General features: G+C 31.2%; 16 protein-coding genes across 34 annotated transcripts in view; 11 read left to right on the top strand and 5 right to left on the bottom strand.

The window, feature by feature from the left end:
- Positions 1 to 3390, bottom strand: part of LOC137812121 (peptidyl-tRNA hydrolase, mitochondrial) — a 6357-nt gene extending 2967 nt beyond the window's left edge. The window contains exons 1-7 of one of the 8 annotated variants that reach the window (XM_068614022.1): positions 3109 to 3390; positions 1580 to 1917; positions 1360 to 1472; positions 1085 to 1169; positions 920 to 987; positions 432 to 473; positions 256 to 329 (exon numbers count right to left, since the gene is read on the bottom strand). In XM_068614022.1, coding sequence (XP_068470123.1) covers positions 256 to 329; positions 432 to 473; positions 920 to 987; positions 1085 to 1169; positions 1360 to 1467 — 377 coding nt within the window. In that variant the 5' untranslated portion in view covers positions 1468 to 1472; positions 1580 to 1917; positions 3109 to 3390. Of the gene's footprint in view, positions 1 to 255; positions 330 to 422; positions 474 to 919; positions 988 to 1084; positions 1170 to 1359; positions 1473 to 1579; positions 1918 to 3108 lie in introns of those variants that run through there. The other 7 variants (XM_068614018.1, XM_068614020.1, XM_068614024.1 and 4 more) reach the window with 7 other exon arrangements.
- A 13229-nt stretch (positions 3391 to 16619) lies between these two features.
- Positions 16620 to 25525, top strand: LOC137812125 (uncharacterized). 2 transcript variants are annotated; one of them, XM_068614029.1, is made up of 20 exons: positions 16620 to 18114; positions 18269 to 18472; positions 18796 to 18900; positions 18987 to 19058; positions 19143 to 19307; positions 19553 to 19627; positions 19713 to 19867; positions 20152 to 20287; positions 20381 to 20450; positions 20565 to 20692; positions 20991 to 21047; positions 22228 to 22413; positions 22540 to 22632; positions 23405 to 23490; positions 23589 to 23655; positions 23756 to 23822; positions 23898 to 24034; positions 24186 to 24277; positions 24364 to 24430; positions 24876 to 25525. In XM_068614029.1, the coding sequence occupies exons 1-20, from the start codon at positions 16891 to 16893 to the stop codon at positions 25038 to 25040; spliced, it is 3351 nt and encodes a 1116-aa protein (XP_068470130.1). In that variant the 5' UTR covers positions 16620 to 16890; the 3' UTR covers positions 25041 to 25525. The 2 variants fall into 2 exon arrangements, with proteins under 2 accessions (XP_068470130.1, XP_068470131.1); XM_068614030.1 differs by having other exon boundaries at positions 18993 to 19058.
- Positions 25526 to 29971: 4446 nt separating this feature from the next.
- Positions 29972 to 31058, top strand: LOC137809773 (ethylene-responsive transcription factor ERN3). Its single transcript, XM_068610857.1, has one exon. The coding sequence runs from the start codon at positions 29982 to 29984 to the stop codon at positions 30720 to 30722; it is 741 nt and encodes a 246-aa protein (XP_068466958.1). The 5' UTR covers positions 29972 to 29981; the 3' UTR covers positions 30723 to 31058.
- A 6542-nt stretch (positions 31059 to 37600) lies between these two features.
- LOC137812127 (tubulin alpha-5 chain) lies at positions 37601 to 40122 on the bottom strand. The gene is made up of 4 exons (XM_068614031.1): positions 39727 to 40122; positions 39433 to 39647; positions 38642 to 39350; positions 37601 to 38145 (listed from the first exon to the last, which is right to left on the bottom strand). Exons 1-4 carry the CDS (start codon positions 39837 to 39839, stop codon positions 37833 to 37835), a joined length of 1350 nt encoding a protein of 449 aa, XP_068470132.1. The 5' UTR covers positions 39840 to 40122; the 3' UTR covers positions 37601 to 37832.
- Positions 40123 to 55521: 15399 nt separating this feature from the next.
- LOC137812128 (mitogen-activated protein kinase 7) lies at positions 55522 to 58843 on the top strand. 5 transcript variants are annotated; one of them, XM_068614032.1, is made up of 4 exons: positions 55522 to 55805; positions 56137 to 56254; positions 56747 to 57172; positions 58028 to 58843. In XM_068614032.1, exons 3-4 carry the CDS (start codon positions 56750 to 56752, stop codon positions 58709 to 58711), a joined length of 1107 nt encoding a protein of 368 aa, XP_068470133.1. In that variant the 5' UTR covers positions 55522 to 55805; positions 56137 to 56254; positions 56747 to 56749; the 3' UTR covers positions 58712 to 58843. The 5 variants fall into 5 exon arrangements, with proteins under 5 accessions (XP_068470133.1, XP_068470135.1, XP_068470134.1 ...); XM_068614034.1 differs by having other exon boundaries at positions 55590 to 55833; XM_068614033.1 differs by having other exon boundaries at positions 55780 to 55904.
- A 6568-nt stretch (positions 58844 to 65411) lies between these two features.
- Positions 65412 to 66754, top strand: LOC137812129 (bZIP transcription factor 44-like). Its single transcript, XM_068614037.1, has one exon. It carries the CDS (start codon positions 66043 to 66045, stop codon positions 66520 to 66522), a length of 480 nt encoding a protein of 159 aa, XP_068470138.1. The 5' UTR covers positions 65412 to 66042; the 3' UTR covers positions 66523 to 66754.
- Positions 66755 to 68223: 1469 nt separating this feature from the next.
- LOC137809493 (uncharacterized mitochondrial protein AtMg00810-like) lies at positions 68224 to 68586 on the bottom strand. The gene has a single exon (XM_068610601.1). It carries the CDS (start codon positions 68584 to 68586, stop codon positions 68224 to 68226), a length of 363 nt encoding a protein of 120 aa, XP_068466702.1.
- Positions 68587 to 74533: 5947 nt separating this feature from the next.
- LOC137812123 (pentatricopeptide repeat-containing protein At5g44230) lies at positions 74534 to 77713 on the bottom strand. Its single transcript, XM_068614027.1, has one exon. The coding sequence runs from the start codon at positions 77523 to 77525 to the stop codon at positions 75672 to 75674; it is 1854 nt and encodes a 617-aa protein (XP_068470128.1). The 5' UTR covers positions 77526 to 77713; the 3' UTR covers positions 74534 to 75671.
- Positions 77714 to 78626: 913 nt separating this feature from the next.
- Positions 78627 to 87775, top strand: LOC137812130 (probable CoA ligase CCL12). The gene is made up of 14 exons (XM_068614038.1): positions 78627 to 79237; positions 79307 to 79436; positions 79509 to 79768; positions 80071 to 80272; positions 81239 to 81279; positions 83258 to 83392; positions 83558 to 83631; positions 83714 to 83934; positions 84943 to 85037; positions 85113 to 85329; positions 85613 to 85738; positions 86189 to 86287; positions 87012 to 87218; positions 87345 to 87775. The coding sequence occupies exons 1-14, from the start codon at positions 78945 to 78947 to the stop codon at positions 87456 to 87458; spliced, it is 2214 nt and encodes a 737-aa protein (XP_068470139.1). The 5' UTR covers positions 78627 to 78944; the 3' UTR covers positions 87459 to 87775.
- Positions 87776 to 88491: 716 nt separating this feature from the next.
- On the top strand, positions 88492 to 91510 carry LOC137812132 (thioredoxin-like fold domain-containing protein MRL7, chloroplastic). The gene is made up of 5 exons (XM_068614039.1): positions 88492 to 88784; positions 88951 to 89818; positions 90758 to 90842; positions 91061 to 91172; positions 91283 to 91510. The coding sequence occupies exons 2-5, from the start codon at positions 89007 to 89009 to the stop codon at positions 91384 to 91386; spliced, it is 1113 nt and encodes a 370-aa protein (XP_068470140.1). The 5' UTR covers positions 88492 to 88784; positions 88951 to 89006; the 3' UTR covers positions 91387 to 91510.
- Positions 91511 to 95968: 4458 nt separating this feature from the next.
- LOC137812133 (mitochondrial dicarboxylate/tricarboxylate transporter DTC) lies at positions 95969 to 100123 on the top strand. Its single transcript, XM_068614040.1, has 6 exons — positions 95969 to 96353; positions 96518 to 96601; positions 96869 to 96930; positions 97128 to 97489; positions 99376 to 99590; positions 99730 to 100123. Exons 1-6 carry the CDS (start codon positions 96228 to 96230, stop codon positions 99784 to 99786), a joined length of 906 nt encoding a protein of 301 aa, XP_068470141.1. The 5' UTR covers positions 95969 to 96227; the 3' UTR covers positions 99787 to 100123.
- Positions 100124 to 101591: 1468 nt separating this feature from the next.
- On the top strand, positions 101592 to 113920 carry LOC137812134 (lipid droplet phospholipase 1). 5 transcript variants are annotated; one of them, XR_011081234.1, is made up of 13 exons: positions 101592 to 102075; positions 105346 to 105487; positions 107345 to 107412; positions 108119 to 108189; positions 108303 to 108569; positions 110489 to 110652; positions 110736 to 110791; positions 110893 to 110945; positions 112083 to 112251; positions 112339 to 112436; positions 112518 to 112629; positions 113380 to 113491; positions 113669 to 113920. XR_011081234.1 is itself a non-coding variant. In XM_068614041.1 (13 exons), exons 1-11 carry the CDS (start codon positions 101913 to 101915, stop codon positions 112620 to 112622), a joined length of 1356 nt encoding a protein of 451 aa, XP_068470142.1. In that variant the 5' UTR covers positions 101592 to 101912; the 3' UTR covers positions 112623 to 112629; positions 113380 to 113417; positions 113669 to 113920. The 5 variants fall into 5 exon arrangements, 3 of the variants coding, with proteins under 3 accessions (XP_068470142.1, XP_068470144.1, XP_068470143.1); XR_011081235.1 differs by having other exon boundaries at positions 113666 to 113838; XM_068614041.1 differs by having other exon boundaries at positions 113380 to 113417.
- A 7204-nt stretch (positions 113921 to 121124) lies between these two features.
- On the top strand, positions 121125 to 124730 carry LOC137812135 (14-3-3-like protein C). Of its 3 annotated transcripts, none has more exons than XM_068614044.1 (7): positions 121125 to 121537; positions 121736 to 122042; positions 122124 to 122211; positions 122919 to 123028; positions 123150 to 123298; positions 124380 to 124429; positions 124506 to 124730. In XM_068614044.1, the coding sequence occupies exons 1-6, from the start codon at positions 121465 to 121467 to the stop codon at positions 124427 to 124429; spliced, it is 777 nt and encodes a 258-aa protein (XP_068470145.1). In that variant the 5' UTR covers positions 121125 to 121464; the 3' UTR covers positions 124506 to 124730. The 3 variants fall into 3 exon arrangements, with proteins under 3 accessions (XP_068470145.1, XP_068470147.1, XP_068470146.1); XM_068614046.1 differs by having other exon boundaries at positions 121143 to 121537; positions 124511 to 124730; XM_068614045.1 differs by having other exon boundaries at positions 121143 to 121537; positions 124514 to 124730.
- Positions 124731 to 129913: 5183 nt separating this feature from the next.
- LOC137809494 (uncharacterized) lies at positions 129914 to 131381 on the top strand. Its single transcript, XM_068610602.1, has 4 exons — positions 129914 to 130195; positions 130637 to 130939; positions 131014 to 131241; positions 131295 to 131381. Exons 1-4 carry the CDS (start codon positions 129914 to 129916, stop codon positions 131379 to 131381), a joined length of 900 nt encoding a protein of 299 aa, XP_068466703.1.
- Positions 131382 to 134344: 2963 nt separating this feature from the next.
- Positions 134345 to 136311, bottom strand: LOC137812124 (dof zinc finger protein DOF1.5-like). Its single transcript, XM_068614028.1, has 2 exons — positions 135614 to 136311; positions 134345 to 134747 (listed from the first exon to the last, which is right to left on the bottom strand). The coding sequence occupies exons 1-2, from the start codon at positions 136050 to 136052 to the stop codon at positions 134635 to 134637; spliced, it is 552 nt and encodes a 183-aa protein (XP_068470129.1). The 5' UTR covers positions 136053 to 136311; the 3' UTR covers positions 134345 to 134634.
- Positions 136312 to 140688: 4377 nt separating this feature from the next.
- Positions 140689 to 141732, top strand: LOC137809495 (uncharacterized). Its single transcript, XM_068610603.1, has one exon. The coding sequence runs from the start codon at positions 140689 to 140691 to the stop codon at positions 141730 to 141732; it is 1044 nt and encodes a 347-aa protein (XP_068466704.1).
- The last annotated feature ends 1405 nt before the right edge of the window (positions 141733 to 143137 follow it).

Consider the following 143137-nt stretch of genomic DNA (forward strand, 5'->3'; position numbering starts at 1 on the left):
AATGCAGAATTGACTTCCAAAGTGATGGCAATTTGATTATGATTCCAATAACATATACATGTTAATTTCAACATAGATAAATATTGGATTCTGAAATCAGTGAATTACATAATTAATGATGCATAATAAACACCATAATATCTCTAGAGCAGTAGGTACTTGAATTAGTAACAAGTTTCTTGAGGTCAATTTCAAAAAAACTTAAGGATGGAGATAATATTAATTTTGCTTCACAATTATCATTTAGTATTGTACCCTTTGTGGCATCCATGACCACCTTTGTCGTGAAGACGAAGCACCCCACATGGCAAGGTCATGTCATCATGGAACTACAACCAAAAATAGATGATTAAATACAGAATAGCATACCTGTCACTGATTAGATACTTAAAAGAAAAGGTGTGGGATATGGAATAACTAACCACAAGCACCTGATTAAGAGGTAGCTTATAATAAGCAGCCAGTGGTCCTGTCTGCAGTAAAATGAAGAGTCATGAATGACATAAAGTGATAATAAGAACAAGGTTTCTATGAAACCTAAACATCAACCTGTTAGGATTATGAGAAAGGGATGGTTAGTTGATACAGGTAAGGATATTGACTAGTTCGGGAGTTAATAAGTTAAATACAGGGATTGATGTACATTAAACTTACATACTTTCAATCTTTTAACCGTTTACAATTATCGATAGTACATTTAACTTCACAACAATGACAACCAATAAGAATAAATTTCAATTTCCAGATCAGAAAAGCTACCCTTCAAAGTAGATTATTAGCTTAAGCAATCAAAGGAACTCGGGCTTAATAAATTTTTGGGAGTGGCAAAAGCTACAGACAGCACAACTTGTACAGTTCTAAAGTAAATAACCACTTGGTTAAGAGAAAAAAGAAACATCAGCACATCCTATTTCCTTACTGATTCACCACTCAGATTCATGTAAGTCTGAGGCTTTGCAAGGAAAACAGGAACTTCACCAACAAAACCTGCAACAAACCAACTTGTGTAAAAATTCATGAATTGTAACAAACATCGAGAGAAAAACAGAAAATACAAAATATCTAAGCAAGGCAGCGGGCAAACCTTTACCAAAAATGGCCTTGGAATGGGCAGTGCTCATAGGAATCCCCTGCGACTCAGCAAATGCATCAATCATCTCAAAACCCACCTGATTTAGACAAAAACATATTTTAGAAATTCATCAAGAAATGCTAAATCAGATGCTGATTATGCCCCCGTAACACTGCAGAACACTTCCTATGCAGTTTACGATTGAGAAGTAAAACTTATAACCGCCGAAGCAAACTCCTAACAAAGCTGTAGAAGCAGAAGCAGAAAAAAAAAAGGAAAAAAGGTACATTGTGGCGAGTTCCTTTGTACTTGTCACCAGGATTGCCCAACCCCACGAAAAGCCATGGTCGTGGCGCAAGGGTGCAGAAACAACGCCTGCTTAACCTATTAAACATTTCCACTGCAGAAAAAATCAACAGAGTTTCACTTTCATCTACCCAATGATGTTGTCGTGAAGGATAAAATCAACGAAACGACGAAGTTGAATATGCAATAGTAATTAATTACCTGCCTTAACTATCACCGTTGTCTCTCTCCATCATCTCAATCACTAATCACTGCAGCAACTCACTATTCTATGTGCCCAGGACTCGAAGCTGTGCAATCGTGTAACGGGTGTGGGGCTTTCCCCGTAATTACGAATAGAAAGGTAGAAACTATAACTAGAAGTTGAGACGCTCAAAACGGGTCAGTGCCACCCATTTGATCCGGCCCAACTTAAAAAACAGGAAAAAAAATCTAGCCGGGCCTGCCACAAGTTAATTGGCCGTGTGTTAGGTTGGGGCTTTTACTTCCTGCACCTCCTCTATTTTGGCAAATGCTCCCTGCACCCAACACTTTTGAATCTGCACCCAACATAATTTCAAAAATTCCAAAAATACCCTTAATTCCGGAAATGAAAATCCAGAATTGAAAATAATGCATTCCAGAAAATAAATTCGGAAGATATTTTTGTGTTTCGGATATAAAAATCCGGAAAAAAAATCCAAATTCCATTCCAGATAAAATAATTCGAAACTGAAAATAATACATTCTGAAAAAATTTGAGATTATTGTGTTCCGGAAAAGGATATCCAGAATGTAATTTTATATGCACCCCATTTTTTTAAGGGTATTTTCGGTTTTTCCTCTCTGATTGAGTGCAGGAAGCAATTGCCCTCTATTTTTAATAGCATTCCGTATTTCTTGAAATATCAATTTTGCCCTTGCTAGTTTCAGGTATGGAATCCTTGTTTTTTTTTATTAATTTGGCTGAAATGGTGAAAATAACATTTCCAAATTCCATAGTCTAAAAGCCTTGGAGGAAAGTTATTCCATAATTTGATTGTGGAACACATAATGCCTTTTAGAATAGAGTTTCTGAAATTGTGGGAGGTCATTTTATATAACACAGTTTGAAATAGTGTGAGGTGTTTGATATTGTATTTAAGAAAAAAAATTCTTAAAAACTATGAAGTATGTTCCGAAAAGCGATTTCCAAAAGTTATATAAAGCGTTCTGGAATAAGAAGTTAACTAAATTTCCACGAGCGTTGACTTGTTTATTCCATAACTAAATTTTATCTTATTTATTATTCTTGTTTATCTTAAAAAAAAAGTATTCGGAGCTAACTCATTTATGATTTGGGTACACGTTTTTTTTCTTCTGAACATAAAATAAAAGCAAAAACGGAAGAAAGCCAATTAAATTAAAACTTGGAAAAATAACGGTTTTTCTCGCTGTCTCTCCTAACCTCTCCTCTCGTGTTCACACAGTTTTTTCCCCTCCCCACACCACTCTACACATGCACTCGCTCTTTGTGACAGACCGCACTCGTATAAAAATCAATACCAAAATCATAAACACTAGACCTTAAATCTTAAATTAAAAATACTGAACTTTAAACCATAAATCCTATAACCTCTCTTTTTCTCTCCTTGTTTCGTGCCAATTTTGAGTGCCAAGATAATATTTTATTTCCGCCACTTTTGCTTTAGGACCCCCTTTTTTTCTTCTTTCACAACCAGTTATGCTTCTTTTAAATGAAATAAACTGACCTTTAGGGTTTCGCGTTTCGTTTTGGTTTCACTTTGCGTCTTCTGTGGAGTGCGCGGAGGTGGTGCGTCTTCTCTGAACGAATGCGACGGTGGTGGCGATCAAGCGGAGCGGTCGCGCGGTGGTGGCGGTTTGTACGTTCGGGCGTTCCGGTGGCGATTGCGGTGATCGCGGGTTGCACGTCGACGGTGGTGTCGGAGGTGCCGTTCACCATATAAGGTCAGAGATGGGTGATGTGGAATTAGGCTTCCATTGTTACGTGCTTTGATTTAGGAGTTAGGTTCTGATTTTACATTGGGCTGCAGAATACAAAATGCGCTCCAAAATGGATTTTTATTTATTTATATTGGACTACAGAATACAAATTATTATTTTTTAATTAAGAAAACGAATCTGGAGAAGTAAATTTCTTAAAGATGATGGGAGTGATAAATTCAACTTAAGGTCAATCCAAATGCATCTTCTATTATTAAAAATAAAAATCTTCAAGAAATAGATCGGATATTAGATGAAAGGATAAATTAATATTAATGGAAATGATTAAAAGGTGAAATATAATTATTGTTCAAAGAGTGTGAGTGGAAAAATATTTAGATTCAAACATCATTTTGTTAAAATTATGGAGGACTTAGAATCTTGTGCCGGTCAAAATTTCTTTTAGAAGGAGTAATAAGAGTTCCAACTCTAGAAGCAGATGATAGAAGAATAAGATGAAGATGGAGACAGAGATTATGGGAGAGAGGATATCATTAGAGGACTATACATAAAAATTTAACATTTGTTCATTTCTAATTATTTAATTTCTTTGACTAACAATTTAACTTTTTGTAGTATTTATATGAACTTCTTTATTTGAGGTAAAAATTATATAATAACTAAATACAATTATTTATTATTAACAAAATCATGGTAAGTAAACTCTTACGAGTCTATGTAAACTCTCGAGTTAGAGCAAGTTTCCCCAAATAAAATTCAACATTTATTGTATGATTTTTATACACTATTAAACATAGTTACTCACATGGTCTTATACTCCAACCTCTATGAATTATAAAAAAAATAAAACCTTAATATATATATATATATATATATATATATTTCCCATTTTGAATATATATCAGCAGTCACTAATTTCCCATTTTGAATAAAATATGTAGGAATAAGATCATTGTTGTACCCAAATAAAAAAAATCCCATGTATTTTTTTGTTATTTTAAATGATGAGTATAGTAGGATGTTAACACATTTCCTATATTCTTAACACTAAATTTAATTTTGCAAAATATTTTTTTGAAATATTTTCTCGTAATTTTTTTTGATAAATTATGGCGATAACTCGTTGTATTTTCTAAGTTTTTTTTTACACTTTGTCATAATCTTGATTGCTACAACAATATATAGGAAAAAAATATAAGATTTTATGTCAAAATATACAGAAGACAATTATTGAATTAAATGTGCTAACTTAAATAAAACTTGTTGTGGTTATAATTTAGATTTACTCATGTTTTAATGATATAATAGTTTTACATTAATAATAATATAAATTAATTTTACATTTTTATTTAACCATAACTTATTTTTAGTACGATTTTTTTTTAAATTATTGTAAAAATCAAGATGGTTGCATAATATTATGTGACCATATGATAGTGTAAAAATTATTTTATCTCACATTTTATAATGTTTTTCTCATTTATTCATGACAATGTTTTCACACACACAAAAACCCTTCAAAATTATACTATCAATAGTAAAAAAGTACGTTATATATGAGTCTTAAAATGATTTTTATAAAAGCCAACAAGCTTATAATACATTGCCTTCTATAATTAAATAATTATGCAAATTTTTTATATTGCTAGTGTTTCGTGCATTCAAATTGTATTTTCTACTCAATTATAAATTATTATTTCTAAAAAAATTGATTTATTTATAACTATATAATATTTTGTTTATTTATTTAAACGTAAATATTTAAAAAAAAATCAAACGTCCAGCCTCATTGTGGTGGGTTTTCATTATTTTACTCTCAAAACTAAAATATGGTCTTTTTTTTTTACATCTCCATAATTTTCATGTACACACATATACGGGTGGGTAAAAGATTAAAATGTCTATTTGCTCTTATCATTTATCATTATTATTATTATCCTTGTTGATATGTTTTGTCATAGATAAATTTAAGAAAAAAATATTTTAGATTGTATAATCTAAAACCCTTTTTTATAAAAAAAATTCAATTTGATGACTCGGACACTATTAGATTCTATAATTTGGATTTTTTTTATAAAAAATTGACTTTTAAATTGTAAAGTTCAAAAGTAAAAAAGAAAATCAAAAGTAGAAAATAATTTTTAAAATGTGTAATCTAAAAAATATTTTATGAAAAAATAACTTTTAAATTACATAATTTCAGTATTTTTTTCAAAACAATATGAAAATCTTCATAATTATGAAGGTGGGGAAGAAAACTATGGAGTGTAAAAAGAAATTCCCACAAACTTGTGCCATCCAATTTTGCATGTTAGTTAACAACTGGAATAAAGGCAGTCACATTGTCCACTATATTTTCTTTTTCTAATATTATAATAACAATAATAATAGTAAAATATCAACACTATTATTATTTCAATTTATTGCCAAGCCGTTTGAAATTATTAAAAGATTCTTTAAAGTACTTTCATATTGATTTAATTAAAATATATAAATTTTCATTTAATGTTAAAAAATTATGTATATGGAATAATTTAAAAAGCCACCTTCGAGGTCATTAAATCGAATAATTACTTTATATTTGACTAGCGGGAGCACTGTATCCACATTTTTCATTTTTACTATTTATATATTCATATAATTTTAATAAATATTAAATTATATGAAAAGATAGGTAAATTATCTAAATGCACCATTGATAATAGTTTTATTAAGATTTTATGTTAATTTTTTTATATTTTCATTTTATTATTTTTGAATATTAAATTTTGATTTAACTTAGGTGTAATCTTGAACTTCGTAAGGTTATCAAGATTAAAATTAAGGTTTAAAAAAAATGGACCAACAAACAATGTCCAAACATAATGCAAATGATTGTAGGTTGAAAGTTGTAGAATCTATCACCATATCAATTGAATCCACATCTTCCATAGCAAAGAAGTTGAAAAAAATAAAATAATAAACTAAATACAAATTACCAAACTTCCAACTTATGTAATATCTAATAAATCAAAGCATCAGTCCCGCAAAGTTGGGCTTAGGATTCATACAAAAATATTAAAAAAAATTTAAGAAAACAATAGAAATTAAAATGTTCAAATCCTATAACAATGAGACACTCTCTGCTTCGAATGCTTTGGGAAGTGCGAGAAGGAGGAAGCAATGGTGGTTGCTGTTGTACACTGGTGATTGAAGAGGGACTAAGATGGGTGAGAGTAGGAGAAGAACATGGAAGAAATAGGGTTCAAAATGTGTCAAAATTTATAGCATTTTTTTTTCTTTGGATGCAATTGGTGAAAACTACTTATAAGGTGTACTGGTAGGCACCGGACGAACGCACGTGGCCGACCGGCCTTATACACAATAAATGGAAACGAACGCACGTGGCCGACCGGCCTTATACACAATAAATGGAAACGAACGCACGTGGCCGACCGGCCGTATACACAATAAATGGAAACGAACGCACGTTCCGACCGGCCGTATACACAATAAATGTAAGGGCATTTATGTGACAAGCTAAGGTGGTTAAGATACACCTCCGAAGAATAAGGAATATGCGTTTAGAGAAGATATGTTCCCCGAGTATTCCGGAGCACGACTGACAAGACATATCCATAACCACCCTGAGCCCAAGGGATAAAAAGCCTATTAGGCAATCCTATAAATACTGTGCTCAAGCCAGAGAAAGGTACGTTTTCATTCACTTACGAAACTGCGCTTAGAATCTCATACTTACTTGAGCGTCGGAGTGCCTTCGCAGGTACCCTCCCCCGCCCGACCGAAGTGGATAGCACGAAGGGCGACCGACCAAAGGAGACAGCAAGAAAGGACAATCGACCAGAGGAGAAGAAGATCAACACGTCAGCAATTACACCACGTCAACCGACCGTGCCTGGGCCCCATCTCTCCACTCAGGTACATAAGGAAGTGAAGAAAGTGGTAACCGCTCAACTACTCCTTCGTAAGAGAGTGAATGTAAATGGTGACGGTGAAAACTACTGAAGAAAGTGGTAAGCGCTCAGTAATAATCAAATTGTTCAAATTAGGCCACTACTCACATTTCCTAATATTTATTTTTCTCTCGTGCAACAGACACTCCCTCTTATGCAATTAATTTTCAAAATAAATTATCTCTTTCAATTCAAACGGTTGTTCCATTTATTTCAAATATTTCATTAAATTTATTTCTCTCTCATACAATAGACACTCTCTCATTATGCAATTAATTGTCAAAATAAATTATTTTTTTCAATTCATAACCACTGCTCCACCCCTCTCTCAATTCATAATTGTTCCTCCACATCTCTTTCGATTCAAACTCGTTTTTTCACCTCTCTTTCAATTCAAAACTGTCCCACTACGTATACTAAATATTGTAGAAACAATAAGAAATGGCACAATGACCATGATACAATAATAAAATTAAATATTAATATAAGGATAAAATGGAAACAAGTTAAGAGCAGTTAAGAAGGGAATAAGAAATGACACAATAACCATAATACAATAATAAAATTAAATATTAATATTTAAAATAGAAAAAAAAATTAAGAGCAATTAAGAGGGAATCCCCTTTATATATATATAGGTATATATAAAATTATAAAAATCTTGAATTATATTTAATGAACAGAATAAGTAACACTGTACACCAGAACACAATTTTTGTTATATATTCATATAAATACCACACCAATATTATTAATTAAATATTAACTTAATATAACTTATATTAGTATAATACATGTATATATAAACACTGTAGAGTAAAATGGAATATAATTTTGTTTCTAGAAACAGGAGTGTGTATTTTAAAGTAAAAGAAAATGATAATGTAACAGTTGTATCCATAATGTAAAAGGCTTTTCAATAATAAGTACTTTACAAAAAAGTGAATGGAACTTTAATAGAAAATTAAAAATGGAATAAAATGCCATACACTTTAAAGCATAATAAAATGCAATGTAATATTGGAAAGAAATAAAAAACATAATAATGTATTCTTAAATTTATTTTGAAAAAGAAAAAGAAAGATGCGACCTGAAATAAAGGGAAAAAACCTAGTGATCCAAAACCTCAATTATTACACAAAGCAATAATTGTGATTCACCATCTATTCCAACAGATTATGCCTATAAAAAGGTTGCAACTTGCAATATTGGACTCCAATTATCATGCTTCTCCACATATTCATCTTCCTGTTTTTATTTATATTTTAACAGTATTTTCTCTTCAAACATTTACATCATAATCATTCAAATTGTTCAAGAACTAAATATACCTGTAATATTAATTTGAAACAAATTATGTTATCTCAAAAAATCATATCATAGTGCTTAGAAATGATAAAAAAAATACATAAATTGGAGTAAACAGTGTGTGTATATATATAAATGTTTATTTTGTTAACTATTATAATGTTATTTTTAGTTATTTATAACTTCATATGTGATTCATGGGTGGTTTACCAAATTTAAACTTTTAAAACTTATGAATTATATTTAGATTTATAATGTATAGTTAATTTTTTTATGGATATAGTCTCCAAAGATTCTAAAATTGTCTAAAAAAAATAAATTTGAACTAAAATTTGTTTATTTCAAGAATATGAAGTAATACTCAAATTTCACAATTGTCTTATATTCAACTTTTTGAGAATTTTTAAAATATTAATAATTATTTTTTAATATTGTATCATCTTAGTTTGTTCAGATTCTATGGGAGGTGTTAGTACTTAAATATTTTTTATGGGGTGTGGGAGAATAGTTAGAAGCCTCTTCGTTTATTCGAGTTGATGTTGAGGGGTTGTGTACCGTCTTAACTTACTCAATTCTAGATGATGTATTAGTATTCAAATATTTTTCATAGGATATTCGATGATGGTTGATATTCGCACGAATGTTGTCATACTACCGAGAAGATCATAGGACAATCTCTCTCAACTCCCATTACTCGCACTAACTTATTTTCTCATCGAAAATCCTAAATGTAAACTAAACTTTATGATAATCAATTATGAATATTCTGCTTAACGAAGCGATGTTGAGGAAAAAAAAAAGTGTGACAAGTTTTTTATTAAAACGCTAAACAAATCCATAAATCCAAGAGAACAAACCCTCCTAACATTCTTTTGTACCTTATTAATAATAAGAGACTTTAAAGGGTAAATTCCCTATCTAGCACCATTTAGACTTTTATTTCCCTAACTAGCACCCTTTTGTTTTTATTTCCCTATCTAGCACCCTTTTGTTTTTATTTTCCTATCTAGCACCCTTTTATTTTTTATTTCCCTATCTAGCACCATTTCAAAAATAAATAAATAAATAAATAAATAATAATTTATTTATTTTTTGATAATTTTAATTTTGAATGCATTAAAAAATAAATATTTTTAATGTTTAAAATAGTTAGAAATATAATTAATGAATAAAGAAATGAGTTTTTATAAAAAAAATTAAAATATTAAAAAATTAAAATGTCTAGTTTAAAATTATTTTTTTTAAGAATGAAGAAAATAAAAGATTAAACCCTACAGCAACATAAAAGTTGAATCTATAAACATAAATTAATATTTATTTTTATTATTATTGATGATGTAATCATGTTAATTTCAAGTAAAAAATATATGACATAATTACAAAAAAACCAAAGTCAATTAGTATTAATTAATAGTGGATACACAAGTAATATTTAAGTGTTTATCCTAAATGCAAAATCCTAAAAAAAAACTAATGCAAATGTTACACTTAATGCTTAAAAATGAGAAGCAAAAAATGAACAAAAAAAAAGTATAGAAAATGAGAACAACAACAATAAAAAAAAAGAATGGTAGAAAAAATAAATAACTAAAAACATAAAAGATATAAAATAAAGACAAAACAAATTAAGATAAAGATAAAAGATATAAAAATAAATCTAAGTAAGATAAATATAAAAGATATAATGCGATACTAAATAAGTATATGTTGATGATAAAAATGAAAATAAATGAAAGATGATAATTCATTTAATATTTTATTCAATAGTACATTAAATAGTTCGTGCGAAATGAAACATAATTAATGAGAGAAGTGCACAATCGAGTAATGTTGGAACATATTCTTTATGTGTGCCTTGGTGTTTGACAATATGAACATTTTTTTTTCGATCATGTTGTTCTTTTATGTCCATATCAATCCTGATTTAACTGTTTTTTTTTATAATTATGTCCTGTATTTTTTACTTGAAATTAATATAATTATATCATCAATAATAATAAAAATAAATACTAATTTATGTTTATATATTCAACTTTTATGTTGTTGTAGAGATTAATTTTGTATTTTATTCATTCTTAAAAAAATAATTTTTAAACTAAATATTTTAAATTTATTACTTTTTTATTTTTATTTTGTAAAAACACATTTCTTTATTCATTAATTATATTTCTAACTATTTTAAACATTAAAAATATTTATTTTTTAATGCATTCAAAATTAAAATTATAAAAAAATAATAATTTATTATTTTTTAATTTATTTTTAAAATAGTGCTAGATAGGGAAATAAAAAATAAAAAGGTGTTAGATAGGGAAATAAAAACAAAAGAGTGCTAGATAGGGAAATAAAAACAAAAGGGTGCTAGTTAGAGAAATAAAAGTGTAAATGGTGCTAGATAGAAAATTTATCCGACTTTAAAGCCAAAAACACATATAAAAGATAAATATAATAAATTAAAAATGAGATCTCGAAACGAAGGTAAATAAAAAGAAAAGCACAATTACTTAATAAGCGCTCCAAGGTTTTGAAGAGTTCCGTTTTACTTAGTTGATGAAATTTTAATCTATGTATTCATTGTAATGTCATTACAACATTTGTATCCAAAACACTTCAACTAAATATTTTATTAGCTTATGTTTTTCCCCTCACACGGTATTCATCTATCACTCCGTTACATAGAGCACGTGATGTAATACTTTTTTAAATATCTATAACATTACATATTAGTCCACATACTGAAATAAAAGTGTATTGTTTGTGACACTTAAATTTAGCATTTATTATTTCCAATTATTTTAACAAGTTTTTGAAAAAAAAATATATTACTTGTTAATGAACAATAATGAAATCTTGATCTAGCTTCACTAAAAGTTCCATGTTAATTCATTTAAATTTATTATGCATCTAACTTTGTTTACTTTAAATGTGTTGGAGATCCCACATCGACTAGAGATTAGAGCCTTTCATTGTATATAAGTGGGTGCAAACCTCAACCCTATGAGCCGGTTTTATGGAGTTGAGTTAGACTTAAAGTTCACCTCGTAATATGGTATCAGAGTCATTTCGAGTCTATCCTAACGAGTATTTGTGTATAAAAAATTCATTCTCAACTATAATCTTTATAGTTACAGTATTCCATTAGAATGATAATAGTGCTCCAGAATATGGATCATGTCAACACCCTTCTCGTAACTTAATATATAGATAATTTTCAATTGGTTATTACAACTAAATATACAACATGTGAGAATCACGACCACTTTGGCTATTAAATTTATAATCAAAAGTCTAATTTGGAACCACCCTCTATTTCTTTATATCAAAGAGATCATTTGTAAACTTTAAAATGGAGTCTATTTTTTATTAACTTTCCTTCTCAACTTTTCACTTCATATAATAATTATCATTCATATATTTTTAATGAAACTTTGAGTCTAATTCATTCTTATACAAATAATTAATAATGTAAGGTTTGTACTTACTTGTATACTATAATTTTTTTATTTATTTATAATCGATGTGAGATCTTCAACACTCTCTCTCACGTCAAAACTATGAACTCGTACATGTGACTATATATTATGGATGGTCCGATAACAGTCCACTGACAAATCCAAAAAACTTTCGTTATGACAAATTCTAAAAGACTTTGATAACATATTAAAAAATGATTTTTTAAGTCTTACTCAACATTAAAAAAATGGGTTATAAGGAAAGTTTGCACTTTATTATATACTATAAAAAAATAAAATTATCTTTAGTTGATATGAGATGTCATTTCAAACCCATCAACTTATATCAATACTTTATTTTGTGTCCAACTTTATGTCATGACTATAGTTTTCATGGCAGATATTCTTTTTTCATGGCAGGGATTCTTTTTGAAAATGAAGTTTGAATTCAAACTTTCATTTTTTGAAACTCACACAAGCAACTCTATTTAATAGAGTTTGTGTCCTATGCAAAACACTCTCCAGCTTTGCCATTGTTCCAGAGTGCTTAAGGGTGACATTCAATCACAAAGGTAAGTTCTCTCTAATATTTTAATTATTTAATTAATTGTGGTAGCAAGCACATGCTAACAAAGATTACTAGTATATTTTAGCTCTCATAATTTTTTTTTGTATTTTTTGTGGATGGATCTGTATGTATTTTTGTATTACATGGTGGCATTACTCATGAACCCTTGTTCATTCCAGAAGAAAATCATATATTGGTTTTGACTAAAATTTAGTTCTTTATATATGAGGGAAAATTACATGTAAAATAATTTAGTTCTAATGTACTAATATCTTTAAATTTGTAAACAAAGTTAACTACTTGAAATCTGTTTTAAAAACATTAACAAAACTCAACTAATATTTTTTATTTTCATACAATGTCTTCATTATAGCCAATGAGTAGGAGTATTTTATAAATAATAAGTATTTTATAAATAATAAGGAGTAGAATAAGAATCTCTGATAGAGCAGAGAAAGAGCCAATGGGCAAAAGAGTTATCCATGCTATTATCCACATGTTATCCATGCGTAAAAAAGATTATGATTGAATGAATTAAATCACAAAAAAGGTACATGTAATATATGTTATATTTTACCCTTTACTTTGGTTCTAGCCTTTGAAACATCAACCATACGGTAACATCATAAAATAACATCAGAAAATACGTTAGAAAAGTGTAATAATGATTCTAACCTTTACTTTGGTTACGAATACCAACTCCACTTTGAATACTTATATTTTAATAGTTATCCACACACAAACAATATTTAATACTTATACTCTCTTAAAAGAAATTTAAAAATGATACTTTAAAACATGAAATTTAATCATTATCAACTTATAAAAAGAGCAAGTTAATATAATTAATTGATATTAAATATTTACAAACAATTTAATCATTATCAACAAGTGTATAAATTCACAATCTCAAATTAAAAAAATTCTCAAAATAAGACTTTTATAAGATGTTAGCTTTCATATGCATATACCGTTAATACAATTTAAAACTTTAAATTAATATTGTATATTCCCAGTGAGATGGAACAAAATAAATTATCGAGATTAAATGAATAAATAAAATAAAATAAAGTTAAAAAGTAATATAAAGTGACGAAATTACCTTATATTATATAAGATACGAGATGGTGGAAAAAAAAATAGTTGAGATAATGTCTTTTCCGTTAACTCTTTTCTGTTTGAGAATCAAGAACACCTCTGGAGAAAAAAAGGATTGACTTGATATGTAAATAAGTTTTAAGTTCTTAAAAAATTGAATTATTTCAACTAAGTATCCAACAAAGTACTCAATTAATTTGTTTTTATCTAAGAACCTTAATATATCTTTTTGTTAAGGATACACAAGACAACTGAATATTTGGTAAAAGGAAAAAATAACTTTCATTTTTTCTAAAGTCATTTTACAATAAAATTATCATATCATAAATAGAAGCACAAAACCTTCTATTTTATCATTTTTATTTGACGGAAATCTAGGTGCAATTGGTATATATATAAAAAAAGCTATCTTCTTATTAATATATTCAAAATATAATAATGTTTTGCTTTAAAGTTTAAATGACCTCAAATTAGAGTAAATATGTTGAGTCTATTTTTATTTGTCGCGATCGATGTATTTATAAGTTCTCATTAGTTATCAATTATCTTATAAATTTTAACTAGCATGATTTAATATTTAAAGTTCTCCTCAACTATTTTTTTACTTATCTTTTATCTTCTAAATCGTTGGTCAACCTTAGTTTATCTCTGAGGCTAAAATCTAGCCAAGTTAGATCAATCAATTGATGTAGTTTTCGCCCAACATGTTGGGTTGTAGATTTTCTTTCAGTTGTATTAGATTTCGCCTAGTTATTTGGTTGAAGATGTTTTGTTGTATATTTTCTCCCAATCGTAGTAGATTTCACCAATTTGTGATGAGTTATAAACTTTCTATTGTAGATTTTCTCTGACTAGTAGTACATTTTGCCCACTCATACTGAGTTGTATATTTTCGTATGTTGCAATATCAATGCCCTCGACAAAAAATGTGAATGTCAAAATTGAGTATTAGAAGAAGTAAAATACTTTCGTTCTTGCCTTTTTCTTTTACTTTACCTTCTTACTCTTCCAAAACAAAAGCGAATCTTTCAAGTGGTATTTGTTGAATTACGAAGACCCTTAATCTTTATTTTTACTTATGTTTATTTGTACTATTTGTAGTGGTGACGATGTCCAGTATGTCGAGATTCTTCAAAGTGGAATCATCGAAGGAGGATTTAAAGTAGGTTTTAGGGTTTACATATTTTTCTAACCTTTTTCCAAGTGAATTTTTTTTCCAGCAAAATGTTAAAGGAAAAGATTTTTTCAAATTTGTCGATTGAGAATTTTGTTATTCATGACTCAAAGGGACACAAATCATGACAATGTTGTTTTGTGAGGCATAATAAGTTTTGTATTACCCCATGGTGGACACCAATGTCATGGTTCAAAGTTTTAATGATCTCGAACCAAAACCTACAATTTGAGTATCTTCTTGTTCATTGTGATCGATGTATTTATAAATATTAATTAATTATTAATTATCTTCTAAATTTCAACTAATCTTTAAATTTTTTCTCAACTAATTTAAAGTATTGCTAGTAGATATCTCTTTATTATTGACTAAAATTTTGGATAATTTTATTAAATTTATCTTGATAATAATACTAATTTTAAATAAGTTATCTCTTATATGAGATCACACCAACTACCAATACAAATTTATTTAAAATCAAGACAAATACTTGTATAGTTAGACATAAAGCCATGACTTTTGAGGAGATTGAAAGAGATCCCAAATTAATCTCATAAGGAAACAAATATTTTTTGGTAAGAGTTTTTAATACTTAATCTACAAACATGCTAAGTGGGAGTGGACTTCCTCATTCGTGTGGTTAAATATTACTTTGATGACCTTCCGGTTAGTGATTAATAGCATGAACACCTACCAAATTTTTTTATTGTAAATTTGCAAAGATTATTCAAATATAAAAGACATACATCTGCAAAATAACAAAGCATTATCAATAAAAAATAATGTATCAAAGGAGGTTTCTCTTTAGATATGTGATAAATCTCCTCGTACAACACTAATAGAGGGAATTTCTTTGTATAAAGAACAATCGAATAAGAAGAGATATAATTTTCTTATCTAAATTCTCATAAAGGAAGAAAATATTTTAAGTTTGAATCGTTACAAAGAATTCATAATTTTAAAACTTCAACTCCCAAATAAAATCAAACAAAATCGCTTATTATATTTAAATATAATATTACATGTCTATAATTAACCACTTTCTCACATATACAAATATGTCATTTGAAAATTGTTTCATGATTTAATTGTATCTTATTTATGATATATTAATATTTATTAAAAAAATACCGTTGGATACACATGGACCTATGAGTACGTGTGTCTATTTTGTATGATAATAAAATTAAAATTTAATTAAAATATAAATATTATAATAAATTAATTAAAACATATTATTAAAATTATATTGAAGTTGTAATTTTTGTATACATAAAATATAATTAAACAATTTTTCCTTTATTATTTTTTATAACCATGTAACTATGTAATAGTAATATTTGTAATTTTTCATCAAAATAAGCTAAAATTATAAAATAAAATTGTTATAAATATTTTGATTTTTTATTAATTATTAAAATCATGCAATAAAAATACTTTTTATGTTTATAAGTAACTTTTTTAAAAGAATGGAAACTAAAAAAATATAAGAATAAAAGGTGTAAAAAATTGTCAACACCAAAAACCATTTACAAAATCTAATCTCCAATAAAATAAATAAAAAAGTTTAAAACTGCACTAATCCTCTGAACGAATACATTAATTAAGTAATGGACCAATCATAGAGGTATTTTAAACATAGATTTATATATGTATAACAATAGATTAAATTGAAGCATGGAGGAAAAAAGAAGAAGAGAAGAAAGCATAGGCTAATGATGATTCATGACCTTGAAAACAAAACACAGCTAATAAAAATCATGTGGTTGCCCTAATTAGCCCCACTCCTGTGCAGGGTAACCTAACCCTTTTCCCACTTATATTATCGACAACAAACCTCAAGTAACAACACATAAAACTCACCACACCCGCAAACAGTATATATAAAAGACACACAAACTCACACACCCCGAGGGAGAATAGAGTGGCGACGCGAGTCTCTCGTAATCAATCAAAAACCCTAACCGCGCGTGCTCGTCGCCGCTCATCATCTTCATTCTTTTCTCCTCGCCGCCATGGATCCCGAGGTGCAACAATCGCAGGTGGCCGCCATCCTTGGTGCCGATCCAGCGGCTTTCCAGACGCTGATCTCGCACTTGATGTCCTCCTCCAACGAGCAGCGCTCCCACGCGGAGGCGCTCTTCAACCTCTGCAAACAAACCGATCCCGATAACCTCTCCTTGAAGCTCGCGCACCTCCTCCACTCATCGCCGCACCACGAGGGGCGTGCCATGTCCGCCATCCTCCTCCGGAAGCAGCTCACTCGCGACGACTCCTACCTCTGGCCTCGCCTCTCTCCACAGACGCAGTCCTCCCTCAAATCGCTCCTCCTCTCCTCGATTCAAACCGAGAACTCCAAATCCATCTCCAAGAAACTCTGCGATACCATCTCCGAACTCGCCTCTGGAATTCTACCGGATAACGATTGGCCGGAACTTCTCCCTTTTATGTTCCAGTGCGTGTCTTCCGATTCCCCTAAGCTCCAGGAATCTGCGTTCTTAATCTTCGCGCAGTTGTCGCAGTACATCGGCGATTCCCTCACTCCTCACATCAAGCACCTCCACGACATCTTCCTACAGTGCCTCACCAATCCCTCCGTTAACCCTGACGTACGAATTGCTGCGCTTAACGCCGTTATCAATTTCATCCAGTGCCTCTCCGGTTCCGCCGATCGTGACCGGTTCCAAGACCTGCTACCCGCGATGATGCGGACTTTGACCGAGGCACTTAATTCCGGCCAGGAGGCCACCGCTCAAGAGGCGCTCGAGCTTCTCATCGAGCTCGCCGGCACTGAGCCGAGGTTTTTGCGGCGGCAGCTTGTGGATGTCGTTGGCGCCATGTTGCAGATAGCAGAGGCTGAGTCCTTAGAGGAGGGAACTCGGCATTTGGCGATTGAGTTTGTGATTACTCTTGCCGAGGCAAGGGAGCGTGCCCCTGGGATGATGAGGAAGTTGCCGCAGTTTATTAGTAGGTTGTTTGCAATACTCATGAAGATGCTTCTTGATATCGAGGATGTTCCTGCATGGCACAGTGCTGAGACAGAGGATGAGGATGCTGGTGAAACCAGTAATTACAGTGTGGGACAAGAGTGCTTGGATAGACTCTCTATATCTTTGGGTGGAAACACCATTGTTCCGGTTGCATCTGAACAGTTGCCTGCTTACTTGGCTGCCCCGGAATGGCAAAAACGCCATGCTGCACTTATAGCACTTGCTCAGATAGCTGAAGGCTGCTCGAAGGTATTGATCGGAGATGTCTGCTCTGTTGCAATTATTACATTTGTGTTAGTTGTAGTTGTTTGTGATGAATTATTTATTATTGTGCAATAGCTTTTATGTTCGGTGTGAGTGTGTGCCACTTGTGGTTTTAATTTTCTTCTTTTAATTGCTACAGGTCATGATAAAAAATTTGGAGCAAGTGGTTGCCATGGTATTAAACTCCTTTCCTGACCAACACCCCCGTGTAAGGTGGGCAGCCATTAACGCAATTGGGCAACTATCTACTGATTTGGGTCCGGATTTGCAAGTTAAATATCATCAAGGGGTGTTGCCAGCATTAGCTGGTGCAATGGATGATTTTCAGAATCCTCGTGTACAGGTCAGCTGGCCTTTAATTTAATTTATTTTCTTTATTATTGAGTATACTTTTTGTGCTCAATGTGTTAGAAATGAAAAATTTGTGATACAATGGGCTGTGGATATCATTAAACATTGATTGTTTACAATATGAAATGTAAATAATAATTGCAATTGTACTTTATACGAGTTAAATTTATACAAATATGAATCATTGATATATACTGCAATTGTATGAAATGTGTATGATTTGTTTATTTTATTCTTTAGTCATTATGATTTGTAAGTGGAGTTCATTAAATAAGCTTTCTAGTGTAATTATTCTAAAAAATATTGTTTACACAGGCACATGCTGCTTCTGCAGTTCTCAACTTCAGCGAGAACTGCACACCTGATATCTTAACGCCATACTTAGATGGAATTGTTAGCAAACTGCTTGTGCTTCTTCAGGTATATTAATGTTATTTATTATTGTCATTTTACTGAATTATTATAGAATTGAATTTTTCCTTCTTAATTTGGATATTCTATACAAGTTTCAGAATGGTAAGCAGATGGTGCAAGAAGGTGCCTTGACTGCTTTGGCATCAGTTGCTGATTCTTCTCAGGTATTTTTGGGAACTTCTTTCTTCATTTGACATTTATGATTACTTTTCTTTGGATTACTCATTTAATACTATGGTCTTTCATAGGAACACTTCCAAAAATATTACGATGCTGTAATGCCATATCTGAAGGCTATATTGGTTAATGCAACCGACAAATCTAACCGGATGCTTCGGGCTAAGTCTATGGAGTGCATAAGTTTAGTTGGAATGGCTGTTGGGAAGGAGAAGTTTAGGGCAGATGCTAAGCAGGTAGGTGTTTCTTTCTACTTCACTTTGTTTTTATACTTGGTCAAACTTATTTTAACATTTTGATTTGCAAGAATGTATGGTTGGTGTTGTATATTCACTTTTTATACATCATTATTTTAAAAAATAGTTGGTCTAGAATAGAATGGGAAGATAGGAAGTTAGCTGCCCCTGAAACTGCTTTAAACACTTCCTTCTCTACCTGGTCAGTTGGATCTCATGATTTTAATATTCTATATATGCTAAAGGTTATGGAAGTTCTAATGTCCCTTCAAGTATCTCAACTGGAGACCGATGATCCAACAACAAGTTACATGCTACAGGTATGTTTTTTATATTATTTATATAGCATGTGCATAAAGTGCCTATTGGACTATGTTTGTTGTAATGACTTTAATTTTTTTAAAGGCATGGGCTAGACTATGCAAATGTCTAGGACAAGATTTTCTTCCTTACATGGAGTTTGTTATGCCTCCATTGCTTCAATCCGCTTCACTTAAGCCTGATGTAACCATTACATCAGCTGATTCGGACAATGACATTGAGGACTCCGACGATGAAAGGTCTCATTCTTACTCCTTCTCTATTGAACTTCTCTTGTGATTTTTGGTTATGTTCACCAATAGTTTAAGCCTTAAAAGTTAAGGCCCATTTATTGCTTTACTGGTCTTTTTGATTATAATCACCTCATCAGCACGACAACAAAAACAAACTAACATCTACAAATCCTAATGCACATTCTCATTTTCTAATAACAATTTTATTCTACTGGAGAATCAGAACCCCACATCAATACATTTTTGTATAAGCTGAATGATTCAGACTAAGTTTTGTTTATCCTTTGTAGTATGGAAACTATTACTCTTGGGGACAAGCGAATTGGAATCAAGACTAGTGTTTTAGAGGAAAAAGCTACAGCGTGTAACATGCTTTGTTGCTATGCTGATGAGCTGAAGGAAGGATTCTTTCCTTGGATTGATCAGGTTAGAATGTTACTTTGAATCCCTTTACGCTTTGAGATTTCTTACTGTGTATCTTTACATATTTTCCCGTGTAATAATTTGAATGATATGCAGGTCGCTGGAATTTTAGTTCCACTCCTTAAATTTTATTTCCATGAGGAGGTTAGAAAGGCAGCTGTTTCAGGTATAAAAAAACTATATTCTGTGCATTTTCAGGAATTTTTTCCTTACACAGTAAAAGTAATTTATAATCATTACCATAACTGTTTAATTGTTATAATTTCCAACACCACTTTAGCAATGCCGGAGCTATTGCGATCTGCAAAGGTAGCCATAGAGAAGGGGCAATCTCAAGGACGGGATTTATCCTATTTGAAATTTCTGACTGATAGTATAATTCCTTCTCTGGTGGAAGCATTGCACAAGGTAAATTGTTATCCAAGTTCTTTGTTATGCTATAATGGAATTTATGTTTGCTTTTTGAAGTGATTTTTTTTCTTTGTTTTGATTTGAAATTTTCTTGAAGAAATGTTCATTGTTTTAAATACTGCATTGAAGAAAACGTTTGTTAGAGGGCATGCAATTTTTTTTATAGTTTAGGAGATCCAGTCCTGGCTTGAGTTTGAGGACCAAGGTTTGTGTAGATTATATTTGCGGTGAACGTTGCCTGACTTATCTATCCCTTGGCATTTCCTTGCTTAGATTTTCCCATTTTGTTTTGCAGGAACCTGACACAGAGATTTGTGCAAGCATGTTGGATTCATTAAATGAATGCTTACAGGTTCGGTTTACGAGATAACATGGTCACACACACACACATATATAGAGTGAGAGAGAGTCTATGCCTTGTGTTATGGATGAATTTCTATTATGTATTATACAGAGCCATGACTATTGAATATACCTTGGCAAAGTTGATGTTATTACCTATAATTAAAATTTTGATGTTTATCATTATTTTTTTATTTAAAAATAAAAGTCGATGAAGGTGTCTCAATGGAACTGCTATTGTTTATTCTTTTAACCAATGCTATCCCTTCTAGGTTTTGTTGTCAATTTGCAAATAAAAAACTAAATTTTACAGTTTGGTTACTTCCTCTTTCATGTTTGGTTTATAGGGGGTGTTTAAATTGGCACTGAGTTGACTTGGTTACAATATTTTTCTTTTACACTTAACAACTGCCTGCCTCATAAATGTTTCATGATACCCTTCACATTTTACTCAATATGGATTTAGATATGTAATATTTGTTTTGTAAGGAGGGATATGCCATGTGAAATTTGGGTTCTCTGTGAAGGTTGCCTGTGTTTATTCTGCTCAGCTTTTTCGAATATCCCATTATAACTATCTTAGTAGTTTTTTTTTTATCTGGTAAGATAATACTTATTATGTTGTTTGAATCTATTGGAGATCCTACATTGACTACATATAACACCAAATTATAATATATAAGGGGGTGTAAACATGACCTTTTAAGCCAATTTTGTGAAGTTGAATTAGGCTTAAAGTCTACTTTCTAATAAAATCTTTTTCATCCACTATATTTTCGGCTTTTCTTCAATCTCACTAGGAGGCCCTATAATGGAGAACTGAGCTAGTTTAGCACTCTGACTGGAGGTAGAGTGAGCCTGTGAAAATTGACTGGGGAAACTATTAAGCCATATAGTGGTCAATGGCTTTTCTCTAAACATGATTAACAATACAATACTTTGGTGTCATTAGATTCAAGTAAACCATGCCTTGGGAAAGAGGGGTGGATTGTTGTTTATTTTGTTCCATTCCATGTGCATTGCACTGCTTTTGTTAATTGTGCATGAGTGTTAAGTAGTTGTTTTGTCAGATGCACGAGTAATGATTGATCCATTTGTTGTGTCTTTTTTGTTTATCTTTCCCTTCCTTGCCTTTTGTGCATTATAAATATGTTTTGGGTGTTTTCCGATGTTTTTGTTTCCTCTTTTAGATCTCTGGGGTGCTTTTGGACGAAAGCCAGGTCAGATCTGTTGTTGACGAGATTAAGCAGGTGATCACGGCTAGTTCAAGTAGAAAACGGGAGAGAGCTGAGAGGACCCAAGCTGAAGATTTTGATGCTGAAGAGGGGGAACTAATTAAAGAGGAAAATGAACAAGAGGAAGAAGTTTTTGACCAAGTTAGTTTTTTAACATAATCTAAAATAATTTAAAATATCACAAGTACTAGATTGCCATCTGTGTTTTTCAATTTTTACGGATGAGTTTCGTGGTCTTCTAATTTATGTATGCATACATTGTTGCAGGTGGGTGAAATATTGGGAACTTTGATCAAAACCTTCAAAGCCTCCTTCTTACCTTTCTTTGATGAACTGTCATCATATTTGACACCTATGTGGGTATGTTCTTTGAGGAAGCTTGCAATTCTATTTTATACATTTCTATTTCCCATTGAATTCATCCAGCTGGCCTTCAGATCCTATCTTCGGTATTTTGTTTTGGTGTAATTATGTGTATGTTTTACTATTTTCTCAGTTTTAATTTAACCAGTAAATTATGGATATGATTTCGAAGATGTACATGCTGCTAATTTTTTAACTTGGCCGTTTTAAGAGCTTGGCATTTGTTTGTCAATATGCTACTGTACTTGATAATCTTGTAAAGAGCATTCCTTATGCTGTATTCAAACATTTATAATATGAATAAGTCTTTAATTTATAAAAAAGAGTAGATTACCCTAGTTTTGTTAACTAGATTGCGAAGTGACTGGTGATTGCGTTCAACTCTAGGTATAGAGATAGAGATAAACTTGTGAAGCACATAACTGCACGTCTTTATGTTCAACTTCTAATTCAGTTCTATACATTTATAATCACTGAGCTCTCCGGTCTTTATTCTCTTTTATTACACTTATCATCTTGGAGCTCATTTCTTTTCGTTCTCCTGTGCAAGTTAGCTTGCACGAGCAGTACATTTTTTTTTTCTTTCATGTAATGATCAGTCTACCATCATTAAGCTCTAAGATTTAGCCACATTCTGCTATTTGAATGGTCTATTCTAAGGAGATTTCTTATAGGCATTGTGCCTTCTTATTAATGTTAAGCCTGATTTTCAAGAAATAAAACATGTATGTCATAGTTTTTGATTTTTTATTTAATGTTTTGGATACAGGGAAGGGACAAGACTCCTGAAGAGAGAAGGATTGCAATTTGTATTTTTGATGATGTTGCAGAGCAGTGTCGTGAAGCTGCTATCAAGTAAACTCCCTTTATTCTACTAGGTTTCTGTTTTAGCGTGCAGTGATAATTATGAAGACATGTATTATCAACTTCATTTTTATATGCCAATTGAGCAGGTATTATGATACATATCTCCCATTCCTGTTGGAAGCTTGTAATGATGAGACTCCTGATGTCAGACAGGTCAGGATTAGGCACTCTCTGTTGGTTTCCATTTTGAATACCATTTTTATTGTTTAATCTGTTTGATTGTTTATGTTGGTATTTCCTCACATTTTTGCAGGCTGCTGTGTATGGCCTTGGTGTTTGTGCAGAGTTTGGTGGATCTGTGTTCAAACCACTGGTTGGAGGTACTGCTGGATACATTAATAAACTTGCAAAAAAAGCTGTATTTTATTGAGTAACAAGTAATTGTTTTATTGCAGAGGCTCTTTCGAGGTTAAATGCTGTGATCCAGCATCCTAACGCTCTTCATTCAGATAATGTAATGGCATATGACAATGCTGTTTCTGCTCTGGGAAAAATTTGCCAATTTCATCGGGACAGTATTGATTCAGCCCAGGTCATTAATTGTTCTTGTGGTTTATAACCTGCTTTTAGGATTTTGGTTCCTGATTATGTCTATCATTATTACAACCAATTCTGAGCCTGACTTTAGTTTTTTTGTTGAGATGATAATTTACACTTTTGCTAATTTTATGTTATGTTTGCAGGTAGTCCCCGCATGGCTTAACTGTTTGCCAATAAAAGGTGATTTGATTGAGGCCAAAGTTGTTCACGATCAACTTTGTTTAATGGCTGAGAGGTTGGGCCCAACTCCTCTTTTCAATTGTCTGATCTGCTATGCTATGTATCTCTTTCTGGTGTTCTAATTGCCCTATTAATTTGCAGGTCGGACAGTGAGCTGCTGGGCCCAAACAATCAATACCTTCCAAAAATAGTTTCAGTGTTTGCAGAGGTAAATTTTTTGTTGCCACTCCAATTTGCATTTGCTTTTCCTGAACTTGAGGGTTTTTAACTTTTTATTTATTGGTAGGAATAGGATGAAAACCGAAACATATGAGTAGACCTTTTGTTGTTGATGAAAGGATATATATGGAAATCAAGCCATAAGGAGAATGTGATTACTTCTCTAGCTTGTCAACTTAGAACGTGTCATATTTTATTAGACATCCATTATTTTAGTTGATGTCATGCAATCATTTCCGTAGTGTACTTTAATTTGAGGAGCCAGTGTCCTTTTCATACTTACAATCCCATGAATGCCGTAGAGTTTATGAAATGTTCACTCTTCTGTTCCAGTAATCAAGGCACATGTAGCGAATGTGTTTTTGGGTAATGTGTATGCTTATATTGGATTTTTTTTTATATTACTTTCTATTTAATGGAAACCTTTATGACAGGTTTTATGTGCTGGTAAAGACCTAGCGACAGAACAAACAGCTGGGCGTATGATTAATTTACTCAGACAGCTCCAGCAAACTTTACCACCCTCTACTTTTGCTTCTACGTGGTCATCTTTGCAGCCACAGCAGCAAATTGCACTGCAATCCATCCTTTCTTCATAGTTTTCACTGCTTTGCTGCTTTACAATCCATCATTTCTTCATAGCATCCTGGCTTGGCATTTGGTGTATTGCTCTTCTTGGGAACAAGCTTTTTCCTGTTTGGTGGTCTCTATTTGTTACCCATTCTTTTTGCCATAAGATGGTTTCCATCATTCATTCTTGCATGGTGTTTTATAGCAACATGGCTTCAGTTTTGAGAATGCAGAGTCAATTGTGATTGGAAAGGGAACTTCCTGTAGAATGTGTATATTATGAGTGTTAATAGTCCGATCGAGTCCAAAAGAGCATGTAAGGCTGTTCTGGTGTGGGAGCTTCTCGTTCTATTCCTCTTATTGTTTTTTCTTACCATATCGCGTGAGAATATAGGGTTGTCTTTGGGGCAATTCTTGCAGTTTTGGCCTATTGTATTGGTTTTATTTCTATATCAGACAGTATTTAGTGTACCATATGAAATTTTAATGCTATTTATTCATTAAGGTTGCAGAAGTTGTTTTCAAATCCATGATTTGTTCACAATTAAGGGGAGGCTGAAGAATATGATTTGTACGGCTAATGCAATTAAGCTGGGTCTTTCAAATTTTTTTGTTAGCTGTATTTCTTATAAATTTTTTGTGTTCAAGTGAAAAGTGTGGGTATATCATGATTGGTTTCAAGCAAATTATTAGTTGTTTTGATTACATTAAGGATTGATAGGTTATTTTCACTCGAAAGCATACTTTTCAAAATTTGACTGGCCGCTTTTTATTTGTTTATTTGGGAACCGATCTGATGATTGATCATTATCCCTTTAAAATAAATTTTATTAACTAGTGAAGATTGGTCAAACTGGTAAAAATATCAATGCGTAAAATCCGTTTTTGTGTTTCTAGATGTAGTTTATAATTTTAAAGATTAAAAGTACACTTTATAGAAAATATGAGTAGGTAATGATTATTAATTTATCTTATAAATAAACATGTAATCTGTTTGCTTATATTAATTTACAAACTAGTTTAGTGTACTTTTTTTTAATTTGATATTACATTAATGTTATTTTCTTTTCAATTTTTTACTTTTAATTTGATATTGTTAATGGAAATAATTATATTTCATTTAAATTAAAGTTTGATGATATTTTTGTTTTGAACTTTTTAAAAATATTTTGGATGTTAAGAACTTATAGAATAATTTTTTTATTTAGTTTTTATGTTAAAAAGTTATATATATATATATGTATTATTTTAATATCAATTTCCTTATTATCTACCTTTTTCTTTCGATACAAATAATTATTAAAATAAAAATATGTTATTAAATTATAAAAGGATTTTATAAAAAGTAATTATACAATTAAATAGTTGTTGTGATGATTTTATTTAAAATAAATTTTTTATTGTGGATAGTTATTTAAAATTAAAGAGATAGTTAGTTAAAAAGTAAAATCCTAATAAATTGTGTTAAAAAAATAGTTAAAAGATATAATGTTTAGAATTGTTGACTGTTATTAAATTTTATTGTAACGTCTTTGTCGGTACAGTCTTAAAGCAGTAAAAGCCGTGATTGGTGGGAATTGATATATGCAATCATTGAGGGAAAAAGTTAATGCCTTGATAAAAGTAGACATAAATATCACAATTTCAGATGAAAGTCCACTCGCTTGGTTTCTTTGGTGAATTATAGGAAGAATTGTTCCTTCAATTTCTTAAGTACCAATGTGATTCATTTAGTACCAATGTGTTACATGTATATGTTAAAAAATTACCTGTTTACTGTATTATGAAAAAAAAGAGTGTAAATACGGCTGTGTATATTATAATTTCATTCTTCCCTTTACAGAGTGAACTTTTAGCAGAAGTTGAAATGTGTTGTTGAAAAGGATGTTTTACTTTGTGATTTATAACTTAAATTTGGAACAGCCTTGACTCTCCCACAAAGACATGTTAAAGTCACAGCTTTCCCCTTTCAAGTTATCCTGCATGATTGGTTAACTGAGCTTACACTACACTTTCCCCAAGTGTCCTCTCCTTATTGTGATAAAATAATCTGGTTAATTTCTAACGTAAGATTATTAAAACATGGTTGCTCCCACTGAAAACATGTTTTTCTCTATTCCGATATCCAAATCCAGCAGTCATCTTCATATTTAGAATTAAGAAACCATCTTTTATATCTATTTACAAATGGTTCTCCTCCTTACCACCTATCATAACAAAATGAGATCCTTTTCCATGTTATTACCTTGTTGAACTAACCTTGTGTTAACAGAGTCTTTAAGTCCCTCTATGTTAGACCTTTGCTATAAAAAAACTCAATGTCTTTAATCTGTGAGAATCCTTTTGATACATGATTTTGACACTGTTTTCAAAACAGTCAAAATTCTATGATGGGTAGAGTCCAATAAATTAGATCAAGCTCTATACTTTTAGTCACTAAAAGCGAAAACACTAGTGACAAAATCAATAATGCAAAGTTGGCTATTTAGCTTCCACATTTTATAAACGATCAAAATATATTTTGAGATAACTTGTCATATACTTATCATTAGAAGTTTTTCCAAAAAAAATATACTTCCCATTATACAAAGCAATATCACATGATGGTGTATTTATAAAAAAATAAAATAAAAATTAGTAAAAGAAAAGAAAAGAAAATGTAAGTACGAAAAGAGAATTAGAACAATGAAATTAAAAGAAAAGAAAAATGTAATTTTTTTTATAGATAAACTTGAAATGTGATTACACAAATTATATTGCTTGCTGATAATCATAGAGATCAATGGGTTAAGGAGAATTTTTTTATGACTTCTACATAGGTTTTGTTCTTACAACAAGGACCAAGAACACTAGAATAAGATTGATAAGATCAACTCCTTTACAAATCTTCCGAACTTGGGCTGGACTCTCTCGGCTTCTCCTCGAGTTGGGCTCTCGGCTTCTTCTCAGGTTGGGCTCTCGCGACTTCTTCTCGAGTCGGGCTTTCGGCTTCTTCTCGGGTTGGGCTCTCGCGGCTTCTACTCGAGTTGGGCTCTCGGCTTCTTCTCGGGTTGGGCTCTCGCGGCTTCTACTCGAGTTGGGCTCTCGCGGCTTCTTCTCGGGTCGGGCTTTCGGCTTCTTCTCGGGTTGGGCTCTCGCGGCTTCTACTCGAGTTGGGCTCTCGGCTTCTTCTCGGGTTGGGCTCTCGCGGCTTCTACTCGAGTTGGGCTCTCGGCTTCTTCTCGGGTTGGGCTCTCGCGGCTTCTACTCGAGTTGGGCTCTCGCGGCTTCTACTCGAGTTGGGCTCTCGACTTCTTCTCGGGTTGGGCTCTCGCGACTTCTACTCGAGTTTGGCTCTCGGCTTCTTCTCGGGTTGGGCTCTCGCGACTTCTCCTCACAGGTGGGTGTGTGTACCTGCAAGGCGCTCCGATGCCAAAGTCAGATATAGTTTTATGTTCATCAGATCAATTGAATCTTACTTACCTCTTGAGTTGAACCTCTATTTATAAGGCTCTCTTATTGGGCTTAAGAGTTACTTGGGTATTTTCTTTTTGCACCTAACATTTTGAAAACACACACCTGTATATTTGGGTCCATCTTATGGGCTTTGCTATAATCACTAATTTAATTTTACTTATTTACTTTTTATATTTAACCTTTCGGTTGAGACTTTCGGTACAACCTTTCGGTCGAGACTTTCGGTACAACCTTTCGGTTGACCTTTCGGCCTAGACAACCTTTCGGTTGACCTTTCGGCCTAGACAGTACATAAGGTTTACAATCAATTTAGTAAAAAAAGTCGGTAAAACTAAAACAATCCAAAAAGTAATAAACAATGTTTGTTACAACTTGTTTAACCAGTAATAACAAAGAGTTGTGACTAATAGAATATCAACCAAAAGATGACGCTAAAAACCATGGCTTTTGCATCTTTGTTTGAAAAGTTATTGTTTAATTAATATTTAACAATGATTGGTGTAGTTGTTTGTTTTGTGAGTTTGATTAGTACAAACTAATTAATATATTGCTATGATGATAATAAGAAGAAAAAAAATTAATTTAGACATAAAATTTATTCAATATTTAGAAATTAATTGACTGCGCACTTAAAACTTAAAATATGATGTGTGACACATTAATGTGGTAATTTTAAGATTAATATTATTAATTATGATTACAATATATCGAAATTTCATATTTATTAAAAATTATAAGATTTTATAATATATAAGTTCATCTCTTAATATAGTATCAGAATTATTTTGAATCTATTTTAATGAAAATTTGTTGGACTTATCAAATCATTTAAAAATTAAATTTAAAATATATTTTTTAATAATTAATAAACTTCTTAATAATTTAATAAGGAGAATCAAATTGTGATCAAAGCAACTTTCAACGACTTCCTAATGCCTACGATAGTTTTTGATGCTCCAAAGAGATAAGTCAACCGAGAGTGTATGTCGCATTTATGTGATGGCCAATTGGCTGGCAAAGGGCAACATCATATATATTGAAGACTGAGACATGGCTTCATGGATTTTCCACTTCAAATGTCCATCAAAGTTCATTAGTGGAAATGTTTTTATCACGAAATATACTGTGCTTCAACAAATTAAACACAGTTAAGGTAAAGAGAATGCGTTTTAAGAAGTTTGGTGAGAAACCACATACAATTATTTTTTGTATAAAATAAGCCACATACATACCCCGTGCCTTGTAGAAAAATGCATAGAATGAACATTAAAATTTACCACATTTTATGTAAGTGGACATCACGAATTAGGCTTTGTCTGAATTTCGTTGACCAATCGAAGCAGGGTGATGGAATTGAGGCACGAGTGAGGAGAAGCACTACTACAGCTACAAGCCAAATACAAGCCCAACAAGAAACAAAATACGAGCTTTCCACTACTCCAAAGCAACTCAATGAAAACTTTTGAACCTATATATATCTTTATGTTATGTCTAACATGATTGCACTTGCATTAATGGGTGTGGAAGATCAAAAGCAAAGGGCGAAGGATGAGAGATTGTGTGAGAAAGTGAAGATGAAGAACAAGAGGAAGTTTGTTGGGGTGAGACAAAGGGCTTCAGGGAAATGGGCAGCAGAGATCAAAGACACTTCAAAGAAGATTAGGATGTGGCTTGGTACTTATCAAACTGCTGAGGAAGCTGCTCGAGCTTATGATGAAGCTGCTTGTCTCCTTAGAGGTTCAAACACTCGCACCAATTTCTCTACTCAAAGCTCTACTACCATTTCTACAAATTCTCCTATATCTCTAAAACTTACAAATCTCCTTCATCGTAAAGCCATGTCAAATCAAACTCAACTTCAAAACCATCCCTCTGCTATAACTCCAACTTTTCAAGGTGCAACTGCTCCCAATAACATCATGGTCATGGAACAAACCTCTGCTTCTAGTGGTCAAGCTCAGTCTTTGTTTGTGGTTCAGAACCAAGTCTCTAATAACTTGTATGGACTAGATATGAATATGATCGATTGTGCCATGGGTATCACACAAAATGCATCGCAGCTTCATTTCTCTTGGCCTTTAGCCCAACAAAGGATTAACGAATTACCATTATCAAAAGATGGTTTCAATTTAGAAGGGCAGTTATCAGACTCGGTGTATGCCACCAATGAGTACCACCATTTGGAAGATACATATGAATATAAGTATGAGTATGATGTCAATTATCCTCTCTCTCACTTTTTCTGCTTCACTTGATGAGGAAGAGAGTTCTGAAATGGCATGCTTTGTAGCTGCATACTCATAATATTACCCTGTATACATGTCATTTTCCCTAGAGGATAAATCAAGAGCACAAAATTTCAAGTTTCACCTCTGCTTCACCAAGTGTTTATAGGAATCAGTGAGAGGATTTATGGTATCATGGTACAAGCAAGTTTTACTCTGTCCAGAATGTAACTTCGATGTAACAATGCTTTTCAGCTCTTCCAAGTTAACCTGTACTGTGTATGATTGTACTGTGTATGATTGATGTCGCCTCAGACTTATTCACAACATTAATATAACCGAGGATCTATTGGAAATTTAAAGCAAGTATATGAAGTTAACATTGAGTAATAACCTTAAACCAAATTAATCGTGATAAATCGACTATACATCTTGATTAATCCAAGATTAAGGACTATGTCCGTATTAATATAGATTTATCCAAAAAATGGTCCATTCCATCCAATTCTATAAATAGGTTGAAGTTGGGATATGTAAGGTTATATTGAATAACTTTTTTTTTCTTAACTATTCTAAACTAACTTGAGCATTAGAGTATCTTTTGTAGGTATATCTTTCTCGGACGCAAGATGTTATTCATCATACCCTGGACAAAGAAATTTCGGAGACTACTCAATTGTGCAGAAGGAGGAGACATACTCAGTACTTGTAAGAACAATTGGCGTCCACCGTGTAACCAACAAGGACGTCGAAAAGATCTTATGATAGCAACAAGGAACATGTCAAACGATAGGCAGAAATCAGTCGACAACGGAATGATCGAAGCATGCCAGATGGCTTAACTAATTGAACTACAGAGAGAACTGACCAAATTAAAAATAATAATGCAAGAGCGACAATCATGTTAAGACAAGAGAACAAGTCTATGAAGATAAAATAAGAGAGGGGACTCATGCATTCCATAGTCCTAAAGACAAGTATAACAAAGAGACCTATGTGATGGGGGGAGCGACAGTTTTAACTAGGCCAGTTGAGTAATAGACTAATACCTCAATCCATACCTTAGTCACGGTAAGGGAACCTGACGACACCCCTTTGCTGATGGCATAATAGATGTTAAGCTCCCATCCAACTGGAAGGGTCTAACAATAGATTGAAATGACAAAATCACTTACCCAAACGAAAACATAAATGTTGATTTAACTAAGATAAGTTTGTACACCATAGATGATTTCCTCATATGCCGTGTAACTCCCACATCCCTAAAAGGGGGAGCCTTTAGTTGGCTCACCCGGATTCCCCCGTTGTTGATCGATTGCTATGACATATTGGTAGCCAAATTCGGAACACAAATCATGACAAGTCATCCACACCTCCTAACATCCATCACACTTGTGAGTATCTGACAAGAAAAAAAGAATCGTTGTCCTTGTTCATGGAAAGGTATCCTTAAACATCGGAAACCTCAATCTCAAGGTAGCTTTGCATCATATGGTCACAACTTTAAGACCAAGACTTTCACATAGAGCTTATGTAGAAAACCAACAGTAAATCTAGACGAGCCACATCAAAAGAGCTGCAAAATTATGCAATTTGAAGAACTACGAGATTTCAAAAGTAAGGTCATGGCATAAATGACACGTGAAAAAATAAGAGAGGTATATAAACCCAATAGACCCCACCCAACCTTGAAACTTATAAAACACTGAGTGCCAAGGTTCTCATAGTATACATTTCTCAATACAAATCGAGGTCATATTCTCGAGGAAGCTCTAAATGTCAAACTCATTTTGACGTTGGAAAATATCAACACTACCAAAAGCTAACACTCTCGAGCAGTGCAGATACCATCATGACTTCGGCCATGCTATCGATGAATGTCTGGCCTTGAAAGACAAGATTTGAAAATCTAATTCAGGAAGTCCACCTGTTTGTCAATGAGTAAGGATATCATACATTATCTTGTTCTCTAGAAAGAAGAGTTTACTATGACAGACAGGACTATTGGGATTAGCCATGCTGAGATGAGAATGACCGGCAAAGGCCGACACAAAGATCTAAATCTAAAAGAGAATAAAATCAAGAAGCACCACTTTGAGTGGTGATTAACACCATCATTGATGGATTTTCCGAAGGAAGGGTCTCCACTTAAGCTAGGAAGTGACAATAGTACAATCAGTCAATGTTCTGACCTCTCCTCCCTAAAGAAGATTGTCTCCAATCACATTCATGAATGTCAACTTCAAGGTTATCAACCTGATGGTCATAACAGTGGAGGTTGACAATTTCGCGGTAATAAAGATCTTAGACTAAGGGAGCTTAATAAACATTCTATATTGTAAAACCTTAAAAAAAACTACAAATCCTCGAGAGAGAGACATCTAACCTTATGATGAGCAAATCATCAGGTTATCGAGAGAATGAATAGAAACAAGGAGATACATAAACTTATACACGTAGTTTGGATAAGGAGTCCTGCAAATTAGGATCATCAAATTTTGATATCTCATCATTAATATATAAATAATAATTCTTTTCAACATAGTAAAGTATTAGTAATATTTTATTAACAATCATATTTTAAATATAATAAATTAATTAATTTAAATTTTAATACTTTAATATTTATTTTATTTTAATTATATAATTTGATTTATTTTAATTCTAGTTTATACTTATTTTTTTAATTTATTTTAATATTAATTTTAAATATATTTTTATTAATAATAATTTAATACTATAATTTTTATTTTTATTTAAAATTTAATTTATATTTTTGAAAACTAATTTTTTCATTAAATTACCTTTTAAATTTTAGTTTACACATTAATTTTTTACAAAATAAAAATTATTATATTGTATCAATTAAATCATGTAAAAAATTTATACTGATTTTCACTTACTTTTCGTCAATTCAAACAACTTTTTTTACTAAATTGTTTTCCTCTTCTTCTTTTTTCTCTTTTCACCGTTTTTCTAAAAATTTAACCGAGTACTTACTTTTTATGTTATCCAACCCTTCCACTATGTTACACGGTGGATTTACTAATTTACTGTGGAATGAGAAAATAGAGCGGAGAGTGGTGAGGTGAGTTACTGTTTACAATTGAATTTGTAGATTTCAATATGACTGTTTCTTCCTGCACCTCCATATCTTCTTCTGCCACCTCCATACACAACATGAAAATATATTTTTATCCTTCTTGTGTCACCCCATAGAATAGCTTCCGGATTATGTAATCCAGAAACTCATTTAAAAAAGACTTCCGGACTACATAATCCAGAAGCTAAATAAGACTTTCGGATTATGTAATCCGAAAAGTAATCATGCATTGGAAAAAAGGCTTCCGAATTATGTAATCCGGAAGCTAATTACAAATTTGAAAAATGACTTCCAGATTACATAATCCGGAATATTATAGAGGGGCATTTTTGGAAATTTAGAAATTTATGGAGGTGAGAGAAGAAGGTATGCAGGTGCAGGAAGAAAGAGTCTTTCAATATAAAGGGTGCGAAAGAAAGAGAATAATGGACCTAGGAGAAGCCCATCTTATGAATCAGCCCATAAAGAATGGACCTTTGGACATAATCGATTTAGAAGCTAGTAAAGATGGTCTGCCATAAGAAAAATGGTCAGGAATTATATTTTTACAAGGGAAGTCCGATTATATCTTTAATCATAATCAATTATGTCGATCTTAAACAAAAATTATGTTGAAATTATTGTAGTGAACCTTAATATTTTTTGTCATTAATAAAATTTTATTGCTAACATATCAAATTTTATAATTTTTCATAAACATATATTCAATTCTTTTTAGCAAAACATATTTCTAAAATTAAGTTGTAATATTCCTTTCATACGAATTTTGAAAATTAAGTTATAATATTACTTTCATTCAAATTTACAATTTTTTTCTCTAATTCATTATATATATATATATAAACATACATATTTAATTTAATTATTTAAAATTTAATCTTAATAAAACAAATCTAAAGATATTTATAAATAATTAAATTAAACATCTAATTATTTTCTTCGCTTGAATCAATCATATCATATCATCTATACATTTTTCACTTATTTCCATTCAATTTCTGTGTATTTAAATAATTTGATTTGTTTACTTTCTTTTCCTCTCTCTCTTTCCCTCTTTCCACTCTTATTAATGATGATTCATTGGTTAATTTAACGGGTCATAATTATGACCCGTTATCATGTGTAACTCTTATCACATATCTTATCATTCATTCTATCTCACGTCCACTTTTCTTTAAGAACGGAAAAATCTTTATTTAACTTTTTGCTAAATATATGAAAACAGATAAATGAATAATTAAATTTTGTCATTTGTTGATGAATCCCATTGTTTAAATGATTGGAGAGAGTAGACAAACCCTAGATTTAAAGTTCAAAGACGAAAATACTTTAGTATCTTATGTAAATCAATCTTAATTATTAATAACAATCTTTTAAAAATTGAACACCTTTAGACTTATGTTAAAAAGAAATCAAACACAAGTCTCTTAAATTACTTAGGTTAGACTCGATATTCAATAATGTCATTTACATTTACATATTTCAATATAAGTTGATAAAAACTAAATACAAGTGAGAAGTGAGACCTAGACCTACCTTTAAATTTATTTGGATTTGAAGAAATGAATTTAAGGTGAAAATGAGGGAAAAGTTGGATTGTTTTGATTAAGGAAAGGGTGGTGATATGTTAACATCATGAACAAAAATAAATACACATATGACAAACAAATAAATTAATGTTTTAATTATATGACGAGAATGAAGAAAGAGTATATAAAAGTCTCTAAATTTGTGATAGGTGTAATTGATAAAATAGTTTTTTAAAATAAATAAAGATGTAAGATTACAAATATATCTTTGTAGTTAAAATTAAATTAAAATGAAATATAATTAAATTGTTTTATGTATAAACAAATTAATTTTATGTAAAAAAAAATTACAACTTTTGACACATATATTTCACATAAATAAAATTTCTAAATTACTAAAAATCTTAAATAAATACAAATCCTAAATAATTTAATATTTTTCTTAAATAAAAATATGAAATAAATAAAATTTCTACATTATTCAAAATCCTAGCTACAAATCTATATTATTTAATGTTTTATTTAAATAAAAATCTATAAATAAAAATCATAAATTATTCAAAATCTTAAATAAAAATCCTAAATTATTTAATGTTCTATTTAAACAAAAATCTGAAATAATTAAAATTATTAAATTATTTAAAATCCTAAATAAATAAAAATCTAAATTATTTAATGTCATATTTAAAAAAAAATTAAAATACATAAATTTCTAAATTATTCAAAATTCTAAATAAATACAAATTATAATTTCTTTAATGATCTATTTTCCGTTTTATGAACATGATAAATTTATCTAGGTAGAATGCTTTTGCATCCTTAGTTAATGTAGTATTATATTATACTAATTCTCAAATATACTAAGATATATTTTCACCACAGTATAGTAAATAGAAGAATAATACTGCATTTATTCTTGAATAAACTAAATATAAAATGTCTTCACTTAACCATTTAATATATTTTAGTTTATGGTCAATTATAGTTTTTCATAATTATACTAATAAGTCTCATTTTTTTTAAAACACTTGCACATATGGATAAAAAGTCTTTTTTTTTGTAAATAAAAAACTATTAATAAAATAATTTCAGTCTTAAAAAATAAGTGGATATATGAACCCTTTAAAAAAAGATTAGAGTAGACAATATCATATATTTTTGGAACAGTGAAAAATACAATATACGAGGTTACACATATCACGAGCGAATAATGTATAATGGAAGTTCCTTTTTCTACAATTTGAATTTAAGAATTTGTATCATGCTTTTAAATTTCTTACCGTTAAGATTATGAATGCGTGGGATTGAGGAGGGATTATGATGAGGTGAGTGAATGAAAAAGAAGTTTGAAATTGAGAGTTGGGTGGACTTAAACATATCCCCACCTCCCTCGGGCGCCAAGGACCCACCACTTTAACCACCATTCACAATGCTCCACTCATTCAAAAATATTTCAATAATTGCTGCCCATTCAAACCCATTTCTTTCTTTCACAACTTCTTTTCTCTCTTTTAACTTTCACTTTTCAAAATAAATCATTTCTATTACTATAATAATATTAACATGTCTCGATACTATTTACATTTCGTAAACATATAATTAACAACTACTACGTAATAATAAGGATAAAAATAATAATTTTAGCTTAATGAATGAAATCAACAAAATGTATTTTATCGCAACTCATTAATTTAAACTAAATTACTACTTTTTTTTTATCAGCTAAATTACTACTTAAAAAAGGTAAAAGTCAATTATTTTACAGAAATTAAAAAACAGTTAAACTTAAAAATATTTAAATACAAAATTTAAGTAAACAAATCATGGGAAGAAGGCTCTAAATCTGATTAAAAAATAAAATAATAACTCTAAATCTGTTGAGATATAAGTACCATTATAAAGCCAGGTTCATTCTCAAGCATTGATCCCTCTTTAGGTCAGACCAAAAGCCATTTCGTACATCCCAATTCAGGCGAATAAAGTTCATTCAGAACACTGGTTTCCTAAATGCCACAATAGGAACTCCTGATCTCAATTCTCAAGTATCCGTATTCATACAGGTTTTAGGAATATCATTTTTCCATGACATGCTCGCAGCTATTTGATTCGCGCGTCCCGAGAAGTTTTGGCACTTACACCAAAATTAATCCAAACAAAACACTGAATATTAAAAACTTAAACAAGCGAACAGAAAAATGCAATTTAGTCATGATTTCCCGTACATGATTATTAAGGTAATCACTACGGGAATAAGGTAAAAATAGCGAGCATAAACATAAGAAATCAAATTTTGACATGGCCAATTCTGAATACATGATTGATGTCTCAAACAACAGAATCCTAAATCACCAAATAGAAGCGTAAAGACGATCGATCACTTCACAGTTTGAATGGACTATATCACACAGGAATAAAAACAAAAAGAACGAACAGTACGGGTGCAGGGCAATGTAACGAAGCATATACCCTTTTACTCGAAACAATTACAGTCATAACACCTTTAAATTATCAATAATCCTCAGGTTCCTCCTCATCTTCTGCTCCTTCAGCACCAACCTCTTCATAGTCCTTCTCAAGAGCAGCTAGATCCTCACGAGCCTCGGAGAACTCTCCTTCCTCCATACCCTCACCGACGTACCAGTGAACAAAGGCCCTCTTGGCGTACATCAGATCAAACTTGTGATCAATGCGAGAAAACACCTCAGCAACTGCAGTGTTGTTGCTAATCATGCATACAGCACGCTGCACCTTAGCAAGGTCACCGCCAGGCACAACAGAAGGAGGTTGGTAGTTGATACCACACTTGAATCCAGTAGGACACCTATCACAACAACATACATTAAACTTCATATACCAATTTAATGTATACTTAGATGGACATTTGGAAAATTGATCAGGCAAACATGGTTTGAAGTAAAATGATATATGTTTCAGTATATTTATTCTAAATGCAAGTAGCTGAATAATCCAAACATCATTTTAAAAACCACTGATCCAAAGTAAAAGTCGCCTGAGGTTGCTTAAATTTAAAACCAATTTTGTATCCAGAATCAGTACATTACTGTAAAACTTAACCGGACAAAACATGTGAACATTTTACCTGCATTTACGTTAATTGGGATCTCAATATGATTTCAGATCACTCGATGCGAAAGCAAACATAAATTTAAAGTGTCTGGTTTCACATCGCTAATGTGGATTTCCTCAGATCAGGTATAAAAACGTGATTTATATCAAAATCCAGGCAGTTTTTCGAAAACGCATCCAGTGAACAACATTGTTGAGTAAATAAATGACTAGATTGAAAGAAATTATACCAATCAACAAACTGAACAGTCCTCTTAGTCTTGATGGTGGCAACAGCAGCATTGACATCCTTGGGGACAACATCACCACGGTACATCAAGCAGCAAGCCATGTACTTCCCGTGTCTGGGATCACACTTAGCCATCATGCTGGCAGGCTCAAACACGGCATTGGTGATCTCGGGCACGGACAATTGCTCATGGTAGGCCTTGGCAGCAGAGATAACCGGAGCATAGGACGAGAGCATGAAATGGATGCGAGGGTAAGGAACAAGGTTGGTCTGGAACTCAGTGATATCGACATTGATGGCGCCATCGAACCTGAGGGAGGTTGTCAGGGAAGAAATGATCTGGGAGATGAGGCGGTTCAAGTTGGTGTAGGTGGGTCTCTCGATGTCAAGGGATCTCCTGCATATGTCGTAGATGGCTTCATTGTCCAACAGGACAGCCACGTCGGTGTGCTCCAGGAGGGAGTGGGTGGAGAGAACGCTGTTGTAGGGTTCAACAACGGCGGTTGAAACCTGAGGGGAAGGGTAAATGGTGAACCCTAGTTTGGACTTTTTGCCGTAATCCACGGAGAGACGCTCCAACAAGAGCGATCCAAGGCCAGACCCGGTGCCTCCACCGACGGCATTGAAGACGAGGAAGCCCTGGAGGCCAGTGCAGTTGTCAGCGAGCTTGCGGACACGGTCGAGGCACAGATCTACGATCTCTTTGCCAACTGAAAGGGGGAAATCAAAAATTAGGTTAAATTAAGTGAGTGAGAGTGTGACAAACAGTGAGGGAGAGAGAACGATGGATACCGGTGTAGTGGCCTCTGGCGAAGTTGTTGGCGGCGTCTTCCTTGCCGGATATGAGTTGCTCAGGGTGGAAAAGTTGGCGGTATGCACCGCATCGGACTTCGTCGATGACAGTGGGTTCAAGATCGACAAAGACGGCGCGGGGTACATGCTTGCCAGATCCGGTTTCGCTGAAGAAAGTGTTGAAGGCGTCGTGCGCGACTCCGAAGGAGGAGTCACTGCGATGGAAAGAAGGGAAAAGTTGTTAGAATGCGTGAAATGGAGAGAGAAAGAGAGATAAAGAGAGAGAAGAAAAACCTTGGCATCATGCCGTCGGGCTGAATGCCATGTTCGAGACAGTAGAGTTCCCAGCAGGAGTTTCCGACCTGGATCCCGGCCTGACCGATGTGAATGCTGATGATTTCTCTCATGTTTGGGATGGAAATGGAAGAGGGGGTTTTGGGTTGCAGAGAAGAAGAAGGGGGAAGGGAAGAAAGAGGAGAAAGAGGGTTAGGGATTTGAGAAGGCTTTGAGAGTGAGAGTGTCTCTGTTTACAAATATAACCCTTCAAAATGGGATTTGATAAACGTTTAGAATCCGTGCCTCTTCACTCTCCGTTTGGCGCCAGCCTATCAGACCCCACTCCCCTCACATCCCATCCTTTCCGCATCTCATACACACATCTAATTTTTAAATTTATCTTTTTTTATTCAACTATTAAACTAAATACTTTTCTAAATTATTTTCGTTTCATTCCGCTTTTATTACTCGTAACATTAAACTAAAAACCTTATTCATAATAAAATAACCAAAACAAAATAAAATTAAAATTCTTCATGGATATACATTTTTTTCTATCATCTAACTTCTGTGTCCGATAAAGACATGTAAAAAAAAGAGTTTATTAATCACGAAAAAAAATATCTTCGTTATTTAACTTATGTTCGTTTAAACTTTTTACTACGTATTAAGCCGGCTGCAAATAACATAAATTAAATTATTATTTTTATTATAGTTAACTTGTGAAGTAATTTTAAATTATATATATATATAACTATTTGGCCATTTAAATTTATATTAACTTGTTGATAAGTTATGTTATGTCATTTTATTGTAGTTATTAAAAAAGTAGGGTGAAATCAAGATAGGTGTGCTAATTTGATTATATATTTATTTGTTTCTAAAATTTAAATTCATATACATGTTCATTCTCGATTTTCGATATTTGATAGGCATAAAATTTAGGTTTCTAAATATTTATCATGAATTCAGTATAAAAATAATTTTTTTTCAATGTTAAAGAATAATAAAAATTATAATAGCTAAAATGTTAAAATAAAATATTAAATCATACTTATTTAAAAAAAGTTAAATATTATTTATTTTAATATTGATATTCTATTATAGGTTTATTTGTCATTCTTAAGAGATGACTTATCAAGAATGATTGTTGTTAGGCAAATTTTATTCTAAAGATACATTTATTTATTATGGTGTACTTATTTAAGCATGTTGATTAAGAGTGTTTAAAAATAGTTTACATGATAAAAAACAATGTTGCCATTTTTTTAACATAATTTTGCAGGCCGTATAAATTAACATGATACTACATATTTTCTTCTTCTTCACACTTGTAGCCTCGCAAAATTCCCTTCCAATCTACTTTGTTTACTCACATTCTCTAATATTTGTCTCTTTCTATTCAATGGATTAAAAATAATTGAATACAATTGTCTTCTTAAATTTTATGCAAAATTTTTAACTTTATGTTAATCTATATTTTGAAAATAACATAAATTAAATTATTAAATTAATTTTAAGTCTACATATATTATAAGATGTTTTTATCTTTATTTGACTTGAAAATTGAATCATAGTTATACGTTTCATTTCATATTAAATTTATATTTCAGTTTCAATTAGCATAATTTTCGTATAAAAAGCAAATTGAACAATATATTGTGTATAAATGTCATTGTTAGATACTATAAACCAAAACTTTGTTTATGAATAGTTTTCATAAGACAGCCTTCAATAGTATTTTTCCTTCAAGAAGATTTTTTTTTTATCTTCAATAATATTCAGACGTTAAGAGAATTGACTACATAACCATCTAGACAGATAATATTGCATTCAATGAAAAATAAATCAACCCAGGAAAAAAATTGAAATTATGAGAAACGTTACCATAATACTTGTAACTAAAAAGAATTGTAGGGTTTAATTACAAAGAAATTTCTCTTTTACTGAGGAGTTAAGAGAGTTGCAACATGATCATTTTAATATGTTATTGATAACAATAACACCAAAAATGACATAATAAGACACTTGTATAAGATTTATTCCAAAAATATAATTAAATTACATAAGTTGAACTGTAAATGAAAATGGTTGAAAGAAAATCCGAAATAATCAAATTATTCGCTTATAAAAGGGGTAAAATAACCAAAATGTGTAAAATACCTTCTCTCTTCTAATCTTTCACATCCAATTACGTTATAATTTCAACGATATTTACTTACTATGTTTTTGAAAAAAAAAAAACGTAAAAAACAAAAGAGAAATAAAACATTATTTTCTATTAATGTTGATTGACTGTAATAAAAAACGCACAAAAGTCAAAAATTACTCTTATAGCAAGATTGAAATGGCTCAAAGACTAATAAAACAGAAGTTTGAATTGAAAATCATCTTCAGTGATATTTTGAGAAGATCCAAAAACTTAGACAAAATATAAGTTAATTAGACAAAAGTACACGGAACTATGTAACCGAATAATTATACTTAAATTGATCATTAATCAAATTAGTCATTAATTAAGCTATTTGTTATTTAAATATATTGTTTGTCACAAAAGCTATTAGTCACTTGTTGTACTCCTTTAGCAAATTCTTTATGTCATTTAGAGAGAGAAGTTAATTAAATTATACAAAGTAAAAGCAAATAATTAATGATATAATGAAATTCACTTCATATATATTATGAAGTGAAAAGAAAGTAAATTTAGATCAAAGATTGTTGGAGTGAATAAAGACAAAAAAGTAAAACTAAATAAATATTTATTTGAGTAAGTAAACATAAAAATGTAAGAAAATTGATTAAAGGTGATTTGAATACAATTTTCTGTGAAGAGAATCAAACATGTATAAAAAAATTGTTATTTCAAATATCTAACAATTTTGTAGTGTTGTTTTTATTCTTTGTCACTGGCTATAATAAATTCAATACTGAAATAAATAAATAAATGTTAAATAAGACAAGAAAACTATTTTAGTTTAAGAAAACTATTTTTTAGTCATAAAATTAATTCATGTATTTATTGTTTTCTTTTGAAAAATATAATTGCATATATATCATTCTTAATTTTAAATATATTATCAATAGAGGTTTTTGTTATTTTTAATAATACTCTTTTTATTCAATAACATGCTTTAAACACTATATTTTAAAAAAATACTATAATTTATTTTTATATATTACTTTTGATACTACAATTACAAGCTATATTGACTGTAATATAACTTTTTTATTATAACAAACAGTAATTTAAAAATAATTATTATAATATTTAATTAATTTAAAAATAGTCAAAACATCTTTTTAAAGTGTATTAAATATACTTCGTTAATAATTACTTTTTAGGTATAAAATAACAAACACCTATATAGATCAAATTCAATAAAGTAAAAAAGGTAATTAAGTTTTAAAGACAGAATTATTCTTTGATATACATTAAATAGTCATTTTCTTGAAAAATGAAATTAATTATTAAAAACAATAAAAATCACTAATGACAATAGAATAAAATCTAGAAATAAACTATATATAATTATAGTATTTATAAAAATAACAAATACATTGCTTAGTCAAAATTTTAATTATAAATAATGCAATTATTTTGATATAAAATGTTTTTATCGTCTTAATTATTATATTTAGAGTTAACCTAATTATAATTGATGATAAGAATAGAAAAAAAAGTAATAAAATATGAAGGATGAAAACTAAGTTGCATTTACAGAAATTGAAAACGTAGTTAAGTTATGATAAGTAGTATTATGTAAAGTTTGAAAAGGGAAATAATGATAATTAAGAAAGTTTATAGCATAGATAGATAAAAAAAATAATGTGCTTAAAGAAGTAAAAATAGGAAGAATGTGGTAATTAAGTTTGTTGATAAAAAAAAAAAAAAAAGGGAATAAAATATGAGAAATTTGTCCTTATATTAGATGGATGGATTTGGATGGTGAGATGATTTAAGAAAGGAGGTTGGAGTGGTGGAGCAGGACGGCCATGTGCTGTCACCCACTACCCACAATTATTACCAGACAACCAAACAAAACAACAACACACCACATTCTTCACTTCTCTTCTACTAATATCTTATATTTTCTCTTATTATCAATTCATTATTTCACTAATTCATTTTTATAAATAATCAAAATTAACTCAATACAGTACAATGCTCTTTTTTTTTCAACTTATTTTTGTGATTCAATATTTACATCAAATCACTTAAATCTAATCCATAATAAGAAAGGGACCGGCAATTATGCTCGGTTATTTTAAAAATAAATATTCAATAATTCAATAAAAATAATTTCAAATTTTTAATCAGGGATATTATGCTTTTCATAAGTTTTTTTTTTGTTATTTTAATACTTTAAAAAACTAAACATGATTTGATGTTTTAAAACAAATCATTAGATTTTTTCTTTCATTTATAGATAAGAAACAATTCAATGGCTAAAAGAAAATATAAAGATTTTTAAAAAGTTGTGTTTTTTTACACTACATGTTTTTTACGAATTTTTTTTCATCAGTCAGTGCATTAGCAGTATTGTAGTTCACTCATACAAAGTTAAAAGTATAATGAATTTTTGATAAATTTTTTTTTCTTTTTTACAAAACATACCATGGATTGAGTGGTCAAAAATATACACTTTGTGGTTTTAATTATTAGAATTAATTTTAAACCAATATAAATGTTTATTATATATAATTTATAATTACAATTCTCTAATTAATCTTAACTCACTTTTAGAATAATTGTTTTTATTCACTCAATGAATTAGTGGAAAAAACTTCATCTCCAAAGTTTTTTTAGAGTTAAAGTGGATTTTTTTCTCTAAACAACCATTATAATTACATTTTTCTCCTTTTTCTATATGTAGTTTTTATTTTATTTTATTTTTGAGTTATAACCTAGTTATTTTGAATTAGTTATGTTGAATTAGGAATAAGATTGCAAAGTAAATTATTTGTGTCCCATTAGCTTGCAAAACTCCACCTCATCCCGTTATCTATATTAATTTTTTATTGTCGCCTATAATTATTTGTTGTTAAATGTAATTAAATATCTTTATTCATTATGATTAATATTAAATGTTTATAATTACCTATAACACCCCGGAAATATATCTAATTATCTAGATACACGTTTTACATATTTCTATACAAACTTTTTTCAAAATATTTCTATTATAAGATTATGATTTATAGAAATACAAATATTTACATATTCATAGTTCAAAATAAAACTCTAAAACTTTTAAGTCTCCTGCACCTGTATGCCCATCTGCTCGTGTACATAGTACAATCATCGCTGTTCAAACACAACATAAAACATCACATGAATCTACACATCCAAAAAATATTCAACAAACAACGTCTTCTGGAAGACCCGTATTAAGTAAGTCTTACCATATACTAACACCTAATCTAAAGATTACTAGCGAATCCAACAAAAATGATAAAGGTAAGTTCAATACAACTCAAGTCATGCATCTCATATGTCACGGTGTGCATGAACTCTCCCATCATGTTCTTACCCCTTGATATCTTAGTCTATGTGATTTAGATCATCAGTGAAACTCAAAGATTTCTGTTACCACATAGGTATCAATACTTAATACACAAACAAACATCAGTCGATACATTATCCAAAATGTATGAATTCTATCCCATACTATTTTCATCATAGAATATCATTCAAAACGCAATCCAATATATTTAGAATCCTATTTAACATTAAACAACAACACTTAAATACTAAACCATTAAAATCTAATATTTTTCACGAGTTTAAATAATATACAAACAAACAACACAATATATATATATATATATATATAGAACATGTCTGCAAGAGAAATTGAATATTGGAACCACATCCCCTTTGCATTCAAATATTATATCCTATGATGCTATTAAAAATTAAATTTAGTTTCTCTTACCTTAATTGTTTGTTTTCCAAACAACTTCTATAATTTTATTCCTCACCGTCTATATAAGCTTCAAGATTTACGAACCTAATGCAAATTATTCAAACTAAACAAAAATTCAGTATATAGTAGAATAAGTTGAGAGGATTAAACTTCTCAACTGGCCACGCCAAGATTGATGACTAAATCCTAAGGAAAAATAAAGAACAAATGATCTTTAGAGTAAAATTGAACTTACTCTATTTGAAAATCTGATTGATAAAAATGTTCATTAATTCGTCAACGGTTAGAACGTGGTCCGATCAGATTCTAAAATAGATAAAAATTGAAAGAGTATAGTAAAAGATAAGGAGATAAGAGAATATGGAGAGGGAGAAAAGAAAGAAGAAAAAGAAACGTGGTGGGGGCGACTTTGCACCTTTATTCTTTCTTTTTTTTAACATTCTTACATTACCAATTTTATATTTTATTTTATGGTTTATTTTAATATTTGTTTCATAATAAGCTTTTATTTTTACTTGTAATAAATGATAAATTAATTTTATTTTTTTAATTATTCTACCTGCAGTAAAATATTGTTTTTATAAGATACTAAAAAAAATAGAAATTACAAAAGAAATTGTTAATTTTCTTAAAAACAAATTATACAGCTTGACCCACAAATTCAAGCCTATAGCTATGTGTGATGGATTAGATATATTAACTCACAAGTGTTATACAAGATCGCTATTATCAATATATTTTTATACATGTGAAATACAAGATGGGTAAGAACGGGACTCTCGAACCCGCATTTATAAAAATTGAATAAAATTAAAACTCTTCATTAAATAGCTGTTTTTCTTTAAGTTAATATATATATTTTTTAAACTATCAATTGTTAAAGAATACTTTTTACTTAAAAATATATGGGTTAACATCCTAATCCATGAGATTTTTATGGCATTTTGATTCTAAGACTTTTTTTTATATGATGTTTTGTGGTCGTGTAGACTTTTTTACCTGACCCTGTGTATCATTACCCAGTTTTGTAAAATATAACAAATTTAAAAATCTATTTGTGATGGGCAAAAATTATTGATTTTTTTAATTGATTTTGTGTACATTTTTATTTTTTATATTTGATGATGAATTTACTAGTTGGAATCAAATGAAACCTAAAAGTCTCGGTATCCGGTTCAGGTTAATCGATATGTTTAAAATGTATTAAGATTAATAAAAGATTAACGAGTCCAAATCCTACGAGAAATTTAGATAATAGACCCTTAAACATGATTTAAACGTTAATCTAACCCAACAGTTACGGATTCATTATAAACATATAAATAGTAACAACTTTCGAAAAAAATGTACGTCATTATTACACATTTATTGCATCGAGCATAAAAAATTGAGTACTTATTTGAGCGTTAGAGCACCTTTTTGAAAGTTTTCTCCCGACCTATAACCTACAAAGAAGGAAAAATTTGACTGAAGCAGAGGAACAAGAACCGAGGAAGAGAGACTAAGCCGAACAAGTTCGTGAAGTAGAAATAGAAACGTATACCGACAACCAAAGCAAATGAGTGAATTGTTCAACAGATGAAAGTTCTCTCAGTCTCTTTTGTACGATAACAATGAACTTTTTAGTTTTCTTGATAAAAATAATAAGTTGTTATTAAATCATTATAATAATTAACAAAGAATAAATTAATTTTATAACTATTTTATTTTAATGTTATTTTGTATATGTAAATAGTTTTTATTGTAATAGTAGTTATATCGATTGCTTAATTATATTTATTATTTTTAAAATCGTAAAAAAATATAGACATATACATCTTACGCATATATTTTCACCATGAAATAAAATTAAAGTTAGTCTTAGAAAACTTGTGCGAGGCATGAATAATAATAGGTTAAAGGGGTTGATCATGGATTTGAGAATTTATATGATTGAAGTAATATTCTAAAATCCCTTATAAGTTTATTTTAGTTACATCTATAGCTTTATTTGTTAAATAAAACAATTTCAGGAGAATTATTTATAACATTATATATTCTCATGGTGTACGTATTTATTTTTCCATTCCACTCCTAAATAAATATTAATATTTAAAATGGTCACATCCACTAAAATGATTTTAAAGTATCCTATATCTTCAAATAAATATTATTCAATATTAATTAACTCACAAGTAATGACACACAATTAAGAAGGTTTGGGTAGTTATATTATCAATGAACAGTATTAATTAGGTATTTCATTTAAAAAATTTGGGGATCCCTATCCCAAGGGCTTAAATTATTTGATGATGTTTTTAAATTTTGTTCCTTAATTTTTTTGTTTTATCTCACTCTGTTCTTATGTTGCATTTACAATAATTAAAAAAATGTATATTTCTTGCTGGGTTGGTGATGTTGTTGATGGGAAATTTTCCTAAGATATGATGTTTTGTTGCATGCATGAATTGGTAGTTGAATCTTGCTTCAAAAGAGGTCAAATTGTTTTTGTAATGTTTGGGGCCATATGCTGCACGAATGAGTACTGTAATGATAGTTCCACAAAACCTTAATCCATGTTGAAATAAATAAAAACCTTGCATGATAAAATTGTTGAAATACATTTTGAGGGAGAACAAGTTTTGTTTTAACATTGGAGGGTTTATGTATGAGTGTTACAAACACGGAAATATTTATTTTTAGTATCCATTTTTTCTTATTAATTATTTATGAAAGTATGTGTTAAACTTTTACTCAAAAGCTTAAGCAATAGATAGAGAAAGAGAGGTTGAAGAAGGTCTTAGTACTTAATATTTTGAGTTAGGTGCATATCCATAAATCTCATTTTAGCTTGTTATATTGGTATTTGGTTTGTAAAAAAAAGTTGGAGTAGTTTGATGTAGTTATATGTTACCTTATACTTATACAAGTACAAGTGAAACAAAAAATAAAGAAAATTGATATAGTCTTTCGTAAATTTGAATATTAAAAAAAATGAAACTTTACTGTAAATATTTTGCTAAAATATAAATATTTAAAGATAAAAAAAATATACAATGAAAAATATAAAAGGAGAACATAAAGTTTTATCTGTAAATATTGGAATCGATGAAATGTTGGATTAAAATATTTATTTTAACATATAATTGTAATATTATCCAGTATAGACTAATGAGAGTTGGGGAGTTGAAATATCCAATTCATCCCACATATTATTATTTTGAGACATTAAGTAGCTTGCATGACTCACTTGATTGACTCAAATTATTGTATCTTTATAACAAAACGAACAATTAATTTGATATAAAAGATAAAATAATTTTAATATTCTTTTAATTTATAAATGATTGTATAAGAAATTGTTTTATTTTATAATTAAATAATATTTTATTAGTTATTATTTGAAAATATTTTTCAAAGTATTTTAAAAAAAATTAAGTCTATCTTACACATGCATTATATTAGACATTTATTTTGATGTAAATTAAACTGCATAATACACGTTAGTTTACCTTTGTTTGGATGGATGATGAAAAGTGAGAAAAAAAAAGAGAATCATAATGTAAAGTTAAAGAATTATAATTAAAAATATTAAGTTATTTGAATTAAATGAAAAAGAAAGAAACAAGATAAAAAGAGAGAAGGAGTGACTGAAAATATTGTAAGTTTGTAATTGAATGAAGTGAAAATATATGATAATTTTGTATATATTGTCAAAAAATGTTATTTATGTCATTATTTAAACATTTAAGGTTTTAGGACTTTAGGATTTTTAGAGTTTAAGAGTTTAAGATTTATGGTTTCTTTTTAGTATTAATAATTTGTTGCTTCAGCTTATATTTGACTAAGATTAGACAATTGATTTATTAATTAAAACATTATCCTCTTTTCTTTGCTTGCTTTATACATTAATATTATTAACATGATTTGCATCTTATATAATCAATTATGTATTATGTAGGTTAATGTCTCAAAAAAGTTTATGATGTTTTAAGTTTCATAATTGACCAGTAATTTTATAAAAAATTATCATTAGTAATTAACAACAATTATTTAAGAACATTATTAAGAATTCATTATGTCTAACTCTTCTTAAACGTCTTTGTTCTTTATTGAAAAGTTATGATTTACGCCTATTTTTATTATCAAAATCACGTATTCAAACTCATCAAATCACCTTTTTTTTTCTTTATATAATTACTTTACAAAAAGGAAAATAAAATTTTAATACACTTTTTTTTTATGTTGAGGATATAAAGTGTGATAATAGAGGGAGTATAATAGCTTAATTAATCTCGGTAAGAAATGTCATTGATAAGTGAATTTCAAACATAACTTAACTTTACCACAACACTAACTTAATAAGAAAATATTTACACTCACTTTTATATTATTATTTGATCATATTTTTAATTGATATGAAATCTTAAACACGCTCACTCGTGTTCACCATATCGAACATTGGAATAGAGGGGGTCCGATAGTGAGTGATATAATAAACTCAACAAACTTCACTGAGTTGTACATTAATAAACTCTTACACCATGTTAATAAATAAATTTTAAATTTAATTCAATCTCACAAAATTAATTTACAATGTAAGAATTTTATCTAACTTATATAATCATATCACTAGAAAATATAGAATATACATTAGTATTTATAAAACAATGGATAAAACAAAACATAATGACATAAATTCTAATAAAAATTATTAAATTTGATAAAGTTGTTATGTTAATTAAGTTGTCACACAATACTTTCTATATGGAACCAAGGATATATTGGAGTATTTGATCAATAGTTTGAAGTAATGTAATAAAAACTTGGAGGTGGTGCACTACTTTATTAAAGTGAAGTTGAAGATGTATAATTTAAGAGACCATAATCTTCAACAAGTATAAAGCAAAATCAATAACGTAATTTTATCATAATCTTAAAAATAAGGTTTGATGAAAAAATTAAAAGTGAAATTTAATATATATATAGAGAGAGTTAAAATATATAGAGGCACGAATTACCTTCTTTCACATGGATAATGAATTTTGGATAAATGTCTCGATTTAATTAAATAAAATAAGTATACATTTTTAACATATTCGAATTATTATCATATTTTCCAATAGTGTGTTTATATAGAAACAAATTAGAGAGTAATTTATTTTTATAGAAAATATAAAATGTTCTATAATAAAATATATTGTTTTGGTTGAAAACTTTAAAAGAAAATGAAAATATATAAATTTATAAGAGTAATTTGAACATTTACATAAACAATTTCAAATTCCAAATAAAAAGTCAGAATTTAAATTTTTTTATACTTCCTCTTCTTTCACCTCTACAGTTTTTCTTTTCATATTCTCTCATCAACTTAATAAATGTGTTACCGGTTTGATTTTGGTTGGAATATCTTTAGTTTATTTAAATTGAAATGTCAAAAATTGGTCAATGTGAATGTAAATAACTCAATATTATATTGGGATGATATTAACAAGTAATCTTACATTATTTCTCAATCAATATTAGTTAAAAAATTTGTTAACATCCATCGAGTGTTTTCTGATTGATGTCAAATACAAATTTGTTTTTTTTGGAATAATTTTTCAGTTAAGATGAACTAGATATTTTTTTTCTAACATAAATCGAGGTTGTTGTTTCAGCATTGCTTAGAATTTTCTTAATTAACAATAATAAAGTTATTTTTCAATTTTTTTTATTAAAGATGGTGAGATGTTTTTTTTTTTGGTTTTTGCTTCAAAATTTTAAAACAAACTTTTATTCCAAATTAGGTTGCGAAAATATTAGAGTAGTTAATAATGGCAATGGTTGAATTGTTAATGAAGTTACTAGTAGTAATGATGTTTGTAATGAGTATTAATTAGTAGCACTGACGTCAAAATATAGATGTAATAATACTGCTAACAATAATAATTAATTAGTAATGATAATAACGGTGATAGTTATAAATAAATTATAATAATATAATAAATATTTCTAGTGATTAGTGAATACGTTATTAGTTAAAAAAGTTATAACAATATTAGCTATAATATTGTTTAATGATGACGAAGATAATAACTAAATTTATATATGTAAGAATTGACTATTGTTTTAAATAGATAAAATGTACTGAATTTATTAATTTGAAAAAAAAGGAGAAAATGTGAAAATTTATAATACAGAGAACAGAAATTTTGTAATTTTTGAATGAAAAGATAAAAAATGAAAATGCAATGTTGGGAGGCATATTATTAAGGTTGAGAGAGAGATATTTATGAGTGATGAGAGAAGAATATTAAATGGCATAATTCTTAATTGGCACTTGGTAGTTGGCACCCACGTGCCCAGATTCTTATACATGTGCACAATGTGTACTCCTCCTTCTTCGTCACTACGACCACTCACTGCATACGTACATTCTTCTGTATATCAAATGCAGATATTTTAATTCAAATATTAAATTTAAGTTTTAGATGTTAATTTTTTTTTATTCAAATGTGCAAAATCATTTCTGAACTTTTCAGATTCAAGTTGTTAATTCTAATGTCCAAAAATTTACAATTATATATATGTTTTTATTAGTAGATTGATACTAAATTAATTTTTAGATTTGATAAAACTGTAACAATATTACCGTTTTGGATTAAATTTCAACTCTATTTTTTTTATTTGAGTGAAAATTTCTTAATTTGAGTAAAAATATTGCTGAAAGTAAAGACTAAGTTTATTTTCTAGTTTTACTTAAGTGAAAATTATTAGTTTGAGTGGAAATATAAAAAAAATCAAGTTTAAACAGTCCAAATATCATCATTTAATCTCAATTTATCCTTAATCATTCAATATATATATATTCACTTCAAACTCAAACTATAGAAAATTACTTATCTAAATCATATTCAAAATTCTACACTTTAATATGTATAATCTAGTTATTATATTTACAAAACTATCATATTCAAAACATTTTAAACAATTTTCTATTAGTCAATTTGTTTAAAAAAATATATAGTTTTTCATATAAATCAAGATATATTAAGATTTTATAAAAAACATAAATAAATTTCTTTACGTAATTTATTGCTCTAAAAAAAAGTTTTCAACTCAAACAAGAAAGCCACTAAAAATTTAAATATTTAAAATAAAATATTCAAACAAATATTTGAAATAAAATAAAATTGATAAATAAAAAATCTTAAGAGTAATTATGAACTTCTGTTATTTGCACAAATAGTTCAAAATGATTATTAACAAAAGAAAGAGAATTTAAAAAAAAAAGAGAAAGAGAATGAGGAAGAGTAAGAGAGAAAAAAAAAAAAGAGAATGGCGAGATGGGTGACAATGTGGGATGACTCGCCCTGTGGTCTGTAAAATGTGGTTTGAGTTAGCTCGTCCTGTGTGAGGACTACAAACTCATTTCAATGACTCGTCTTGCATAAAAGGTAACATGTGGATACGCGAGCTAGCCTGTATAAGAAAACTATTTTTTAAAATTAAAATTTCATTATTATAAAAAAACATACTTCTGCTGTTGGAAAATTAAAATTTCGTTCGTGTTTTAATTCATTCAATTAAGATAAAAAAATAATTAAATTTTCATTTTGCATATATTTTCCCTTTATATATATGTCAATGTATGAGAGTATCTTATCAAAGTTTTGTTACAAAATATTTTAATGAAATATCTTCTTTGTATTATTTTTTATTAAGAAATTTTAAATGTAAAACTTTACTTAAAACTAAATCCACTCTTATTTTTAATATTAACTTTTTTAGATGATTAAAATAAAACATACTTTTTTAGTAAATTATTATTTTTAAATAAAATAAAATAAAGGTTAGATTAGAATAATAATGTGTGAGTGAAATATGATTTTTTTTTTTAAATTCTATCTAAGGTGGATCTTGAGGTACAATTCCTTGAAATAAAGTATCTAAAACCGTACATTTAACATGTTAATTAAGAATGTAAACTCTAACTTAGGTGTTGATGCCCATTCCAAGAAAGGTTCATTAAAAATATTTAAAAAGGAAAGAAATATTTATAGAGGGAAAAAAGTAAATGAATAGAATGAAATACAGATTAAAACCAAAACTCAAAGATCTCTAAAGAAAATCCTTAAACCAATGGATTGATCTAAAATGTGTAGCCCATCCATGAAACTTTCACTAAAAAACAAGAAAAAAGAAAGGATGTAAGAGAAACCAATATCTATAAAAAAATAAACATAGGGTCATGGGTTCTTACTAATAAAAATCAAGTAACAGAGAAAAATCGTAATTAATTTTGAAATATTGAAAGTCCTAACAAAAGATAAATTTGTTAATGATGAGATAAGATAAGATAATATTCTCATGGTAAGATACAATAAAATCCTTATAAAATAATTACAATATTATAGCATCATAAAAGATAAAAATCATTTAATATGTTTCCATGAAAGTTATTGATAAATTTGTCCTTGAATTTTAGCATTAAATATTTTGTCAAATTCACTCTTAAAATTAAAGGTATCATCAAAATATTATGCCAAAATGATATTGAAAAACAATTTCATCAATTTCGTTGCTAACTTTTGACATACAGCTTAAATTAACGTAATCTCACAAAGAAACTTATTAATTTGATCCTTTGTATGTGGATCGATTTTAACCCATTTTTAAAATAAGATTTTTTTTTATTAATTCGTTCAATGAATGAGTTGAAAAAACTTCAAGGTCTACTTAAGTGAGCTAAAGTTAAAGTGAAAGAAGATTTTACCCATATAACACTAAAATAAAATTTAAGTAAAAATAAAAAAAGTAAATACAACTATCATCTTTAAAGTTTTGTCTTCAAAATACAATATATTATTTTTTTATAAAAATTAATAAATTATATACTGATTATATATACAAATTATATTTTAATATATATATATATATATATATATAACATTTATAGTTTCATATTATATAACAAATTAATATTAATTTTCATATTATAATAAAAAAATATTAATTTTAATTTTAATTTTAATTATTAATACATATTTTTATTAATATTTAATTTTAATTTATTTTAATTCTAATATATATTTCTAAATTCTTTTATAATTTTTTTAAAAAATTATTATATTGATCAAATTTGTAAACTTACATTTTAAAAAAATTAAAAAATCTTTCACAATCATCACATCACTTACCAACTTCATTAAATTATCCTCACAAATCTATTCTAACATACCCCATCCAAACAACCTCAATTTCCTCTCAAATCGCTCTAAATCCACTTCCTTAAATCTTATTCCCAATCCAAACATAGTCAAAAGATTTTGAATTGGAAGTGTTCACTGTTACATATATTGACTCAACTCATTGGATATACTATTTTAAAATTCTAGGTAAGAAGGCTTGTAAATCACGCTCTTTTATTCAAGGTCTTGCTTTTTCATAGTTTGTAAGATTTTGTTTATTGTCTGATATTTGATTTGGATATTGGAGATATTTTTTATTTTATTTTTAAACCCCTTTGGAGTACTAATTCTTATGTTCTTGGTACTTTTATAAAGAATTACTTTAATAAATTCTGGTAATTTATTGGTATATTTATTTTGTAGATATTCTTTAAAGAAATGTATAAAATTCACATAAAGAATTAATTGTTGTTGCTTGATTTCCTTTAATTTGACCCCGTCAAAGATACTATCTTGTTTTAAAAAGAATATTTAAATAGGAAAGAAATCGGTTTGAAACAAGAAAGTGTGAATTTTGTATAAAAGTGATTATGAAATGATATATTGTTATTAGAAGTGTTTGAAAAAGAAGTAGGTAGAATCGGAAGGAAGAAAAAAAAGAGGGAAAAAATGAATGAGGAGTAATGTAGGTAGAATTGCATTGAATATTATTACATCACCTCAGTTGCTAAAGTACTTGCAGTTGTAGACGTAGGATAAGGAAAGTTGCCAAGTTGTTTGTGCCTGAGTCAAAATTAATACCAAACGCCCCCAACCAAATTTGTGAATGTTAACGTTAGCGTGGAAAAGAGAAAGAGAAAGAGAAAGAAAAAGAAAAAGCAAGACACGTTCTCATATTTTGCATTCTCTCTTGCGGCTAAAGCAAACCCAAACAGTAATAACACCACCAAAGAAAACCAGTGCCGTGTGCTTTGGGTTCCTCCTCCTCACTCATGTGACTCACAGGATCTGCTAAAATGTTAATTTTCTTCTCCCTCATTCATACCGTAACTAAATTCAATCAAACCCTCCTTTTATATATTTACATTGTATTTTTATTTCGTGTCTTTATGCTTAGGTAACTATATTATTATTATATGATATGGATACGTTTTATTTATTTATTATATGATGATGACTATGGCTATGGCTATGGCCTCCTTTTCTTCGTCTCTAGCCTGATCCCGATAAAATTGAGACATGTATTATTGTTTATATGATAAGATTTGAAATCATATGAAACCCACTTCGTGAATCCAATCAACTGTATTAAATTGTGGCTCAACTGTGAAAATTTGATTTTGGCACAGAACGTTTTCTTCAAGCTGCATCAATTGAGGTATTCTTCATCCTTGGATTCGCTTTTGGTGCCAGGGAGTCAGAGCTGCAAGGAAAGGGGAGGTGCTGGGATGAAAGCTGAATTTTGTGGTATGAGCGCTTTTCTCACTCTTTTTGGAATCAATTGATCTGTTTTCTTTGTTATTGGGGTGGGTGGGTTGAGATCAGGGAAGAGGAAAGATAAAATTGAATCTTTGGTATTTTTCTTTTAACAAAAAAGATGTCCAAAAAGATGGGCCAGGAGAGAATAGGTTCTAAAAAGAGACAAGGTGACATCAAAAGATCAAAACCCAGATGTAGAAATAACAAGTAAGAATTGATTCGAACCTTCTCTAACATGGCATAAAAAAGTATCCAATGATTCACCTTTATCCTGCAACAATACCAGTGGATATATAAATGCATTGTCTTTCTGATATTTGTTTGATACCAGCTTTAACAGACTGTTGATTGCTTGTCACAGTTAGTAATGCGTGATTCATGGCTATAATAATGAATTTACTGTTATAATTGTGAGTTTATTACTAGTCTCCTGTGTGTGTTTACTTGCTGAGAATATATTGTACTGTTGTTAATTTGCAGGGAATGGCAACTCTAGTTGAACCTCCGAACAGAATTAAGCCAAAGGGAAAGCATTATTATACAATATGGCAAACATTGTTTGAGATTGATACGAAGTACGTTCCAATCAAGCCTATTGGCCGAGGAGCATATGGCGTGGTGTGCTCTTCCATCAACAGGGAGACCAATGAGAGAGTTGCAATTAAGAAGATTGGTAATATATTTGAGAATTCTATTGATGCTCTGAGAACTTTAAGGGAACTGAAGCTGCTCAGACATATTCGGCATGAGAATGTCATTGCTTTGAAAGATGTTATGATGCCAATCCAGAGGACAAGTTTTAAGGATGTGTACTTGGTCTACGAACTCATGGATACCGATCTTCACCAAATTATTAAGTCCTCGCAGCCACTTTCCAATGATCATTGCAAATATTTCTTGTTTCAGGTACTAACCAGTTTCTCATGGTGTTTTTTCCATTCCTTCAGCTCTTCCTTCTACTTTCTAAACCTGTGGTTGTCAATTCTTTTTGGATTTGCAGAAATGCGTGAATTATTCATTTGAAGGAGATTTGGTTGGGGTTTGAAGTATAATTTCAAAATGCACTCTTTCAGTGTTTAATTGACATTGTCATGCATCGAAGTGAATTCCCCGTTTTCAGTTATTAACATACAACATAAGTGAATTAACTATTAAATATCCTCTTTCGTGCATTCTTATACAATATCATGAGGTTGTTTTAGAGGAGTTGGGACAATTTGAGTTGTGGCTTTACATTTCCTAGTTTGAATGAAGGTTGCCTGAGGCAAAGAATTTAGTGTTTCAATGCCATAATTTTTCAGGTAAGAAAGGGGGGTTTCTGTAATTTTCTTCTTCTGGCTAGATATTAGCATGGCATTTTAATCCCACCAAGTAATTTTGTTAAGTTAGATGATTAGATCATCGATATTTTATTGGTATGTCCTTTTCTTTAGTAATTGATGAACGTGGTTATGGCTCTCTACCTTTTTTTTGTGTCTTCTATGTTCGATCGTGTCCTATCGTGAAAGTCATTGGCCCGAATTGGGAAATTGATGTGACCTTAACATTGTTTGATTGAATGATTAAGCTTCTTAAGAAAAGAACCCATTATTGATTATACTTGTAACCCATCTTCTGCACATTTTTTTTTCACGAGTTCTGCTGTAGAATGTTTAGCAGCATTGACAATTAGAAACAGTTAACGGATTCTCTGTGAATTTATAATCTTTGCACATTTTAACTATTCTTGTGATTGATACTGACCATGAACTCTTACTTCAGCTTCTTCGAGGTCTTAAATACCTTCATTCAGCAAATATTCTTCACCGGGATTTGAAGCCTGGGAATCTGCTCATAAATGCCAATTGTGATTTGAAGATATGTGACTTTGGGCTTGCACGAACTAATGGAGTTGATGGTCAGTTTATGACAGAATATGTTGTCACTCGTTGGTATCGCGCACCGGAGCTCTTGCTATGCTGTGACAACTACGGGACCTCTATTGATGTCTGGTCAGTAGGGTGCATCTTTGCTGAGATTCTTGGTAGAAAGCCAATCTTCCCTGGCACTGAGTGTCTCAACCAACTGAAACTAATTATTAGTGTTCTTGGAAGCCAGCATGAATCTCATATTGAGTTTATTGATAACGCAAAAGCCAGGAGGTTTATCAAATCACTGCCCTATACAAGGGGGAGACACTTCTCTCAGCTGTATCCACAAGCAGATCCATTAGCCATAGACTTGTTGCAAAAGATGCTTGTATTTGATCCAACCAAGAGAATTACTGTCTTAGAAGCACTCCAACACCCTTATATGTCTGGCCTATATGATCCAAGGTGCAACCCTCCTGCTCAGGTTCCCATCAGTCTTGACATAGATGAACACTGGGGAGAACAGATGATTAGGGAAATGATGTGGAATGAGATGCTACATTATCACCCTGAAGCTGTTTCTGCCAATGCATAGATTGTTAATCCTTCCAAGGCTTTCTTTTCTAGCCTTGTTACCTGTCTCTAGTAGTAGTTCTGTTTTTTTTTTCACCCAGACAAACTGTAATCTTAAAGGACTTATAACTGCCAAATTTTGTACTTTGCATGACATTGCTTTGCTACTTTTTTAATTGGCGTCTCCACAAGGATAATGGCGTCTCGTAATGACTTAACTTGTATATAGCCATGCATACCGTTTTGGTGTTTCGGCTAAACCCCTTTTGAACTATGTTGTTCATCAGTTGTTTTCGTAAATTTAACAGAAAAGAGTTAAGTAATTTGTGCTTTCGAATGTATCCATGGTTATGGGATGATGCTTTCCGTAAATAACACGGCAATTCTCTCTAACTTGAATGTGGACCACTGCATGGTTTTCATTCTCGGGATTAAGAATTTTCAGTGAGTTAATAAGATGTAATAATTAAGTACTCATTCAACGAGATCTTTTAATATGAGAGCTTATTCATACCCTCAGTTATTCCCTTCTTGAAATATATTGAAAAAGAGAGTCATATATGACTTCTACATCAAAATGAAAGTTATAAAACAAAATGAATCAAATATTTTCATGAATTTTATTTGATCTGTAATAATATTTTGAAGTAGAAGCAGTATAAAGTTTGTTAAATAAGTAAAGACCTCAGATGTGGATACCTACCTTTTCTAGGAAGTGTTGCTATCATATTAACCATTAATTTGGTTACTGAGTTGATAACCATTAGAGAGTGTCTTGATGAACTGAGATGGGAATACCATTTGTATTCTCTTCTGATGTGTGAATGAATATCAAATCACAACCTTTTATCAAAGAAAAATAAATTCATACTCAACATTAGTATAAATCTAGAAGAAAAAGTGAAATTAGCAGCCTTTCCCTCTTAAAAATGCTAATATACGTTGGAAGTCTTTATAGTAGCTCATGGTAGTAAAATGAGATAAAAAGAACTCAATTTGGTGGAGGGATCTTAGAAAAACGGGTGAAGTAACAAGCCATGGGAAATGGTTTGAAAACATGGTGCATAGAAAGGTAGGGAATGAGGAGAAGACTGTGTTTTGGTCTCATACTGGCTTGGGGACATAATTTAAAGACAACATACAATAGGTTGTTCTTGGTCTCAGATTAGAAATTAGAGATGGTGAGTAGGTGACAACTGGACATGGGGTTTAACATGGAGCAGGGAATTGTTTGAGTGGGAAAATAATATCTACACTTTATGCTTAATCAGATCCAACAACAAAACATTGCAAAAGGGAAATTATCCAAACACCAGAGATTTTTGTTTTCTCTTTCTGCAAACAGTTGCATGAATCTGCATAACGTGTTATTTTCCCATGTTCTATCGCCTATAATATTTGGCAAATATCTTATAAGTGGGGGAATATTTCTGGGGCTTTACCTTGCAATTCGAGAATGCATTTGTGTGAATATTTTTCTAGACAAAACAATTTTAAGAAAACAGAATGGGATTTTCAATTTCATTTTGTTAGGGTTATTTTCACCAACAAAATTCAACAACAATAGTCTTTATTCCACTTTGATTCGCATATAACTTTCACATTCCATTGGCACCACAATTTCCACTTATCGAAAGAGGTTTTTTTGTGTCCATATTGGATTTGAAGATCCAACTCACTCTCCAACATGTGTTCTACAACTTCGATTTTGACACCGAAAACACTTTTCTAATTGTCTTAGTCCTTGACTGAAGTCACACAAACTTAGGTTTTCTCACTTTTCTTTGAGTTTTTATCGGCCAAAATGTTGTTATTTTTCAATTTGTTTGACTTAAATGTGATGTTGTTATGTCATGTTTTGAAACTATTTTATATTTTATTTTGTAATTCAATGCTTAATGCACTTTGTATTTAAATTTTAAGTTTTTTATTTGATTTTAGTTTAATTTAACAAACACTTAAAGTGCATTTGAAGTATATTGAAAGAAAATTAATTATATTTTTGCAAGTATGGGGAATCACGTATAACATGCTGAGTTTTGCAATATAATTTAAGTTATAATTTAAGATACAAGCTATGCGAGCGATTTTAGGGCCATAACTTTGTCCCAACTTAACTCTAGATGATATTACTCATATTTTAAGATATATTTTCTATTAAAGAGTATGTATTTATAATAAATTAACAAAAGTTTAAAATCTTCATCTTTTAATTCTATTAAAAAAAGGTTACATAGGTTTCCTAGTTCAAAAAACAAAATAAATAACATTCTTGTTGCAGGTTACGTGTAGACTAAGCTAACTCATTCAAATATTAAGATGATATAAAGTTGAGTTAATGAATATTTATTTATATGCACATTATAACACTTTATTTGGACATATTGGTACTGTTAGTTTTGTTCTGTATAGTTAATGTTGTTGTTATAGTGAGATTATTGTATTTTGTATGGAATATGGGAGAGAATGTGTATAGTTTTTGAGTGTGTGATATGATGAATATGCAGAAGCAGTTGGTAGTTGCTTTGAGGAGTGGAGCAGAAAAGCAGTGAGTGAAAAAGGAGAAGTGAGTTGCACCCCAATACTCAGATACAGCACACTGCTGACTACTTAAAGTAACACAATGAGGATGCCCCTCTGGGTCTGCTCACATTTTTTAAGATTCTACTTTCTTTTAAGGAACCATCTAAAACTTCATTCACTTAAATAAAGTTTTCATGGATTTCATTTTATCCAACTCTTATGATTAAATTAAGATTAATCATCATATTTTAGATATTATTTGTTTTTTTTTTAATATCTAATGTTAAAGGTGTTTGATTGAGTAAATAGTTACAAAATGAAGACGTTACAACACTACAAGAAAATCATTAAATATAAACCAATTTTTAGTTTCTAAATTTAGTCTCTAAGACTTTGGTTACTAATTAGGTGTCAATTTAAAAACTATTTAACAATAAAAAAAATAATTTAGAAATCAATTTTTGTTTTAGTTTCTAAAATGGTTTCTAATTTAGTTACTATTGCAACTAATTATTTTGATATCTAAAAATTGGTTTCTACTTCATGATTTCCTAGTGTAAACATATAAATTTACATATATTAAACAAAAAGAACCACATGATATGTACATAGTCAACAACTAAAAAACCAATTGAAAACTAAAAATTTAACCACAAGTTGGAAATGTTTTAAGTTAGTTTATTGAATTATAAGTATTTGATAAAAATATTTACTAAACTTATAAATGTAAAATAGCAATATGACTATAAATTAGAAAATTTAATTTGTTTGTAAGGACAAATACTTAAGTAGATAGCATATTGTATATTTTGATTAATATAATAATTAAAATATCTTGAAGTATTATTTTAAAATAGTATAATATTAATTATTAAAATAAATCATATAAGAGAAAATAAAATCCTAGCTTATGTAAAACAAAGGAAATACATTTTTTAATAAATGTTTTAACGATAAATAAAATAATACATAATCTAGAATTAGAAGGTAGTTTAAAAAAACACTTTTAAAACAACGTCTGAGAAAACATTACAAGAAAAACTACAAACTACTAAATATATTCGCTTGTCAACAAATTTTTAACTGATAAAAGCTAAAATTAAGTATTAATCAAGAGAGTTCCTGGAGTTAAATAAAAAATGATTGACCACTAATTAATATTATTATTGCCTATTTACAAAATCATTATAAAGTTCATCGATTCTAGTGACATGTTAAGTTGTTAATTATGCAAACATTATATAATAGTTAGATGAAAGGCATGTTTGTTTTACATATATGAAGAAATTATTTTCGCAATATGCATACGTAGTTGTAATGTAGAAGAGTGATTATTTAAAACTAATGGGTATATATAGTAAATTCTGATTACGTATGATTCCATCCAACTTTAAATCAAACAGATATTTAATATTATTTTAGTTGTAATAACTCGTGATTTTTGAATAAATAGATAAATAAATAACTATCACGATTTTTACTAAGAAGTAATTTATAAGAACTATACTTAGTTCTTATCATAATAACTAACATAAAATAAATATCATTTGGTCAAAAAAGAGGAACTAAAGCAGCAGCCATCTAATTTTTGTTAATAAAATTATAACATTTTGTAGATAACTGAAACAATGAAGATGAGTTAGTCAAAGTAAAAACGAAATAGCAGCCATTTTAGTTTTTCCTTGGAGAAGACTAAAATTTATATATATATTCTCTCCCACGTGGAAAGCATTTGTACATTTTTCTGAAGCAGAAGGAGTCACATTCAATATTGGGTATGGTGATGTCATTGACTTAAGTGATAAGGTTTATGCTTATAGTTGTTACATGCATGAATGTGTATGTTAACTTGAACCTTCCCAGAAACAATACATAAAGATGAAAAATCAGTGACCCTACTCAAGTAGGTTAAGAAAAAGGTTGTTTTCTGCATTCATACTCAGAGACATTTGGATGTTCTAGCAACGTAGAGAGACAAACACTCAGAATTTAGCTCACAAATGGCTCTCCATTTCAATCTTGCAAACTTTTTAGGAAATCACTAAAATGGGATGTATTTTATGGAAATTACAAAGTTGAGACTTTTCTTAATAACTTGTTTCAACGTGATATATTTTTTACACAATTTTATTTTGATGTATCAAAAATTGGTGTCATTTTAACACAAATTTAATTTTAATATGTAAAAAATATATCGTGGACGGTTATGTATCAATCGGTTAAATATTATAGCTAATCGAGTCTTGTACGGACGTGCAGGCCGATCGACATACTAAAATCATTAACGCGCAAATTAAAGTCAGTAAAACTAAACTGTCATTAAGAACTAGGTAATACACTTCTAAGTGTGATTCACTCCACTAGTCCGACCTAATAAGGTAAGTCCATTAAAATAATATAAATAACGCATATTCTAAGAATAAGGTACATCATTATCACTGTACACCCCCGAGTGTCGAATCCTCTTTTTACTGACTTGAGCGTCGGAGTATCTTCTGCAGGTACTTCCATTCGGCATTCACCTGAGAATGAGAGACCGAGACACGAAGAAGTAGCGTGACGAAAAAGATCACAGTGGAGCTCTAGCAACCTACCCAAAAGAAGACGAAGTCATTCAATAGTTCTTTAGATCTCATCTCCTAATAAGAACATATCTTTTTTATACAATTTCACCTTGTGCCAATACAATTTTATTTGATGTGTAAAAGATTATATTTTTTAAGACGACTTTATCTTAATGTATCAAACACAACTTCATCTTAAAATATTGTGTTATTTTAACACGACTTTATACTTGATGTCTTGATGTATAAGAAATTGACGGTGTCATATTGGCACGAAGTACGCCCAACTTCACAATTTGGAGAAAATGCATTCCATATGTGATTTCGTACAAATTTTACACGTAAAATGACCCTGAATCTTGCATGATCTTTCTTTGTCTTAGCTGCATCAAGTAATAGCTGGAATGTGTATATATGTATATTATTGATTCATTGGAAAACGTAGTGTAAACCCCCTCTTAAGAAAAGTTGTAAGAAATAGTTGGGTTGGCATGGCCACCCACTGGATTTTGGTCGAAACCTTTTTATTTCTTTTCCAACAACTCATAACTGGAACCATGTGCTTACAGTAGAATAAGTAAATGAAATATAAATGTTTTTCAGTGGTCAAAAGCTGGATGTTGAAAAAAGCATCGATCACCTTCGGTAAATTAAATACTCCACTACCTCTGCTACATCATGTGACAATAATTGATTTTAAATTATTTTTCTAGTGTATATACCTCAAATCAAACGCAAACAATAATTAATCTGGTTTTGGTCTGCTTAATTAAATTAATCTTATAATACCAATGCTGTGTTTTCAAGACATCTTTGTTTTGGTGGATATAATTATAATACAACTAGTGACAGATAGATTTAAGCCCAAACCATCTGCAAGCCACATATCTATACTATATAATACTGCACCGTCAAATACTCTAAAACAATGTGCTAGTTTCATCTAACTCATTATTTGATTCCTTTTTATGTACTTGAACTGTTTATATAAATTTTACAGAAACTCCAAATGCTTGGGTCATGGAATAAACAATAATCAGAAACTGAAATTTGTGTATAATAGTTTGAGTTTACAGTAAGAGGTCAATTGCAGCTCACTCAAACACCATAGACATATAATAATAGTAACAGAGAGGAGGAGCACCAAGAAAAAAAAATGTAGATTTTTTATTAAAGTAAAGAAGTGCAACTACCATTCATTGATGACCTAAGATTCCACCCCCACCATCCATTGATAAATAAATATTTGAAATAGGTGGTCCATCATCTACATTGCAGTTACCACTTGCAAAATGGCAACTTACAAATATAAATTCAGTAGATTATGATGTACTTGTTTTGAAAAAGTTTTACAAAAATATCTTTAGACTGTGAATAGAAATTAAAGTGTAAACAAACATAAAATAAATCTGCGCGTGCACATGAACAGAAGCAGTGACCATGGTGGCCCTGAGTGACCTTTTCCCAGTACTTTCCCCCTTTCCCTGTTTTTTACCTTCTTTTATTTCTGACTTTTTAATTCTGCAGTACACTCCAAAAAACAAAAAGCCATTGTCAAAAATTTCTGCTTTTTTTTTTTTATTCTCTTTCATTATTACAATGGGTAATTATTTTCTATAAATTCAGCCCCTCAATCTCTTCAAAACCTCTTCCTCTTCTTCTCTTCTTATCCTCCTCCTCAAAACTGGTCAAAATCTATCCAATCCCTTCTTCTTCATCTTCATATTCCTTCTTATCATCATCTTCTTTGTTGCCTCTAGAATTGAAAACTTCAGTCTTTCACACCCTTTTCCAACCTCTAGATTTTTCTCCCCTCTATAATTATCTCAACCACACACATCATCAACCACAAATCTTGTTCTTGTTCCTCCCAAAACCTAATTCGTCTCTCTTGCACAGACTGATTTCGATTGTTGTTAATCTGTTCATACTCCCTACAGATGTTATGATGAATGATTGAGAGACAACGCCAATGTCTTCTCCAGTAATCAGCGAGATTCTCCTCTCTGGCTTCACCATAAACTCTTCTCTAAGACGCAGGACACACTTGGTTCAATCTTTCTCAGTTGTTTTCCTCCACTGGTTCTACGTTTTCTCATGAACTAAATCAACCTCTTACTCGTTCAAAAATAATAACATATTTCTTTCCACACAACAACATAGTACCCGTGTTTTTATTTTCCCGTTGGATCAATACATAACATTCAATCATTAAACCTAGCTAGAAAATTAGATTTATCAATCAATTATTGCACAAATAGCACGCATGGCTTCTCCCGGCGGAGCCTGTTCATCCGGATCCAGTTCTCTTCAAAACTCAGGGTCCGAGGGAGACCGAGGCATGGTGGATCAGAGGAAGAGGAAGAGAATGCAGTCGAACAGGGAATCGGCACGCAGATCGAGGATGAGGAAACAGCAGCACCTGGAAGGTTTGAGTGGCCAATTGGATGAGCTGAAAAAGGAGAACAACGAGATGAACAGGAACATAGGCATGACGACGCAGGTGTACCTGAAAGTGGAAGCAGAGAACGCGATTCTGAGGGCGCAGATGGCTGAACTCAGCAACAGATTGAACTCTCTGAACGAAATCATCAGTTTCATAAACTCCACGAACTACTTGGTGTGGGATGAGGCACAGGAGACTCAGATGTTCAATGATTGTGGCTTCATGGATGCTTGGAATGGAATGCCCCTCAATCAACCAATCATGGCTTCCGCTGACAATGACATCTTGATGATGTATTGATTGCTCAATTTTCTCAAAGGTGAATCCTTCGTGGAGTTCATCCATTGTAACACCACATTGTCGTCTTTGCTTGTCTCTCATGTTAATTTCTCCTCTTTCTTTTTCTTTTTCTTTTTCCTGTAATCTTCCATTGTTTTCTCAGTTTATGTTCTTTAAGGTTGTTTGTAATTCAAGCGGGGTTTTCTTTTTCTTCTCCAAAAACTAAAAAAATGGACCTTTTAATTTCCATGTACACGTGATTTTCAGTAATTTCCTCTCATTAATCAAATGCCCAACTTTATAATATGTTTCTGTCATGTTCATGAAAAAAATTGTTTGATTAATGGGTTAAACAGCAATAAAAAAGAATCCAATAATTTACATGTTAACATATTTTAAAAGATGTATTTACATCAACTATGATTTATGTAAATAAATTTAAACTAATATAAATTTTTGTATATATATAATATGAAAGAAATTTTCAATCTAAAAATAAATTAAAAAAAAAATCTAATAAAAAATATTAAAAGGTTAGTGTGAATGTTAAAGGTATTTAGTTATGATATCTCTTGAAGTGTAATTCTTACAAAAATATACCTTTCTTTTGTAGTGTGTTATTTATTATAGCCTGATAAGATGGTGCCGCATTTTATTGGTAGCTATCTCGAAAATAAGCACTTCATTTGACTAATAACGTTTTCATGAGAAGCTAAGTTCGTTTATAAATTTGAGATTATCAAAATAATTAAGAAAGTGTTTTTTTTTGGAGCATACAAATTAAGGAATTTAAAAGAACAAGATGAAGGGGTTCGCATTAACTTGGATGTTGACAGATTGTGTTTAATAATATTATTGTGAAATGATGAGCATGTAAGAGAGATGAGGTTAACAAAAGTTTAAAGTGGGTGGATAGTTGATGTTTTTAACTTAGAAAAGGATACACTTTGTTTAATATATATGATATCATGATTGAACCATTTCCCAAAATCCAAGAGTTAATTTGTGCTTAGGAATATAATACTTGCATTATTGGTTGTGCATGATTTCATTGTTGAACAAAATATTTGGGGAACATATATAATTAGATAGTTCATCATCCTAGAAAAATGAAAAGTGGAATATATGGAATATTCCTTCTCTTGAAACTATTAAAAAATTTGGTTCTTTAAAGAAGAGGAGGAGAGAGAGAAAAGGAACCAGAAAAAAAAAAGTGAATATTATTCATTATAATTTCAATAAATAGATAATAGATATTATATATAATATAAAGATAAAATTAGATAACCGACTCAATATGGGTATCACGCATTCCCTTAACAGTCTTTCTTAAATTTAAGGGAGACGATTCAAGCACCCTAAGTTTATGTTTAAAGGTTTGAAAAGAAGTGTAAGAGATGAGTTTGGTTAAAATGTCTGCTAATTGAAATTGAGCTGGTAAGTGAAGAATAGTGAGATGTTTATCGTGTACATAGTTCTGAACAAAGTGTAAATCAAGTTGGAAGTGTTTTGAACGTGAATGTATTATGGGATTGTCAAGAAGTTGAACCGCTTTCATATTGTCTGAGTGAATCAGTGGTGTGGAAGAGGAAATGTGAAGCTCTTGTAGCAAAGAAGTGATCCAAATAATGTCAGCAAGAGCAGTGACAACACTCGTATTATGTTTTCGTACTACCTTTGAGAAACAACTTTTTGTTTCTTATAAGCCCATGAAACAAGATTTCATCCAACAAAGATGCAATAACCTGTAGTTGACTTTCGATCATCCAAGTCACTAGCCCAATCAGAGTCGTTGAAACCAACAATAGAGTAATTTGGAGAAGAGTAAAGACGAAGACCATGAGTTGCAGTGCTAGCCAAATAATGAAGAATTCTCTTAACAACCTTCCAATGTGTCAACTGTTGTTTGTGCATGTATTGACAGACCTTGTTGACGGAGAAGGAAAGTTCAGACCTGAGGGTAACATATTGTAGAGCCCCAACGATAGAGTGATAGAGAGTAGGATCATCTATAGAGTATGAATCATCAACAATAAGACGCACAGAAGAAATCATGGGAGTGGGTTGTGGCTTGGAGGTGACCATGTTGGTACGCCGAAGAAGATCTTGAATATATTTGGTCCGAGATAGATGAATGATTATCGTTAAGCCAAGTGACCTCAACTCCTAAAAAATAATGTAGGGGTTTGAGATCCTTAAGAGCAAAATTAGTGCTTAAGTCTTTAATAAAACTCTGCACTAAAAGTTGTGAGCTACCGATGACTAAAATATCATCAACATAAATCAAGATAAAAAGAGTTTCAGTTGCATTGAAACGTGTAAACAAAGAGTGATCACTTTTAGAAAAAGAAAACCCCATTTAAGAAAGACTGTTGGAAGGTTTTTGAAACCATGACCAAGGAGTCTGCTTAAGACCATAGATAGATTTGTTTAGACGACATATAAGAGAGGGATTTGAGTTAATAAAATCTAGAGGTTGTTGTATATATATAGGAGAATCCAGATCACCATGAAGAAAATCATTGTTAATATCTATTTGGTGTATAGGCCAGCGGGAAGATAGCGTAATGGTAAGCACAATAGGGATGGTAGTTGGTTTGATAATAGGGCTAAAAATCTCTATAAAATCTTCGCTTTCCCTTTGATGAAAACCTTTAGCTACTAAACATGTCTTGTATCTCTCAAGAGAGTCATCTTCCGTTTGAAGACCCACTTGCATCCAACGAGATTTGCTCCAGATGGTAGAAAGGTTAAAGACCAGGTATTGTTATGCAAAAGCACGTCATACTCAGCTTGCATTGCATGAAGCCAAAGAGGATGAGTCATAACTTGTCTATATGTGGAAGGTTATGAAGAGGAAATGGTTTGGGTAGAGGCAGAGGCAAAAGAAGGAGAAAAGGAAAAAGACATTGTGGAAAAAAAAAAGGTTTTTGATCATGATGGGGTTATTTTTTTTGCTTTTTACCAAAATGGGGTCCGTTTAAAAAAAATTATAAATTTAGGCAAGTCATGCCAATTCAGCACGACTTCATATGCACAAATCGTCCCAATTAGACACGACTCTGTCATGTCATACTGAAGTCGTGTCAACTTAGCATGACTTCTGCTGCCACATCATAATTTTTTTTTAAATTTTATTGTTTATATATTGGGGTAGTAAGTTATGTAATGTTAAAAATTAATTTGATACAAAATTATCTAAGAGTGTTAGTTTTAAGGAACAAAAAATTGGATAATTGTGTATGGATCATGTTTGATGGTAATGTAATACAATAACTTGATTATTTGATTAATTAAAAATGAAGAAAATTGATATTGAATTTGGAAATAAATAGATAAATGAAAATTTATTGTATTTGGAAAATAAATAGAGAATTATTGTTGTGAATTTGCAAAATAAATAGCTTGAGAAGTAATGATTTTACAAAACACGTAATGATGAGAAATAATTAATTAGAATTAAACAAATTAGTGAGATTCATTACACGATATAAAATAAAAATATAAAGTTGAACTAAAAGTAAATTATTTATGGGAAGACGTGCCACAATGTGGTCTTCATATTTGTCGTCGAGGTCTTCGTGGAAGAGGATCATCAACGACATGTTCATCATCGTTGTTATTGGCTTCATTATGAGATGCTGGTGAGGGCATTGTGGGTCGATAGTGCACGAATGATGTTGGATTATATGCAGAAAGAGGGGTGAATGCCAAAGTTCCAAATATATTTGGTGGAGTGGAAAAAGTACCCGAAGGAGAATGTTCATTTTCTTTATCTATGTATTTATTCATAACACTCTTAGAACATTCATTTTCTTTATCTATGTATTTATTCATTCAATTTAAACATGATCCATACACGATTATCCAATTTTTTGTTTCTTAAAACTAACACTCTTAGAAAATTATGTATCAAATTAATTTTTAACATTACATAACTTACTACCCAATATATAAATAATAAAATTAAAAAAAAATTATGACGTGTTAGAAGTCGTGCCAAGTTGACACGACTTCAGTATGACATGACAGAGTTGTGTCTAATTGGGACGATATGTGCATATGATAAAAAGAAAAAAAAAATCCCTTGATAATAAAAACCTAAAAAAAAAAATATGAGCTCTATATACTATGTAAAGAAGAGAGAGAGGAGAGGGAAGAGACACTAGATCAGCAAAAGAATATGAATATTATTCATTGTGATTTCAACAAACATGTAATAGGTATTAAATACAACATTGACAACAAAGTTAGATAACCGATTAAGTATGATTATCACGTATACCTTAACAGGTTCTAGAAAGAATAAAGATCCCATATTCTATCATTTCAACCAAAACATACGTAATATATATTCAAAGTTTATAATTTACGAAAAATAATTAAAGATGTTATATATAAATCATCTCATAATTTCTCTTAAATACTAAACAAGCATATTTATAGAATTACTTATACTTAAGTAATAAAACAAAATTTTACTCTCGATTTGGACGAGATGAAAATGCCTACGAAACAAGAAAAAAAAACTAATATTTTTCCTTTGAAGAAAACATGATAGCAAAGAAAAATAGAAAAAAACGATAGTCAAATTAATCATTTTTATATTGCACGTTTTTTATAATCTTAGTCTTACAAATTTAGGAGAACTCGTGATTTGTGAATTTTTTTAAAATCTTAATTTTTAATAATAAAAAAATTAAACAATATTAAGAATAGATAAATAATAAATATACAATAAAATAATATTATAATACACATATGTTTTTATTTTTTTATCTAAACAAATTTCTGTTTCATTTTTCTTAATTTTGTTAGTCAACTCTTTACTACTTCCCTTATTTATCAAATGAAGCATTGACCAAATCAAATATACAACCGATATACAGTTATAAAAAAAACAATAAGAGTTAATTTTAAACATTTAATAACTTATCCATATAAACACATATTTATTAAACATGTCAAATTAGATTGAAGAAGAGTGTAAAGATGAGGACATGAACCATTTACTCTTTTCTGGTAAACTTATAAAAATGTATATTATGAAACATAAAAAGCTTTTCTGTTTTCAAACTTTAGTGGTTTTGGGTGGGGAAAGTCATAATTAATTCTAATCGATTCACTCATAAAAGAAACGAGAACTCTAAGATAAAGTCTTAACAATCATGCATTATTATACCATTTTCTAAAATATAAAAGTTTAGTTGTGCATTAAAATTTAATATTCGCATTATTGGTTGTGCATGGCTTCATTTGTTTGGATTTTCATTGTTGGACAAAACAAATGGAGAAATTTAAAATAAGAGTTGATGAGTTGAAGACAGTGTAAGCATTTCAGACAAATTATGAGTCATATGAACTCACATATATATATTTTTAATTTTCTAAAACTCAGATATATGTTTATGAAATTTGTAGTAGCAAAGACTTTCACAATCCCTTCACTATATTAATAGTACTTCCGATAGTTTTTTATTGAAACTTAATTTTTACATAGTTAATGTATAAAAGGAAATACTAAAAATAGTTTATATTTTTCAAAAATAAAAAAATATTTCACTACTAAAAAAAATTATTAAATAAAAACATTTTTAAAGATAAAAAATAATTAATTACTATATAATTAAATTAAATATTATTTTATAAACTAAAAAATTATTATTATATAAAATAATTTATAAATTAGTATCTAATTACTTAATTGGTATTTAATTAAATATTAAATATTAAAATTTAATTATTAAAATTAAAATATAAATTAGTTGATAGCTAAAGTTTTGATAATTACTAATTTATAAATTAATTTAGAAATTTTATTAATAATAAAAATTAATTTAAATATTAATATATTTTTTAATTTTTAAAATAGTATTTAACAATAATTAATTAATTATTTTTAAAATTAAAATTAATTTTTACTTAATAAATTTTTAATGTATTATAAAAATAACTCTAAAACATTATTCCATTGAAACGATTTTTTTAAAACTTAAATAATCAATAATCAGTTTGAATCATGATTTTGTTTGGTAGTCAAAAGAAAAACCATAAATTTTAATCTTAAAGAAATCTACATTAAAGTTAACCATTATATCATGCGTCCTTCCCAGACAAGATGTCAAGTTCAATGACACACACTTTCTCAAAAGAGCCGTAAGATGTTGACAAGTGTTTATGAATTAAAAAGTAAATAAATGTTTGATATGATTGAATCAATTCATTCAAAATATTACTTATTTTATCAACTTTGAGGATATTTTTAAAGATAAATGATAATTTTTTTTTCTCAAAAACTAATGTTGATAAAACACGAGTTGTTATAGAAGCACACAGCTAATCCTAGAGAAAATAAATAGAAATGGAGTAAAGGAGGGAAGTTGTTTGAATTTCAAAAAAAAAAAAAAAAAAAAATTTTGTAAATAATTCGATTAATAAAAAATAAAAACATAGAATGATGTAAATAGTTACCTAAGTGTTTTTGAAAAGAAAATATTTTAGTATATGTGTGATAATTTGAGATTCATAAGTTTTAAGTGTCTTTCATCTTGTTTTCATTGCAAATTTCAAGATCAGAGCTGTAAACAAAGATAAATTTTACGTGTCCCCTTTTTTTTCTCTACTTTCTTATTGAAGCAAACAATGCATAAAAAAATTCCTTAAAAAATCAACAATGTTCTGTACTTATTTTTGTTTTATATAACTGAATTAAAAATCCTACATCAATATAAAAATATTTTATAATATTTAAATAAATTTAAATCTGTAATATATAAATAAGTACACAATATTTTTATAAAATTAAGTTAAATTTAAAAGTCAGTTATTAATAAAGTCTATAAACAAACTAGTCACTATTATTTAAAAATAAAAAATAACTCTCTTTATCCATCCTCTAATAAATGTAATGTAGTCGAAGATGATAAGCAATTAAAGTTGTAGTTCCTTTTGGAGGAGGGGAAAGGGTGTCTTTCCTTTTGGTAAGGGGACAAGGGGTACCTTCTTCATAAGATAAATATTTTTTTTATTCTTAAGAGGTATAAGTTAAATTAAAATAAAAACAATATGTAACTCAATTATCACCTACTATTATGTTTAAGATTAATTAGCATGCATAAAACATGTAAAGTTTAACTTTCTACAATCTAAATAATCTAAATTGCACAGTGAAATTAAAGTTAGACATTCCTTGTTAGTGGGTATAGTGTATTTCTCTTCACTTCCACCAACTACCAAAGGGTGTTTTCAAATCATTCAAGCAATTACAATGGTGGTGAAAGGTTAATGAAAGATGCTTTATTAAAACAAAAAGTTAAATACAATTTTTTATTTTAGTTTATGTAAAAATATATTGAAATTCAATTAAAAACATGGAATTTAAAATATTATATTTCTTTTGAAATAATAAAAAACAAGGAAATTAAGAAAGCAAAGTTTCGTGTGCTTGCTAGAAATCAAATATTACCATTGTTATTATAATAAAAGAAAAAAAATTGTACCTGCATAAGTTACTGGATAATTTTAATAATTTGTCCAACTAAATTTGAGTGTTCGTACCTGACTTAGATAAAAATAAATAAATAAATAATTTTATTACTACAAACAAAAACTGAGTTATAAATCCAATATTTTTCACAAAATTCGATCACACTTTTTAATTAGCAAAAAATTATAAAAGAAAGAGCAGAAAGGAATCCCACAATTGCGAAAGTTTTATGACTTGTTTGTCTTGGATTTCAACCAACACAAATAATCCTGTATGCAAAAGCTTTTAGTAAAATGGAAAAATGAAGAAAAAACTCCTATCACTGAAAGGACTTTTCCTATGAGAATACTTTTAAAATTTGAAGCCATTTTTGTAATGTACCTTTTTGGGTGATAAAGATTGCGAAGTATATTGGATTATTTTATTATTTTAAAAGTAATATAAGATTAAGGTTAGATTTTATATTTTATTATTTTAAACAGTCCATAAATTGAAAATAATATTTAATTCAAGTTCAGAATTTATTTCCACAGAAAATTAGGTAAAAGGAAGAATGGGAACAATCATCATGTCATCATTCATCGCATAATGGTATCTTTCTAGTGTTGTTCTTACACACAACACAATTGTAACAGAAAGGAGTATCATAAAGGAATGATAAAATCCTTCACCAAATGGCACCTGAACACATTCTAAAAAATCTATCAGCCGAGTGAGTGTATTCATCCCATCTGATGGTCGAGTAGTAATCCTCTTGGGCCCAGCTCCATTTGTTGAGTTTAGCAGGACAGGGTGCTAAGAAGCATGAGTCAAGAACAAAACGACACACAGACAGACACATGTTAATTCTTCTAACATGATTTTGATGAATTAGCGTGTAATTGGAAGTCCATTTATTTGCAACACCTTGAACTTGGTGCCAGCTAAGATGTCAAGAGCACAGGAAAAATATCAAGTTTGCTATAAATTCTGAAGCAGCTAGATATTTCTGCACATCAAGAGATCTATCTTAAAAATTATTAGTGTAACACTTAGAAGGGCATTTTCTTTTAAAAAAATAATGATTAATTGGTAAGAAACATAAATCAATTCTCACTAGAGAGCAATCCATAATGACAACTCATGATGTAAATAACCATCTTTCTAGGTATTCTGTAGTAGCCTGCTATACCTCTTCCAAACTTATTGGAGATAGATCTTTCAATAGACGAGATAAAATTAAAGACCAAAAGTTATAAGGACTGGCCTTAGTTTGTTTCTTCAGTGTCTCGTTCCTTGCTTTCTACTACTAACCATTGCCAATATCAAATTTCAGGCATGATCAATGTAGAACAATTCATCTGCCATAAAAGTCTCCTCTTTACGTAACAACACTTGATGTTGCCACAGAACGATCATGTATCTGTACAAACTTTTGCATTACCGAGGGCAAAAATTTGTGTACTAACTATCTTGAATTCCCTCTACATTTTTAACACTCCTCAATGATAAATTGAACAACCTGTTAAATGAACAGGTGAGCAATTTATCTAAACTTTCAATATCCTTCTATAATAGTTAAGTCTAGGCAAGCACAAAACAACTCTATACACGCCTCTATTTTACCAAAAATGAGAAAAGGTCACTACGTTATTCTTCCAACACCGATGCTTCAGTATTCACCCGCATATGGCACTAGCCTCTGTCACCAAAAATTTCTACAAGAGCAGGCCCCATTAAGAAAGTGGTGGAATCTCGTGTTGTCCCTCACAACAATTTTTCTTCCAGTAAGTCTTGATGCTCCACACATTACAATATGACAATCCTTACATATCCTAAGGTTCTTCATAATTTTTATGGTGGAACCAGCATCAGTACTCAGCAATCCAAATGCCAAAGCTAGCTTTTCGCTATGAGCCATTAGTAACAGCTTTTTTTCATCATCGTTAACATCATAAAGCACCGAACTTAGGTTTGGTATATATCCAATCCCCTTCAGCCGTTCCAAAAGTTCATTTAATTCCTTCTTTATCTCATTAATTTGTGGATGTTTCAAGTCACCGGCAGCGAACTTGTGAATCATTCCATTTTTTGCTTCAACCCAGCTCCACCCTGGATCTTTTTTTAAATTTTTCTCTCTGATGCATTTCCTGACCCTAGAAACATCATCCCATCTTCCAACTGATGCGTAGGTATTAGAAAGCAACAAATAATTCCCCAAGTTATCAGGTTCAAGCTCAAATAAATGCTTCGAAGCAATTTCTGCAACATCAGGATTCCCATGGACGTATGATGCTCCAAGAAGCGCCCCCCACACAGCTCCATCAGGCTTCATAGGCATTGTCTCAACAAGCCGTATTACCTTTTCCAAGTATCCAGCTCGACCAAGAAGATCCGCCATGCAAGCATAAAGTTCTGCGGTTGGAGCAACACCATAACACTTTTCCATGGTAGCAAAGAGCTGCTGCCCCAGGTCTACCAAGCCTGCATGAGTGCACGCAGTAAGCACCCCTACAAAAGTAACATGGTTTGGTTTCACCTCAGTCTCCAACATGTCATAAAACAACTTAATTGCTGCATGAACTCGGCCATGTATAGCAAACCCCACAATCATAGAACTGTAAGAAAACACATTTCTCTCCCTCATTCCTTTAAATACATTATATGCCTCCTCCACATTACCACATTTTGAGTACATGTCTATCAAGGCTGACCCGACAAGAACACTACTTCCAGGCCCAAATCCAGAACTCTCAGCAATGTCCCTTATCCACTTAGCATAAACAGACGCACCCAATTGAGCACAAGCAGATATAACACCAACCAAGGTAACCTCATCAATCTCGACACCCTCATCTAACAACCGCCGGAAAACCTCCACCGCATCCTTCGGCATGGCATTCTGGGCATACCCAGTAACCATCGCAGTCCAAGCAACCATATCCTTCACATGCAACCCATCAAACAGGTCCTGCGCCGCCTTCATATCGCCCCTCCTCGCGTAAGCAACAATCAGCTCGGTCCAAGAGACAACATCCCGTTCAGGCATTTCATCGAAAACCTTGCGCGCGCAACGCATAAACCCACATTTGACGTACATATCAATCATGGCGTTGTTGACGTAGATATCAGAATCGAACCCACCAAGCAAGAGTGTCTGGGCGTGGAGCTGCGCCCCCAAAAGAGTGTCGCGGGCAGCGCCAGAAGCGGAAAAGAGAGCGGAGAAGGTAAACGAGACGGGAGAGATGCGTCGTTTGCGCATGGAGCAGAAGAGGCGAAGGGCTTGGGAGAGGGGTCCTCGGAGGGCGTAGGCGCGAATGAAAGCGGTCCAGAGAAAGGGGTTTGGGTTGTGGACCTGTGCGAAGAGAAGACGAGGGTAGGAGTGGAGGGGCACCTGGGTGAGCGACGTGACGAAGCGTAAGAGCTTGGTGATTACGTAGGAACATTGTTCGAGGTTGTTCCGGTAGATGTGGGCGTGGACTTGTTTGGCCTGATTCAGAGTCCTGCAACACTCCACAATTCTCACCACTTCTGACTCCAAACCCCTTTGTAATGCCATTCCTCACTGCCTACAACCTACTCTCTTTTCCTTCTCTTTTTGCCTTTCTAGATAACTCAATCTACCAATGCCTCTATTAGTTTTACACATAAATTGCTTACACTTTCAATCAATTTTTTTTTCTTTCAATTCAGTTATTAGAAATACATGTGCATGTGAACTCACAACATTATAAACGGTGAGCTCAACACAATAGTTTCATATATTATGATCTGTACTGGTATAATCAACATCAAAGATCTTTTTATGTTTTAACAACTACCTAGGTGTGCATTGTATATTCTAGAAAGAACTACATGACCTATATAATTATATGCTTACACAATTTCAAATAAAATCACTTTAAATAAAGACAAATAAGTACTACTAATTATAGTTAGAGATGTTGTTTTAAGAAGAGAAGAACATTTAATGCATGAAACACCTTTAATGCATCATCAACAATGAAGATGATTAGACAAAACGAAAACTTTCAAATGATTTCAAGTTACTCAGTGGTCTAAAAGAATTTTAATTAATATTTTCTTCAACGTTAATATAAAGACATATTTCACGGAAGAAAAAAAAAGTAAAAAAGAGAAGTACTATTTGTAAAATACTTTTGATTTTTTTTTAAGCTTTTGTAAGAATATTGTTTGTGTTCATTAACAAAATAGTGCTTAAACCTCGCATACATCATAAAACAATATCCTCTCTAGTGAGCAAACCCTTAAGATATTTCATATCACATTTAAGACAAACATTTGTTTTGGCCAATCGTTCTAAGTAATACTTGAGAGATTAGTCAGAAGTAAATATATTACAAATAATACTCGATGAATTAGTCAAGAATAATTATGATATGAAAGAATGCTCAGATTGTAATTTGCAACAATAATAATAAAACTCAATTAAAATTTGATGTAGTCCGCATATAAATCAATATACAAATTTAAAAGTAAATTCTTCTTTCTCTTATTTTACTAAGATTGTATGTTTTGAAATAAAAAATTTCAAACTAAGATTTATGGAGGAGAATTGCACAACAACTTAGATTAAATTAAATATAGAGCATAAATTTTAATTTTTTTAATATATATTGAGTGAATCAATTTAATTGACACTTGATAGAGAGTACTCCTATCCTATCCATTAAATCGATGTGTTGGTAGGTGTAATAAACGGAGCACGTGGTCAGGTAAAGTTGTTGCCTCGTCTCAATTTTGATTTTTCTCCTAACCAACATAACCATCCATCACCACCAATCACTAATCACCTGAAAAAGAAAAGCTTTGGGAGCGAGATCGTGTGAAGGTGGTCGATAGTAGTAAAGCTTGTGAACATACTTTGTTTTTCTTTGATAATAGTGAGTTGGAAGTGTTGGGTGGTGTGAAGATAGTGCATGATCGAAGTTGGAGTGTTGAAAGAGGAGAGAAAGCGATGGTGAAGAGCGTGAGGGAATTGGAAGTGGAAGACTTGGTGAATGCAGGGTTGACACTAGCACAAGCCAATGAACTCTACGGCGTTTTGAGGGATATTCTCTCTCACTATCCCTCCCACTCCGACTCCGACTCCGACAACCACCCTTCACTCATATGGCGCCACCTTGTCTCTCTCAAACTCCTCAAACCATCCTTTCCACACTCCTTGCATCACCTTCTCTTCCACTCTGTTTATCACTCTGCCTTCCACACTCATCATGCTTCTCTTCCACTCTATTGGTTCCCTTCTCTGTAAGTCTTTCTCTGCTTTTCACACTTTTCACTACTACAATCTCCACTCACTTCTCTTCCTCCTTTCAGGGACCACTCCAAACGCACCAACCTTGGCCGTTTCATGGAAACTCATGCCCCTCAGCTTTTAGGATCTTCCTACAAAGACCCTATTACCAGTTATCCCCTCTTTCACAACTTTTCTGTTCAACACCCTCAGGCAAGCAACCCAATGCCTCTTTAACATCTCTTCTTTTCTTTCTTTCTTCGTTAATTCTTATTGTCAATGCAGCTCTACTGGTCCCTTCTTCTCAAGGAACTTTCTATCACCTTTGTTGAACCTCCCAAGTGCATTTTGGATACTTCTGACCCTTCTAGACATGGAGGGACCTGGCTTCCCGGTTCTGTCCTCAACATTGCTGATTGCTGTGTGCAACCCAGTTCACATCCCTACAAACCAGATGACAGTTTAGCCATCGTTTGGAGAGATGAAGGTTTTGATGATTCCGAGGTTAATCGTATCACGCTTAAACAACTCCGACAACAAGTAATGTAGGGCTTTTAACTCTCACTCTTGCTTTTCGACCAAAGTTGTGCTATTCAATGTAGGGAGTCTGATCTCTTGACTTTTTTTTTTAGTTCAGTCTTTTGAAGAGCTATTTTTCAGTTGCATCAGTACATTTAAGTTTGTAATTATGATCAGGATTGTAAATGTGTGTGAATTTGGTAGTCTTTGTTTCCACTCTTTTTCTACTTGTATCTCACTTTTCTTTTTGTCTTTGCTTCTTCTCCTTTTAGGATTTAGAATCAAAGTAATACCTTTTTTTTGCATGTCTTTGCCATATTATTTGCAGGATGGTAGCTAAAGCAATAGATGCCACATTCTCAAAGGGAGATGCAATCGCAATTGACATGCAAATGACAGCCAATGCCGTAATAATCTATTTAGCCATTGTCCTTGCAGGATGCGCTGTAGTCTCAATAGCTGATAGTTTTGCCCCAAAAGAGATTGCAACTCGCCTTCGTGTTTCCAAAGCAAAAGGTGTCTTCACACAGGTAATGTTTCAATTATAAAGCTTCTGTTGATTAAAATGAGAGTATTCAATATTTGGAATTGTCTCTATTCTTTCTCACTTACCAATTTGTGCAAATTAGAATGTGTTAAGCAATGGTAACATTACCAAATTATATGTTAGAGTCCCCTTGGAAGCTTGGCCTTCTATATTTATTTCCAATTTGTGTAAATTAGTATGTGTGAACCAATGCTAACATTACCAAATCTTTATCTTAGACAATAGATGCTGTCCTTACGAGTTCCCTTGGAAGCTTAACCTTCTATATTAGGCATTTCTTGAGGCTTCAAATTTTCAAACGAAATTTGTTAATGGGTGGAACTGAACGTAAATATTATCTTTAGAAACATGCATCTTGTGTTGTTAAAATCTTATTTTGAAGTTTTTGTTGAGTTACTGTTATTTGACCAGTATTACATTTTTTTTATTATAAATCGAGAAAGAAAAAAGCTGTTATTGAATAATAAATTGCTGAAGTTCCCATATACCAAACAAATTGATGGCTTATAAATTGCATATATTAGAAGCTTTGAATTTATAGGAATTGGATAGGATACAAGCACTCATAAAGTCAACTTTTGATAGATATCTATTACTACTGCCTATGTGAACGATGAGAAATTAAAGGTAAAGGTAATGGATTAACGATTGATATGAGCAATATAAGTGAGGGAAAAGGGTATATGCCTGGGGGATTTTTGGTAATCTGTTACTGCTAGGCAACTGGCAAAGTGGAGAGGCAGAGTGAGCATCGAGGAAGGTGTGAAGTCTGTTAAAAGAAGGATAGAGTTCAGTGGAAAGAGTGGGACTTGGAGGAGGCTAGTCCCTTAAAGTTCTAGCCTATTTACTGTAATATTGTGTTTCTTATTTCATTTTCTGCAATCTCTGGTTGAATTCCCATTATTTGTAACATATTCAGATTGTTTACTCAACTTTATTTTGTTCTCAGGATTTCATAGCCAGAGGTGGCAGGAAATTCCCTTTGTACAGGTAAATACATGTTGTCATTATACCCATAGATGCATTTTTATCAGTTCAACTTCTAAATATAGAAATTATATTTTAAATTAGCCAAGTGTTCTCTTCTTATGCCTGTGTCTAATTTTAATTTTTCTGTTCAGATTATACTTAGCCTTCTAAGTGAAATGCACAAGTCAAGGTTATTTCCTGAAATACTTGACTTTCAAAACAACTGGAAACTTAACATTTGTTGTAGTTACGTTATTCAATAATCATCTGTATATGCATCTTTTGATTAATGTTTCAATACTCTTTTTTTTCCATTGTTTGAGTTCAAATTCAATGCCATGATCCTAATGATGTCAAGGTGAAGTCTGTGTTTGAGCATCTAGAAGACAGTAACCAATGATATTTTTTGTTTGTTTTAGATCACAAAAATCTTGGAATTAGAACACAGGAGCCAATTACACACACACGTACATACATATACATATACATATATAATACAAAAATGGGGAGGGGGTCAGACCTAATCCACTACCAAAATCTAAACTGTGGAAGCCAACATTTATCTTTGCAAAAATCATATGAAATGAAGGGAGTTAGGCTATCAACACATCTATTTTCTTCTCTAAAAACATGTGATAAACGAAAATATATATGTTTTAAAATCTCCATTCTATTCCTCCATCTATTCCTCAATCTCCACGGGAACAACAGATTGTGTTAAGAAAAAAGCTGTGACCACCAATGTAGAATCACTTTCCAACCATATGATTCTCTAAGATTTCTGATTAGCAATCTTAGCATGAATAATCTCCATAACCTTTGCCTCAAATGCCTAGCTAACCTGAAGAGATATAGAGAAAAATCCCATATTCTCTGCTAAGAAGTTCTTTATTATTCTTCCACAAGCTGAAGTACTTGGATGCTTCATGTATGTTCCATCCAAATAACATTTAATCCAATCATGATCCGAGGGAAACCAGTTAACTTGAATAATCTTGCGTTCTTTCCTTGGTTTGCAAGCAATAGTGAATGATTTCAAAAGCTTAAATTGTTTTATAGTTGAGAACACATTACCTGTGCAGATACTACCCTGAGATTCAGAGCAGCAAAAGATTTGTTCTTCACATGATGATAGGATAATTTCATGCTTTCGATACTATTTCTACTAGTCCATATTTCAGCAATAATATGAATAACAGCAGACATGACTACAGTGGTTGCTAGATCACTCCAATTATTGCATACTTGCATAACTCAGTAAATTGGTAACTATACATGTTTTTAGAACCCTGTTTTCTTTTTCTCATTTCTTCACTTATTTTTGGGTATATGTAATAGGCACAAGTAGCATCAGAAATGAATGGTTTCGCCAATGAATTTATTTTTCAGTTATAAATAGAAAATGAAAAATAATCTCAGTTCTAATAATTCTTCTTCACATCACCAATTCAGATGTTAACTCAAGATTCTATCTCATAAATACTTTACTCTTTCCTCCTTGATGAATGTGTAGTATTCCATCTGATATCTCCCGAATCCTTCTTGAATTAGTTCAATATACAAACATTTTCTCTGATAGTTGTTGTTCCTGTTGCCAGTTTAAATCTCTAAATTATATCTAAAACACTTCATTATCAGTAACAAAATTAGTTAGCACACTTGAGTTAAATGAACCAAAGGTAGAAGCCAAGTCTCCCTTCACTTAGTTCGTATTAACATATAGAATAGAATTTTAACGACCAACATTTTAAGAATATATGCTTTCCTCAGTAGATGTTCAGAAATGTTTGGAAATGAATGTACTACTGCTGCTCTTTGGGCAAAGTTTGTATTCTACATGGTGATTTCCTAACTTATACTGATAATGATCCTTCTCATTTTACTTTGCTGTCCTACTTTGTAGGCAGTGCTCAAGTTTGAATGTCTGTTAAATAGATTTATGGCAGTTCTTTAAGCACATAAACCACTGGAAACCTCATTCTGATATTTCCTCATGCAGTCGGGTCATTGAGGCAGCTGCATGTAAAGTTATTGTGCTACCTGTGCTGGGTGATGATGTAGGAGTTCAATTAAGAGAACAAGACTTATCATGGAAAAGTTTTATCTCTTCCGCAAATCAGACTCAGAAATCCTGGTAATCCAAACTTCAATGTGTTCATTAAACAATGTCAGAATCTAAACAAATGGTCATTCTTTTAACTAAAATTATGACTTGTAAAGGAGAGTGAGAAAGAGAGATGGAGAAGATGCATTTTTTTTTCATGTGCTTTGTCTAACCTTAACATTTAACTCTTGGCAGGTCAGATTATTATTTTCCAAGCTATCAATCAGTTGATTCTGTTACTAATATACTATTCTCTTCTGGAACCACGGGTAAAGATCCTCCCGTAGAATGTATCAGATAGAGACTACTAACGTTATACTGATTTTGTGGTTATATTTTGACTTTCGTCAGGGGATCCAAAAGCTATTGCTTGGACTCAACTTGCACCAATACGAAGTGCTGCTGATGGATGGGCTGCCATTGATGTTCAAGCTGGAGATGTCTATTGCTGGCCTACAAATTTAGGATGGGTGATGGGACCAACAGTATTGTATCAATGTTTTCTACTTGGTGCAACTTTGGCTTTGTACCATGGGGCTCCTCAAGGTCGTAATTTTGGAAAATTTGTTCAGGTAAATCCCCCAAATCAAATCTTTCATCTTATATAATTTAATTTTACATTTTTTATAAGTAATTATTTTTTTAATAACCTTAAAGGTTGTGACCGTAAACTATATTATAAATGCTGATTGGTAATAAGAACAGAAGGAAGTGGGAAACACTTGTAAGTTTGTGTTATCTCCACAGACATTGTTGATAACAGTTTCTACATTATCAATTCTCCATGAAAAGATATCGCAATTGCAAGTTGCTGATGTAACAAGGGAAAAAATATTCTGATTCTTTCAAGCTTGCTTTGTCTCATAATACCCAAGTTCCCATCATAGCACCTTACCTAAGACACCGACAAGGAGCTTTGATACGAATTGATGAGTACCCCAAATATTTGTAATGCAATATTTTATATCTTTACATATGTATGTACGCCGTAGTGTTATATGCTTACACAGGAATATTCTGATGCAAACCCTCACATTAGCTTGTATGGTTTTGGGATATGCACCTTAGGAAAATTAACTCTATGTTTTATATATGGGATCAACGGAAAAGTACTTCCCATGGAAAGCTCTTGTTTCTTTAACTTTAAAGCATAGTCCAGGAAAATTAGTTTCACCTTGAGGTCACAGAACATTAATGAAGTTGTCATTTTTCCTCATGATTCCACCCTGTGTGTCAAGGTAGAAGAGGGAAGCAACCTATATTACTAGAATATCTTTTTCCTTGAATTAACTAACAAATGGATCTGAATGAGGGCTAGGTGAAATCTATACTGATTAAGTAAAGAAAGGAAAATACTTTTTTTCAGAAGGAAAGATTCTCACTGTTAGAATTTAGCTCAGCCAAAAAAGTAGTTGGCTAATATCAGGACATGGGTTAAGTAAAATATTAGTACAGTACAGCAATGAAAATGAAAGTGTCATCATAATTGCAAAAGTAGATTCTGTATTGTATTCTGCATCAATAGAATTTGATACATTACATCAAAGAACAACCTTATTTATTGAACTACAATCGTCCAGGATGCAGGTGTTACCATTTTGGGAACAGTTCCAAGCTTAGTAAAAACATGGAAGAATACAAAGTGTATGGAGGGCTTGGATTGGACAAAGATAAAGTGATACCTCTCATCAGTAGTCTAAATAATCAAAGTTTTACTAAGAAAAATGAACTGAACTATGGTTTTATGCAGAACATTTTGTTCCACTGGTGAAACATCAAATGTTGATGATGATCTATGGCTTTCTTCAAAAGCTTATTACAGGCCGATTATTGAATTGTGTGGAGGCACTGAGCTTGCATCTAGCTATATTGCAGGAAGTCCCCTGCAACCTCAAGCTTTTGGAGCATTTAGCACAGCATCAATGACAACTGGTTTTGTCATTTTTGACGAAAATGGAGTTCCTTATGTAAGATTTACTGGATAGTTTAAGTTCTTTGGTCATGATTTTTACTTATGCTGCCACCCTGACACCATTACGTTGTGCCCATATTTGGGTGAAACTTTGTCGTCGGCACACTGGATCTACCTATTGTATCTTCTCCAATTCTTTTGAAATTCCATATTCTTCTGAATTAGGCTGTTTGCATTTTCACTAGCAGATGTCCAAACATAATAACAAACCTATCTATGGCTTAGATGAATTATATTTTTGGTTTTCTAATATTTGACCTCTTTGATTAATATGACAGCCAGATGATGTTCCTTGTGTTGGGGAAGTGGGCTTATTTCCTCTCTCTCTGGGAGCATCTGACAGAATTCTTAATGCTGATCACGAGAAGGTTTACTTTAAGGGAATGCCCGTTTATAAAGGAAAGGTAGACCTTCAATTAATATGCTCAGAATGATTTTCACACTAATACAACTATCTTCAAATATTAATTCTTTCATGTGTGAAGGATACCATCTCTCCTTTGATCTGGAAGTATTTTGTGGTTGCATATAAATGACCTTGTTTCACAAGCACTTGTCTTCTCGCACACTTAACAAATTACACCGAAAATAAAAACTAGTGAAGAGTGAAAATATAGAAATATCTTGCATTCTGAACTTCGGATGTTTTATAGTTGGTTGTCAAATGCCATCAATACCCATTGAAATCTTTTGACATCCAAAAATATTGTAGATCTGTAAGACCCCCATTAAATATTTTCTAAAAATCCCTTCTTTGTGAACTACATAATGATAGAATAAACTATATTTGTAATTTTAACTAATCTTGTTCTATTATGGTATTGATGGATATATGGTTGTAAATTTATTAACAGGTTCTTAGGAGACATGGAGATATAATCAGGAGAACAGTTGATGGATTTATTGTTGTACAAGGGAGGGCTGATGACACCATGAATCTTGGTGGAATAAAGGTACGCTTACATGGAAAAAGCTGAATAAGAAATTAATCAGCAATTTCAAAGATTCTGATCTGATAGTCGTCAAAGCTATCAACCAGGGAAGCAATAGAAGAATGCATCTCTTATGACCAAAGAAAAATTGGAAGAGTGTAGGAAAAAAAAAAGAATTTCCATTCCTTGATGTGTGATATCTGATAAACTTTCCATTTGCGAAAGGGTGCAAAAGAACAATATAAAGAAACACAAAATGATAAACCATAACTCTATTACCCTTGATAATGTACTACACTCCATCCAGCTCAATAACCCATTCCAGCTAAGAAACTACAAACATTCTGTAAAGAAAAGAAAGTTTAATTGGTCGCCCATAGTAGTTAGCCATTTGGGACCTTCACTTCACCTTCTATTGTACTCATTCAAACTGGTCACAAAGACAAACTACGGGTGATACCGCTATTGGGTCTTTCGAGAGGAGATTCACCAAGGAAGATTTAGCAACAATGAAACATGAGTCAAATCAATATATAAGGGATTCACAGCACCTCCAACTCAAAACCTTAAGCCAATGGGTTTATGGGTCTTCTTTCTTGTATTTTTCACAACTTTCTCATTCATACTCAATGCATGATTCAGAATCAGACGTAGATTCCTAACATAAACTTACATGATTCTTGTTCTTTGTTATTCTTGGACTCACTGTTCTTTCAACTTTGAAATTTATGTTTCTGACATGCAGACAAGTTCTGTAGAAATTGAGCGTGTCTGTGATGGGGCTGATGAATGCATTTTGGAGACAGCTGCAGTAGGTGTAGCAACTATAAATAGAGGCCCAGAACAACTTGTTGTATTTGTTGTTTTAAAGAAAGGATACAATTCCAGTGCAGAAACTCTGAAGATGAAATTCACTAAAGCTATTCAAAGCAACCTTAACCCTTTGTTTAAGGTATGACCCTCGGTTGGTACAAACAATTGTGAACTGATTGTGGTTTATTAATCTGAAAAAATGGCCTGAATTGGGGTCATAATGTTAACTGATTTAGCATACATGGACTTTTTCATTACATTACAGGTAACTCTAGTTAAAATTGTGCCAGAGTTTCCTCGAACATCTTCCAACAAGATCCTGAGGAGAGTACTGAGGGATCAAATGAAGCATGAACTATCAGTTCAGAGCAGACTTTAGTGAAACGATTTTCTCAGAAGGCCAGAGCAAACACCAACATTCAGTCCTCTTCATGTGGAAAAGTAAGTGAAGGATTATTTGAGTGATGGATCGACATGATAGACAGTCCTCGGACATGGAAGCATGAAGAAATCACTTTAATATATCGTAGATAAGAAAATAAGTACCAGTGGTTGGTGAAAATATAAAAGGTGTATGAATATAGATATTTCATACAACCATTCAATAAGTAAATCTGGTAGTAGAATTACAACCATTCAATGCTGTGTACACAATTCACCTTTATATGATACAATAAAGTCCTTCTCATTAAGATACATGACTTTTCCACCATTCTTAGATGCATGCTTTTAAAGGATACAGTTTTGATCAAACAATTGAAGAAAGAGGTTAACTACAAAGTTGCACTTTAAAGAGACTTTTGAAGCAATTATTTTTCCTTGTTGGAGTAAAATAGAGTACGTGTATTGATTTTTTTAGCAAAAAAACAAAAGGAAACTGATTTAGAAGCAAACATTTGGATGTCATATCACTTACTCAAGTCATCTACAATACAACAATGCCAAAGATAACTATGTCAGTGACAAACTATGTAATTAGAATAGATAAAGATATTAAAGATTTTTTGTAACTACAATATCTATTTTTATAATTTGGAATTGAATCTACTTTAAATTTACAAAATCGGATTGATTTTTTTTTTCTATTGAGATCTAAAGAATTGAGAGAAATATTAAAAAAGTATATTAATATTCTATGAAATATTGAATAATATCAAAATAGTTTATTATTTTTAAACAAAATACATAGAATATTACTAACAACAATTACTATTGAAAGAAATTTTAATATTAAAATTGTCTAAATCTGGTTTACAATTAATAATATCACAAGAGAAATTGAATGTGCCAGTCATATTATCTATTGAAACTTAAATGTTGAAATTACTTAAACATATAATTTTGATATATGATTTTGCAACACAAAAATTCAGATTAATAATTTATACTATCTTAGTTATTTTTTAATTGTCAGATTTGTAAGAAAATGTTTTATTTTTTTTATCGTTTTTACAATTTAAAATAACATTAATTTATCGTTTTATCAATTATATTCTTACATTTATATTCACTCTGTTCCAAACAACTTGATGTGTAGCTTTTGGGCCTTTTCCTCATTTTCTGCATTCATATACAAAAGTTTACGGGAAGTGACTGAGTGAGGAGGAGAAAAAAGCTAGCTTTCCTCATTACAGTGGATATCCCTTGCTCACAATTTCTAAGCTTTAATTTAATTATTTTCCCGCGTTTGGAACCCCAAAACAGAGTAAGGCTTGGTTGGCTTAATTTTGGGTTATCATGTGTGTTTTGACTCTTGAGCACCAACTGTTTGATAAAATAATTCAACCATTTCTTTGAATTTAATGTTACTCTGTTTATTTTCTCCGCAATGATTCTGACACTCTTCTCCTGTGTGCCACTCTGCTGAACAGGGAAAGACTCTTCATTCAAGATGTATTTTCATTGACAACGTTGTCAAGTCACGAAAATGGTGTTTATCCAAAGTGTTGTCTCACCTAGACGCTTTTCACCCTTTTGTGATGCCACTTTGCATCCATTATCATCACTTAGTATTAAGAATCCTATGTTGGAATGTACTCACAGTTTTTCTCATTACGCCCCTGTCTCTAGCCGCTGCATTGTAAAGTCTATTTCATGCTCTGGTTCTACAAAGTCTCATCCAAAACCCGAGTCTGAGCCCGAACCTAAAGCTGGTTCGAATCAAAGAGCAAGGCCTAAAGCAAGAAGCAGAAGTGACCATCCTAAAGATGTGGCATCCAACAATGATGTTAAAAATTCTGCAGAGACATTCCCCACAACGATTCCAAGGAAGCCAAGGCGTGGTCGCCGAAGTGAAGCTGTGGCGGTGGAAGATATTGTGCGTGATACGCTCGAGCACACATTTGCCACGATTCAGCAACAAAACAATGATGCTTTGGAGAATTATGAGAATATAATGAAGGAGAGGGATGTTGATAATTCTGAAACTGAGAGTGGTGATAATGACGATGATAATGATGAGAAAGAGGAAGATGGTGGTGAAGGTACAGGAAAGAAGATGGTGATTGAGGAAGAAAGTAAAAGCTGGCCATTGGATGCAGATGTTGGTTGGGGAGTAAGAGCTTCTGAGTATTTTGAGAATCATCCAATCAAGAATGTGGTGGGAGAGGATGGGTGTCAAATTGACTGGGAAGGGGAGATTGATGATAACTGGGTGCAGGAGATTAACTGTTTGGAGTGGGAGAGTTTTGCTTTCCATCCCAGCCCTTTAATTGTCCTTGTCTTTGAACGTTATAACAGGTAATTTTCACTGTTCTGCGTTTCCTTTTGGCGGCTATGCATGGATTTGCTGAAGTAAAGAATAATAGTATTATTAATTACTGGTAAATGTTAGGCAAGCGTGAGTTAGACTCGCATTTGGATTCCTAATTCCTAATAGAGAGCGATGGAACATCTGATAATACTTAATGAAATGGTTAAAACCTCTCAACTAGCACTCACATCACATGCCAAGAAAATAAAATGAACCAAACTTCTTGCGTGAGTTAGGATCCTTCTCTAACTTCTTTGTAAGTACTTACAGACCTACTAGAGCTCAGCGCCTATATTTCCAATATAAAAAGAGAAGTGTTGATACTTTGACAATCCTGCACTAGATTACAACGGGAAAAATAAGTAAATTTTTGCTAAAATGTGGACTCTAGGTGTCTTTTACTCTGTAGTTGTCAAAATAATATTTTCTTAAAAAAGACGGCGTGTAGAAATATGGGATGGAGCAACTTGCTTGTTTGTTAACTTTGGATACTTTTTTTCCCATATGCTTTAGAATTGGGGCCAAAGAAAACTTCTCACCATGCCATTTGATTTCTTTCTCGTCGTCTGCAAGTGTGAAAGTAAAAATGAACTTTCTTTCAGAAGGGAGAAACTGGATGTATCCATTCTTAGTTTATAATTTTGGTTATCTTGTCTGGATGGAAATTTCTTCTTTGAAAGGATTTTTTTCTCTGGAAATGGTTTGCTATACCTACTTCTTTTAACATGATATTTCTTCACATGAGATAATTGTCGTTTATTTAGAAGCTCGTGATAACGCGCATGAGTGTGGGAATGCATAACTACATTTATTAGAAAAGAATTTTTGTTACAATTATTTCAATCAAATATTTCCTTTTGTATCTTAAAATTTCAATATATGAAAATGCAACCTTCGGATTAGCATTTGATTTTGTTAATCCACAGGGCAACTGATAACTGGAAAAACTTGAAAGAGCTGGAGAAAGCAGTAAAGGTATACTGGAAAGCGAAAAATCGGTTGCCTCCTCGGGTATGGTGTTTTCCTTTTGCGTTAAAACTTCATTTTCATCTATTTATGCATGCCTAAAATGAAAAATAATGATGCTACTTTTAATCAATTAAAGTCTTCCTTCTACTTGTTTGATTTATATAATTATATTTTCTGCCATTCATCACTGTACAAATGTTACAAGTGATAACCTCACAATTTTCTAATACCATAGAACATACTGAATTTCCTTTTTATAGGCTGTTAAGATAGATATCAATATCGAGAGAGATTTGGCTTACGCTCTGAAAGTTAAAGAATGTCCTCAAATTTTATTTTTACGGGGTGACAGGGTTGTGTACAGGGAGAAAGGTGACACCATTGATCTCTCTCTTCACTCTTTTTTTTGTGTAAACCAGAGTTTTGTTTGGTTGGTATCAAGGTTCTTTTTCAATGATGCACTGTTACTTGTCCCTTTGCAGAACTCAGAACTGCGGATGAGCTGGTTCAGATGATTGCATTTTTCTATTACAATGCAAAGAAGCCTTCGTGGATAGATGATAAGGCCTTGAATTTTCGTCTTTAATCTTCATGAATGTCAACCTGAAGATTGTGTCTTTGTAAGGAAGCAAACAAAATTTGCAGCAACTGTCTTTGTGTGTACAAACATATAGAAGCTTAAATCAATCAGGCACAACCAAATTTAGAAATCTTATGCAGAACAATAAGCATGCATACTCATCGTTTAATCTTCTACGCAGTAGCTATGGAGTTCAAATTGCCTTTCTCACAAAGGATTTCAAACCCTCTTAAAAAAATGAATTACCCTTTTAAAATTCTCCATCCAAACACACTTAGGATTTTTTCTAGGGCTTTGTTGTGTGTGTAACTCTTTCAGATTTCACTTTTGTTGACACTTCTTACAGTATCAAGTATTTTGCTACCCTTGCGAGATAGGGATGAATAATTTTAGTGCTATTTTTTCTAACAAATTATATGTATGCATATATTAAAGTACATGCTGGAAAAATGAAAGAATAATATGTTGGTCATAATTCTTTGAAAGGTTTTTATGGCTATTCACAAAGAATGTTGAACTCTAGCCCAACCCCACTCAATGGTCATAATCATTCGTATTCCTTTTGTGTGTTGATCCTCTGGCTTCCACACTTTAAAGGCAACCAAACAAGGAGTGCCTCGTTTGTTTGGATTCTATTCTAAGCAGTTTTTTAAAGAAACATATAAAATTATTCTCCTTCTTTTACGCCAATTTTCGTTAAAAGCTAGTCTTAGACAGTAAGTTAAAATTGGAAAACAATGTGATATTTTTAATATTCTTAAATTTTCGCTTTAAATTAGTTAATAATATTATTAGTATGGGCATTAAAAAATATAAATTCAAAACGTAAAAAAGTATTGTTATGCTGCCATGCCATCCTCGTTAACTGTGAAGTGCGGTTTACAAGTTGCAATACCCGTCCCTGTAGATCCAAACACGAAGATTGAATCTCAATGGTCTTTTGAATAAGATAGCTTTTACTCTCTTTATTTAAATCTTAAACAAATGAATAAAAAGTTGTAACATGGTAACGTCTTTTTTGTCCTTAATTAAAGAGCAAGTTTTCACATTAAAACACAAAGGAGTGTGAAGTAGACAAAAGTTGGATGTGATAATGTTGATTGAAGGACAAATCCTAAGGAAGAGTTTCCACAAATTTTATATCCACGCCAGCAACAACCATTTCCACAAGTTGGCACCTTTCATGGAATCACACATCCTTTTGTGGACCACCAACATTGCATAATAGATTCCCCAAATCTCGATTCTCAATTCTCTATAATACCCTTCTTTTATACCTCATTTTACTCTTCTAATCTTTAAGAAAATACAACCACTTTTAATCATATTTCTTTTATATTTTATTTTTTTAACATAAATTATTATATTGTTAGAATATATTATAATTCCCCGTGGAGTATGGAGGGACATCTCCTTCCTCACTTTTTCCCTCTTCCTAATCCTCATTTCTTTGCAGTATTCCAAAGAAACCACCATAATTATGACACAATTCGCTGAAGTAGTATAAATAACAATAATATAAGTTATATATTTTCCAAAGAGGTGATAGATCATTATCCTTAAAGATTCACTTGTAAAATAGGAGCCATTTAGATTATATGAAAACAAAATCTAAGATAAAAAAGTAAAAAAGAAAAGATATAAAAATATAAAAGAAGAAAAAGGAAAATATAACACATTTTTGGTGTAGAGGGTTCAATTTAATATCTTTGTTGTTGGGTGTTATCTCGTTGGTTTGTTGGTTGACACCATCACATGTCCATCTTCATGCAATTATTTTTTCTATTCATCAGTGTCATCATTATACATAGTAATGTCTAAAACTATAAACAAGCATGTGACGTTCTTAATAAGATGTGTGTTATAACAAGGGTAATTTGCAAAAATAATAGGATAAAAATTATGGTAAAAAAAATCTTAAAAGCCTATTGTCTCACACTTAAAAAGTAAAATCGGTAGATTGTGAATTTTGAATTGAGTTATGCATATGAGGATCAATCTTATGTTCAAATTCATGCACCTTAGTCCCACACCATTTGTTACCTACTTTCAAAACTTTAGTAACAAGATGATATATAAACACTTGAAACATAATAGAACAACAACCTATTTTTTTTTTACTTTTAAATAACTATAAACTCAACATGTAGACAACATTATCAACTATTGGGCAACTAATGCTTGAATAAGATTAAGCTTTTGTTTAAATTTGGGTGAGTGAAAGAGAAAAAGAAGGAGAAAGAATGTTTCCTATTAAGACTAAGTGAATGAATTTGAATAAAAAATTTATAGTATTATCAATATAATTAAAGAAATGTGTTTTATATTGTTTTTTTGTTACGAGACGTAACTTTTGCAGAAACGTATGAAATAAGATAAGATTTATTCTCATAAAGTTTGTATTTATAGATCCTATGGATAATAGTTTTTAAGCTAACCTTCATGATCATCATCATGATTCATAAATAGATAAATGCTCGTTAAATTAACTGTTTTACTCATGATTGTCATTGATGATAATTAAAACTTAGTTGTAGAATATTGACCGTCTTGAGGTGTAGGCATTCTCGACTTTATGACGAATAAGTACATATATTAATATATTTATAAAATAAATTTTAAAAAATGTAGTGTAATTTTTTGAAAATATAAATATAAATTAATATAAAATATAAATTAAACACAAAATTATTATAAAATTTTTATATATTTAAAATAATAATGTATAAAATAGATTATTTTATTTTATATTAAAATTTAAGTTAATAATTTTATTCATTTATTATTTTAATATTTCTTTTAATGATATATTTACAAACTATAATTATTAATAAAATATAAAGCTTCAGTTACACATAATCAAATTATATCATTTGTACAACTAATTATATACCCTTTTTTCGCGTATTTCTTCACAAGTTAGAAAGGAAAGTGAGCAAGTTAAAAAGGAAATTCAGCATTGATTTTATCTCGATTTTGTATTTATTTTTTTCGATTTTTACACTTTCTGACTGCTTAGAACATCTGTACTTTTCTATTTTCTATTATGGAAAACTAACAAAGAGTGTTATAGATAAGAAAAAAGTTTGTTTAATACAGTAAAATAATTATTTTAAACAAATTTTTAAAATAAAATATTATATTATAATAAAATGATAATTTGTTTACAGGTGAAATTAATATAAGTTGTGTTAAAGTATCATGTTGAATAAATAATCATATCTATATATCAAAATTAACCTTAAAAGGATTCATAAACTTTGAGACATGAATGGAAGCAATTGTGCTCAAACTCTTCCTTTTCCTTTCTATTATATTAAATACTTCCATACTCATCACAAAAAATTTGCATTTTTTTATGCATTTGTATTTTTTTATATTATACAACCAAAACTCAACACTAGGAATCATACTCTATATAAATGTGTATTTATATTACCTAGTATCAAATTCAATTTATTATGTTTTTTTTATATAAATTTATTTGTTTATTATTAGTATGCAAATTTTGGTATTATGAATTAGTTATTGTGGAAAAAATATGTAACATGACACGTTAACAATTGTATTTTAACATTCTTTGTCAAATAAATTATCACTTAATAACCTTGTTTTAATTATATGCACTAATAATTTAATTATATATATAACTAAAATATTAGTATATTAATTGTCAAATAGAAATTTGATTCTCTTTCATTCTTATGGTTAAAATGTTTGAATATAGACTTTAAATTAAGCTATGCCTATATTTTTTTCTCTTTTATAATGTCAAAGTTAGGCTTATAAACAGTGACATGCATGGTTTACACTTAAATGTATAAGTCAACAGTATTTATTACGGTTAAATATCCTTTTCAGTCTTTTGAGAAATAATAACTAGAGATTAGTCGTAAAAAAATAAGTATTTTTTAATCACCCATTAGCATGCTTAGTAGAAAAATCAACAAAATTATTTGTGTAGTCTTTTAAAATAAATATGAAAAAATTAGTCATTCAAAACTTCAAAAGACATAATTATTTTATAGTTTTTTGAAAAATAATTTGCAGTTTTTAATTGTGACATGTGATTAATGAATTTACTTGAAAATAAGACATGGATAATTTTTTAATGACACTTATATTTTTTAAGGACAAAAAAAAGTATAATCATGTATTTTAAAGACTAATTTTTGCATATTTTTGAAAACTTAATAAATTGTATTAAATTAAGGGAACCATTCACAAAATCATCAAAGGATAGTTATAAAAATAATTGTTGGTATATTAATTAAGTTAAAAAGGGGATTATTTTTAAAACCATTGTTTAATTAAGTTCTTCTCTTTTCTTTCTTTTCGGGTTACTTTTGTCTCTTATGTTACTCTCATCTCTTTGTCCATTGCCATTGCCTCAGTCTCATCTCTCCTTATATATACTGATACAAAACCTAATTCATATTTTAATATATAATTTTAAATAACAGGGTAAAAAACTTTACATTTTTATGCATGTATTTTGTTTTCATAAAAAAAAAAACAAATAAAGAACATCGATTTCATTGATGGGAAACTAGTTTCGTAAATTACAGGGAAGTGGAAGGTTAATAACGTATTAACAATGTAAGAAAAAAAGAAACGAATACCACATTATTTTTATCAAAACGTTGTTCTCTCATTTGTTGCGGAAAAATACCAAAACGAAGTTTGCAAATTGCAATATATAAATAAGTGCCCTACTCAACAGTGGAGTTTCTCTCTCTTGGACACGCTCCATACCTAACCATTCAGCTCTTAGAGCACCACTCTCGCACTTCTTTCTCGTTCTCCCTTTTCTTCTTCTTCGCTGAACCCCTTTTTTCTCAACAGCAATGGGAGACGAGAAGAAGCCCAAGCCTGCTGTTTCTGGCGTCTGGACTACCATCAAGCCTTTCGTCAATGGCGGAACTGCTGGCATGCTCGCCACCTGCGTCATTCAGCCCATCGATATGATCAAGGTGACGTCAAGTTTTCACCTTTCTGCCCTTTTGCACTTGATTCCTCGGAATGGTCTTCTGGGTGTCTCTGATTCTTGTTGTTGGATTCAGATCTGTGGCCTTTTTGTACGATCCCTGTTTATGTGTTACGGGTTTTGATTGGTTTGATGGATTTGGTGGTGTAGGTGAGGATTCAACTTGGGCAAGGATCGGCTGCGCAGGTCACTTCCACCATGCTCAAGAATGAGGGTGTTGCTGCCTTTTATAAGGTTTTTTATTTTGTTCCCATGTTCTTCTTGTTGTCGATGGATTTTTTTCATCCTATCAAATTATGGATATTTACTCGATTGGTGATTTCGGCTTTGGGTTTGGGTGATGATTCCAATGTGGTATGCTTGTCTTGTTGGTTGTAGTATGGCCAAATGTTGTTTGTTGTGTTTCTTTCACTTTTCTTGTTTACCTGTAATAGATCTGGTTGTGGAAGTGGATTTTGCATATGATATCTAATTGTGTCTAAAACGAATCACTGTATGTAGGGTCTATCTGCTGGATTACTCAGACAGGCTACGTACACCACTGCTCGTCTTGGATCGTTTAAGTGAGTCGATGTGACTATGTTTGTGACTCTCAGATCTTAATGAAAAAAAAAATATTTTTAGTTTTTGTTTTTAAGGTTTTCTTCTATTTCGTGCATTGTTTATGCAATGATAGCTTTAATTGCTTAAATATATGTAATCTTTTGTGGTTTCCAAGGAAATACTTTGAGTCTGACTTAATGGTTTTAATAATTTTTAGAATCTTGACAAGTAAAGCAATTGAGGCTAATGATGGGAAGCCCCTGCCACTGTATCAGAAAGCTCTATGTGGGCTGACGGCTGGTGCTATCGGAGCAACTGTTGGTAGTCCAGCAGATTTGGCACTCATTCGGATGCAAGCTGATGCAACTTTACCGGCTGCTCAGCGCCGTAACTACACAAATGCTTTCCAGGCACTCTATCGAATTAGTGCTGATGAAGGGATTTTGGCGCTCTGGAAAGGTGCTGGGCCCACTGTTGTAAGAGCCATGGCATTGAACATGGGGATGCTTGCATCCTATGATCAAAGTGTTGAATTCTTCAGAGATTCTGTTGGTCTTGGTGAAGCTGCTACTGTGCTAGGTAAAACCATTTTACTATTGTCATGAAATTTTATTTGATTTTTTTGGCTTTAGCTTTATATCTCGTGATATAATGTATGAGGCAAATAATCTTGTGTAAAACATGATAGTAAGGTCAAATTACACCTTCCTAAAGATTTTGTCCAAATTATTTCCGTTGCAGATTGTTTAATATTTTCTGTTAATGTTTCATAAGTCTATGTCTTTCTCTCGTTGACCCCTTTACAAAACGATTTAGTCAAACCTTACAATATAGTACAGTTGTCCTCCAAATCTACTATTATTATTGATTCGCTATAAGCCTAAAAATTCCCAATAGATACAATAGTTGGCGGGGGCTTGACTAATGTTTACCAGAGCAGTTTTTTTGCTATCTAAATTTTGTCTATCCCCTTGGAGCACATTTAAAAGCAAGTGTCTCGAGCACGTTTCTATCTTCTGGAAGTTTGTCTCCCGAGCACCCACTTGAAGATAACAAAGAGGACGAGAAAACATTTCCCAGCTGTTTCTGAATTTTCTTAAATACTTGTTTTTGAAACAATTTTCATAACAAGCCCATAATGTTTCCTAGTTCAGTTTCTATTATTTAGGAACTGAATTTGTTGACATCTCTTCTCGGTTTTTTATTGTCAACTTCTAGTATGCTTTAGAAGACAATATCAGTGCATGTTTTTGTAAAGTTTGTGCTATTCAGGCTAAATAAAAAAAGAGAACAATTGCTACATATCTGTATGTTGTTACCAAAGTAATTCGCCCTTTTGAAACTAAACACTATTTATGACATGATTTAAGGTTTAATGCGTCAATGTTCATCTGGGCAAACACTTCTAGTTGATGACTATAATTTACCCAAACACCGAGAAGGGTCTAATATGAATCATAAATGTTTGTTTAGCATCTCATCCTTAATTAGTTTATGTCTAGATTAAATCATCCTTAATTAGACAATGTAAATAATATACATAATCATTTATTACTTCAAAGAGTATCTCTTCAAAATAATTATGTTTTAAATTTATCTATTAAGGAAAGTGGTAGGTAAAAGAAACGAGCAGTAACTGTGATTTATCTTAAGGACTAAAACTTTATAATAACAATAATACTAATAGTAATAATAGATACTGGACAGTAGCTCTTATCCTAAGAAGATCAACACCAGTATTCTGAAATAGCAGAAAGAAGACAGGAAATACAAGATGTGAATTAAAACAGAAACTAAATAATGATGGGGTTCTAGACAGCGGGCTCTCCCACTAACCAGACCCTCCTAAATTTTCTCAGATTACCCTCATCCCTAGATCCTTCCCCATCCTTTTGCTCCTACTCATACCGATTCTCAATATTTCCCTCTTTCTATCACTTCCTCCTAGCAGTCCTCTGTATATCAGAATCCTCTTTTGCCTTCTCTCCAACTTCTTGAATTGGTCCTTCCACTCTTATTTGCTCATTCATTTTCAGTCCATATTTCCTTCTTATATGGGTTAGAGGTGTATCATCCTGTTTTAATGCATTAAGGCGGATTCATGTTGCAACTTGCATGTATTTAAATATGATCCTCAACTGAACAGTGATGTTGTCAGTTTGAACATTGAGTCTGGTTCTTTATCCACACCTTATTATACACATTACTTTGTGTCCATGATTTCTTATGTTTATACTTGGGAAAGGGGGGATTGCATATTCAAATATTCTGGCACTTGCATTTCTGTTGCCGCCCTTGCACAATGCTGAAGCTGATATTTTGCTTCTTGTTTCTTCTTTTTGCATTCAATTTGTAATTTTGATACAAATTTAGGACTCTTGGTTGTAGGACAGTGAAACATAGGTTAAAATAACTGCCAAAGATTTTATTCTCACTGTTGCCAACTAACATTTGTTCTTCTGTAGGTGCAAGTTCCGTTTCTGGATTTTTTGCAGCAGCTTGCAGTTTACCATTTGACTATGTCAAGACCCAGATTCAGAAGATGCAACCTGATGCTGATGGAAAATATCCATACACCGGCTCTCTTGATTGTGCTGCAAAAACCCTCAAAGCTGGAGGACCCTTCAAATTTTACACTGGATTCCCTGTCTATTGTATTAGGATTGCTCCTCATGTCATGGTAATATTCTCTCCTGTCTCATGTCACGTTTACTATGGTTTATTTGTTATGTATTTGAATTAAATGTTTCATTCAAAGGGTTCAATAAGTTTTATGAGTTTATGGCTGTGATATATGATTGTATTAATTGGTTATGCAGATGACATGGATCTTCCTGAACCAGATTCAGAAATATCAGAAAGGCTACGGGTTGTAGTTCTCATGCATTTTGATTTGAATTCAAGCTTTGAGCATTGAATAATTTGTTGGCTGTGTTGTAGCCCTTTTTGGCAGCTAAACACCAATGGAGCTGATCATTTTTTTAAGTTTTAATCATGCGACTGAAGCGGGGAATTTGCATACGAAAACATTGTATTAGTGATATAGAATTGGATGCGGCTGGAGCAGAATAGTATAATTCCATTTTTAGCATTGAGAAACTTGTGGGAATATCTTAAACTAGAATAAGCACTCTATCTCAGACACTCTTTCAACAAAGTTTTGTAATTTCATTCCACAGGTGGAAGTATTTTTTTCAACCACATTTTTCGTAATTTGTTGCAGATTTTCCCATTATTATTTTTATTTTGTTGCTGTATTGCTTTCCATAACTACTGCTTAAGGAATCAATAAATAGCTTTCTTATTTAAAAAAAAATTAAACCCAAATTTGAAAATGCATTGGGAGTTATAGTGAAAGTATAACAATCGACAGTTTCTTTATAAGATGGATTTTGGTGAAGACCAAATTATTGAATTTATTTATTATGAGATTTTTTTAAATTTTAAATGTCCTTATTTTCTTTTATCTTTTTTTTAAAGGTTAAATTCATTAGTCAACTCTTTTAACGGTTGATGTTTTAATTGATGGTTAACGTTACCTTTATTTTTAAGTGTATCTCTTCATTTAGGAGTTAAATCCTTTTAATTGGTATTTCCTATTTTGTACATGTTACACCTGTTTCTTTTTTCTGCATTGGTGTTATCTTAATATTTTAACATAATTATTTTGGTTATTTTTGCAGTTACACGTTATTTATCAACATTTTCGTTTCATTTATATGCATTGGGGAAATACACCATCATGTTTCATGAAAATAATTCTATTTTTATTAAGTATTTTCAGGTTATTGCATGAAAACAGTTTTGATAGAAAATCACTCCACTTTTTTCGTTAGTGTTTTTTTTATATTTGCTTCACACTCGCTGGTTTTTATTATGAAATTAATTGCTTATAAGGTTAAATATTTTAATAAAACTGGGAATGATACATTCCGTACTATGCAATTGAAATATGTGAGATAGTTGGAATGTGTTACGCTATTTAAATATGTGTATAACTATTTTTACTATTTAGATAACTTATTTCTATGTTTTTTAATTTTAAAATATAATTAACATAAAAATTAAAAATGTATATAGCAAGGAAAATTCCTTTTGGTTGTTTCAATTGATTGTCTTAATTTTGCCTTTGATCAAAGTGACGTTAAATGCAAGTCTGAAAGTTGTAATTTGAAAGTTTTCACTACTTATTCTTTGCATTGATTATTCTAAATTTACCTGTTGAATCTGTTAATCCAATCTAATAGTGTTAAGGAAAACATAAAATGGAAATAATTTTTTAGCGTTGCTAAATTTAAAACACGAGTTAATAGATATAACATAAATAATAAAAGTGGTGAGACAGTGGAGAAATATATTATATGTAAAATATTATACTTGTATGTATATATTATTTGAATTTCCATTAATGCAATATATATAATCTAGCTGTTTAGGAAAGAATAACAGTGAGAAACACTATATGTTATTTTGTGTCCTTAATTTCTTGTTTGGAAAATGATACTTTCATGAATCTATGAAATAAAATTGTATATAATTTTTGATGGGATGAATTGAAAAATAAATATATATATATAATAAAAAATAAATTTGAAATTAAATAATATTAAAAATATTAAAATAATAATATTAAAATTATAATATAATTGTATAAAAATATATGAGTTTTCAATCAATTATTATCATTGTTTAGTTGGTGAAGAAAAAAAATAGAGGCCGCCAAAAACGGTGTATGGTGAAGCTTCGCTGTTTGCGTCCATTGCTTTGCGTTTCGTGTCGTTTATACCCTTCTTTTGTCGTTTTCATCGATAACAATTCACAATTCGCTTGTTCCCATTCACCAATTTATCGTTCATTCTCCCAAACAGAACCTTCAGATACAGAGAGAATCATGGTATGGGCAGCGTTGTGATTTGGTGGAGAAGAGAATAACAGCACGACACTTGTGCCTCGAAATTAGGATTGGATTTACCTTCTCTCTCTCCCTCTCAAAATTATACATATGGCAACGCCTTCCATGATTCACGCGCGCTGTGCCTACTCGCCCAGAATTTGCAATCGCAACAACAAATCTTCTTCGCAACAAGCCCCCGTAGCTTCGTCGTCGTCGTCGTCCTCCTCCTCTTCCTCCTCCGCTTCCAATTCTAATTTCTCTCTCTCTTCTGGTAATTTTCATCACTTCTCAATCCCTATCCCCAAATTTTATTTTCTAGCACCCATTTCATTGCGCTTTTCTTACTGTTCCAACAATTAAGAGCTTTTGTTTCGTCTCATAGGCCAATTATACATCCAGCCTTCGTCATTTTGGATTTTTCATTATCATATTTGAGTATCTCTAGTTCTGGAGCCTCGGTGAAGCTTTAAATTTAAGATCTAGATTTTAAAGGCACTACTATGGTTTTAGAATGAAACAAATATTTAATTATATATTTTTTAAGTTATAAAAAATTCAAATTTTAATAAAATTACTAAAATTTAATTCTTATAAAATCTTATCATTAAAATAGAATTAAGTGAGCTTTAAAAATTATATAAACTAAAAGTAAAGTTGTACTTTATGAGAAGAATGGGGTCCACCCTTCCACTCACTGGAAAGAAAAAGGAGTGTAAAATTAAGGTAGTCATATATTGGCCCAGGTTTGTACAATTGGGCTAGAATGTGGGGTGGGCCTGGTACTGGCCCAACAGATGGTTCACCTTCCTTGATTGCTTGATCTTGCGTACTTTTCTACCAGTGGATCAATGGGAAATTGTGAAGTGATTAGAAGATCAGTTTATTTTCTACTGATTTTATATTTTAGTACTTGACAGCTGGCTTGTTGGTAGTCTTGCATTGCATTGAATGTTTTTGTTGTTTATCAAGTTCTACTAACCGTTAGAAATTTAAGTAAGAATTGAAAGTTACAGAGAAAGAGAAATAGACAGAAAGCCATTCATCGTCTTGATGATTAGGATTGAAATTCTCTTAGAATCTTTCTTTGTTAATCCTATAGGACTCTGAGACAGAAGTAACCACGGGTAAGAATACCCATGCTAATACCAAAGTAGAGATTTTTCACTGAAACCAAACACAAGTGTGTGAAAATCTTGGTGATAAAGACCATTAATACCCCTTGAGTTACGTATGCTTATTGATAAAAAAACCTATACAAACTTAAAACCCTGCTAAACTAGACGTATGCAATCAACTCTATGTTCCTATATCTCTTTGTCTTGAAGTTCATTAGCTCCATTCAACCAAGCATTCCCTAGGTAGATAGTGTGGGTGATTTTCTGCCATAGACCAGTTCAAATTAAATGCAACTTGCAGCACTTTGAGAGTTGATATTATACCGGTACTCAACCAATGCAACGAATCTTCCTACTGCTTTTGCTACTCACTAGCAAAATAGCACAAGTCTCTAATACCTTATGTAATTCTTCAGTTTGCACTTCTGTTTTAGGGTGATGTGTTTAGATCATTTGAAGAGCAGTACCCTCCATTTAGGCAAAAAAAATTCAGATCAGAACTTGCTTAAAATGTTGGATCCCCATCTCGTACCATGGAGCTTGGCACTCAATGGAAATGAACAACTAAGCCACCCTTTGAATGAAAAGGGATGTTTCACTTGGACAGTCTGTCCAAAACAACTAGGTTTGTCTTGTGATAAAATCCATCCCCACATCATCCGATTATAGCCTTTGGTTTGGTATAGGTAAAGTTTGAGAAGTAGACCTGTTTGAGACTTGTAGAATTTGGATCAGAAAACTCTAAATGGAAGGAAATCTCAAATAGAAAAAATAAGAATTCTGTATAGAACTTGCAATGTACAAGAGTTTACAGATACTAGCACTTCGAGGGTCCAGGAACCTCCCACTACAGTACTCTTTTTTTTTCTGTGTACACCCTCCCCCCTCCAAGATCCGAAAACGCACATACATACATATATATATACACGGCTTCCCAACACAACAACTATATATAACCACTAACAGATTTATGAACTACTTGAATTAAATCAGTTAGTTGTATTTCTTTCTTCCTTATTTCTTCTTTCATAGACCTTCGTAATAGGAGGTCGTGTCCTAACAATACCCGACCCATCAAGGGTCATCCTGTGCTCAAGGTGGAATTGTGGAAAATCTTCAGCAATTACAGAAACTTCCTCCCAGCTGCTTTCAAATTTTGATAGCTGCTTCCATTTGACCAGAATCTCTTGCTGGCCTCCCTCATTGATTATGCAGTCCAACATGGCTTCCAGAAACAAATTCAACTCAAGACCTTCTGTTAGTCCTCCCGGCAGGGGTTGAGACTTTAATGTAAGATGTATAACCTTCTTTGAAAGAGCCACATGAAAAACTGGATGAATCTTAGAATAAAGTGGCAATCCAACTGATACTTCACAACTCCAATCTTTGCTAGCATCTTGTAAGGACCATAATTTGGATGGACTGTTGTTCCACACAAAACTTTTTGAAATTTTTTGTATAACTGAGGGTCCCTCTAAATTTCCTTCTTCCAATCATGCCATTCTTCGGGTTTTTCCATTGATAAAGCAGCAAAGGAAGGAAGGACATGACAAAGCAACAGCTCTAACACAAAAGGCTTTCTGAAATCTGGAACAGCCAAAATAGGTAAAGTTGAGATGGTCGTTTTTAATTGTTCAAAAGCTCTTTCTGCTGCATCATCCTAATGAAAAACATTCTTCTTTAGCAACAAATTGAGGGGTTTGGCTAGCTTACCATAATCTTTCACAAAGCGACTGTAATACCCAGTAAAGCCTAGGAATCCTCTCAATCCTTTTATGTTTTTCGGTACTGGCCACAACAACATAGCTTCCAATTTCTTTGGGTCATCTGCAACACCTTCCACAGAGTTAATGTGTCCCAGGTATTCCAAACTTGGCTGCCCAAAAATGCATTTCTTCTTATTTACTCTCAGATCATGTTGGGAACATCTAGAACTACCCTTAAGTGTTGCAAATTCTCTTCTTTTTGATGCTAAAAATGAAAATGTCATCAAAGAAAATAAACACAATTTTTGTGTGAAAAGGTTTTAATACCTCATTCATTAAAGATTAGAATGTGGTGAAAACCTTGTGCATGGGGCATCGTTTTTTACAATTATTTTCTTGGCTTGCGTTCTCTGTCCTCTTTCTTTTTCACTCTTTAGTTTTGTTCTTTATTATGTAAAAGGCCGTTGTTGGAATTGTAGGGTTTATCTAGGAAGGAGAAAAAAGAGAGAAAGTTGGTTGTGCATACTTGTTTACTAGATGAATAAGTTTGATAGATGTGATAAAGGACTACAACCTAATACTCGTATTACTAATGATTAGGTGCAAGTACTAATACTGATGTAAGCCTATAAACACTAAGATCAATAACCCTACTGACAGTACTAATGTTGGTGCAATATAGCTTAATGTATATTAAGGCTGATAGATGAACTTTTGCAGGTATAAATATTGGACAGAGGCACCAAAGCCTTAATGCTCATGCTATGAGTACCGTCACTCATGGTAATTCTATTTCTAGCATAGGGAATTTGAAGAATGACCCTGATCACCTCCTTGTTCTTGTCCATGGTATCTTGGCTAGGTATATGATATATTTAGATTGTGATAATATATATAAACTTGTTCAAATTATTTGTGTTAAAATATGACTGAAGCTTGTCTGGATATATGAATGTGAAGTTAATGTGCTTAATGCTTTTACAATTAATTACTAGTAGGAAAGGATTATTGTTTTCATCCCGTTTATGATTCATCAGTACTTTTCCAGATTTCATGTCAATTATATAAATCTGATTAAATTTAAATGTCTATTTATAATTTACAGCTAATCAAGTTTGTAATAAAATATCAAGTAATCAGCTGTGCAAATTTGGGCAAATCTCTGCTAATAAATATTATAGAGAAATTATAGGGGAATCAATAAGGAAGTAATAAACAAGGAATTTAGGTCTATTGGCATCCCCTTCAAATTGATGCTAGTGGATTGAAGCATCAATGCCAACCAGAAAACAAGGGCTTCTTAGTAAAGACATCATAGGGACAATCAACCTTAATTTTCCTTGCTACATCCATAAAACACGAGATCGGCAGGAAGTTGGATAATACTAGTATTGTTAGCATGATGAGGAGTGTGCCCTCATGTTGAGCAAAACCAAGTTCTCCGAATAATCCACGAAGCCAGACAATTTCAGAACAAGTAGAAGACATAGTCTAATATTCAGACTCAGGAGAGGATTTAGAAACTCAAGGTTCTTTCTTACTCTTCTTAGTAATAGGAGCATGCCCAAGAAATATAGACCAACCAAAATCTAAACAGTGATTATTCAATTAGCCTAGTTGGCATCATTGTAAGGAATCAATTGAACGGGAGATGCATGAGGGAAGTAAAGACCTTGACTATACCTTGTAAGTACCTAATTATTCACCAAACAACAACCAAATGAACAAACACAGTCAGTGATTGCATAAATCTACTAACTTGTTGAACAAGCAAGATCATGACAAGTAACACTCAAATAATTGAGGTTGCCAACCAATTGATGATATGGAAAAGGATAAGCTGAAGGTTCTTTAAGTGTTAAAAAGAGAGACCAGGCTCTAGGAAAAACCTAAAGCTCTAATACCATATTAGAAAGTGAGTTTAAGCCTAACTCATTCTCACAAAACCGACTTATAAGGTAAGGTTTGCACCCCGTTTATATATTATAATTTGGCTTTATTCCTAGTCGATGTGAGATTTTCAACATACATCCCTTTCGCGGAATTAGATATTTGTGGGTAGTTCAACAAGAGCCCAAAAGTAGTGACATGATAGCCCCAATGAACTTGATATTAGAAAGTGAGTTAAAGTTTAACTATCCTCACAAAATCGGCTTGTAAGATGAGATTTGTTTCGACTTATATTATAAATTGGATTTATTTATAGTCGATGTAATATCTTTAACACTACCCCTCACGTCGAATTAGATATTTGTAGGTGGTTCAATCGGAGCCCGATAGTGGTGGCACAAAAGTCCCAATGAACTTAACTATGATACACTCTGAATAGCTCTGATACCATATGAAAAAATGTGTAGGAACTAAGCAATAATTATGAAATTATTTTTCTTGATATAAAAAAGAAACAATACATTGGTATTTAAGGGAAAAACAAAATTCTAATAAAGGAATAAATCTCCAATCTATTTATTATCCAATCAATCTATATTTATTGTAGAGTAAATGTGCAATATTTACACTCATATTTCAACAGTAAATATTGTAGATAAATTATAGGAAAACAACAAGGAAGAAATAACTCAGGGATTTAGTTAATCCCATTGATAAGTTTCACTACAAAATTTGGGCCAATGAACACTTTCTTTTTATTGGTCATTTGAATGTTGCTCAATTGTTTGGTCTTATACAAAGTTGTACTCATGTTTTTTTATTGATATAGCACAGGGGACTGGACTTATGCAGAAGCAGAGTTGAAAAGGCGCCTTGGAAAAAACTATTTAATTTATGGTCTGTGCATCTTTTTAACTTTGGTTCTCTACGTTATTTTGCATTGTGCTCCTCTATTCCCATAAATTGTCATGCAGTTGAAATAAAATCAATGGCGGATACACCCTTATGTGTGTATTTTACATACAAGTTTACTTTAGAAGAGCTTTTTCTTTCTCCCATTACGTAATGTTTGATCATTGAACCAGAGTGTTCCTAGTCTCTTTAAATTCAATGTGACTTTTGGAATGTTTGATCAAGAAATTACTCAAATATCTCATATTTTCATTTTGAATATGATAGACAGTCTATGTGTCATGCACAGAAATGAAATTGATCAAAACATGAGAACAATTGTGAAATTTTTTAATGATATATGTTGGAGGCAACTTAGATACCTTAGCCAACTCAAAAATGATATATACTTTACAAGTTTGAGTAAACTTGCAAATTAAACTCACACACTAGACTGTTCTTTCCACCTTTGTCTAGCTAATGCTGGAAAAAAAATACTATTTGTATAATTTGGAAAGTAAGCTCTTAATGCTTAATAATGACTTTTTTACATGTGGATATTTTCTATCCATGGATTTAAAACTATTTGTCCGATTATAATAGTACACACAGTCACACACACATGTGTGTGTCTATATATATATATATATATATATATATTATTTATTTATTTGCTTAGGAACAATTCATACCAATTATTTGTTGTTTGCAGTTAGTTCATCAAATACTTACACTAAGACATTTACTGGGATTGGTGGAGCTGGAAAGCGATTAGCTGATGAAGTAAGCCCCGAGATATGCAAACTTAGAAGTTTGGACACAAAATTTAAGTTCAGATAGCTTTGTTTTCTCTTGAATAATTTCATGTTGAAAGATTATTGCCTATCATAAAACAGGTTTTGCAAGTTGTTAAAAAGACGAAGAGCCTGAAAAGAATTTCCTTTCTATCCCATTCTTTGGGAGGCTTGTTTGCTAGATATGCAATTGCTGTTCTTTATTCACCTGATACCTATAGTAGAGACCAACCTGGTGATCTAGCAAACAACATGACAGAATATTTCCAGGAAACAAACTTTTCCAAAGGAGGGTTAATTGCTGGGTTGGAGCCAATCAATTTTATAACTTTAGCAACTCCACATCTTGGTGTAAGAGGAAAGAATCAGGTTTGTTCAGGACAATATAATTTTTTGTGATGTGTTTTCTTTTTGGTATATTTTGTCTTCTATTTGAAACATCCATATATCAGACTTGTTTTACTTTTTTAAAACTTAAAATTGTCTTCTTGTTCCCTGTGTTGAAATTATGAGTTTAATGATAGAGGGAGGAAGATAAAAGAGAATGAAACACTGAATTGATATTAAGTATTAACTAAGATATTCATATTACAATGTACTGATGTGTTTGATATGTCCATAAAACTTTAAGTACTAACTCTTATTTATACTAATCATAATCCTAGCTAATTCGGTGAACAAATCATGATGAGATAAGGAAGTATGTTGTTAACTAATATTTAAAAGATAACGAGGAAATGGGTAAGCTAATCTTAGAAAATAATGTAAGTTATGATAATATATAATTGGATATTTTCAAATATTCTAACACTCTTCCTCAAGCTAAAGCTTATAAGCTTTCGGCTTGATAAAAATAAATGCCTTTCTTTTGTTCCATTGTTATGGCTTCCCCATCAGATTGTGATTGAGAAAAAAGCTAGGGCCAAATTTTGACAAAAGTTGAGGATAGATTGAGTGGGACAAACTCACAGGACCAGGGCAAGTATGTAGGACTGTCAAGCTGAAAGCTGAATCTTTAGAACTATTATGGGATCAAGGATGATTCATTGAGATTCCCATGAGGCCAAAGTACATTGGGGACAAACTAGGTCAAACTGTGTATGGGAAAAGACAAGATCAGACACCTTTCACCTTTTCACCCATCAAAGCAATTATCCCATGTTGTTGAATGCAAATCAAGCACGGAACAACCGTGGTATGGTACACATAGATAAGCAAAAGAAAAAAGTCAACTAATGGGAAGATTTATAAGAATCCAATTTTTTCAACTGGCCTTGATGCATTAATTGTAACTGTAGTCAACTAAGATGCGCAATTTAATGATACCCTTACAAGGAAAAACCCAAGCTTTTACTTCTATTGCTTGTGGATAGGAAGAAAATGTAGTTTCCTTGATGCCAAACACATAGCAAGATGCAATTGGTGATAGAACATGGTGAATGGACAATAGTGAGTGGCTTTCTCACTCGTAGAATTTTCCAATTTGGGGTTGGACCTAATTCAACCCTGAAAGTCATTTCATGAGGTTTGAGTTTCCTTCCACTTGTATAGATAAATATCACTAGTTAATGTACTATTTCCAACACACACCTTTAACAACAAAGAGTGAGCATTTGAACGTCAAAGTTGCAGGATTAGAAACAGGTTGATAGGTCCACAACAATTGTTAAGATGAATTTTTTTATTGTTTTAGAATTTGAATATAGGTTTAACTCAACCATACAAGTTAACTAATGTTTTGGCAGGGACCTATTCTCACCAAAGTACTCAAGGATATTTTAATTTGTATGTTTGAATATTATGTATTGTCTTTTGTATTTTGAAGGTCGAATTAAATTAAACTACCCATTTTGCTGCAGTACCATTTTCTATTCATTTGAGTACTGTAAAAATTCTATATAAACATTTTGGATTTTGTTTTAATTTTTATAAAGGGATGCAGCCTTTGAAGAAATGTTTTAATAGAAAGAGTGGAGAGAGGAGAGAGTGAATAGCTTTTCTTTTGATAGAAGTTCTGATGGAGAGAACACTAGAATAAGATTTCCATTATCCATGAACAGGCCCTAATAAAATTTCAATTTTACTAGAGAAACTTATATATTCCAGTCATGAAAACGATTATTAGAAAATAATGCTAATAAACGGAATTGTAAGTCAAATGGATGAAACTGAATGAATTGAATATCTAAACCATCCTTCTCCCAAACCTGTTTATATATCTCTTGTAGATGCAAGTCAAATTTTCAGGCCATAAGAGTTTTTGACTGTTTACTGTGCATATTTTTCAGCTTCCATTTCTGTTGGGTGTCCCAATCCTAGAAAAGCTAGCTGCTCCCATAGCTCCTTTTTTTGTTGGTAAAACAGGTAGCCAGTTGTTCCTAACTGATGGTAAACCTGACAAACCACCTCTTCTATTGAGAATGGCTTCTGATTGTGATGATGGAAAGTTTCTGTAAGTAAAGGAATATATTTGTACTAGTTTATATTCCCCTTTTTCAATTAAGTAATCTAATACTAGATTTAATATTAATGTAGGTCTGCACTTGGAGCATTTAGATGTCGCATCATTTATGCTAATGTTTCATACGATCGTATCCTCTCAGTATGTTTTCTGTTTTACAACCATCTAGGCATATCAATAACTCATGGTTCATTTCTCCTCAATTGTGGTAATTTCTTCAACTTTATATAGATATGGTTGGGTGGCGCACTTCCTCTATAAGGAGGGAAACTCAGCTCAGTAAGGTGAATATTGATGATTTACCCATTTGGGTGGTCATATTTTGTTGGTTATTGATCTCGTAACATATGTAAGTTTAAAGATTAATAATTTATACTTAGATTACGACTAAATTATAATCAATCTTGTTGGATGCTTAGAATTATACTTAACATCCTTTATGTGTTTATGTCTGGCATTTGTAATCTATTTTCCCGTCTTAACTATTAGATTTATCACTTAAATGTAAGTAGTAATTTAAATTCTACACTTGCAATAAATAAGTAATGAAAATAATAGAAGTATAAAATATATTATTATTATTATTATTTGACTACTTTGTGTACTAGAACTGTTAGAGCATCAAACTTCCATTCCCCTCTCCTCCCAATAATAATAATAACAACAACAGTTAAGAATAATAATAATGTATTAGATTCATCATGATCATCAATGTTTAAGTGGGCCATTGCGGAAAAATAAATAACTACGTAAAATTTGACTCCAGAGTTAAGTATCCCATCAAAATTGACTTTTTTAATTTTGTAGTTCTTTGAAAAACATTCACTTACTACCGTACTCCACTCGAAGAACTTCACTCGTTTGACTATCTTCAGTTCTTCACATTTTCAATCATCAGGGTGTTTATATAATTTACACAGTATTAACTCAGTTCGTTAGTGGCCTAATTTCTACTGCCCCTTCATAATTTCTTAATTAGAAATTCCAATTGGAGTTCCCTGTCACTGCAGAGTCACAGCCTGTCAGCAAAAGATGAAAGCATGTGTTCAGAAATGGGGATATAGCACTGGTTCTTATTTGATCTGTATTAGTTAATTGATGCCATACTGGTATTATTGATTGTCTATATTTGAAATGAATAACATAAAATAAAATTGATCGATATACTGCAAGCTAAAATGTTGCAAGTGGTGTTAATTCTGGCATCCGAGTTTAGTGTTAGCTTCCGTGTTGCAAATGTGGAAAAGGAACTATAGATGTTGGGTAGGGGAAAATGTTGTAATCCTTTTTTTTTTTTGTGTGTGGGTTCTATTTTAAAAAGTTGAAGGAGTAATTGTTTAATATATGAAAAGGGAAATCTTGAATTGTGAAAGAATGTGAATATCTTTCTACGGTACTAACATTTTCTATTGTGTTGGCAGCCTTCGCGCCAATCTTTAGATGGATACAAACACGTAGTTGATGTGGAATATTGTTCCCCAGTTCCTTCTGATGGCCCTAAATTTTCTCCGAAAGCAGTCAAAGCAAAGGAGGCCGCACAAAATGCTCCCAGTACACATAGTACTGTGGAATATCACGAAATTGTAGAAGGTGAACACTTTTTCCCCAAAATAACTGAAGATGTATCAATTATCTTCAGTATGGATGTTCCGCTAAAGCCACTAATCTTGTTAACAGATGAGATGATTCGGGGATTACAACTGTTGGGATGGAAAAAAGTTGATGTCAGCTTTCACACAGCATTCTGGCCGTTCTTTGCTCATAACAACATTCATGTACTTCATCCATTTAATATGTCGGATGATGGTGGTATCATTAATACAGAGTTTCTAACACGAGTGGTTGTCTGATTTCAGGTGAAAAACGAATGGCTTCACAATGCTGGTGTAGGAGTAATTGCTCATGTGGCTGACAGCTTAAAACAGCAAGAAGCATCATCAGTATTGTCTGCTAGCTTGTGACTAGAGAGTATGTAATTTCATTTTTCTGGGACGTCTAACTTCACAATACTAGCTGAGAAAAATTCTTACTATAGTAGTTAGTCATTAATAGAATTACAATATTTTATTACTTGCATATTTCATATAAACATATAGTAGTTCTTACTTAACAGCGATAATGCAACTTAATAGAATGATAAATTATCATACCAATGAAAACAATATGGTTTGTGGTTTGTGTGTAACATGCCTGGCATAGCAAGAACTATTATTGGCATTTGTAAGAAGAGTACACAATTGACAATTTGAGTTTCTACATATTGGGAAATGATCTACGCGAATTGTTTTGTCCTTGTTATATGTTACAACTTACACTTGACATTGACATGGCTCTTAAGCTGTGTGTCTTGCACTTAACTTGGGGGTGTTGTAATTGTCTCTGAATGCCAACTTTAACTTAAAATCTCCGCTTTATATTAAAAAAAAATTTGGTTGGATGGGGTGAGGGAAGAGATTTTTATTGAAATTGCTTTTTTAGTTCAACAAAAATGTGCTGAGTGGAATAAGTTAAAATCTCGGCTTTATATTAAAACAGCTTTTTGGTTAGAAGGTGGAATGGATGAGAGGGAATAGATTTTTATAGAAATAGCTTTTTGGTTCAAAAATACTATGGGTGGAATAAGGGTTTCCAAGTACACGCAGGATTATGTGGTATCTTCTTGTTTAAAACAATAATAGTGTACTTGACAGAAACTAACACCCAGTTTTTCTATTGCAGTCTCAACTTTCTGATACATTGTTCGAGACAAAAGGAAGGTAAAAATGAAGGTTGTTTTGGTTGATCAAATGACTTTGGGGAAGTAATAACAATCTGTAGTCTCTTTATTCTGGTGCGTGCTTGGTATATTGGGAATCACTCTCAACTAGAGACGTGTTCCTGTGCGGAGAATGATAATAAATTAATAATAGAAATCACAATGCTTAATATTTGCCCGTTTCATTCTTGAAAATGCTTTCAAATTTGGATAGTATCTAACATTTTTTATTTTTCTTTTTGTTATTAGCAGATGTTTCATGTTCTTGTTGCCTGGCCTACTGGTGCTAGTTCGGACCTTGTCTAAGTTGCAGCACAATAAAGTTACTTCAAAGTCTCCACAATCCCTAATTGTATTTTGCATGATTAAAAAAATGTGTCTTTATTAAGTGCAGAAGTTCATAAATAAACACTTCTTAACAAGGATCAAGCTGTATTTAAGAATTTATAAGCATATTAAGCAAAAGAAAATATCACAAATAAATTCAATCTTATTATGACTTTACTTAAAGTGTCCATAGACAACATTAAAAGCTCGAATTAATTAACAAGGAGTTTAAGAAGACTAAGACAACATTAAGAACAAATTGAATCACGCGTTAAAACATAAGAAAAGAAAGGAAATAGAATAGTATTGGCAAAAACACAAACGAAAGTGAACTAGAATTGAAACAAAACAAGAACAAGGATGAAGAAGACCTATGAAGATGGAAGAAGTACGCCACTTGAAGAAGGTATTGACAAAACAGAATTAGTTGCTCTGTTACATAGTATAGTTTGTTAAGTTTTCCTTTCTTTTTTCTATATAAAGTTTTGTATCATTTTTATGTGACGAATATTGAAGAAAATACACACCCTTTCTAGTACCAGTATGTATTAGATTAATTTTTTTTTTTCACCTTTCATCATTCTCTAACTTTACATATTGATCATTGTCCACAATTATTACAATTGGAGCATGAAAATATGCTCTCTCTTCCAATAATAAAATAAATTTATCAATGACAACATTCTTCAACGTGTAAAAAACAATTATTTATATGATTTTTGAGAGCATTGTAACAATATGATTGTTTCTTGGATCACCTACACGTATTCTCCTTATATTTTTCAAAGTATAATTTGTATTGATAATGTAGGGGAGTTGTAATGGCCTCATTGTCAACTACAACAAGTATACAAAGCAAGGGAAAGATAATTATTTTCAAGAAAAAAATAGAAATCGATAAGAAAGGTCTCAACCCAATAATTTAACTATTGATTCTACTATTTTTGTTGTTAACTCCAACAAATATACAACGCAAGATAGAGGTAAGTCTTTTCAAAGAAGATGTAGAGATCAATCAAACAATAAGGTACAAATGTTATGCACATATTGCAATATATCAATCACACCATTGAAGAAAATACATACGACATTTAATCTTCTCAACACCAATAGATGGATGTGACTTCATCTTATCATGATAAGCCAAGATAGAATTGATATTTGTCTCTTAAAAGTTAAAGATAAGATCCAAAATAAGTAGCCAGTCATAAACTTAAATTTGCATATATCTTCGAAGGTGATTTACAATGGGTGAGGATGACTATTTATAACATCGTCATCCGAATTTTCCTAACCTAATTGATATTGTAATTCATTCCTTATGACATGTAAATGTAGCTTTTAGGTCACATTAAACCTAGGTTGAAAATTTCAAATAAAAAAGGGAGGGAGATTTCAAAACTCAAAATTTAAAAAAAAAAAAAATCAAATCATGAAGGTTGGCTGAAAATGGGAAGTGTTTCTCATTGTTTGTCATCTCACTCTTGAACATTCTTTCCTCGTCAAAATTGATCCTCCTTGACCAAGTTTTGACTTTCCTATTTAGGTTTTACATGATATTTTATTCTTTTTGCACTTCTTTCACTCCTTACCTTGTTATTGGACACCTTAAGAAAGAGTATTCTAAACATTACTAATTACACCTACACTTACGTGAATCTAAATTCTATAAATTACAAGTTCAAAAAGTAAAAAAATAAAGAGAAAAATTATTTTGTAATAATAAAATGTGTTCACATGTTTCCTAAATATGATCACTCAATTTCTTCTTCATTCAATATTTTTTTTACCAAAATTTGTCATTTATACACGAGATCAAGCAACAAATTTATATTATATGTACTTAATAATTTAGATGTGCAAGTCTTTGTGTTAAATATGATAATTGTAGATTTGTAGTTGCTATTTAAAATTTCTTTTTATCTGTCTTTCTTTGAAAAAAATACTATCTTGTTTACAAATTTTAAGATGATATCAATCCTTATATAAATAATAATAATAGTAATGTAAGAAAGATAAATAATATATTAGTTTTCAATATATATATATATATATATATATATATATATATATATATATATGAGAGAAATGTAAACACTACTAACTTCCAAGTTTTAACTCACATCACACAAGTGTTGTCTCATAAGGGTTTTGGAAAAAAGTTAAATATTTTGATTTTGGAAAAAAATGAAAAAATATTCTTTGAAAAATGTAAGAGAATTAGGATGGTAATAGGATTCTATTATTTAAAATTCAATCTACATCCAATCCGGATCTTAACAAATGGATTGGATTTCCATTTTAACTATATTAAATTTATTTAGATTTTTTAAAATTTATTATTAAATTCACTTTGTAAATTAGATTAAATTCATTTCAATTTCTACACAGGCTAATCTGACTAAACTTGAGTCTAAGTCAACTCGACTTGGACTTGGATCGACTCGACTAAATCTATACCTAGACCCACTCGACTAGATCTATACCTAGGTCGAATCGGGTCGACCTAGGCTCAGGCCGACTCGGCTCGACATCGCTCCAATTTGACTCGGTTCGAACTCGATCCGGATTGACTTGGCTTGACATCGACCAGGATCAACTTGGCTCGACAACGACCAAAACCAACTCGAATCGACATGGGCATGAACCGACTCAACTTGATATGGGCACGGGCCGACTCAACTCGACATGGGCCCGGGTTGACTCGGCTCGGCTCGATATCGGCCTAGGCCAACTTGACTCATCATCGGTCCGGGTCGACTCGACTCGACATCAGCCCGGGTCGACTCGACTCGACATCAGCCCGGGTCGACTCGACTCGACATCAGCCCGGGCCGACTTGGCTTGATATCGGCCCGGGGCGACTCGACTCGCATCGAACTAGGTCGTCTCGGCTTGCATCGAACCGGGCCGACTCGACTCGACATGGGCCCGAGTCTACTTGGCATGACATGGGTTCGGTGCTGACTCGACTGGACTTTTGCCCACACAACTCCACTTGGGGCAGGATTTACTTTGTTGGACTTTGGCCTTAACCGACTTTGCTTGACTTTTGCCTGGACCGACCCTTCTTAAGTTTGGCATAGACCGACTCGGCTCGACTTTGGTCTGGACCGAATCGGCTTGACTTTGGCCCAGGATGACTCGACTCGACATGGACTTAGGCTGACTTTGCTCAACCTGGACCCAGATTTACTCGGCTTAACCAATATCTAATTTATATCCATTTAAATGGATTAAACTTAAAATACAAAAATATAAATTTGAATTTGATATAAATCTAGTTAAATAGATTGAAAACAATATGAATTTAAATAATTACGCATTTGGATTTAGAAATTTAGATTTTTTTTCCTCCTAACATAAATACATCTAACACTATTTAAAAGTGGTCCATGATAAGGATGTTTGTCTCCACAATGAATAAATAACTAAGAAAAATAATGTTAATTTAAATTATTATAAAACGGATATTATCTTTTTTGTCAAGTAAAAAAGGAATCTTATTAATTTTTTCATTTAAGTTTTTACTTTTTTAGTAAAAAGATTTGAAATGATCTATCACATTATATAGGTTTGTCATTGTTATACACAAATTATACTATTTTTTTAAACCACTTTAAATTTAATTAGTATATTAAATTGATTGGTTGATTATTAAATTTAATGCACTAATTAACCATTCAACTGTTTTTATTTATTTTTTAAACAATACTTGAAATTTTTTGGAAATAATATTGGGTACAAAAACTCATCAAATCCTGTAATTTGAAAACTGTAGAAACCAAAATTTGAACAATAAAATCTTGGGACTTATGTCAACTTTGTGACAATATTTTAGTTCCATACTACTATCAACATTTTAGAATTACTTTATCATCTTCATTAAATATTAATTAGATGACTAATTAATTTTAAAAGTACGATATAACAAAACAAATTGAAAAGCAAAAAGGAAAATCTAACATGAAATTATGGTTCTTCAAATCAATAGTGCTTTCGCCTAACAAAGCCAAATCACCATAGACCCATCATACGAGTGTACACACATCGTTCGAGTTAGATTTGACCTCACTAATTATTATATAAATCAAAATACTTCAATATGGTTGGATTTGTGCAATTTTTTTTATCAAATTCAAATTGAATTAATCTGATTAATTATAAATTTATTTGGATTAGATTTGCAACTCACAAAGGTTAAAATTTGTTTTCAATTTTTCTAAAAAAGTTATAAATATAATGATAATAATAATATTAATAATAATATAAGTGTCATATTTATGAGTTAAATTAGGTTTGCATGTTTAAAAATATAAAGTATTACCTGAGTAAAAAAAAAATCATACTTATGACATGTTTTTGTTTTTTTAACTGGAATAACTCAAATTGAGCTAAAAGTTTATGTGTTGCTTAATCGAGTTCAATTTGGGTTAGAATGGTTTTAACTGGAAAATAAATTTATCATTAAATCATTCGAGTTAAATTTTATCTAAAATCAACCAAAATTATATTAAGATATCTAGTTTAAGAATTGTTTTCATCTATAAAATTGATCATGAAGTTTGTAACAACTTATAGATTGTGTGTTAATCAATTGTGTTAAATACCCTTTATTGTGGATATAATTGTATAAGTGTTATTTATGAATTAGGGGTAAATGTGTTAAACAAGTGAGGAGGGCCTAATAGAAGGTATCCTGCACCCCATAATTTGAAACTGCACCCTTATATGTATTGGAATGCTAATTATATATTTTAAATTTTGTATTTCACATTACAACATTTATTAATTTATTAATTTTTTTTATTCTTTATAAGCCACTTAATACAAAATAAAATTAGTATAATTTTTTAATATTGAGTAAGTGAATAACACCTTTAACATAAACAATGAAAATATATAATATATTAATAATTATAAATTATCCTACAATATATTTTCTAATTTTAAAATGTAAAATTTAAGTATATATGAAAATTATCTAATAATTATGTTTGTGTGGTATGTCGCATACAACACCTAAATGTTTGATATAAACGATCACCTCATTTGTAACACCATAGGTTAATTGGAAATCACTTTGGATTATGTCTCATGTTGGAGTGTCTTCTGACACATGTCCATAGTCAATCATGCGCGGTAGGATTTTGGTGATTCTCCTAATTACATTTTGTATTTATTGAAATGACATAAGACACTTAAAATATTAAAATAAATAATTATGCTAAAATAACAATAGATAACAAGAAATTTTATTTACCGGATAATTATGCTCTTTTTGGGTCGTCATCATCCAAACTATGTGTATGATGTCATGATAATGCAAACAGTTGATATTTGTCGAGCTTAATAAATATGTATGAGTGTGACACTGATTTAAATTAGTGCATGTATTTGATTGCATATATGTTGATGAAATTTTAATTTTATGTTGATGAAATTTTAATTTTATGTGCAGTGATTTGATATATATATATATATATATATAATAACAATAATAATAATAAAAACTTTATTAATATTTTTATTTTAAAATAATAATAGTTATTTTATAAATAGCTTGAACTCACTTAAACACTCAGTTAGACTTATTTAAATTGTGAGGTAAATGAGTTAAAAAAATAACTTGATTTAATTTAGGTTAGAATATTTTGGTCTAACATATTTTTTAACTTATTTGATCGAAGTCAAGTTCATTTTAGCATGTTATGAATTCAAACTTACCCAACTTGTACTGATTTGATTTTTTTTTTTATCAAAATTGTTTGTGTTAAATGAGTTTTGATTTAAAAGAATTTAGTTTAGATTTTCAGTTCTTAAATTAAATTGATAAACTTTTTTTTATCAGCAAACGGTAAACTTAATAATCTATTGAATTCACGTAATATTCTTTTGATTACCATCTCTCTCTGTCTATATATATTATATTTATTTACTACAATTATTGATGGTTTTAACAGCTTAAAATGATATTTAAGTTTTTTAGACTTGATAGACCAACTCGTCATTGATGGAATCAAATTGAATATGGGGTTGGTTGAACAAAAAATACTCAAATAATGTAACTCAAAGTAGAACCATATTTTAGGGTGTGTTTGGATTGGGGAGGGGATTTGAGGGAGTGGATTTGAAGTGATTTAAGAGGAAAGTGAGGTTGTTTGGATTGAGATATGTTATAGTAGATTTGTGATGAAAGTTTTTGAATTTTGTGAATGATGTGATGGTTGTGTGTAAATTTTTAATTATTTTAAAAGGTGTAAAATGTAAATTTATAAATTTACCTTTATCTTAAAAATATATAAATAATAAATAATTAATTTATATATTTATTTTTATAATTAATAATAATATTTTTATATAAATAACTATATTTATATTTATTATTATTATTATTAAATATTTTTTTTATTAATAATATTATTAAATATTTGATAAAAATAAAATTAAGGAAAATTTTAAATTTTTAATGATATTATGTAAATTTTTAATAATTACAAAATATATATTATAAATTAATTTTAATTTTACTTTTATTTATTTTTATCATTATTAATTATTATTTATAATTTTTTAATTATTTTTATTATTTCATAAATTTTTTATTTTTTTTATTATATATCATTTTATATATTTATTAATATTTTAATAATAATTATTATTATTTATCTTATTTTATATAATTAATTATACTTATTTTATTATAATATAAATAGATTAATAATATAAAAAATATAATATATATTTAATATAATAATTATAGAATATATATTTATTATAATATATATATTTAATAACAATCTTCGCAAATCGTCGAAAAAAAGAATGTTAAAGACAATTTTATCTCGATTTTTGTATTTTATTATTTTTTATTCATTGATTTGTGTGTTTTATTCGTCTTTCTTCGTTCTATTAAAATCCATCGTTGGATACAAACACATTCTTAATCAATATCATATTAATTCATTCAAATATATGATAGAGGTACCATAGCAGTTACATGATACCCTTCCATAATTTGAAATTTTAATTTTATCTTTTCTGAAAATAAATTATTAATTATAAATATCAGTTCCGGAATATGCAATGCAATACAGTAATCTTGTAAATTTTACATTTTAAAACGTTAAAAATTAAATTTTAATATTCTAAAATATATAATCCAAATAAAAATATGTATTTTAGAATTTATTTCAGTACAGACATTGTATCAAAATGTGAATTAACTATATAACCGAGTGTACAGTTGAAATTAATCAATGAATCCATCTTTGATGTTAAATTATTTTAAATTATATCGAAGGGTCAAGAATGATGAAATGGAGCACAATGAAAAATTCTACCATACAAAAAAAAATAGTATAATTTTTAATGTTTCCGTGTGAACAAAAAACCCCTCATTTTCAAAAAGACAAAAAAAGTGAATTTGAAATTTCAATGCCCACCAAACGCCAATCAATTTGCCTCCCTCTCAGTCCCACGCGCCTCCCTCTCCCGTCACCATCACTGCCTCCTCCTCCTTCCCCTAAACACAAACGCGTGACAAACACTCTCCTCGGTACGCGTGGGGATTCTCCATCCCCCACGATCAACCCGTGCCGTCGTGCCCTGTCCCTCCACAACTAAACCCTTCGCTCATCAACTTGCAAACACTCACAACACAACACACACAAATTTCTAGAGCGAGAAAGTGAGAGGAGAGAGAAAGTTGCAGATCCTCCATGGCCTCCACCAAGGAACGCGATAACTTCGTCTACGTTGCCAAGCTCGCCGAACAAGCCGAACGCTATGAAGGTGCTTTGTAGTAATCCATTATCTGAGTTTCTTATACTCTCTCGGTTTTTTTCTTCTTCTGATTTTTCTGCGTTGAGATTTGAGAGTACCACTGTGCCGACCTAAATGTTTAGTTTAGAAATAACTTTTTGTGGTTTTAAATTTGAATTTGAATTTCGTGGAGACGACTTCTGAGATTTAGAGTGTTTGGTATGGTAGAAATGGTGGATGCAATGAAGAATGTGGCGAAGCTAAACGTGGAACTGACGGTTGAGGAGCGGAACCTTCTTTCGGTTGGGTACAAGAACGTGGTGGGTGCTCGTAGGGCTTCGTGGAGGATTCTTTCGTCGATTGAGCAGAAGGAAGAGGCCAAAGGGAACGATGTGAGTGTGAAGCGGATAAAGGAGTATAGGCAGAAGGTGGAGTCTGAGTTGTCCAATATCTGCAGTGATATCATGACTGTTATTGATGAGCACCTTATCCCCTCTAGCACTACTGGTGAACCTAGTGTCTTTTTCTACAAAATGTGAGTGCTGAGTAGTCATTTTTGTCTCTCACTGTGGATTTAGAGTTTCCTGTGTGTTGATGTCTCTGTTGTTGGTTGCAGGAAGGGGGACTATTACCGGTATCTAGCGGAGTTCAAGTCCGGTGATGAGCGAAAAGAGGCTGCTGATCATTCCATGAAAGCGTATCAGGTATGCTTCTATTTGGACCTCTTGCATCTGTTGTGGTTAAAATTTTAAAATCTCTTGATGTTTGATGCCTGGTGATTCATGATGTATGTTGTTGGTGCTTTGCTTCTTAGCATGTCTCCAGTAACCAGGGCCAGAGAAGAAAAACGTATATGTTTTTTGCATTCCTTTATTATTAACTTGCAAGTCTTGCTTATTGGTTTTTCTTTGTGCTAATCTGATGAAGCTAATTAGTCATTGACTAAAGTGCAAACACTATTGGCCATTTTAAAAAATTCCTGAAGGTAATTGTCTAGTCAACCATTTATTATTGTAATATATATCATATGATTGGAATACTGTCGGCACTAATGTTAATATGGTTGTTATGTTGATGTTATCTTCACTTGTCGATGGTTTATTAGCCATAATCATTGGCCATGTGAATATTGAAGTAGTTATTCTAATGGTTCTTTATCATCAAGGTTGTAGCATACATGTTAATGAGGGAAAAATTAACTGAGGGAGTGGGAATACAGTAGGTTATTTCTTATTTTTCAGGCATAATATCATTATACCAAGTATCTGTCTCATGACTTTTTATCAGTTTTAGCAGTGTGGCACTGTGACATTTATTTAGATGTAGGCATTACTGATATGAATTTGGCTGCTAAGTTACCAAAAGTATTTTTCCACCTTTTCATGTTGGTCTGAACAATTCATAATTTCAGACAGCTTCCACTACTGCGGAGGCTGAGTTACCACCTACACATCCTATCCGATTGGGTCTGGCTTTGAACTTCTCTGTCTTCTATTATGAAATTTTGAACTCTCCTGAAAGGTACTAATTTTATTTTATTGTCCGGAAAGTATTATTGTTTATTGATTCCCCTCTTTGTTCGTATACTATGTGTCTAAGTGGGTCTATTTAACAAATTTAACACTGCACTCTTATATTTCAGGGCTTGTCACCTTGCTAAGCAGGCATTTGATGAAGCAATCTCTGAGTTGGATACTCTGAGCGAGGAGTCTTACAAAGACAGCACCCTAATTATGCAGCTTCTGAGGGACAACCTCACCTTGTGGACTTCTGACATCCCTGAAGACGGAGGTAGTGATTAATGGAAATCAATGTTCTCTATCACTTTGTTAGATGGACTTTGTCTGCAATGTCAATTAAATAGATGATTTTTTTTAGTGTAAATTACACATTCTCCGTGATTTAACAAAATTTCACTTACACTGTTTATTTATGACTTGTAAAACCACACACCCTTACCATTATTATGTAGGTACACAGATAAGGGAGGACAAAGTAATGTCAAAAGAGGGAGGGGTATTATTGGATTTAATAATTTCTTGAAACCTTGAGTGTCAGTGTGACTTGTCCAATTTTATTTTTATATGATATAGAAAGTCCATTTCAGGTATAGTAGATACTGTCATGATTTATGGTTGATATGGTTATTTGTTTGTGGTCATTGTGACTTACCTTTATGTGATGTTATGCTTATTTGGAGAGAAACTTATGACACAAGTTTCTGGTGGGTTTCTATGGCTGTTATTATTAATGCACTACATTGTTCAGCTGAGTAGATATTGATTCTTACTTTGTTGTCTCCAAACAAGATTGAAAGCAGGAGATGGTAATAACCTGTACAGAATTGGGTCTTGATTTGTTCCAAGAAAAGTCAACACTAAACCTAAACTCGGGAGTATAGAAGAAAAGCCTGTACCTCGCACTGTAACACTCTAAGTTGAAAATTAACTAGGGAAGATTTGGGAAATCTTATCAAGATATTACTGTTAAATTGCTTTATTCAAGCAACAAATTTTAAAATGTTGACCTTATTGAAAAGCTTTTACAAATGTGTAACTTCATATTTCATGTGATCTTAATCTACTAAATTCCTTCTACCAAAAGACAACTTAATTTTACGTTAGGTGATGTTTTCCCCAGTCTTGTTGTTTTGTTTTTCAATTCTTCGTTTAAACTAATTTATTCCTTCTATTGGTTATCATATTTGATGTTGATTTACTGTCAACCATACTTATTTGCTGTTGTTTCAAACTTTGCTATTCCTTCTCATTTTATTTTATAGCTGTTTTTCTTTATTTGTTCTGTGATCCTGCCAACCCAACTCCAGTATCTATGATTCCCTAGTTAATTAAATATTGTCATTTTTTAACAGAAGAACAAAAGGTGGATTCTGCCCGAGCTACGGGTGGTGAAGAGGCATAGGTAGGTTATCTACCCACTCAGCAGATGGTATTGAGTTTTACCTTTTACCTTAACAAAGTTACATTTTGCAATGAAGTGAAGCAGGTATTGGCTAGGAATTGATGTGCATACGAGAAGGCTAGTCTCTGTCCCGATAGTTTACCTTTAGGATGTTGTAATAGAACATGGAGTTGGTCTCTAGAAAATCACCGTAGGGCTTTGTGATCCTTTTATTCTATGTGTGTGCTTTCTGTTACTGGAGACGAGTTTATTTGCATGGTGTTTCGCTGCAATTTAGTGAATTGCTTCATTTTGTTGACTTCATCTTTCTAAGAGGATGCTATCTTGCATTCTTTTATCTGTTTACATAATACATTTAAAATTACGCTAATCATTGCTCCACAAGAAAATTGAATTATGGACTGATTTCCTTCAGAAATTTCTAGGTGTTTGACCGGAGTTTCACCATTTCCCACTACCATAGCAATGTGACTGTGATTGAATAGGCCATCTCAACAAATATTTTTACTAACTTAACCTTTTTTCTATTTTTTATAGGAGGCTTAATATCATGCTCACCCTGTAAATTCACAATAATACTGAAGGCATACTGTAGGTAAAACTGAAAGTAAAAAAGTTAAAAGAGTCATTTTGTAAACCAAATTATAAAGAATAAAGTGTATTTCAAATGTCAATAATTCGTATTGTAATGCTCTATGGACACTTTTTAGTCCTTGTGGAAAGACATTCTTCATCATAGCTATTTCTGCTTTGTGAATGAAAGAGATGCACTGTTATTGAACTGTTTTATGTTAACATTAGATAAATCCGTATAAAATGATTTTAATTCCTCAACTCAACATAATTGGTCTTCTAGTCTTTTAAAGAAGAATGGGTTCTTAAAAAAACGAGTTGGTCTATTTTCATTAACTCCATCAAAATTATAAATCAGGACATCATCATTAGAAGAGGAACTAATTAAAAAAAATAAAAGACAAAAGGTTGTAAAAATTTATTGAACATAATTGTAAAACTGATCTTATTATTTTTTATTTATTCAATTATATATATAATAAAATTACAATTACTGAAAGTTATAAAATTGGAATATTAACAGGTTTGTAAACTGACCATTAATGCAATATAACGGTAAAATAACTTTAGATAACAAAATCACATTAATGCAATATAACAGTAAAATAATTAAAAGTAACAAAATCAGAATTAATAATAATAAAATCTTAATAACCAAGTGAGCAACGTGCATCATTATCAAAGGAACTTATTTTTTAATTTTGAAAGAAAATTTAAGAACGCAAAATTATATGAACATGACTTTTCCCTCTATCTTAATCAACTTTTTTTTAGGTTTCATGTTGTCATCACCTCATTGTTAAGAATTATATCCATCTTTTACATACAATGAATTTCAATTAGCCTAACATGTTATCCACATTTTTATTTTAAATTTACACAGTTTTGAACTAAAATTAATTAGAGACTTCGACATTTAATAATTTATTAATAATAAATTAAATTAATTATATGATTACTAATTTGAATATTTCTTAATAATTTTTTTATCGAAAAAAATAATATATTAATAATACGGAACTTGGAGTATCCAAACCCATTTACAAGCATTAGAAAGCTCCGTTTGGCTTTGCCTTCATATCGTTTTCTAATCAGCACCTTTGATATTATCAGTCAAATCTTTTAATGCCATTGGTTTAATTACTACATGATTCAATTAGCCAGGGCAAGTAATTCACTTCGCAGCAGCTAAAAATTGTTTTATGCGCTTATTTATTTTCTGTGTCATGCAGTAACACGACTCCTTCTTTTGTTGCTTTCACAGACCACTATAGGTTAATTTTTGCTAAAAATCAAGCTACTTTCAACCCATAAAACATTGCCTTTAATATATTTTCTTGTTTTTTGTCAGTACTTTTGAACATGTAGTCTATGTGATTGTCAATGATGACGACTTTAATTCTGATCACTATTCCTATCCTCTGCAGCTTTTCTATCCACCAGTCAACTATCACTTTTCCTGTCCAATATGGAGTAATGGCTAGCAGTGTGATTCCGTTGCTTTTGTAATTCAAAAAATCAACACTACCTCTCATTGTTCAGAACTATGACAGATTATGTACATGCTGATTTTGATTAAATTATATCATGAACAATGAGCTTTATTAAATTGAGGAACTTGGAACATTATTGATTTGAGAACTTATTAGAAGTCCAAATTGAAATAGTGAGTCTTTGAACCAGGTTTATATATAGGTGAATAGATGTTATAACATTTGTAAGCATGTTTTTAACACAAGCACCAACTTGATAAGAAAAAGTAGCTATCTTATTTAGATATGTAATTCATATCCATCCTTTCATTTGTGTTAGACAGGAAATTTCATCCTCATCAAAAATTGCATTTCTAAATGTAACTTTATTTATGTGATCTCAAATTTTTCTCATCAGTGCAACCCACATTGTTTTTCATATTAGATTTTGTTTAGTGTTTAAACCTAGGCAGTTAAAGTGATAAAAATTCCTCAAAAAAGAGTTATGCGTGACAGTTGTAATTCCTATTTACCTAAAACATAAATTCTAAAAGGTTAATGATATATTAACACTACAAACAATAGTTGTAATTCCTATCTACCTAAAACATAAATTCTAAAAGGTTAATGCAAACAATATCCACGTACACTTGACACTTCAATAAACTAATATTTTAATAAAATTTAATTTATTTTTTAATTTAAAATATTATTATAATAATTTGTCAAGTATATTTATTTTACTTTATTTGGGTGTTAAATTCTTTTTTCCATTCTAAAGAGTATCAACAACACTTTTTGTTCTCAGGTCTTAGAGTTCAAATATTATCAAAGTCAAAGATACACTTAATACTTTCATAAATTAATATTTTATTTTATTTATTTTATTTTATAATTTAAAAATATTATTATATTATTATAAAAAATGTCAAATATATGTTATTTACTGTTTATAGTGTTAACAAAACTTTTCTCTATAAGAAAATTAAGTTATTAACAACGTAAATCAATCATTTCATTCTAATTAAGCCAAATATCAATATAAACAATTTGTCCTTCTTATACTACTTAAGTTATATTTTTTAATTTAATTATATTTAAAACACTCAATATATTAAATACAAAATATTCAATTCCCAAATTCGGATATCAAACATACCAAAACCAAATCAAACAACACTAGTAAATGCCTTTCACAAAACTGAAGAGTTTAAATAAATTTGTAGTGTCATCGATCAAGCCCAATTGAGAGATAGGTGGCTCGGTTGGAGATCGTTAGGTTAAACTTAGTTTAGCGTCATCAACTTGTGCCTGAGATTATAGGGTTGTAGTGTTATGGGTCGAGTCCGATATTGCGTATAAACAAATCACTTACCGATATTCATATTTAAAGACATTAATGAATTAAGCCAATAATAAAGGATAATCAGCCTTAAATAGGAGACAACATTTATTATTGAATTAAGCCAATAATAAGACCATGTACAAGGAGAAGGGGAGAGAGTAGTACCTTAAATAAGGGAAAGAAAAAAACTCACATAACACCATAAAACACAACACATCGAGAGTACTTTCAACTCATATCTTACACTATACTCACTCTATACACTAGTTTGGAATTTATATCTTCAAAGAAAAATTGAAAAAGCTTAAAGCTGACCTAAAAGTTAGGAACAAAGAAGTTTTCGGGGACGTTAATTTTGCTAGTGAAGAGTTACAAAAAAGGATTAATGAGTTAGATACACTGGATGATGATAGGGGGTTAGAAGAGTCTGAAAGGGAGGAGAGAAGGTTGCTCCTTGCTGAACTTACTACAGTTATGTTTAAGCAAGAGGTGGTCATCTTTCAAAAAGCAAGACAAAAGTGGTTGAAACAGGGGGATCTTAATACAAAGCTTTTTCACTCGTCAGTAAAGTGGAGAAGGACAAGGAACGAGCTCCATGGATTGTTTGTTGATGGAAGGTGGTGCGAGGATAAGGTTGTGATCAAAGAAAAGGTCAGGGATTATTTTGAAGATAGGTTTGCCAGGAACGAAACTTGTGCGGTTAGGTTGGATAATGTAAGGTTCAATTCTATCTCGGAAGCTGATAACGAGATGTTGGTTCGTGACTTCTCTGAGGAAGAAATAAGGGTTGCGGTTTGGAATTGTGAAAGTTCAAAAAGTTCTAGTCCTGATGGATTTAATTTTGGTTTCTTAAAGTTTTGTTGGGATTTTATAAAGTTGGATGTGGTGTCAGTTGTGAAGGATTTTGCGGAAAAAAGTCATTGGCCTAGAGGCTCAAATGCCTCTTTCCTTTGTCTTGTCCCGAAAGTAGAAAATCCTATACAACTCGGTGAGTTCAGACCTATTTCGTTAGTTGGTTGTTTGTATAAAATTATCTCAAAAGCGTTGTCTCTACGTTTGAAAAAGGTAATTAGTAAAGTTGTTGATATGAGACAGTTGGCTTTTATTGAAGGTAGGGGTCTGTTGGACAGTGTACTAGTAACTAATGAGGTGCTGGAAGAATATAAAAGAAAAAGGAAGACTTGTGTGTTCTTCAAAGTTGACTATGAGAAGGCGTACGACTCGGTAAGCTGGGATTTTATTTATTATATGCTAAAAAGGTTGGGTTTCTGCGATTTATGGATCCGGTGGATAAAGTGTTGCTTAGAATCCGCTTCAGTTTCTGTGCTTGTTAACGGTAGTCCAACTAGGGAGTTTATCCCTAGGAGGGGACTACGCCAAGGCGATCCGCTAGCTCCGTTTCTCTTTCTTTTAGTTGCAGAAGGGTTGGCTGGAGTCTCTAGGATGGCAGAAGAGAAGAATTTGATTGATAGTCTAGAAGTTGGGAGAGATAGAGTGAAGGTGAACATGTTGCAATATGTTGATGATACTTTATTCTTTTGTGAAGCTAATTCTAAAAGTATCTTTAATATCAAGGCGATCTTGCTGTGTTTTGAACTTGCTTCTGGGCTTAAGGTGAATTTTTTAAAAAGCAGGTTGGGCGGGATAGGGTTGGATCAAAGTTCGATCCAGCGGTTCGCGGTTATGCTTAATTGTAATGTGATGACAACTCCCTTTGTGTACTTGAGACTACCGGTAGGTGGGTGTCATAAGCGTGGTGCTTGTTGGAATGGGGTGGTAGAGAAAGTGCAGAGTAAATTGTCTAGGTGGAAAGGCAGGTGCTTGTCAATGGCAGGGATGATTTGTTTGATCAAGTCTGTTCTCTCCTCTATCCCGCTTTTCTTTATGTCTTTGTTTAAAATGCCCTCTGTGGTGGTGGACAAGTTAGTTCGTATACAAAGGAATTTTCTTTGGGGATGGGGCTCCGAAGGAAGGAAAATTGCTTAGGCTTCTTGGGACAAGGTGTGCGAGCCTCGAGACGTTGGTGGTCTTGGAATCGTTGAGATTAGGAATTTTAACTTGGCATTGTTAGGAAAGTGGATTTGGAGACTGGGAATGGATAAAGGAGGGTTGTGGAAAGAGATTCTTGTTTCTAAATACGGTGGGTGGAGAAGTTTAAGAGAGGGTGGTAAGGTTAGTAGGGGCTCCCTCTGGTGGAAAGATTTGAAGCAGGTTTGGGATTCAGAGGGTTGGGGAAGAAGTTTTGAAGATGGGTTTAAGTGGAAAGTGGGTAACGGTAAAGATATCTCTTTCTGGGAGGATAGTTTGTTGAGTTGTGGTGCTTTGAAGAGAGTTTTTCCGAGATTATACTCTCTAAGTTCGGCCAAAGAGGCAAAGGTGGCTGAGCTTGGACATTGGCTTCACTACAAGAAAATCATGAAATAGAAACCAATTTTTAGAGACTAAAATAATTAGTTGCAATAGTAACTAAATTAGAGACCATTTTAGAAACTAAACAAAAAATTGGTTTCTAAATTAGTTTCTATTATTGTTAAATAGTTTCTAAATTTGTATCTAATTAGCAACCAAGGTTTTAGATACCAAATTTAGAAACTAAATATTTGGTAGTTAAAACCTTGGTTGCTAATTAGATACCAATTTAGAAACTATTTAACAATAATAGAAAATAATATAAACTAATTTAGAAACCAATTTTTCTTTTAGTTTCTAAAATGATTTCTATTTTAGTTCCTATTGTAACTAATTATTTTGGTCTCTAAAAATTGGTTTCTATTTCATGATTTTCTTGTAGTGCTTAATGATGTTTGGGTTTGGCAGTTAGACTGGCGAAGATCTTTTTTTGACTGGGAGAAGGCTTTGTTGGAACAGCTGGTTCAGAATTTACAAGAGGTGAAGCCGTTTGTGGGAGAGGAGGACGTTTGGGTTTGGAAGGTTGGGGGGTGTCTAACTTATGCTGTAAACTCAGCATATGTTCACTTAAGGAGGGTTCAAGGTGGGCAGTCTTCTTCGGTGTACAGTAAGTTGTGGAGGTGTAAAGCCTTGCCTTCGGCTTTGATCACTGCTTGGAGGGTGTTGGAGAATAGGGTTGCCTCTAGGGTTAATTTGGCAAGGCGTGGAGTGGTAATTGAAAATTCTTTGTGTTGTCTGTGTGGGGAGGAGGAAGAGTCGTCTTGTCACTTGTTTTTTGTTTGCAGGTTTGGTGTTTGTGCTTCGAGTGGCTTGGTGTATCGTTCGTGTTCCACAAGGACCCTTTGACAAACTTTTCACAGTTCAGGATGAGTCAGGCTTCTGAGTCTGTTAATGATGTCTGGAGTGCAATTTGGGTTGGTATAGTGAGCGAAATTTGGAAACATAGGAACTCGATCATCTTCAATAGAGGTGTGATAGATGTGTCTGAAGTGTTTGCTTCGATGCAAGTAAAGGTGTGGTCTTGGTTTGTTGCAAAGTCTAATTTTGTTTATTTCCCTTATTCTAGTTGGGTTCTAAATCTTTTGGCTTGTATGAGGCTGTTTCATTGATTCTGGTTAGAGTTGGTTTGGGTGCCGGTGTGTTGGGTTGGTAAACGCGTTTTTAGGTGTTTGATGTCTTGTTTTTCTGTATAAGGATTGAACCACCCCTGAAGTGGTCCCTATTTATTTATTTTTTATTGCTGATAAAAAAAAAAATGCTCTTACTAACTTGAACGTCAGAGTATCTTCTGTAGGTGGAGCCCCATCATTTTCTTAGAGTCAATTCATGAAGCTTGAAGGGTATAATCCGGTAACCATCTCAAAGTTTAACATACCTCAACTACATACTCTGATTGAGAAATATCCCTCTTTTCTTTACTAGAACAAAATCCAAAATGGTAACTTGTACCAAACAAAATTTGTCATGAAATAATCCATTATCAAAATCAACAATAAACTATGCTCAAAATTGAAATTTTAAATTTTTTACATCAAACTAGTTCCTATTAAACCTTCAATTCCATATAAATATAAGATTTCAGAAACTGATGTAACTGATGTGTTTTTCACATCATTATTTTTAAAATTAAAAAAAGTTGAATAAGTCATTTGTGTGCATGAAACATCAAGTGAATTTCTATGCTCCATTCATTTAAATCATGTTACATCTTTTCAAATGAAAATGAACTTATCACAGGCCGACATTATTACACTGTTGATGAGTAGAGAGATCTTGATTTAGGGTACAAAAACCTGATGTAAAGATGGGCCACAGCACCATATTTCAAAAAAATCGGCTTCTTCATTTGATTATCATCCATTCTGTCTCTTAAAAGCATAAAACTCTAAGCATGTTCAATTGATATGCATGCTTAGATTTGTCTCCCATCAATGTCACTGGCCATGGCACAATAAAAGGAGGGAGAGAGAGCTAATTTTTCGTATTATATATTGAGTCAACTTAAAATATGTATATACTAATTAATATATACAAGTATCCACCATGTTAGGCATGCTTAAGAGTCTTAATTACATGCTAAAGAGTCTGCATATTTATATAGGGTTAGGTTCTTTAAGGCTTAATTAAGTTTTAAGTTGTTCGTAAATTTAAGTATTTTTAATTAAGTTTTTATTAAATTTTTTGATTTATTGAATATTAAAAGAAATTATACTTCTCATATGAGACTATAAAAATAATATTACAATCAATGTAATCAATGTAAAGAGTAAAATTCATTTATCATTTTACACTATGCATGATATTATTCTACATTAATCAATCACAAATTTTTACATTTAACCAGGTCAGTAAAAATAACAAGATAAGATAATAGTCTTGTCACCTGTTTAATAAAATTAAACAGTGAAAAATTAATAGGTATTCAATTAAAAATACTCAATATCCTATTAAATTATATCATGAAATAAATGTGAAGAATATGGTTACAATAGGACTTACAAGTTTTCAGTTTTAAAAACCTTTTAAAAATAAGGATAAACCAACCTTTTAAAAATAAGGATAAAATTCAGTTTTTTTTTAAATCTAGTTTGAATGAAAGTCTTATCCAAGCAAAAATTCTCTTATTTGAGCGAGATTGAACCACAGAGAACCTAGAATTTCATCACACGCCTCGTCTGAGTGAGATTTCTTCTAGCTTAGACGAAAACGGACCCGAGAGCTTCTCATTTTCATTTTATTCTAGCTTTGGCGAAAATTATCTCGCCTGAGCGAGATATGCAGAAAAATCTGTATAAACCTCTTATATTTCTGGTTTTTCTACCAAAATTACATTCAACTCATATTTTTATAAATCTACACATTAAAATGATAGTTTTTACTCATAATTATTCAAGCATTCTCATTGAGCTATTATGTCAATCTATACATATACATATATATATATATACATATATATATATACATATATATATATATATATATATATATGCTCTCTAAACTAAAATCATCTAAAATCAAACAACCAATTCTCATTAAATATTACATTTGAATTGATTCAACAAACTATTCAGATACATTCATTAACTCGTTCAATTCCAAACTCTTATACATTCTACAACATTTACCATATCTACAATTTCACATTTCAATCTCAATCAAATTATTATATACTCAAAAACAAGAAATTCTACAAGAAAATTTGAGACTGATGACCACGTCACCCCCACATCCAAATCTTCTAGCCTAGGGTTCTATTGGAAATTTAAAACTAGTTTCTCTTACATGAACTTGAGCAGATGTTCAGTAAGAACTCCAAACATACCAAAAACTCAAGGTAGTTTAACCTGCACCCTAGAGTCCTGATAAAAAATCTAACTATATCACTAGGAATCTGAGCTAATAGAGACTAACTCTGAAGCTAAATGAGTCACATGCAAAACCTAGATTGAGACAAACCTAACAAGTTCAAAATTTGACTCAAAGAGAAAAACAAAAATGAACTTACTCTATCAGAGATTCTAATTAGACAATCTTGTAGTCTTTGCTACTAAAAGTCTAATGGCGGACTCCAATCGTCAAAGTAATGAGATAGGAGACCAAAATCTTATAAAGAAGAAAGAGAAAAGGAAAAAAGAAGTTTTAAAAAAATTGTGGTTTCATAATATATAAGTGGATACAAATTTCATTTTATGAATTAGTTATCCGACGACATTTAATAGTATAGTATATAAATAAATGACAAACCTCACTTAAATTTAATTGATAAACAAGAAAACTAAATCATTAATTAGACTAGTCTTTCAGGATTTAGCAACAGTAAATTACATATTATTGTAATAATCTTATTGGACTAATTGCACACCATATTAAGTACATACGCCTACAAATCCTATCCGATTATCTACTTATAATCATTATTATCATAACAATAATGAAGAATTTGACCAGACCGTTATAAAACAAGAAGAAATATTAGTCTTTATTTTAACATGAATTTATTTTGTTATATAGATACCGTGGAGTGAACGTTTTGGCCGGCATCTAAAGCCAAGTTGTGAACAAAGACGGACACATTCCTTAATTTTCAAAGCAGAGAGGAAATAAATAATAATTTAAGTGCAATTTGCTCTCAATTTTTACTATTTTCTTTTATAAACTTCTCTCTTTCTTTATCATTGACCATTTCCTCCGCGTTCACTTTACATCAATCAATTAATCTCTAGCTTTTTGCGGATCGCACGTCAAACCAAACAAATTAATGTACTTCAATTAATTCTATATAGATTTTGTAAGAATTCTAGAAAATGTAGCCATGTGAGAGATTATCTGAACCGTTCACGTCTCCAATAATTACAACACTATTTGTTCTTTTGCTGTGTCTTTTTTCGAGCATTCAAACTTCTTAATCAGATAAGCTTTACATTGTCACTGCCTTTTAAAGCCTCCTTCGTTTCTATCTCATTCGGATGTTCTATGATTTCGTGGCTCATAACAAACTCGTTTTGACTTTCATGCTCAGCTGCAGTAACAATATATTCTATAAGATTTTTTCTTCCATTTCACATATGTATAATATACAATAAGTGTTGAAGATTCTAATTAGAGATTAGGAGACTTTAATAAATATATGTAAATCCTATTTTATAAATTATTTTTATAAAATTAAATTAAATCTAAATTTCACTGTTAATAAGATATTAGAACTATTTAAATATATTCCAATGTCATTATCGAACACTTATAGATATATAATTTTACATAAAAGTTTATAATCTCAACATAAAAAGAATAAAAAGATGATAAGATGAGTTATGCTTAAATTATGGTTACCTCAGTAATAATAAGACATATACACATACATATGTAATGTCAGTGATATTAACTAAAAAAATGTTTTTCCCACAAAGAAATCAAACAATTGAATCACGACCACTTTACTTGGGATCTGGAAAATGAGAACCGTTCATATTTAAGGTTTTTTTAAGTAAATAAACAAACTCTTTCACATATTTTTCTTTTGAAATCGCTTTAGATGTGTGAGTGAGATGAATATATTAAAGGATTATGTCTTTTAGACTCTGTTTCTTTTGAGACATGAATAGGATATAAGAGATACATGCATGTAATATTTTTTTTATTTTTTTTTGGGTTTTTCAATAATTTAAAAATACAGTATGTGTAAGTTACAATCGTTACCTTTTACATTTTGTGTTTTTACAGAGAAACAGCAAAGAGGAATACTTATATAATCAAAGTGATATATACGGAAGTTTTACAAGCAAAGTTGAACTAGAATGCCTCCAAAAGAAAGGTCTGTGTAATACCAAAGAGGAGAAAAAGAAAAACAATGGAAGAAGATAGTTTAACAAGGTTGACGTTGACCACCTGAGTTTATCCTCCGCCTTTTCGACGGAAAAAAGTGCCGGAAATCGCCGTGAGTGATGGTGGCAACATCCCATTCTTCCAAAGCAAATTGTTGTTGAACCGTGGATGCGTCCAGAAAAGCTGTAGGGTCATGGGACGGCGGTTTGGCCTTTCGGCGGCCTGCCCCTATTGGTACGTTGCGAAGGGCTCCGCCGGCAGTCCAGTACCTCTGGCAGCCCTTGCAGAAATGCCTAGGCTGATTAACGTTGTAGTTGTTGAAGTAGCAAAACTTGGTTTCCATGCTCTTGCATCTTGGACACGGTATGATCCTCTCTGCTCTCTTTTCTGTCTCATCTTCACTCACTTTATTATCTTCTCTTCTTTCTCTACCATGCAAGGTAATCGTTGTTCCAAACAGCTTAATCCCTTCACTGGCTTGCCCACTCTCTACTTGGGCCATTTTAGAGGGAGAGAGAGAAAGAGAGGGATTATTCTTAGTGAAGAAGGTTTAGGTTGGGATTGAGGAGGAAAAATGTGAAGGTGTTTTTATATATGCAGAGAGGAATAAAGCTAAAAAGGGCATCATGGTTAGTAGAATGATAAAGCGTGAGTCTTTGGGGGAAAGTTCATGTGAAAAACGCCAAAACGTAGGTGGAATATAAAGTGCGTTGCTAAAAGAAAAGAGAAAAAGAAGAAAAGTTAAAAGGGTTTGGAAGAGTAGAAATTAGAAAAGGTATGGATGAACTTTTGTACACATCAGTAGTCTACGTCATCACCATGCACTGCTAAAATCTATACATACACTGCTGGCCCAATCCAGGTAGATCTCTTACAAAGTGTAAAAGGGACTTATTTTATACAATAAGTGGATGTAAAGAAAAGCAAAATAATTATAAAAAAGTCATCAAAATTTATTATGTATGAGGAGGGAGAGAGAGAGAGGAAGTATCTTCTTGTATTTAAATTATATACTTATGTTCTATTTTCAAATGTAAAGCCAGCTAAAAATATTTTATTAGCCAAAAAAAGATGTGTATTCCGTGTTAGTTTCTTTAAAAGAATTGAGAAGGAGAAACAAAGGAATATTTTGTATTAATTAATTTTGTTTGAGACGTCTAAATGCATTGATCTATGAAAACTTGGCATTGAAGTTTGGAGAATAAGGATGTTTGCTATGTGATGATAGTGAATAATTAATTAATGGATTATGATCTAGAGTATGATTCGGTAATTGTTTAGCTAAGTTATTGATGGGTTGTTGCTATCCATTGCGATGATCGTGGTGTGAGCCATACACAACACAAATGTAAATTGCATTATTTTTTTTATACACGCTTTTATTTTAGGTATTATTATGAAATTTGACATCTCAATTAGGCTGATATCTCAACCAACAACAATCATCGGTCGCACACATGAAAAAGTATTATTAAAAAAAATATGGAAAGATTAGATCAAAACTCATATATTAAAAAAAACGGTATATATGTAATTTATATCTATTAATAAAGAACTTTAAGAAAATACTAGACGGAAGTCTATTATACCAATAAAAGTACTCTTTATAAATAAAGCCTAAGTTAGCAAGTTTATCAGCACATGCATCCCTTTCACGAAAATGTGAGAAACTCCCTAAACTTGATTTTTCCATAGTAGTTAAGACAATTGTTCCACCTATTACAAAGCATCCAAGAAACATTACATGTGTAACTCCGTAAAACTCAACAACCAAAACAGTCGCTATATCAAAGAAAACAAACAGAGAAACCACCAATAAATAAATTGCATCATCATTTACTCTCTCACATATTTTAATATTAATGATTCAAATTACTTCTTAATGAACTTAATGTATATCTTAATTATATTTAATGATTCAAAATTATTATTTTTTAATCTCCCAACTAAAAACAAATGGTAATAAAGTCAAATTGAGTATATGCAGCAGAATTAAATTTAAGAAAAAATAAATAAAACAAACTTATTTAGAGATACTTTTAAGTTTGACTCTTTTAGTGGACCATGAAATTAATCTTTTAAAAAAATTAATGATCAAATTAGTCCCTTAAAAGATTAAATTTACCCAATTTTTAATATTTTATTACTTAATAATAAGCCATTATTCAAAGAATTAAAATGTCATAATATCTATTCTTACACAAAACTAAAGTCTTCTTCAATGTAATTTACCTATAAGTGTAAACAATTAACTTAACTTCAGATTACATTTTACTAATATATATTGATCTAATAATTATTTTAGTTCATTTGATAAGAATTTTTTTATATGTTGATAAGGTTTTTAGCCAATTTTTTTGATCAATTTTAACTAAATTTTTTTCCTTATTGGCGACAACTATTTTAACTGACATCACTTAAGCTTATTTTTTTATATTGTTGATAGTTTTTTTTTTTTCAAATTTTGAATCGATATAGGTTAAAACAATTTCCTACTAGCATTGTCAAAAACAATCTTACTGAAAACGACCGAAAGTTTTTCCAATCAACATTAGAAAAAAATTATAACCAAAAAACTTTGAGAAAAAAAAAACTGCAGATGCGGATGAAAAAAAATATTTGCAAACATCAAGTAAACAAAACTCAATAAATATCAAATGTAAACAATCTAGCTCATGACTAAAAGCAATCATGACTAGAATCAACTAAAAGTAAAACCTAACTAACTAAGAAAAAAATTATGTTTAATATCAATAAAAAATTGTTAATGTTAATTAAGAAAATCATAACTAACGTCAAATTGAAATGACATTGTCCTACACTAACAACAACAAAATTATGATTGATTTCTGTCTAAAAACCAACACAATTAAAAAAAATGTTGAATTGACAATATCCTACAATGATGTCAAAGTTTAGGTTAAGTTATTCTGATCGTGGTTGAGTCAAAAATAAAAGTCAACCTAATAAGAAAGTTTTAAGAGAGAAAACATACATGTAAGAGTGGAGAGAGCATAAGAAAAACTCAAATTTTTACATTGAATTATCCTCTAGAAATTACTCCTTTTCAAATACAAACATTATAACACTCTCTCTGAATATGAAATTTCACAAGACACTTGAATATATTGAATTTGAATTGATCTCATTTTAATTTTATTTTTCAAATATTTTATTTAGATAAGGTAATTCAAGTTTATTAAATTTTTATTTTTATCTTGATAAAGTATTTCAATAATCATCAAATACAAAACATTATTCAAAAATAAAAAATTGTTAATAATTTAAAATTATTAGTAATGATAATCTCTTTTATATGATTTTCGTTGAGGTGGTCTTACAAAAGCAGAGTACACGTGAGTTGGAATGATCTAGACTTCACTTTTTGTGTCTTTAAAAGGATCGTAGTAGAACTATCGTAGATGGTTCACCAATCATATTTTAATATATATCGTGCGATTTTTTTATCTCTATTTGGATATATTGGTTGTTAAAGTTACACCCTCTAATGCCATTTGGTAGCACTTTTCAAAAAAAGCCAACTTTTTAGGTACCAATAGATTTTTCCAAAAAACCTTTTTATTTTAAAAAAAATGCTTTCTCAATAAAAAAAATGAAATAATTTTTTAATAAGAGAAAAATCTCATAAAATATTTTTTAATATTTTTTTACATACGAACAGTGTGTAAGTAATTTAAAAATATTCTTATAAACGTTAATTTGATCAAATATTGTGGGTCGGGTTCCTTTTAGTACGCCAACAACGTTTTCTGTATAAGATACTTTTATATGCCTTTTTTTTCAAGAAAGGGGTTTTGATATTATTTATTTGGAAAGTGATCCCATTTCCAACTCATTACTCTGTTTTATAATGAAGATTAGGAAGCATCAATTAGGTTTCTTTATCGATAAAGGACACACTTTTTGCTAGGAATTGTTTTAAAGTCAATGAGTACGTATAAAGTTATATCGGAGCAAATATCATAGTCATAGATTTTTATTAAAATAAGGAAAAAGATTAATGTTGTTTATCTAATCTGGCCACAGAATTCGAACTCCTTAGTCATTGCTACTTTTTCTTTTCCACTTTCCTTCTTCCTTTACGCAAGAAAAAGTAAAATGAAATAAAATTGAGCTATTAATAAAATATTAGATTCACTAATATTATATGTCCAAGCTTTGGCAATTATCTAGTTTTTCAATATCAACTTGTTGAAGATGCACATAACCAGCAAGCAAGTTTTTGGTTTCATTCTTTATAATGTTTGGCAAATTCTTGTAGTAACTCCAATGCATTCACCATGCACCTCTATATATTTTTTTAATTTTAACAATATTTATAATAGAGAATATGGTATTTTTTTTCTTCATTTTCAAGTAAGAGTGGTTGTTTGTGATAGTGGATAAATGTCGGTGGTTAAAGTAAATTTTGTAATGTTTTTAGTGATGATGGTTGTATTTTTGTTTGCTTTTTTTTAAAAGTCACAAAACAAAAACAAGTATGTGCAAAAATGGAGTACAAAATCAGATTTTTTTTAAAATGTCAAATGCAATGAATATTCTTGTCAACTCTTACCCATGGTCAAATGATGAAACTACTCTATAAAACATAAATAAAAGTGTTGCAGTTGGGAGGGAGATATAAGGGTGTATATGAGGTTATTTAAAAATGTGAGATTATACACTACAAAAAAATTATTAAATAGAAATTAATTTTAGAAACCAAAATAATTAGTTACTATTTGATTAAATTAGAAACCATGGTATAAACTTAAAAGAAGTTATTGGTATCTAAAGTAGTTTCTATTATTAATAAAAATTTATAAAATGGTTTCTAAATTAGTATCTAACCATTAACTACCAAAATTTTAGCTACTTACTGTTGGATATTTGGCAAAGTCTGAAGAATAAGTCAAGCTAGTTTTTAGGAGTTAAATAAATCTGTTGCAGATATTTTATATTTTAATAGTAGTGCCTATTTCTTAGTTATCTGTTACGTAGATTTCGGTTTCGGTGGTTGTAAGGCTTTTATAAAAGCCATTCTCTATTCATTATAAAATATACTAAATATTTCTATTATCTGGTATCAGAGCTACACATTACAAGAGTGTTTGAGAGGAAAAACACAGTACTGAAAAATGGCAGACACTACCAGTTTCACCGCACCTGTCATACCAAAATTCGATGGAGATTATGACCACTGGAGTTTGCTCATGGAGAACCTTCTTCGATCCAAGGAGTATTGGAGCATCATTGAACCAGGATTTGATGATCTGAGAAAAATCGAATCACCTACTCCGACTCAGAAAAAGGCGCTTAAAGAAGCTATTCTCAAGGATCTCAAAGCCAAAAACTACCTGTTTCAATCAATTGACAAAACCATGTTGAAAACTATCACCAGGAAGGAGACAGCCAAACAACTATGGGAGTCCATGAAAATCAAGCACCAAGGTAATGCTAGAGTGAAACGCGCACAACTACAAAGGCTAAGGAAAACTTTCGAAACCTTGGAGATGAGGGCTGGAGAACGAATAACGGGATATTTTTCAAGAGTCATGGAGATCGTCAACGACATGAGAAATAGTGGAGAAGAATTAGACGATGTCAAGATTGTTGAAAAGATTTTAAGAAGTCTCACAGACAACTTCAACTTTGTGGTTTGCTCCATCGAAGAATCAAAGGACATTGATAGCCTTACTGTTGACGAGTTACAAGCATCACTACAAATACATGAGAGCAAGGTGGTTGAGAGAAGGAGTGAAGAGCACGTTCTGCAAGTGGAAAATGTGTCAAGGAACGCTCGAAGAGGACGAGGACGAGGACGCGGAAGAAGCAGCTACAGAGGTAGAGGCAGATCCTTTGTAAACAGAGCAGCCATTCAATGTTTTCGATGTGGAAAACAAGGTCACTATCAGTTCGAGTGCACTAGTGAGGAAAAAAACGTCAACTATGCTGAGTTTGACGAAGAAGAAGAATGCTTACTAATGGCGCATGTCGATGTGAGCAATCTCAAAGAAAGTGGCATATGGTTTTTGGACTCCGGATGCTCAAACCATATGACGGGGGGAAAATCTTGGTTTGTTGATCTAGATGAAGGTTTCAAGCATCTGTTCGGTTGGGAAACAACTCTAAGATGGTGGGTCAAGGAAAAGGAAACATCAGATTTGAAGTGGAGGGGATAATACTTGTTTTGACTGATGTTTATTATGTCCCGAATCTGACGAACAACTTGCTGAGCATTGGACAACTTCAAGAGAAGAATCTGACCATTATGATCAAGAATAATGTGTGCAAGATATATCATTGTAAGAGAGGGTTGATCATGGAGACTCAAATGACGATGAATCGGATGTTTTTGGTTTACGCTAAGAAGAAACCAACATCTGTGAAATGTCTCAAGGTGGAAGAAGAAGACGTGGGATCTCTTTGGCACAGGAGGTTTGGACATTTAAATAATAAGTCCATTCAAATTATGGCAAAGAAAGGAATGGTGAAAGGGTTACCTAGCTTGAAGGAGGATGTTAAGGTGTGCACAATATGCAATATGGGAAAACAACAACGAGAAAAATTCCCAAAGAAGAGCAAGTGGAGAGCAACAGAGAAGCTAGAACTAATTCATGCGGATCTATGTGGTCCAATCACCCCAACGTCTCATAGTGGAAAAAGGTATTTGTTCGTGCTTGTTGATGATTTTTCTCGTAAAACATGGATTCATTTTCTTGCAGAAAAAGCAGAAACGTTTGAAAGCGTTCAAAATTTCTCTTGAAAAAGAAGCTAAGACTGTCATTCGTGGTCTGAGGACAGACAGAGGAGGCGAATTCACCTCAGACAAATTCAACAAATTTTGCAGAGAGCATGGCATAAAACGACAATTGACAACATCATATACTCCTCAACAAAACGGAGTAGCAGAGAGGAGAAACCGCACTATCATGAACATGGTGCGTTGCTTGCTCTCCGAGAAAGAAATGCCAAGATTTCTATGGCCAGAAGCAGTTAGATGGACAGTTCATGTCTTAAATCGAAGTTTTACAAAGGCAATAAAAGACAAGGTGCCTGAAGAGAGATGGACAGGAATCAAGCCAAAGGTTGACTATTTCAGAGTTTTCGGTTCAGTTGCTCATGTTCATGTTCCGATACAAAAGAGAATCAAGCTTGATGATCGAAGTCATAGATGTATCATGCTTGGAGTTAGTGAGGAGTCCAAGGCTTATCGATTGTATGATCCAATCACGAAGAAAATCACAATAAGCAGAGATGTTATTTTCGAAGAAGAAGCGCAGTGGGACTGGACATTGAGTACACCAGAGCAAAACATATTCACATGGGAAGATGATGATGGAGTTCTCGAAGAAGAACAAACTGAGGATGAATATGAGGAAGAAGGACCTGAAAATTCTATAGTACATGCTCCGAGAGAAGAAACTGAAGAGATCACTACATCAACAAATCCTATGCGTGAACATGAAAAACAATCAAAAAGAGCAAGAAAGCCACCTGGATGGATGCAAGATTTTGTAAGCAGAGAAGAAGAAGATGATAATTGGGCAAACTTTGCTTTTTTCATATGCAATGATGATCCGATAA

This window comes from Phaseolus vulgaris, chromosome 2 (genome assembly GCF_000499845.2).
Source record: "Phaseolus vulgaris cultivar G19833 chromosome 2, P. vulgaris v2.0, whole genome shotgun sequence".
Classification (NCBI taxonomy): Eukaryota; Viridiplantae; Streptophyta; class Magnoliopsida; order Fabales; family Fabaceae; genus Phaseolus; species Phaseolus vulgaris.

What these genes read in the sequence shown, in the direction of transcription:
- LOC137812125 (XM_068614029.1), top strand. Translation starts at nt 16,891, where the DNA reads ATGGATCCCGAGGTGCAACAATCGCAGGTGGCCGCCATCCTTGGTGCC. An exon ending in TCTTTCCTTGGATTGATCAG is followed by an intron (nt 20,288 to 20,380) that starts GTTAGAATGTTA and finishes AATGATATGCAG; the next exon opens with GTCGCTGGAATTTTAGTTCC. An exon ending in TAGAAAGGCAGCTGTTTCAG is followed by an intron (nt 20,451 to 20,564) that starts GTATAAAAAAAC and finishes ACACCACTTTAG; the next exon opens with CAATGCCGGAGCTATTGCGA.
- LOC137809773 (XM_068610857.1), top strand. Translation starts at nt 29,982, where the DNA reads ATGGGTGTGGAAGATCAAAAGCAAAGGGCGAAGGATGAGAGATTGTGT.
- LOC137812127 (XM_068614031.1), bottom strand. Translation starts at nt 39,839, where the DNA reads ATGAGAGAAATCATCAGCATTCACATCGGTCAGGCCGGGATCCAGGTC. An exon ending in CCCGACGGCATGATGCCAAG is followed by an intron (nt 39,648 to 39,726) that starts GTTTTTCTTCTC and finishes TTTCCATCGCAG; the next exon opens with TGACTCCTCCTTCGGAGTCG. An exon ending in CGCCAGAGGCCACTACACCG is followed by an intron (nt 39,351 to 39,432) that starts GTATCCATCGTT and finishes TCCCCCTTTCAG; the next exon opens with TTGGCAAAGAGATCGTAGAT.
- LOC137812128 (XM_068614032.1), top strand. Translation starts at nt 56,750, where the DNA reads ATGGCAACTCTAGTTGAACCTCCGAACAGAATTAAGCCAAAGGGAAAG. An exon ending in GCAAATATTTCTTGTTTCAG is followed by an intron (nt 57,173 to 58,027) that starts GTACTAACCAGT and finishes CTCTTACTTCAG; the next exon opens with CTTCTTCGAGGTCTTAAATA.
- LOC137812129 (XM_068614037.1), top strand. Translation starts at nt 66,043, where the DNA reads ATGGCTTCTCCCGGCGGAGCCTGTTCATCCGGATCCAGTTCTCTTCAA.
- LOC137809493 (XM_068610601.1), bottom strand. Translation starts at nt 68,586, where the DNA reads ATGGTCACCTCCAAGCCACAACCCACTCCCATGATTTCTTCTGTGCGT.
- LOC137812123 (XM_068614027.1), bottom strand. Translation starts at nt 77,525, where the DNA reads ATGGCATTACAAAGGGGTTTGGAGTCAGAAGTGGTGAGAATTGTGGAG.
- LOC137812130 (XM_068614038.1), top strand. Translation starts at nt 78,945, where the DNA reads ATGGTGAAGAGCGTGAGGGAATTGGAAGTGGAAGACTTGGTGAATGCA. An exon ending in CAACTCCGACAACAAGTAAT is followed by an intron (nt 79,769 to 80,070) that starts GTAGGGCTTTTA and finishes TATTATTTGCAG; the next exon opens with GATGGTAGCTAAAGCAATAG. An exon ending in AGGAAATTCCCTTTGTACAG is followed by an intron (nt 81,280 to 83,257) that starts GTAAATACATGT and finishes TTCCTCATGCAG; the next exon opens with TCGGGTCATTGAGGCAGCTG.
- LOC137812132 (XM_068614039.1), top strand. Translation starts at nt 89,007, where the DNA reads ATGGTGTTTATCCAAAGTGTTGTCTCACCTAGACGCTTTTCACCCTTT. An exon ending in GTCTTTGAACGTTATAACAG is followed by an intron (nt 89,819 to 90,757) that starts GTAATTTTCACT and finishes GTTAATCCACAG; the next exon opens with GGCAACTGATAACTGGAAAA. An exon ending in AAAATCGGTTGCCTCCTCGG is followed by an intron (nt 90,843 to 91,060) that starts GTATGGTGTTTT and finishes TCCTTTTTATAG; the next exon opens with GCTGTTAAGATAGATATCAA.
- LOC137812133 (XM_068614040.1), top strand. Translation starts at nt 96,228, where the DNA reads ATGGGAGACGAGAAGAAGCCCAAGCCTGCTGTTTCTGGCGTCTGGACT. An exon ending in GTGTTGCTGCCTTTTATAAG is followed by an intron (nt 96,602 to 96,868) that starts GTTTTTTATTTT and finishes CACTGTATGTAG; the next exon opens with GGTCTATCTGCTGGATTACT. An exon ending in GCTCGTCTTGGATCGTTTAA is followed by an intron (nt 96,931 to 97,127) that starts GTGAGTCGATGT and finishes AATAATTTTTAG; the next exon opens with AATCTTGACAAGTAAAGCAA.
- LOC137812134 (XM_068614041.1), top strand. Translation starts at nt 101,913, where the DNA reads ATGGCAACGCCTTCCATGATTCACGCGCGCTGTGCCTACTCGCCCAGA. An exon ending in GGGAAACTCAGCTCAGTAAG is followed by an intron (nt 110,946 to 112,082) that starts GTGAATATTGAT and finishes TTGTGTTGGCAG; the next exon opens with CCTTCGCGCCAATCTTTAGA. An exon ending in ATATCACGAAATTGTAGAAG is followed by an intron (nt 112,252 to 112,338) that starts GTGAACACTTTT and finishes TCTTGTTAACAG; the next exon opens with ATGAGATGATTCGGGGATTA.
- LOC137812135 (XM_068614044.1), top strand. Translation starts at nt 121,465, where the DNA reads ATGGCCTCCACCAAGGAACGCGATAACTTCGTCTACGTTGCCAAGCTC. An exon ending in ATTCCATGAAAGCGTATCAG is followed by an intron (nt 122,212 to 122,918) that starts GTATGCTTCTAT and finishes TCATAATTTCAG; the next exon opens with ACAGCTTCCACTACTGCGGA. An exon ending in TGACATCCCTGAAGACGGAG is followed by an intron (nt 123,299 to 124,379) that starts GTAGTGATTAAT and finishes ATTTTTTAACAG; the next exon opens with AAGAACAAAAGGTGGATTCT.
- LOC137809494 (XM_068610602.1), top strand. Translation starts at nt 129,914, where the DNA reads ATGGATAAAGGAGGGTTGTGGAAAGAGATTCTTGTTTCTAAATACGGT. An exon ending in ATTTGGCAAGGCGTGGAGTG is followed by an intron (nt 130,940 to 131,013) that starts GTAATTGAAAAT and finishes TTTTGTTTGCAG; the next exon opens with GTTTGGTGTTTGTGCTTCGA. An exon ending in TTGCTTCGATGCAAGTAAAG is followed by an intron (nt 131,242 to 131,294) that starts GTGTGGTCTTGG and finishes CCCTTATTCTAG; the next exon opens with TTGGGTTCTAAATCTTTTGG.
- LOC137812124 (XM_068614028.1), bottom strand. Translation starts at nt 136,052, where the DNA reads ATGGCCCAAGTAGAGAGTGGGCAAGCCAGTGAAGGGATTAAGCTGTTT. An exon ending in AAGGCGGAGGATAAACTCAG is followed by an intron (nt 134,748 to 135,613) that starts GTGGTCAACGTC and finishes TTGTTACTGCAG; the next exon opens with CTGAGCATGAAAGTCAAAAC.
- LOC137809495 (XM_068610603.1), top strand. Translation starts at nt 140,689, where the DNA reads ATGGCAGACACTACCAGTTTCACCGCACCTGTCATACCAAAATTCGAT.